The sequence below is a fragment of the Dipteris shenzhenensis genome, chromosome 1 (assembly GCF_047967505.1).
Source record: "Dipteris shenzhenensis isolate YYH24624 ecotype China chromosome 1, Dip_SZ_1.0, whole genome shotgun sequence".
NCBI lineage: Eukaryota > Viridiplantae > Streptophyta > Polypodiopsida > Gleicheniales > Dipteridaceae > Dipteris > Dipteris shenzhenensis.
This window is the reverse complement of record NC_141596.1, coordinates 15295545-15421695: the sequence shown is the minus strand read 5'-3', so window position 1 is coordinate 15421695 and position 126151 is coordinate 15295545. Positions and strand designations below refer to the sequence as shown.

At 43.6% G+C, this 126151-nt stretch overlaps 1 protein-coding gene across 3 annotated transcripts; it reads left to right on the top strand.

The window, feature by feature from the left end:
* Window positions 1-8181: 8181 nt before the first annotated feature.
* Window positions 8182-66222, top strand: LOC147905441 (ABC transporter C family member 5-like). Of its 3 annotated transcripts, none has more exons than XR_015540774.1 (12): window positions 8182-9808; window positions 10270-10590; window positions 10839-10925; window positions 46459-47160; window positions 47267-47431; window positions 62353-62647; window positions 63212-63426; window positions 64272-64577; window positions 64711-64774; window positions 64895-65134; window positions 65283-65525; window positions 65904-66222. XR_015540774.1 is itself a non-coding variant. In XM_087372625.1 (11 exons), exons 1-11 carry the CDS (start codon window positions 8393-8395, stop codon window positions 65405-65407), a joined length of 3936 nt encoding a protein of 1311 aa, XP_087228751.1. In that variant the 5' UTR covers window positions 8182-8392; the 3' UTR covers window positions 65408-65894. The 3 variants fall into 3 exon arrangements, 1 of the variants encoding a protein (XP_087228751.1); XR_015540775.1 differs by having other exon boundaries at window positions 65283-65549; XM_087372625.1 differs by lacking the exon at window positions 65904-66222 and having other exon boundaries at window positions 65283-65894.
* Window positions 66223-126151: the final 59929 nt, after the last annotated feature.

Below are 126151 nucleotides of genomic sequence, written 5' to 3'. Positions count from 1 at the left end.
TAACTATGAATCATGATCATGCCAAAAGCGGAGAGTTGATCATCAAGAACGTAGGATCTTCTCAATCCCACACTATTTCAATCCTTTAGCAAAAAGAAAGTTCTCCTTTGATGTTTCAAGAAGTCTGCGATCAAGGGTGGATTAGTTGTTGCACCAAAGTGACTACAAACTATTCCATTGGCCAAAAGGATAGCTTCAACTTCTATTCTAGATACACATCACTTTAATGATTTTAAATTTCATTTGGATCAAGAAAACTCATAGAATCTTGTATGGTTACAAAAGCTTGGGCTGGATGGGTGGAATTCACTGTATTGGTGGCCATGGATTGCATATGTGTAAGCGGATGAGAAGTTTTTATTTTTGCAAAATTTGAAAGATCTTTATAAACATTTATATAACGAAGGAATTAGTTGCTTTTTTCGCTTACTATTAATTCCTGGTGCACCAATTAAAGCCACAATTAAGTGCAATACTAAAATGATGATTAGAGAGTTTGGTAAAGCCATGACTGCTAGAAGCTATTATTTGGTTGAGAATTGCAAACATGTGATTAGAAATTGTTTGGTTTCTAGGGCGAGTTTTGTTTTTAACCTAGTATGATTACATATCTATAGAGAATTACTCATTGCTGTACATAGCTGAGAAGAGCCAAAGATCAAAATTGTACATACCCGGATTATATGAAAAAGGTATGGGTAAGATAAAAGCCATAGACTGCATCATTCTAAACATGGGTCTATTTTTGTTAGCCTGGTTCAAGTATGTACATTTTGTGGTACAACAAGAAAAGACCCTTATGGTTATCTACTAAAAGTTCTGGCGCAAAATATGCACTTGATGCAGAACATCAAGAAAATTTGTTGAAGGCATAGTATATAGAATCCAAGATTGAATTCTAGTAAATAGAGGGAGTTATTCCTCTAGTTCCAAAATTTAAGCTTCCCCAAAGTCAAATTGTATGAGAGAAAGATATCAGATTGAGAATGAAGTAGACTCATAATGCCAAGTAGTAGGGTGACTCCAATGTACATATAGACGTGAATGTGCATCTTAAATTAGAAGTCCCTCTGGGATAAGGAGATACAGATAAAGAGTTAGGCGGCCCACACATTGTTAAACCCGTGGTTTTGGTTTTTGTAAAACCCATACCTTTTATTATAGTTGTTGTTGAACTTTCATATGCTGAACAAATAGGGATTTCAAACTTTGCAAGGGCACATGAAGATTCTCTTATAGAGGTCACTAATGCTTTGACACTGTTGATGAGGTTTAATAGCCAACAAAGTGAAAAGACTAAGTCTTTGGGAGAAACCTTGACAGTCTATAGAGAACTACTCATTGTTGTACATAGCTGAGTAGGGCTATGGGCCAGAATTGTACATACCCAGATTATCAAAAAAGGTTTGGGTAAAGATAAAATATACCCGTTTCCATCTTTCATCCATCACTCTTTCTCCTATCTTTCTCATCACTCTCCTCTTTTTCCCTATCTTGTTCTTTCAGAGCCCCTCCTTTCTTTCTCCCCTCCTTTCATCTTTTGAGGTCTTTTCTATTTGAAAACACATTCACAAAATTTGGGTTTCTTTTCAAGGTTTTTTGGAAATACATTTCACAAATTTGGGTTTCTTTTCAAGGTTTTTTTTTTGGAAGCACATTTCATAAATCCTTCCTTACACACGTAGTGTATCTGAATCGATGGAGCATCCTCACCCTTGCACGAGCTCTTGGAGTTCAATCTGTGTTGCCATTATAGCATCAAGAATAGAATTTTAAAATTTCTTTGACATGTTCAAGAGAAACTCAAGCACAATAAAGTCTAGTTGAGTAAAATGTGGCAGAATAGTCTTGGCCTATTGAGAAGGTGTTCTTTGAGATTACGTACTTTGAAAAGGCAAGAAATAAGTTCAAACAATTAAAGAAGCTATGGAGAAATCGAGATCGTTGAGATATGCCAAAGGTGATATACATAGATTTTATCATGCATTGTGTTTATTTCTTCATAGGTTGAGAGTACATTTGTAGAACATCATGATATTCTCAAGGAAGAAGTCAATGATGTTGTTGACAATGGCCCTCCAAGTGATAGGGAAGTAGTCAATAGAAACCTTTGTAAGCATGTACATATGTATATTTTGGTTTTTTGAGGGGGATATTAGGTGTTTTGCTGGAATAGCATTCATTTTTACCTTGCATAATGTGGTTATGCAATGTATTTATATATTAATATTTTTCTGAATACCATTACATAGTTTTTTTAATACCTTACATAATTTCACATAGTGTGGCATAGTTTTTACACACTTTTATGTAATTTTTTGAGGTTGCACACAAATTTTTGACGTTTTACACAATTTTGGTGTAAATTATTCATGCCTTTCACAAGGTCCTCACACATGGCACCTAGTGAGAGTGATCTCCGTGGCAAGCGAGTTGTGTAAGGGACTAGTGGTCCATCAAATAAGAAATTTTCACATTTTGATAGAATGAGAAACTTTCTTTGCAAGATCAATCCCTACGAGCAAGAGCATCTCATGTGGGAGATGGAGCAAGAGAATAAGAGCTCTGAAAGCATGCAGGCTCAGTGCCACAACAGAGGCATCGCAAGCATTACACACTAGGAGCCATCACTCCCATTGTACTAGCACCTCTCACATGGCTCAGGTGCTAGCTAGCCCTAACATGATGATGATGTCCCCATATGCAAATGGGAATGCCATACTTTCATGAATGTGGCAATTATGCTACATTGAATTCAAAGAAGTCATGATGAACTTCAGGTCACAATCACAAGAAAATAATAATAATATCCTTGAATGCAGTGCATGAGGAGTTTTTAATGCTTGAGCATCTCACTTTTGACGTTGGGTGGATGCTAAACAAAATGTGGATTCCTTGAAATATTGGAAGGTATTGTGATAAGAATGGATGGAAGGAGGCCAAGGATGACATAAAATGTGCTAGGACAATTTTATGTCATGTTAACTTAGCCACTTTCTAGAAATATCCTATGCACTAATAAGGTATTTTTGGGTTTTGATTATTGCTGAAAAACACTTGATGTTATTATGGATTGGAACTCACACCTATGACTTCGAGCTTAAGCTAAGGTTCAACATTTCAAGCTGTTTTCTCAACTTTTATATAAATTGATGACGGAAATGAGAGAGAGAGAGAGAGAGGAGTGCACACGATATAGCTACCTGTACACTAAGTGTATTGACAATGAACATGAAGATATACATGTGAACCCCTTAGGGTTAGGGTTAGGGTTTGCCCCTATGCCCTATGTGGATAGTGCAATTTACACTATCTTTAACACCCCCTCTTAAATTGCACTGGGTAAGTAGAGGGTGCATGTACAAGACCTTTTTGTGAATTTTGTTTGGTGCGTATGCTAGCATCCAAAACTGAAAAGAAAACTGAAAAGAAATCAGAGTAGTATGTGCGTATGTGAGCACAGTGACTATGAAGCGGAAGCATGTACAATGAGTACAACTTACGATCCTGTACATATCGTGGATTTCCCCCTCTTAAGTTGTGGGTCATCCTTCGCCTTTGGGAATAAAACCCAGAAGATAGGCCGAAAGGAAGAGGAAGGAAATATGGAGAAAGTCAAGTCCACTTGGATCAAAGACTGGTCGATCAAAAGATGACTGCGTGAATGTCTGCATGTATGGCTGCGTACTGAACATGTCAAAGCTGAACATGTCAAAGCTCTGATACCATGATGACGGAAATGAGAGAGAGAGAGAGAGAGGAGTGCACACGATATAGCTACCTGTACACTAAGTGTATTGACAATGAACATGAAGATATACATGTGAACCGTTTAGGGTTAGGGTTAGGGTTTGCCCCTATGCCCTATGTGGATAGTGCAATTTACACTATCTTTAACATAAATATGTCTTGATTAGAACGAGTTTTTAAGTCCCATAGTCTAATAATAACTATAGCACGTATGTTTGGATTGCTTTTGGACTTGGATACTATGACTGATGGACTCAATGTAAAATTTTGTGGATGCTGATAGTTAGGAAAAAATTGATCTTTTGCACATTATTGGACATGTCTAACAAATTCTTGTACATGTCCTCAATATGATATTATGGAGTAGCATGAGCTTTTAGGGGGGCTAATATCATGTAAAACATCAAATTCAAACCTTATTTTAATTGTTAGCTATGTCGTATGTCATGCTAATTTCACAATACAAGGATTAAGCAATATCATGCAATACCATACAAGGATGTGAAACATCAAATTAAAACCTTATTTTGATTGTTGGCTACGCTATATTTTATGCTAATTTCAAGATATAGGGATTAAGCAATATCATAAAAATATTCAAAGGTCTAAATTATACTTATAGGGTGGCTCTAATCATGAATGAGTGATACCAATACAAAATATTCATAGGAAGAACACTTATGCATACTTCAAAACTATGAAAGTGAGATTTGTTGGGCAACCTATTTTGAATCCGATCCAAGTGAAAACTATATTACTATAAATTTGTGGGCACTTTGTAGTCACGTGCACGATGCTTTTTTAATGTTCCTTATATCTTTAAAAATTTGTGTTATGCATCTACCTTTAAATTTTAAAAAAAGCTCAAGAGAAGGAATCCTCAAAATATATATCTAGATTAAGGTGTGAATTTTTTGCAAAACATCAAAAGGACATATTTAGGCTACCAAACTAGTGTTAGATTATGCAAACATGCACATTATCAAGAAAGCTTCTAAATATGTAGCTTTTTTTTCTTCGATTTGTAGACTCTTGAGGCTCACCTTCACATTTGTCATCACTCATGAATAATGGTTGGCAGAGACCAAAAGAAGTGGTGCAAGGGGTGATGGTGACAATGAGGATAATATGCCGAAGGAGGACTCAAACTCCAAGCATCCTGAATTAGACGAATGTCCCAAATGACTCTAGCAAGGACTTAGAGGAATTGGGAGACAAATCCAACGAGGACTTGGAGAGGTGATGGCAGCTCTAACAGTGAGTAGCAAGGATGTCATGCTCCTCAGTGGAGCCTTTTTTAGGTTGGGTAGTGTGTAGCTACTATGGTAGGTGAGGCTGGCTTGTCCTCAAAAGTATAAATCAAATGAACGTTCAAGAATGTGCCTTTAAGATGTTTTACAGAGAGTGTTTTTCCCCATACCGACCTTTAAAGAGAGTTTTTCCCAATGAGGAAAAAAAAAACTTTTCATACATGTTTGATCCTTTGAAAGAATAAAAGTAGAAGAGCATGTACATCAAGTTTGAAGCTCATATATTCATGTCCAAGTTTGAGATGAAAAAAATCTTGTCCTAGCCACAATGTGCCCTAGCTTTTTTTTGCGAATTGTGGTGTCCATATAACGATTAAAATGTTTTGAGTTTACTAGTAATGGCATCGATATACCCTTCAATATAAGCACCAATATATCAAGAGTTATGCTATTGGTTATTTCGCGGCTTCCTTATCGATGCTTATGTCCACATTAATTTTGACACTTTTTGTCTTTTACAAAAGAGTCTATTTTGTTTTTGTTAAAACAACCATTGCTAATGATGAAAATGGTTGTTGTGTGTGCCCCAAATACTAGAGAAGGTAGGGTTCTCTACCATTTATGTTTCCAAAAAGTAATAATCACAACCATCCATCTAGGGTTCATTCAAATAAGCTCACAAATACAACATTATCACAAAAGGAGGCATACCTCTAACTTATAGTATATTTGAGTTCTTACAAAGATTGTCCCAAAGAGGATGCTTTTGTTTCAAAAGAAGCTAATGGCATTTCTTTAAAGACATGAATAAAAAGAGGTATCCAATTTCTTCTTTTTCAAAGTACATCAAGAATTTTTGCTAATACAACATTTTCAACACCATGTGCTATCAAACAGTACATCTTTTAGAATTGAAAACTTTATGGCATAATATGCTTTTGAATAAGAAACATACACGACAATACAATTCAAGTTTAAGGAGTGCAAACCTATTAGACAATAACAGTTCAAACCAATGTAGGAAGAGAAGTCATAGCTTCTTGTTTCTTGCATGGGCAACTATGACTATATGCAATCAACTATGACAATATGTAAGCAATTTTCAAACACAAACAAGAACTAACGAATGTAGAAGATATTGTGCTTGATGGTGACTTAAGTCCTATTGAAAAAAATTGCATCCCAACACAATGACTTGCATAATAGTCTAAACCATTTAGAATTCACTTAGTAGAAACCACAACATCAACCCCAAGTAAGTCACAGATGGGTAGAGTGAGAGTCGAGACAAAAATATTGACATTGATATATGGGCACAAATATAATTAAAGTAAAAAAGAATGATGTTCGATTAAAAAAGCATAGATTATGAACAGGATTCTATAAACTATAATGAGACCAAGAGCAAACAAAGACAGTGCGTGCAACTTCCAAGTTTAATGGTAGCTACAATATAACACATAAGTTGACAATCCAACGCAGGCCTTGCAATTTTCTAATGAAATGTTAATGTAATGTCAAGTCTTATCAACTATAGATGACATAAGTTAGAAAGAACAATTTAGGCATATGGATGATGTAGAACATTGTAAGGAGATGCTCAAGTTGGTTGATTCTGAAAGAATTGTGTAGGAATCTCATAAAAGTTTGGGCCCACGTACTTCATCTTCCATTTTCCAATTAAATTACAAGAAAATCCATTTCATTAAAAAGACTTACTGATTAATATGGTACAAAAACCTATACATTTGAGGCCTTTATAGTTGTTCTTTATCTTACAAAAGTTGTGGAGGCATATGTCAGCAATGCCTAATCACATGGCATCTCTTTTTTGGACCCTTGTGCATCAAAAGGGTCCCCTAGATTTAGGCTAGTTTCACAAATAGCTACCCATAAGTCCTTGGACGAATGCTCAGCCAATGAAAAAACGTAAAAGGACGTAAAAGGGGGATGCCCATTTCACAAACGGGAGGACAAGTTGTATGAAAATAGTGACATGGTGCCTTCTTGGGCTGCATCAAGAGCTTGCCCAAGAGGTTAGGTGGATAGGGGGAGCCACGCTTATGGGCTAAAATGGTGACAAAGGGTCTACCAGTAAGCCACTATACCATTGGTGCAATTATGAGATGCATATATTTGTCCGTCCTTTGTGAATTGAAGGTGAACATCCTTGGCTTTGCTATTCGATGTCTGTGCCCGTGTTTCCCGTGGGCGCCAGATGTTTGTGAATCCAACCTAAGTATACCTTTCAGATAATTAAATTTATGGATTATTTTTTTTGCATGGCAAAGTAATTGAATTAAAGGCAAAAAAAGAGAAGACAATTAAAGAGATGCACGAAGCACTTGAAATGCTATAAACTCTGCAGGCCACCTAGCACTGTAAATATCCAATGCCTCCAAAACCTCAAACATGAGGTTAGCAATCATATGATCCTGAAGGGCACTCCTTTGAAAATCAATGCATTGCGGAATTTCCATACAAACTGAAGAGTCACTGTGCGTACAATATCTCATACGCGAGTCAAACTTGAATTGAGATTGCTATGATCCCCCAGCAAAACCATCTTCCATCGAAGGCAAATAAATAATTGTGCTCGATGAAGCCACCTTTGAATCGCCCACGAGAGTCTCCTCACCATCACACAATACCAAAAGAGGTGATAGTGAGATTCCACTGCTATCTTGCACAGAGAAGGAAAGATATGTCGCCACCTGTTAAGCCAGTCCCTAGTGGAGAACATATAAGTCACCAACCTCCATAAGAAGAAATATGTGCCTTTCACCCATACAAAAACACTATCCATGGGTGGCCAACAAAATCCTGAGCGTGTAAGTAATGATGTATGGAATCTTCTCTATGTTGTGTTGTGGAAACATTTGTTGTGGGATGATTGGGGGAAAGAGGGTGCATGAGAACTATCAAAGATGCAAGAGGATGGGACCCGCAAGAGACGATATCCAAGAAGATACAAAGGGGGGGGAGGATATAGGGAGGAGACCCATGGAAGAGGGGTATGGGGAGGATATTGACGTGGAAGGGGGGAGGGGGAAGAGAGAGGAGAGAGGAGAAAAGGACACGTGCTTATTTCTTTCTCGACGTAGTGAAGAGAGGAGCCAAACTAAGCTTTGGAGCTCCAAAGCGTCAAAGTTGTTATTGTTGTTGTTGTTGTTGTTGTTGTTTGTTCTTCAACAACAATCGCCATAGCCAAAGCTTCGCCACAGCTCCATAGCTCTCTTCAAAATCAGTAGCCACAAAACTCAGCTTTGAAGCTCCACAGCTTCAACGTTCACCTCCTCCTCCTCCTTCAACAATTACATTCGCCATAGCCAACCTGCTGCATCTCCATCTCCATCGCCAGCCACAGCTCCATAGCTCCATCGCTCTCCCCCATGGCTCACCTCTCCCAACCCCTCCTCCCCCCCGACAAGCCCCCCCCCCCCTCCCCTTTCCCTCCCTCCAACCTCTTCAGCCTCGCCACCCTCTCCTGGCTTGACCCCCTCCTCTCCCTCGGCTCCCGTAAACCCCTCGAACTCTCCGACATCCCCTTCCTCCCCCCCCTCCATCGCTCTGAATCTTCCTACCTCTGCTTGAAATCCAGCTTGCGGAAATTCGACCTTCCTCAGCCACCTCGCCGCCCCTCTCCCCCCCTCACCCGCGCCATTGCCGCCGCTTTCTGGAGAGAGGCGGCCTGCAGCGCCGTGTTCGCGGCGGTGAACACCTGCGCCACGTACGTAGGTCCGTTTCTGATCACCGACTTTGTGGAGTACCTGAGCGGCAAAAGGCGGTTCAGGCATGAAGGTTACGTGCTGGCTTTTGCCTTTCTTGGCTCCAAATTGGCGGAGAATTTGGCGCAGCGGCATTGGTACATGGGAATCAACGTATTGGGTATGCATGTTCGTGCTGCATTGACAGCATTCGTGTATCGTAAAGGGCTACGTCTTTCTAGTCAATCGCGGCAAAGCCACAGCGCTGGGGAGATTATCAATTACATGTCCGTCGATGTGCAGAGGGTTGGGGACTTCTCCTGGTATTTGCATGACATCTGGGTTCTACCGCTGCAAATTATTTTGGCTCTGGCGATCTTGTACAGAAGTGTCGGGATGGCCTTCATTGCAACGTTGGCAGCAACAATTGTCTGTATAATCAGTAATACGCCTCTTGCTAGACTGCAAGAGAAATACCAGGATGAATTGATGACAGCCAAAGATGAGCGAATGAAGGCTACGTCTGAGTGTCTGCGTGGTATGAGAATATTGAAGCTGCAAGCATGGGAAGACAGATACCGGGTGAAGCTGGAAGATTTGAGGAAAGTAGAATACAGGTGGCTGCGCAAAGCTCTCTTGGCGCAGGCAGCGATCACGTTTGTTTTCTGGGGAGCACCGATTTTTGTATCCGTGATTACCTTCGGCACCTGTTTGATGCTTGAAATCCCACTGGCTGCAGGAAGAGTTCTTTCAGCGTTAGCTACATTTCGCGTTCTTCAAGAACCGTTGCGAAATTTTCCGGACCTCCTCGCAATGATTGCTCAAACGAAAGTTTCCTTAGAGCGTCTTTCCAGTTTCCTTTCAGAGGAGGAGCTGCAGAAAGGTGCCGTCATGAGACTCGACAAGGATTCGTCGAGCGTGGCGATTGAAGTAAAAGGGGGTATATTCAGCTGGGACCCTTCTTCTGAAAATCCCACGCTTTCAAAAATCAATCTAAGAGTAACCAAGGGGATGCGAGTTGCAGTCTGCGGAAAGGTTGGGTCTGGGAAGACAAGCCTCCTTGCATGCATTCTTGGTGAAATTCCAAAGCTTTCTGGCACAGTAAGATACTGAAACCTTTGGCAGTGGCTTGAACTGGATCTATCTTGCTTTACCAGCATTGGGTGGGCGAACGGAGTTAGACCATCACAAATGCTGCTTCGAGAAAGGTTCTTTTTTGAAGAGATGTCCCGTTGAGAGGAACCAATTTATACCCCGTGCATTTATTGCTCCTTCCTTTTGTCACTAAAGGAAATGTACACCGCAATTTCTTGTCTTCTACACCCTCCGCTCCCCTCGCTCCCTCAACCCTCTTCTCCCTCTTTTTCTGTTTATATTCCCGTTCTCGCTCCTTCTCCTCTGTCCTCTAGTTTTACGTGCTGCGTTATTGCGTTTTATCGGAAGCGGAAATGCTTACCTCCTTTTCTGTAGTAAAGTGGAAATGGTCCACCACAATTTTTTCACTTCTAAGTGTTCCTACTATTTTGAGCTTGTAGGCTGATCTTAGCAAATCAACTGTCCAGGTGAAACTTTGCGGGCAAACAGCATACGTCTCACAGTCAGCATGGATTAAGACTGGCAATATAGAAGATAATATCCTTTTTGGAAGTCACATGGATAAGTATAAGTATAAGAATGCCCTTCAGGTTTGTGCTTTAAAAAAGGATTTGAGCCTTTTCTCCCATGGAGACCAGACAATTATTGGAGAGAGGGGAATCAACTTAAGTGGTGGACAAAAACAGAGAGTTCAAGTTGCCCGGGCTTTATACAAAGATGCAGATATTTATCTTCTTGATGACCCATTCAGTGCACTTGATGCTCACACTGGAAGTGAATTGTTTAAGGTGAGAAGTAGTTTGTGGAAGTTTTTGTCTATGACCTGCACTCGCTCACCCTAATGGTTGGCTTTGAAGAAGACCGCCTGCTTGGAAATGACTTGCATTTATGTAGCTTGATAACCAATGATCTGTATATTTGAAAGCATAGTGTTACTTACGCGTGAGAGCAGCTAGTAAAGTAAGTGTTGAGCAGTACATGTGCAATATTATTTGGGAATAATATGGCTATGCAAATCTGGTCTATCTGTATCCAGGAATGCATATTGGGAGCACTAGCACAGAAGACGGTTATCTTTGTGACCCACCAAGTAGAGTTCTTGCCAGCAGCAGACCTTATTCTGGTAATGCATCGAACGTTTTCTGGCTTTTAATTTCTGTGCGAGCAATCCTGTTTTCACCTTAATTATTTAAAAAAAAACACTCGTACATTCAACCATGTGCCTGCTTATGCCAAGAACTAAGAAAAACAGAAGAACACAGTAAAAAACATACTAAACATGGAATATACTAAATGAAGAATCCCATAAAAAGAAGCCTTGCTTTAGTACTGAATTCTTAAAATGTTCTGAGCAGAGTAGCTAAGAAGTTGCAGTCAAAATGTCAATGGGTCCTGGAACTCTGGTGTTATGTAGTCTTAGATGTGCATCTTTTTAATAATGTCTCTTGCCTCTGATATAACTGGGGCAAGGGATGGGGTTATTAAAGATGGGGCTAGAGCTTCCAAATAGCGTGACTGTTGAGAGCTAGTTGTGGATCCTATTTGTGGTATTATGTCACAGGCATCTATAGGGCTGTGAACATAGGCAGACACAAGGGCCACCACCAACAGCAGCAGTCACAGATCTGCCACGGGGGCAGATGGCAGCAGCAGCGCAGCCCATGTGGGACTGGCACACAGGCAGTCACATGGACAGGAGCAAGTGACTGGATCCAGCCTCTAGTAGCCTCTGCAGAAGCCCTGGATTCGGGCTTCAACCCATCCCATTGCCGCCTTCAGCCTCTTCATTGAGGATCAGCCCCAGCCCCTGTTGTTGGATGAAATGAAAATGATATAGTATTGTTGTACTCAATTAGCTCCTGTCAATCAGGAAACACAGCTTTTCCGGACAGTCTTGGTTGGCTCAGAATGGATGCTATGAGCAGTAGTTTGTTAGACAGACTTGTGAGAGAAGATCGTAGGCTACATCTCTACTACATTGGTATTGGAGCTTAGAAGTTTTTCTTCCTTGAGATTGTGAGGAGCTACAATGTGGCCTTGGAGTGGATGTAAGAACCTGGAGTGTCCTCTAACAAGGGTTGCCTCTTTTCTGCTTCTCTTGCTCCTTCAGCCTCAGTGGAAGATTCAGCAGGTCCAGTGGCCACGTTAAAATGTGCATACAGTTAAATTTTTTCAAAATAAATGAATCTTTAAAGCAGGTAACTTGAAATGTCCTCAATTAATAGCTCTGTCTCTCTCTCTCTCACACACACACTTTTTTTTAGTAAAATCCAGTGTATTTATATTCTCATAAATTTACAAGATGGGAAGTCTCCAAAATGGATAGTATCCGAAAGATCAGAAACATAAAAAGAAAAGCTCTATGCAAGAAGCATGGATATCACCTTCATGGCAGGCATCATATAAGGATTGCCGCAATGAGGCTCGGAAAGATTCATATGACTTGTGAATCTGGTGACCCAAGTATGCCAAATTATGCTCATTCCAGATTGTCCAAAGAGCCCAAAATCTGACCCATGAGAGAAATAGTGAATAGTGAGACCAAGACCTCATAAATCTTCCAAATAACCAAAAATGTTTCCCAAATCTGTGGCTCGGGAAACGGAGCCGAAGATGATCTGAAATTCTTCCAAGGAGTTCCTAGAACACGGGCAGTGCCAAAGCAAATGAGGGACAGTCTCTGAAGGAGCTCGACATTGTAAACATGTGGATGGTGCAATGTGACGTTTGGCAAGTGTGATTCCCACTGACAAAGTGCCGGTCATGCATCTCCAAAGAAAAAGTCTTTGTTTCAAAGGCATTTTACACTTCCATAATATCTAGAGATTCTTCCGCCACCATGAAAGGGGCTTCCTGATATGCCACAGAGTATTAGCATATTGCTGAATCCATGGAGCAGGCTAAAGAAGCCTGTAGGCTTTGATGGAGGTCAAGACAGGCAGAGGAACAGGATGAGAGCATGTAGCAGAGGGTTGCAATTGCCAATCCATAAGCCTGTCTGTGCCAGCCACAGGAGAAACAGGGAGAAGAGGATGTAACAAATCAGCAATTTTCTTCCATATCGACCTATGATGCATTCCCAATGCATAGGAAGCAGTGGCCTGAGGAAAAGATAAGACATAGCCCTGATCATCTACCACATCATTTATGTATCTAATTCCCAATTTCATGAGATTATATGCCCGAACAGGTTCCTGTAAAGCAAGTGGAATGTCAAAGATGGCACTCCAATGAATACTTTCTTTCCTCATCGAGTTTGTCCCCGAGCAGTTATTGGGAGCCCATTTGACCTTAGAAAGTACTTGTTTCCAGTCAAGTATCAGAGCAGTAGAGAAAGGACAGCCAGGTATCTTCCCTACAAATCTCCCAATGACAACCTCCCAATGATCAGTAGTCCAATGGCCATATGCCGATGTCCTCATGTTGACACACATGGATGCTATCATACAAGTCCATGGCTGTTGTTGACGGGAAAAAGTATGGAGCATAGTCGCCTTCCTTGCAAGTACATGATATCTTATATTGAGAACATTAAGTCCACCATGCATCCTAGGAGAGCACACCATTTCCATCTTCATCAGTCTCAATGCTTTCACAGCAGTTTTTGTCCTCCATAACAGCTCCATAGCTTGAGACATAAAGGCTGAAATATCTCTGGGGGACCAATGTAACAAAGGCAAAAAGAATTGAACATAGGACATTACAATGGACTGTACCATTCTGAGCCTGACATGAAGTGGCCAAGTAGAAATTTTCCAATATTCCAGTTTATGTTGAAGTCTTTGGAAGATCCATTTTAACTGCTGCTTCCTGGTAATATGCCATCCTATAGGATATCCCAAATGCCTGACTACATCTTTGGAATGCACCACCTGACCTAGCTAGAGAATAGAATGCCAGTCACATTGTTTCAAGGGAAGCAATTTAGATTTGTCAAAATTGACATGCAATCCCGCTGCTAATCCATACAATGATAGGGTGGTCATAAGCATGTGAACTTCCCGGGGAGAATTTTGTGGCATAAAGAAGGAATCATCAGCATATGCTTGTGCCAAAAAAGATGCAGCCCCAAGGATTTTAAGACCAGTCATCTCTCTCACACACACACACACACACTTTTTTTTTTTTGAGGGGTGAAACCACTAAATTTATAATAAGAAAAACTTTTTACAACAAGAATAGCCTAGAAAACAGACTATTTTGAAAAATCAAAAGCAGTGGGAAAATACCTCTAAAGTAGATACATCAAGTCATTCTCATGACAAGCATCATACAGAGATTGCCGTAATGATGCTCTAAAAAACTCATACGGTTGAAGCAATGGATTGCCTTAGAAGACCTGATTCCTCGGCTTCCAAATAGCCCAAAACGCCCAAAATCTGACCCAATGAAAAAAGAGAGAAATCCCACATTTGCCCAAAGTGACTCCCACTGAAAAAACACCCACCAAACATCTCCAAAGAAACAATCTTTGCTTTAAAGGTAGCTTACTTCTCCATACTACTTTGAGATTTGACTTCCACCATTAAAGAGATTTGTGTAGATGCCAGAGGGTATTCCCATGCTACACAATCCATGGAGGAGGCAAAATCAATCTATAAGTTTTTATAGAAGAAATGGCTTGCAAAGAAATGGGGCGTAATCCATGATTACAGGGCATGAGCTGCCAATTCTGAAGTCGGAGGGAGCCATCATAAGGTGGAATTGGGAGTAGGTGTTGCAACAAGATGCTTATTTTCCTTCATATTGGTCTATGATGCATACCAAGGGGAAATTGACGGCAAGCACCTGGAAATGATAAAATATTCCCTTGAGCATCCACCACATCATCAATGTAATGAATCCCAAGTTTCATGAGATTGTATGCCTTAACCGGTTCCTGTAAGGCAAGAGGAAGATGAAAAACTGAGCTCCAGTGTATACTTTCATGGCGAAGAGAATTGGCCTGAGCTGACTTGACAGGAGACCATTTAACTTTTGGAAGCACTCGCTTCCAATCGTGTAATAGAGAAGAGGAGTAAGGACAGCCAGGGATAATGCCATGAAATTTGCCAATGACCACTTCCCAATGATCAGTAATCCAATCCCCATATGCCTTTGTCCTCATGTTCATACAATGGCTGCCAACATGATAGCCCATGGCTGATTTTGCTGGGAAAAAGTAGGAAGCATGGTAATCTTTCTCGCTTATATATGATACCCGATGTCGAGAATGTTAAGACCCCCATGCATCTTTGGAGAACATATAAAGTGCATTTTTAACAGCCTCAAACCTTTCCTGCGAGTTTTTGTCTTCCAAAACAGCTGCATTGCATGATACATAAAAGTATTGAGATGTTTAGTAGTCTAGTGTAAAAGGGGCAAATAAAACTGAACATGAGCCATAATCATGGATTGAACAATTCTGAGGCGAACATGTAGTGGCCATGTGGATAATTTCCAATAATCCAACTTCTGATAAAGCTTCTCAGACACCCATGCCATTTGCTGTTTGATGGTAATATTCCGGCCCACAGGATACCCTAGATGTCTGACAATCCGATCAGGAGGAAAAATTTGACCAGGCCAAATAAGCGAGTGCCAATCACAAGCTTTCAATGGCAAAAGCTTAGATTTATTAAAATTGATATTCAGACCAGCTGCCAATCCAAAGTCAAAAAGAGTGCTCATGAGAAGCCTGATTTCAGCAGGACTATTTTGAGGCATGAAAAAAGAATTATCAGCATACGTCTGTGCAAAAAAAGATTGTGCTCCAGGTAACTGAAGACCATGCAACTGTCCCAAGTTAGTCAAATAATCCATATATAACAGCAGCGGATGGGTAGCAATTTCATACAACAGAGCATTACCTTTAGCCAACTTTGCCATAGCATCATCAAGTTCAGTGTCTGAGAAATGCTTTTCAAGATCTACAGCAACCTTTGAATCAATAATTGGGCTGAAACGATCCAAAAATCTGCGCTGAGCTTGGAACTGATAAGAGGAAGGCAAAGGCTGCGAGAAAATGTTTTTGAAATGCTGTACACATTCAGCCTCCAGTTGGGATTGAGTTTGTGTCCAGCAACCATCCTGTTTTTTAATCCTTTGAATTGATTGTCTTTGTCTTCCTGCATGCAAACTCTTAAAAAAGGATTTTGAAGAACAGTCTTTGTCCAACAAGGGCTTAATCCGGGCTCTAACTTGCCATTTACGAAGCTTTCTTTGATCATTTTGAGTCCCACCTGCCATAATCCTTAATGATCATTTGAATGCGGCATACGAAACTCTCCCAAGCAAAATCCAAATCCTCTTAAGCATGCAACGGAAGAGGCCGGATGGCAAGTAAGATGGCTTCCTGAAATTGCTTGTGTGAAAGGTAGGCATTATTCACATGAAGCATTGTAGCACTTGAAGGCTGTAAATAATTTATTGTTTGAGCAAAACATAAGTCCAACCACAAGGGCGCATGATTCCACAGTTAAAGAGAGTAGTCAACCCACAAATTACATGTGAAAGCATCAAACTGCTGCGCATTCAATAGGTACCATCTGTCCAATCTCGCCCAGTAATGGGAAAGTGCATTATGATGATATGTGAATCCCAGTGTTTGAGGCTGATAGATTTTCCACAAATTTTCTGCATTAAGAGTACTTTGCATCTCCTCCCATTTCTGAAATTCAGAAGGTATCATATGAGACTTGTGAGTAGTATTATCCTGTGGATGAGGGGAGTTATTGAAATCTCCACATACGAAGGCATTAGACTTCCAAGGATAATGATTGATGGCATCCCACATCTATCCACACAAAGCAAAAGTTTGAGAGGCATACACAAAAGCAATCTCATAGATATCCTCTTCAACCATGCATTGTAACACCATCCATCTACCATGCTGATCATTAAAAGCCAGCAAAGGATGCAAGTCATGCTTGACTAAGATGCATACTCCTGAAAAACTCAAATTGCTTGCATAAAAAATGTAATATCCTGCAAAGTGTCCTTGTTGTCCAGCCATATCATGCTGATTATGTTCTTGCAAACAAACCACATCTGGATCATAGTATGTACATAATGCCAAAGTAGCCTCCATTTATTTACATTGCAGAGGCCTTGAACATTGTAAGAAAGACATTCCAAAGCTGTATACAAGAAATGTGAGAAAGCATCAAGTCATTGCCATGTCCTCTGCCTCTTGTTGAGACTCATGCTCATAAGGAGGAGCAGCATCAGCTAGATCAAGATTGGAATACCTTTTTTGAGGACATCTGTCCATAATCTAGTGGCATGGGAGACTTGAGAACTGGAAGCCTTGACCAGGAGTGGGAGAAGAGGCATCCCAGTGTCTGGATTGCAAGGGTCTCTACCTTAAAGAAATAACCTTTTTAAGTTGCTGCCAGCCTTCATTCTCTGAATTATCATAATCCTTTAGATTCTCTTTACCTTTGTCCTTTGCCTTTGTAGGAGTGTTTACCTTTATCAAATGCTCATTTGCTGCTTTAGATGCCTTATCCAGAGTAGTATTGGTTGAAATGTTGGGAAGCTGCCCTCCATTGCAAGGCAAAGGCTGAGCATTATTTTGAGGCATAGCTGTTGGAGGAGGTCTATGAAGAACAGTAGGACACTCTGATGCCAAGTGACCAAACTTGTGACATGCAAAGCAAGCTCCGCCCGCTCGCTCTATTGACTACCTCTAGTCTATGAAGTTTGTCAATTATAATGGCGAGTATGGTCACATAAAAAGACAGTTTGATGGCACCTTTGGTTCAGAGAATCTCTACAAGTCTTCGAAAGACCCCCCACTTTAACTCAAAATATTTCTCTCTCTCCCATACGAACCTCCTCCACCTCAACTGCAATGGAAGGAGGTGTAGGCTTGTCAGTGTTCCATAAAATGCAAAGTCTATTGCGATTACCAGTGGGTCTACGAGGACATATCACTTGCCCCAAAGATGCAGCGAGTCCAGGTAACTCCTCACGCATATAGTTTGGAAAATCAACCAATTCCACCCATATTGGGCAATCGTCTGCCATAAAACAAAGGGGAGAATTCCAATAACTTCTACTTGTAAGTGACATCAGCAAGATGTACTTCATAAAAGCCCCTTGAGGCAAACTATACTCCCTCAACAAAACATCCACCCAACAAGGCCTTTATCCACTACGCTACATCATTAGCAGCAGGGATTCTTCCTGGAAAAAACAAAATTACAGCAGTCTGTGATATCTTTTTCAGAGGATTTACCAAAGAGGGAAGCTTCAATTTGTACTTGACTTCCGGAACGCTCCATGTGTGTCTACTTTGAAAAAATTCCTCATGAAGCATATCAAAGACATAGCGTGCATCCAGATTATCCTTTGCAGGAGCTTCTGTAAGTCTTCATTTGGGATCAAGAGAGCGATCCCTGTGCAAATAATGCTTGAGTTGAGGGTCAGAATCCATCAGAGAAGAGGTGAAGGAGGAGAACTAAAGCATAGAAGAGGATATGGACAGCGTAAGGGATATCCACACGCCCACGTAAACCAGTACCAAAAAAACACAGCAAAAGTCTGAGTATTAAGAAGGAAGAGATTCAATGCAACTAGGTTATGAAAGGAGAAGAGGGTTAAACAAAGACAAAGCTAAGGAAATGTTGGAGGCGATGCAACGATATGAACAACAAAAGACGAGCAGGAAACGACGAGAAGGCGAGAAGAGCAGGGTGGCGGGCTAATTTCAATTTTCGAGATCTGCGTCAGGGTTCAGGGCTGTAGGGACGGACGAAAACTGTCCGTACAGTTTGTACGGATAGTACGGATTATGTAAGAGGGCTGAAGATGCTGAAGAAGATCAGCTGGGCTCAAAGCAAGCAATAGCAGGGCTCCCTAGATCGAGGTTGACATGGGAGCTCTCTCTCTCTCTCTCTCTCTCTCTCTCTCTCACACACACACACACACACACACACACACACATAGAGCTTTCAATAAATGTTATGCACTTGATTATGGTTATGCATATGGTATTCAAACCTTTGTCATGGGAGGAAGGAAGGAAGAGAGAGAGAGAGAGAGAGAGAGCTTTCAATAAATGTTATGCACTTGATTATGGCTATGCATATGGTATTCAAAGTTTTGTCATGGAAGGAAGGAAGGAAGAGAGAGAGAGAGAGAGAGGTAAGAATGGCCAATTGCATGATGTTTGTACAGAGGTTGTATCTAGGTATCCTATTGTTGCATCCTTATCTAAGTCAAGTGTGTTGCGTTCGCAATTTATGGAGAAGAACAACTTTCTAGTATTGAAGCTGAGAAGTAGAGTATTGTTGCCGGTCAGCTATCAAATTGCTTCAAGATAGAAACCTGGCAAGAAGAGCCAAAGGATATTTATCTTTGCCTACTTGAACAGTCGTGCTGAAGCCAAAAGGAAATTCTTCACTATTGAAGCATATGGTTGAAACACTCTTCATCAGGAGGAAAGGCAATTGGATGTATCACAAGTTCATGACATGGCCCAAATAGAGCCACGTTTATATGTTGAGTAAAAGGCGTTTTAATAAAATTGTATGACTCTATAATGATGTGCTAGGTTTTGTGAGTTTGCTTGTACACTACATCTGTCAAGATAATTGAGGCTAGCTTGCTAGAGCCTAACTGTAACAACCGTTGCCGGTTTTGGTCAACCCTAGACCCTGGTGAGGTATCCTACACCGCCCTCTAAACCAAATCTCACAATACACACCATGGGACGTACCCGCAACCAACCCATAAGGGTTGAAGCTAGCAACTCACCTCGCAACTGTAGGCTCATCCGAGCCACCCCTGGGCTAGAGGTCTAAACCATCTGGATACGAGAACCAGCTAGCCTTAGACTCAGACTTGCGTCGCATACCACAAGCCCTTCACCCTAGTTGCTGCCCTCTAGGCAGCAAGTCTTGGTCACGGAGGAACGCATCCTCAAGACCACATCAACTGAGCCCCTACCCTAGGCTTTAGCCATCTATAGCCAGCAAGTCCTACTTTAGGGCTACCTAGGCTATATTTGTCTCTGACCTAGTTGGGGAAACACTCCACCCAAGTTTAGCCATACTTGAGGCTAGGCCAGCTCTTGTAGACCTCTTCTGCTAGTTAGGTCCCTTAGGTTAGTCCTAACCCTTAGCTAGATCAAGACCATGTCAGTCACACCTTAGGGTTTGCGAACCCATAGCTGGTTACATCCTAGTGGGGATGTAACGTCCTCCTTCCCTTAAAATAAGACTTATACTAATATATGTCAGGATAGGAAAACGAACTTAAGCCGTAACCAATTTACAGCCCACAACCTTCCATCCGAAAGTCCACAGTGACCGACTCGCTCGTCAGCAAGTCTAGGGTCATCCATTACCCAGTTTCCTTAGGGTAACCCATTGGGTAGGTTTGGCGACACCCACTCACCAATGGCAGAATGCTTGATAGACCATGGTATCTGGCAACTAGGAGTTACAATCCTGAACTCCTCAGGTGATCCTTATCACCAAAGAATGAACCGTCATCTACCAACCGACGGCCCAATGGTAGAGGTTTTGAATTCCCTGTCACTAAGGAATTCTGATGCACCCACAATAGCATCTGTAGCATCCCATACTACTGCAGACCACCCATCCGGATGTTAGTATTTGGGTCATCTATGATGGCAAGATCCAAGTTTCAAGTTAAGGTCTATTGAGATCCAATTTAAGATCTCAAGAAAATCATGTTCCAAATTTTCTCTTCTCTCCCTCTCACTTGTAAAGGGTTCCCAGACGTGTCTTTCATAGCCTTGGCCTTGAGGGAGAGGTGCGGGTGGAAACTTAGCCAAGTGTCCACTAGGTAGATTGATGTCATCCGACATCCCAAAACCCTGTCCACAAGGATACCAGAGTTTACCCAAAAGCTACCAGAAGGATTACTTCTGATGTTGCTTTTCTGATAATCATGAATTCTCTCTTTGAGAACCCAAAATTTCTCTATGTTCACATGAACATAAAGTTTAAAAGTTGTCTTGTGTTCCCATCTCGTGCTCAATCCAAGCACAAGATGGACTTACTGAGTTCCTTTACTAGCTTGCCACTACCCAAGTGAAGCCTCACTTTAGAATATCAAGCATCCATGTTAGCGCTTAGTCCTGGTATTAGCCTTGTAGGTCAAGTCAACTCTATGAGTTGACTTCTCTGGTCAACCATAGGGCTGACTTGGGGGCCATATAGGCCATCCTTTGTATTTTCCTCTTATCCATTTGAGTAGTACTACGTTTTGCTTCAGCTTGTTGTTTGCTTCCTACACTCCACTCCCGTTCCATTGCTTCCTGCACCCAACAGTGGTATCATAGTAGGTTCTCTTGCTCCTACCTGCCTTCCCTCGTGCTCTCTCATTGCTCCTACCTGCCATTTTGCTTCAGCTCAGTCCGGTGCCTCATTTCATCGCCTAAAACTTGTTTTTTGAGTAGAAAAACAGTCCAGTGACTGTTTTTTATTTTTTGAGGTCCAATTTCAATGTTTTTTGAAATTTTTGAGCTGCCCGCAAACAAATGACCCTGTCCCACACCATTTCGGTCGAAAAAAATTCATCCGTACGCCCGTACGTATAGGTGCGCAATGCTGCTAGGAATCCGTACGACTTGTCAGAAGTTGATTTCGAGCATTTTTGAATAGTTTTTAGAGGTTTTTTGCTCAGTTTTGGACTGTTTTGAGTCATTCGGGCCTTCCTCTAGGTGCTCCAATCTTCTCTAGCACCATTTGGCTGGGATTCTCTCCCTCGTGACTCTGATCTGCCTGGTATAGTTGGATTTGAAGCTTTTCACCGTCTTTTATGTCACGTTTGCACACATTACAGTGACATTGAGGTGATTTTTCTCTAGAGATTGGGACTTTTGTGTCACATTTGCAGATTTTACAGTGACATTTGCTCCTTTTGGTCACATTTTGGGGCTTTTCTAGTATTTGCCCTATTTTGACTTCCTTTCCACTCCGACGCTGGGGATTTCGGATCTATTGCTGACAGATTGTGGGATATTTTTAGATTTGCAGGTTATTTTGTCACATTTGCCTTATTTCAGCAAAATTTGGGGCTTTTGGTCATTTGCCCCAAATTTGACAGCTTTGCCCTTCCAGAAATTGGGGGTTTTGTCAATTTTGTTGAAATTTGCAGTGACATTGGCTTGGTACAACCAATTTTGGGCATTTGGTAGACATTGACAAGTAGGAACATTGACATTATCTTGGAATTGCAGCACATTGAATCACATTTGCAACTTGTAGCACAATTTGGGCCTTTTTCCAATTTGCCCTCTTTTTGGAATATTTGACCTCTTAGATTTTGGGGCTTTTGCCAAATTTGCTGTCCATTGCAGTGGCATTTGCTTTATTCACCTCAATTTGGGTATATTATGCATTTGCCCCTTGATTTGGGCTTGTTGTCTTGTCAGATTTGAGGCACGCAGCCTCCATCTGGGACATTTACAGCTCAATTGATCATTGGATACATTTGCAGACATTTGCCCCTTGTTTTGGGCTGATATTTTTGCAAGACAGCTATCTTTGGCAGAAGGGTCCTTTGACTGGACAAATATTGTTTTGCACGACATATTTTTGGGGACAGCACGTGCATTTAGCTCATTGTTTGAGCAGTCAATTTTTGGTTTGTCACTGCTTGACATTTGCTGTCATTTTTGGACAGCCAGCTCATTTTGCAATGAAAGCCTTGAGGCTATTCTTGAGCGCATGTTTTTCCTTTAGGGATTTATTTTTGCCATGGGAAGCAACGATTGGATGAGCATGTTCTCAGCTGAGGACAAGCTCGATGGACCCAATTATCCCATGTGGTCATACATGGTGAAACATTTGCTAGTTGGGTATTGTCTCAGGATCGGATCTTCGACCTTCCTCTGTGGCATCCACTTCTGCTACTGCTACAGCCACTTCTGGATCTACTGCCACCGCTCTGGTGCAGTTGTTACAGCCACCTCTGGATCTACTACTACTCCAGCCACACCTCCTACACCAAAACAGGCCAAATGTGATGGTAGAGATGCCCAAGCACATTTTATCATTGCTTTTTCAGTCAAGAGACATATCATTCCTCACATTCAGTCTTGCAAATTATCAAAGGCTGCGTCGGACATCTTGGCTCACCTTTACCAGGTTCGCAATGAGGCATGTGTTGCTTTCTTACGCAGGCAATTGGAGAATGTGAAAATGGAAGAGGGGGACAGCATGGATGCATACATCACAAAAATCAAGGATTTCAAGAGCAGCTCATTAACGTGGATGAAATTATTTCAGATGCTCAGGTAGTGTCCACGACACTCAATGGACTTCCTGAGTCCTACCAAGGGTTTGCTACTACATTGAGGTTGGTTGCCATGGGCAATCTCAACACTCATACTTTCGACCAAGTTGTTTCCTTTCTCCTGCAGGAAGAGCAGAGTCGCACAAATCGTGCTACTTCTCAAATTGCAAATCAGGATTTTGTTGCTAATCACAAAAATAAGGGAAAGAACGGGCAAAATTACAGCAAACCCAAGCCTTCTGGAGGCTCATCTACTGCTGGACACTCATCTAATTCTGCCCCGTCTGATGCAAAGAAGAAAAACATCAAATGTCGTAATTACTGCCGGAAGCTAGGACATGACATTTTTGAATGTCACAAGTGCATCGCTCCTAAAAAGAAAAAGCAGCAAAAGGGACTTGCTGTCACTGCTATTGTTGCTGCCCCAGATCATGGTCATGAGGCAGCAAACATTGCTCACCATGAGTGGGCTTTCACGGTGACATGCTAGTACCATCCAGAGAAGCATGCTACAGCCTTGTCTGTCTTAGATTTTAAGTCAGATTGGTGCTTCGATAGTGGTGCTTCGACAGCACATCACTTCTTGTAGATCACTCTTTCAGACATTGGGGGCTGCTCCACATGGTGGCATAGTGACATGTGCCAACAATGCATCATATCCTGTGAAAGGGATTGGCCACGTCAAGGTCACTTCAGTTTCAGGTGATACGATCATGCTTATGGATGTTTTGTTTGTCCCAGGTATAAAAAGAACCTCATCTCCATTGCAGCCATATCCTTGAATGGCTTTCGGGTTCTCTTTGATGGTTATCGATGTGCCGTGTATGACAACCGGTATGATGACATCATAGTACTTACTGGGTCACTTTCTTCTAGGCTATATCATCTTGATGTTTATGACAAACAGCCTGCTATAGAGGCAAATTTGGTGGCTGAATCTGTAATTTCAGATTCCCACTTATGGCATGCGAGGTTGGGTCACCTCAATTACAGAAGCTTGGTTAAAATGCATTCACAAAACATGGTGGTTGCTACCCATGCATGCACCAAACATGTTTGTGAGGGATGCTTGTTGGGCAAAATTCATCGTTTCTCATTTCCAAAGGATGGGATGGTTGTTGCATCCAGGAAGCTTCACCTTGTGCATAGTGATGTGTGCTGGCCAATGCAAACAACATCCTTGGGGGCTACCTTTACTTTTCTACCTTTGTGGATGACTGTACTAGATTTGCTTGGATATATTGCATGAAGGCCAAATCTGATGTGGCTTGCCATGGCTGAAAATGAATCAGGGAACAAGCTCCTTACTCTACGCACTGACAGGGGGGGAGAGCACATGTCCCGTGAATTCTCTGATTTTTTGGCAGCTCGGGGTATTATCATCAATGTACAGTGCCTTGTACTCCGTAGAAGAACAGGCTGGCAGAGAGGAAAAATCGGTCAGAGATGGAAATGGGCAGGTGCATGCTCAAAGGAAAGTCTTTGCCAAATAAATTTTGGTTGGATGCTGTCACTGTTGAAAATGGGGAGAGGGTGAGAGACACTCATCACATGATTGAAGACAAGGACTGAGGCATAAACTGATGTTGATTGTTTTATCACAGCAAGTACATAGCCTCTTTTATAGGCTGGGCAAGCCTTACAGACACCTCATAGATGAGGTCACACACAAGAGAATCTAGATCCTATAATCTAGGTGAGGAATCACATGAGGTGGCACAAGTGGCCTCAAGACTCTTCACACTCACACAACTGTAGGAGATTCCTAAGACTCTAGGACCACACACACTAGGACTACACACACTAGGACCACACACACTAGGACTCCGATTCCAACAAACCCCCCCTCGGAGCTAGGGTGAGAGACGATGACATCATCCAGACTGTGCATCCCAGGCAATCTCAGAGGCTAACAGCTGAGCATAATTCAGAGGTTGAACCAAGCACTCTCATGGCTTAGGTGTCAACATGATCAGAGACTGAAATCTGAGCATGGATGCATGACCAACTTATAGGTCGAGGGAGTACACCAACATCCTGGAACTCGGCCAGGCCTGATAAAGGAAAGACATAACAACCCCCCCCTGTCTCCTAACTGGGTACATGGAAGTAAGTGGAGCCTTTTATAGGACAAGGCACACAAAATGACAAATTATTACAACATTTTAGGGAGACTACCCAAGGCAGAGTACCTAACACACATGACTCTAGAAAGCCCACTCTTCATCTATCACCTCATGGAGGGATAGACCAGAAATAGCAGCAGTGCAGGCTTGTTCCTCAGGTCCAGAAGGTGTAGTTTCATCGTCTTCGTCCTCGCTCTGCTCCGCAACCAGATTGGCATGTTCTTTGGCTTGTACCTTTGCCATTTTCTTGAAGCAACGATCCTCTGGATGGCCAAGTTTCTGACAGTAATTACATTTAAGAGGTTTTCCGTTCTTCTTGGGCTTTTTCTTGAGAAAGAATGCTTTGCCAGATTCGAAGGGAGATTCTGCTTTCTCTGTAAGCCTACGGTCCTCATCAATGAGATGAGCTACCATATCCTTAAAGCTCATATTGCGGCTGACTCTTAGGACAGCAAGGATCTCATTGTACTTGGAAATGTCTTCAATACTGGAGAGAAGTACAGCAACTTGATCATCATCTTCAACAATGGCTCGGATGGCAGATAATTGTTGGAGAATTGACCCAAGATTGCTCAAGTGTTCATTGAGGGTTTCAATTTCCTTCATCTTGAGCTTGAAGAGTTTTTGTTTGAGAAATACTTTGGAATTATTGATCTTATTTCCAAACAAATTCTCTAACTTTTCCCAAACGTCGTTTGCTGTCTTATCAAAATCCACATGGTGGATAAGGTTGTCAGCTAAAGCTAGGCCAATGATAGCCATTGCTTTATCATTTTGGTTTTGCCACCAACTGATTCTAGCATCATCACTTTGGGGTTTTGGCTCCTTGCCATTGGTGATATTCCATATCCCTTCTCGCATAAGAAGAAGCCGGAGTTTTGTCTGCCAAGTTGGGAAATTGTTCCCTGAGAATTTCTCGATGAGCAAGGAGTTTTTTATGCTATCCATTGGTGGGAAGGTCTTAGCTGTTATTACAGCTAGTGTCTAAATCCCTTACAATGTTTACTCAGATTTCAAAAAGGGCCCAAATTTTACATGGTAGAAGCTTCAATTATGCCAAAGGAAGACATAGAACAGAAAAGCCCTAAATTTTAGGATTAGGGTTACTGCAAAAATTAGGGTTTGCAGAAAATTGGGGCTTTTCAAAATTTCCTAGAGCATAGTGTTCTAGCAACACTAGGGGAGCTTCAGACCATAAAAGCCCCAACAAATTCACCCAAAAATGAGACAAAAATCTTAAAATATCTCAGACGGACTGTCTGCTGGTCGATGGAGCTCATGTGGAGAGGGGAGAGGCGAACGAAGAAGATCAACAGTGTAGAGCAATAACTCAGATCAGTTGTGTGAGTTGATGGCCACAGCCCTCAGATCGTCAGTCGTCAAGTTAGCCCTCAGATCGTCAGTCGTCAAGTCAGCTCCATGGCTGGCGCCGTCGCAGGTCGAGTTGCGTGGGAGCAGCAGGTTCGGGCAGAAGACGGAGCAGCAGGTGTTCACGTCGGGTTTACCACGCTTCAGCAGCAGCAGAGACTATATGGTGCGCAGGAGCAACAGCGTGGGTAGAGAGGTGCAGCAGATGACTAGCAGAGATTTGCAGGATGGCGTAGCGTAGAGATCAAGTTGTACGGCGCCACAGCAGCAGTATCAGCGTGGACAACGTGGATTGCAGGCGGCGGGTAGGCTGTATGGGCTGTTGTACGACAGGTACGGGCTGATGTACGACAGGTACGGGCTGTTGTATGACAGGTACGGGCTGATGTACGGCAGGTACGGGCTGATGTACAGCAGGTACGGGCTGTTGTACGGCAGGTACGGGCTTAGCAGAAGAAGAGTGGCGCAGCAGAAAGAGCAGAAGCGGGAGCAGCAGAAGAGTGGCGATGAAGGATGGGCAAGGCGCTTCATTGCGAGGGAGGCTGACTCAGATCTCGTGATGAAATCTAGAAACCCTCCATGAGGAGTAGATGACAGGCTGAATGAACCAGCTCTGATACCATTTGTTGAAAATGGGGAGAGGGTGAGAGACACTCATCACATGATTGAAGACAAGGACTGAGGCATAAACTGATGTTGATTGTTTTATCACAGCAAGTACATAGCCTCTTTTATAGGCTGGGCAAGCCTTACAGGCACCTCATAGATGAGGTCACACACAAGAGAATCTAGATCCTATAATCTAGGTGAGGAATCACATGAGGTGGCGCAAGTGGCCTCAAGACTCTTCACACTCACACAACTGTAGGACATTCCTAAGACTCTAGGACCACACTAGGACTACACACACTAGGACCACACACACTAGGACTCCGATTCCAACAGTCACGTGCTCCAACTATGTGCTCAATCGGGCACCCACAAAGGCATTGAAGACTATCACACCTTACAAGGCATGGCACAGTCGCAAACCTGAAATTTTTGAGATGCGGGTTTTCGGGTCATTGGCTTATGCTCATGTGCCATCTCAGCTGAGGCACAAGCTTGAAGACAAAGCTGTAAAATGCATATCCATTGGTTATAGCGTAGAGAGCAAGGGATACAGGTTGTATCAGCCCAGCACGGGCAAGGTCATTGTCAGTAGGGATGCTGTATTCGCTGAAAACGTGCCTTTACCTTGGCTGGAATGCAAAAAACAGCCTACTGTTGATTCCTCATATGTCTGACACATTGTTGCCTCTCTTTCAGTCACCTACAGATCCGGAGCAGCCAGTGCATAGTGTTGTGCCATACACTTCTACCTGTGCACACCCTCCTCCAATAGCTCTTGCTCAGCTTGATATGCCCTTAGTTGATGATCATGCTATTGAGCAGGCAGTTGCACAGGAGAGTGCTGTCATTAAACAGCAAAAATCAGTCCCGAGATGGCTTTTGGACACACTTAGGGACGACAAACAAGCTGAGCCTTTGCCAGCCCACACTAGAGGCGCGCATAAACAGATGCATGGTATTTGGCTGTAGCTTTGGTTGCTACTGCTTGCAATGAGGAACCTTTATGTCACAAGGATGCCTTTGACAGCAAGGAATGGATGGATGCCATGAAGGCTGAGCTTGAATCCATTCATGCAAACAACACTTGGGAGTTGTGTGACTTGCCAGTAGGCAAGCATGCCATTGGCACAAAGTGGGTCTACAAGGTGAAAAGGAAAGCTGATGGCAGTGTTAACTGCCTCAAAGCCCGCTTGGTTGCAAAGGGATATGCACAGCAGCACGGCATTGACTTTGAGGAGACCTTTGCTCCCACCTCACTCATTACTACTATCAGGTGTGTTATTGCTATGGCATCTCATCGGCATTGGGAGGCTCATCAACTGGACATCAAGATTGCCTTCCTTCATGGTGATCTTCAGGAAGAGGTCTATGTCACTCAGCCACCTGGTTTTGAACAATTAGGTTCTGAAAATATGGTTTGCCGGCTTAGAAAATCCCTCTATGGCTTGAAGCAGGCACCCCGGGCATGGTATATGAAGATACACATGCATTTTTGACAGCCCGTGGCTTTCAGAATAGCCCAACCGAGGCCGCTCTTTATGTCTGAAAGAGTGCATCAGAATTTTTAATTCTGATTTTATATGTTGATGACATGCTCATCACTTGGTCAGATATGGAACAAATTGCAGATTTCAATGCTGATTTACAGCAGTCTTTTGCCATGACAGATATGGGCCAGTTGCACTATTATTTGGGCATACAGTTTGCATATGTTGAGGGGGGTATAATGACGAGTCAGTCCAAGTATATTGGACAGCTCCTTGATCGCTTCTAGTTCGAGGATTGCAAGCTAGTTTCTACTCCATTGGAGCCCGGCTTTCGTTTCGCCTCCGAGAATGGAAGTCCACCATTTGATGCATCCCTTTATCCGCAGGCTGTTGGTTGCCTCATATGCCTTTTTCATACCCGGCCTGATCTTCAGTGTGCCATTTCCCAGCTCAGCAGGGTACATGCACAAGCCTAGTACGCAGCATTGGCAAGCAGTGAGGCCAGTCTTTCGATACTTGAAGGCCACGCAGCATTTGGGTTTACTCTATGGTTCAAAGGCCCCACTTGTTTTGCATGCATTCACAGACAGCGACTGGGCAGGATGTTACAACACTAGGGTGTCACACAATGGCAACTGTTTTATGCTTGGAGCTTCATGCATCTCTTGGTTTAGCAAGAAGTAGCCTACAGTTGCCACATCCAGTTGTGAGGCTGAGTGCAGAGCAGCTTTCATAGCTACAATAGAGTGCGTTTGTCTTTGCAAATTACTTGCAGATCTTGATATCATTCAGCCCAACTCTACTACGATCTACACCGACAGCCAAGGTGCTTTGGCGTTTGCTAGAAACCCAGTGTTTCATGCGCGCACAAAGCATATTGAAGTCCACTATGACTAGTTCGAGAGCAACTGTCTGGTGGAGACATCCAGTTGTCCTATGTTCCCACCGAGGACAACTTGGTAGATCTTTTCACAAAAGCTTACCGTGGCCCAAGTTTCAGGAATTTCAACATGCTTTACACTTGGCTCCTTTTGTTACGTGAGGGATCACTCTATACATATCATAGGTTGCTATATCCCTTTGGGACGAATAACCATGATATAGTTTCTAGGTATTCCAGAGATATTTCCAGGATACTTCAGCCATACCATGGAGGGGGGTTTGTTAGCACTTAGCCCTGGTATGAGCCTTGTAGGTCAGGTCAACTCTATGAGTTGACTTCTTTGGTCAACCATATGGTTGACTTGAGGGCCATATAGGCCACCCTTTGTATTTTCCTCTTATCCATTTCAATAGTACTAGGTTTTGCTCTAGCGCTTTGTATTTTCCTCTTGTCCATTTGAGCAGTACTACGTTTTGCTCCAGCTTGTTTGCTTCCCGCACTCCACTCCCGTTCCATTGCTTCCTGCACCCAACAATCCACTATATAGTATCCCTTCAGAATAGCAGGTTATCCAACCTATTACTATACAAGACATCTTTGCCCAAATCCATGGCTAAACAAATCAATCTTTGTCTCCTTGTTTGTACCTATTGACCTTAGTCAATCCCAAGTATGACTGTGCATCCCGTACTATGCAGCCCCAACCAATCCAGTTGTCGTTAGAGAGAGACTTTGGATGGGTCCAAGGACCAAAGAAAGATTATGGCTGGGATAGCAGTCTATAAGATGAGAATATTAACTTGGAACACCATAATATTCAAAAGCAATGGGAATAGCATAAAAGTTCCCATTCAAAAGAGATGCACTTAAGAAACTAGTTCTCTGCAAGTAGCACCAGACATGGACCACAAAAGTAATCGTCATGCCTTGGGCTGAAGTAACATGTCCCAAATATTCGAGTTGGGTTTTGAAGAACTCACTCTTCTCAACGTTGATGTAGAGAGAATTTGTGCGGAGAACTTCAAAAACTTGGTGAAGATGTTTGTGCTCATTTAAGGATCTGCTGAAAACGAGGATGTCATCGAGGTAAACAATGACGAACTTATCGAGAAAAGGCCTGAAGGTATCGTTCATTAGTGTCATGAATGTGGCCGGGGCATTGTTTAACCCAAAAGGCATGACCAAACATTCATAGTGTCCATACTTTGTTCGAAAAGTTGTCTTGTACTCATCACCTTCTCATATGCGGATTTGATGATAATCTAAACGAAGATCAATCTTTGAAAATTGTGTTGCGTGCAGAACTTGATCGAAAAGGTCATCAATGCGAGGCAATGGATGCAAGCCGGTCTGCGCCAAAGAGAAGAGCGATACGCTGTTGAAAGAAGATCTTGCGGCTCAACATGACATAAACTGTATATATCAAGGAGCTTGAAGGGGCTGATTGGGTCGGATGGGTAGGTTCTGAGGAAACATTGCACCTCCTTCATAGATATCTTTACACTTAGCTCAAAACACTCTGCAAACTATCATTAGACACAAAGGCCTATAAATTTCGGTAGAGACATGATACCAAAGATTCAAACACATATAGAGATGCGCCTTGAGATGGGATTCGCGCTGATATACATTTCGTAAGAAACAAAGAAGCAGCCTGAAAGTTATGGGCGGTATACTAGACGGGGGTAAAAACTGTCATGAAAACAGACTGTTAAACACAGAGACTCATAACTTTTTGCTGTAGTATCTGATTCAAGGTCTGATAACACTAAGACATGCGCCTTGAAAAGACATGCGCCTTGAAGAGAGCTTCGCGCTGATATAAGTTTCATCAAAATCGGACTAACGACGAGCGGAAAGTTATGAGAAAAACACTAACAGGGGGTCAAACTGTCATAAAAACATACTGTCAAACACAGAGACTCATAACTTTTTGCTGTAGTATCTGATTCAAGGTCTGATAACACAGAGACATGCGTCTTGAAGAGAGCTTCGCGCTGATATAAGTTTCATCAAAATCGGACTAACGTGCAGAAAGTTATGAGCAAAACACTAACAGGGAGTCAAACTGTCTTGAAAACTGCCCTCCACCCATGCTCATTTCGCCTGAGCAGGATGCTCCCTCAAGACTCCACCTTTATCAATGATCCACCACTCATAGATTTCGCCTAGAATAGGGTAAGTAACTCCCCTGGTGGCTCGGGAAATGGATGGACCATGTGTGTGCAATGAGCAGCCGAATAGAAAGAACTTTTAAGGCTTTGAAAGAAAGAAAAGGGAAGAGAGACTCAAGAGAGGGAATACGAAGTAATCTTCATTGTCAATAGAGTGAGACTCCACTCCAATGCAACTCAAAATACTACAAAGACAAGGGAGAAGAAGAGGTTTCATACGTACAAGAGGGAGCGGAAGCTCCAAGACTACTTATAGAGAGAGAATGAACTAGAGAGAGATGGACTCAAGAGTCTACATAAGAGAATATCTATAAGAGGGAGAGAAGGCTCATGGAAGAGGCTTGAAGAGACTAGAGCTACAGCAACATGAGGCCTAATGGTGAAAGAGATGATGAACAATGGAGAGGAGGGCTTCTTTTATAGAGATTTTGTCACCCTCCTTCACCCATTTATAATTGCTGCATGTAGATTCATTTTCCCATCAATCACATAAGCCCGTATGTCACCATCCATGTTCTTTTTGGCTACTCTTGCCATGTGTCCCATCAAAAGATGCTCAAGACTTTTAAAATATTAAGAAAGTCAAGAGCCTCCCCACATGGAGCCCATAGGGACCCTCTCTTTTCCATATGTCCACATTCTTCTTATTCCACATGGGAATTCTAGAAGGATTCCTCTTGACTCCACACTCCTCCATGTGCCTTCCACACGCTTGGCATGTGGCCTCTCTTATATTATTGGAACACATGGACATGAGCCCACCTCTTTATATGACTCACTCTTCCTATTTTCTAAAAACCCCATAATATCCCATACACAAATCAATGTATTTATAATTCATACCTGTGGTATTTACAATGATCCATTCCACTCATCCTCTCAATCCCATACGATATCTTAGAAAATAGAAATAAGTGAGAGCCGCTAGGCTATCACTTGATAGTCAAACTCTTATCAAACATAGAAGAAAACAATACCAATGCCAAATAAAAAATATCAACTTTTGGCGTCACAGTGTCTCCTAAACTGCCCAACAGAAGTGCAGTCTTTACTTGACGTTTACGAACCCACTTCTTTACTTGTAAATAAGTGAGAGCCGCTAGGCTATCACTTGATACTCAAACTCTTATCAAACATAGAAGAAAACAATACCAATGCCAAATAAAAAATATCAAATTTTGGCGTCACAGTGTCTCCTCAACTGCCCAAGAGAAGTGCAGTCTTTACTTGACGTTTACGAATCCACTTCTTTACTTGTAAGACGGAGGCAGCTGGAGTTGAAGGAGAGTCCCTAGAACTAGTTAGCTCGATAAGTTTTCCCTGGTGGACAAACTGGATAGTATGGTTGCGAAAACTGATTGATGGGTCATAGTCGTAGAGTCACTGTTGTCCAAGGATGACATCATATTAGGAAAGAGGCATGATGTCAAAATTCAACTTGTTCGTATAATGTTGGATGCGAAAGGACAGGTTTTTGACATTGGTGTTGCAGAAGAAGGTAGTTCCATTAGCGAGTTCGAGCTGATAGTCCATGGAGCTAGGACTGGTGGTCAACCGAAGTCTTTCAACCATAGAACTAGCTAGGAAATTATGAGAGCAGCCATTGTCTATGAGGATAGTGATCGGTGTCCTTGGATGCAAAGTACTTGAGTGACCAAGGAAGGTTCAAGGTTGCTGGCAAGGCTCATGTGGATGGTATTTGCCATTTGAACAGCTTTACCTTTCTTGTCTTGTGCAGGAGCAGCATCTTCTGTCTGGGAAGTGCTAGGTTCCATATTTGAATTTTGCTTGGGTCGCTTTGGACAATCAAACCATCTGTGGTCACCAGTGCAGATGGTACAAAGTCCTTTTGTGCTAGAGCTGTTCTTCTTGTCAGAGGCGGCACCTTTGTGTTGATGATGACAATCATTGCTTTGTGAAGAGGAAGAGGCACGATCCTTAGAGGAGTGCTTCTGTTGGGATCCAGCTTACGATTTCTGAGACTTGTTGGGATCTTGAGACTGTCGAGGACCTTGATCATCTGAATTTTTTCTGAACTTTGAGTTATCCTGAGGGCGAGCACCCTTGGCTGATGTAGAGTTCTGCGATTTGTTAGAACCCTGCTTTCGTGTGTTTTGGAAATCTGTAATGCGCTCTGCGTAAGCAATAGCGTCAGTTGTGGTGGTGATGTTTGCTTTGAGGACATCAATGCGTAACAAGGGATTTAGGCCTGAGATAAAACCATGGAGGCAATCATCATCAGTCAAACCATCGATCTCCAACACCAATGTGGTGAACTGGGAGATGTAGGAAGATAGGGAGCCCGTTTGCTCCAACTGTCAAAGTCTTGAACGTGCTTGGAAGTCCACATTGGCAGGTATGAACTGCTTACAGAGCACATGTTCAAAACGTTCCCAGGTTAACACACTTTTGCCGTCCTTTAAGTGTCGTTGCCACCAAAGAAAAGCTGTATCCTTGAGGAGGGAGGATGCCAAGGCAATCTTCTTGCCTTTAGTGAGTTTGATAGTTTCAAAGTACATGCACATTTTGGCGAGCCACTGGTCAACTGTTTGGCGATTCCATTGACCAGTGTAGGCTTCCGGTAGTTTTATGTCAAGTCTTTTAGTTTTGGAAGCTTAAAGTAAGTAGCAGAGGGCACAAAGTTCAATGTTTTATACCTCTGGTGGAATCGGGTCCACATAGTCGTTAGGTGGCATCACGTCATCCTCTGTATGTGTGGTACTACGAGAATCTTGGAGTTGTTGAACTTTCTGGACCAAATCAGAAATACTGTCTTGAAGTTGAGAAATCTGAAGTTGAAGTAATGCTTCACCATGTATATTCACTTCAGGGATCTTTTTTGAACTAGAGTCGCTTATCTCCGGGGAGGTTGGACACGAGTGGTTCGACATGTCTGAGGTCCTTGTGAGAAGAGCACGAGATTGCGCTCTAGTTTGTACCATTCGTGGAGGAAGATTTGGGCTGCTCCCTGAGATTGCTCATGTTGGATGTGGTAGGCGAGGTAGGATGGAACCACCCGTGGAAATCTGGCAAAGGAGGTCTTGAAGGAGGTAACACTGGTGATGCCGAAATGGGTGTTACTACTTGTGAGAGCATAGGAGTTGGTTGCAGAGTCCACGGATTTGAGAAAGGGCAAGGAGTTGCTGTCGGAAGAGGAGGATATTGAGGAGAAGGAGTGCCTTCAGAGTGTAAATACTGTCTTGGAGAAGGTGAAACCTGTTCAGGAGGATATCTGGGAGCTGAAGGAGGTGGAGAGTACCTTGGAGATGCTGAAGCTAAGGGGTAAAAGTCTCTCCAAAGATGGACAGCGAACTTGTGTGGAATATCGGGTTCTGGGTATCTTCGTGTCTCGTGAAACACAACTTGGACTGCGCTAAGGAAGTAGTGTAGTTGAGGTGCCTCGCGCAGAAGATATAGGATGTGGTCTAAATCACTGGAAGGGCACGTGACACAAGAGACCCATGATGTAAAGGCTCCAAAGTGGACTGGTTGTGCAATCTGAACACAATATTGAGTGATAGGTGATGCCTGTGGTGACCTTGAAGGTACTGGGGCATTACCAGGGGTTTCCATGTTTTAAAGGAAGGGCTTTCATTGGCTGTAATTTGATAATGAGCAGCAAATATCAATATGAAAGAAAAAGAGAATGGAAAGAATCCACCTGGCATAGATCAGTTTTGCCAATTAGTTGCATAGCAAGGCCTGAAAATCTCTTGTCCGGAAGTCCATCGATTGTCTGTGCAAGTCCACGTTGAATGGTGAACCAAAAAGAGGCTCATGGCGAGACTTTCAAGGCTGATTGAGGCATGGCAGAGGCGATTTGCAGAAGAGGGCAGATTGCGTGGAACCTGGCCCTATCTCCTGCATTGAAATTGCATTATGTGCTGCGTACAATCTGAGGGCAGGGCTTGGCCTGTCTGAGCGTGATTGGAAAGGCAGCAAAAAGGCCGCTGTTCATAGGCAAAAGTGGCGAGATGGCAGGCTGGTCTGAATCGTGATAGACGGGCAGCATGGAGTGTTTGCCATTGACTATCTTTGACACACCACACTTATATAGCTAGATATCGATGCCATCAGCTGAAAGATGAAATCCACATGCCGCCCATTATCACAATCATTGCCAGAAGATTGCTGCAGTCACAGAGGAATACATGGGCAAGTGTGAGCCCTGGGATAAAGCATGAATCCCTGACGTATCCCAAGCGTGCTGGATATGACCAATCCAAGGTGAAATATGCTGAATCCACGGTAAGCGCCTTATGCATGGCCACCCAACCAAACAAAAGCACAGCCTCCATAAGAGGTTTACAATATGCTAATAACCAACAATCCCCGTCTTGAACAGAGTAGGTAAAAAGCATAGAGAAAACATCAAGCAGATGATACGTGCCCTTAAGACCCTACTTGAGTGTTTGATGAACGAGGTGGTCACAAACCTGCAAACTCGAGTGGTGCAAACAAAAAATTTCCGCACGAGTATAGGCAGATCCACCACATAGGAGATGTCCACAGCAAACTATCATATGCTAATTATTGCTCACACAGAGCCACGTCCACAAATTACCATGAGCTACGTAAGTAGCGCAAGCCCTCAAACTCAAAATTTTATGTGGTCACCTACACAAGGCTGAGCATTTAGACCATGTAGTTTCTCCAAGCACGGAGAACAAAGCACTACCAAAGAACTATAAAATCATATCGACAAGTCAAAAATTGTGCGATGTGCTAGAGCATATGAAAATACTATTGAAGATATGTAGAAAACGTATTCGATGATCACTATGATCATCATCTGAATTAACTGTTAAAATTGTCAAATGTTTCTGCTCCATAACAATATGCACGGCATGATTCCCATAAATTTATTTTACTTGAATTCATCATCCATAATGCATGGATGAGCATACTAACACGTGTGGCTTTCAATTGTCATACACCATACTTGCCAAACAATAAAGTAAATGCAATGTGTTGAAAATTTGAGGTCAACATACAAAGAACTCAATCAAATACTCCGAAAGACAATTGACCAATTTGAGCAATACAAAGACTAACAAAAAACTAGAGACTAGTATTGTATCAAGGTCAAGTTTATGACTACGGGCCCTATTGCGTAGAAACAAAGCGACACACCAAATTCAATATATATAGCCCAAAAAAAGTAGACTAGTATTGCATCATGCCTACGTGCCCTGTTACTAAGATACAAAGGTGATATACCTAGCTCAATACATAAGCTCATAGCTTGACAATGTGACACACCAAATTCAATACACATGACCCAAAAAAAGTAGAGTAGTATTGTATTAAGATCGAGCTCATGCCTATGGACCCTATCACTAAGATACACAGTGACACACCTAGCTCAATACATAAGGTCACAGCTTGACATATCACTCTGTGCTATGACTTGACCATGTGCATCAAACTATTGCTAACACACACGTATATAACTAGATATCATTGCCGTCAGCTCAAAGTAGAAATCTACATCATGAACATTGTTGGAGAAGAGTTGCTTATAATCATGATCATTGCCAAGAGATCTTTGAAGTCATGGATAAAGAGATATGACCTAGAATAATGCTTGAATCTCCTCACGTATAAAACTTGCTACATATGACCTATTCAAGGTGAGAAATGTCCATCCGGGGTAATTATCCTATGAAAACATTGAAATTTAATCAAACAAAACTGAAATGCATTGAGTGACGATTGGCTTGAAATTATCGAGCATCTATCTGAAGACCCCCTCCCGATGACCCATTGTGGGCTTACTCTTGTAGCAAGGAAAATTGACGGCGTCCTCGAATTCAAGTCCAATCATCCACAAGTCTTGCACGTTTAGGCATGGCTTTGCATGTTTCATGATCAGCTCGAGCTAACCTAAAGACGTATCTTCAGATGCTTAGGTATCATTGTCAAGTCCATCCATAGAGTCACCATCATGTACACTTTATAGATTCTTAAGCCATCCTTGAGTTGATAGATGACTATGTATGTATGTATACATACATGTGTGTGTGTGTGTGAAAGAAGGAGTAGGTGTGTGTGTGTGGAGGGTGTGATCGACGGAGCTGTGTGGTGTGTGTGTGTGCGTCGATCACGTGTGTGTGTGGTGACAGGGTGAGCCTCGACGAGAGTTGGCTGCCGGTGTGTGACGGTGAGCGTGGTGTGAGCCTCGACGAGAGTTGGCTGCCGGTCTGTGACGGTGAGCGTCGATCGTGATTGCTGGTCAGCGTCGCCCGTCGTTGTTTGGCGCCCATCTTTTTGTCCGTACCATCGTACGGCCGTCGTACGGTTCCCGTACGGATTCTGCGTCAGATTACCGTATCATCGCCGATCCTTTCAACCCTGCACGTCAGTTCTTACCTGCAGTTTTCCTTCCTAAAGCCCATACAGTCCGTCCGTCTTTTTCCCGTTTAATCAATCCGTACAGTCGTTAACTCTTCCGTACAGACTGTCTGTTGTCCCGTACAGCCTGTCAGTGATCCCGTACAGCCTGTCGGTCCTTCTTGCAATCTCTTAATCTGTCCGTACAGTTTCTGTCAGTTTCTTTGTTGTGTCCGTACAGTGCTTCATCCCAGCATCCGTACTTCCTGCCAGCCTTTCTTTGTGCCCTGTCCGATTCTCCCTGTTTGATATCTGTTCAATCCCTTGGCCTCCATGGTAGAAGTAAACAAGTACTATGTCAAGAGAGCCCTCTCTCCTGAACCCAAAAGACAATTAAGGGAAGCCTCTTCCCCCATAGCTCCTTCTTCTGAAGATGCTTCCTATGTGTTTGATATGCTGAATGATGATTTTCAACAAAGCAGAAGGGAATGGATTCAACCTGCTCCGGAACTCACTTACAAAATGAAGCTGCCATCTCTTGTGCAACCTTTGAAGAAGCTTTCTCAAACTGCAGTTATCATCTTTTTCCCAGGCAAAATTCCCTCTGCTAATGATGTGGGACAATGGGTGAATTCTCTCCTAGGTGGATGCTTTGTAGAAGGAGTCTATTTTGCCTCCCGAGGATTTTATGAAGTTCATCTTTTGGATGCTTTGACAAAACAAAAGATGCTGGAAATGTCCCCTTTATTTTTTGGTCGCCAGATGGTGCATATCATGCCCTGGTCCCCCAATAAGGACTATCAGAACCTCATCAAGCATCATTGCCCTGTATGGGTTGAAGTGGTTGATTTTCCAGATTATATGAGAACAGAGCTTCCAGGTTTAGCTATGACATTGGGACAAGTGATCTGTCCCCCTCGTCCAACAGGTAATAAAAATCGTTTTTGCATATTATGGGATACTGATAGACCGACCCCTTCTTCTATTGCAGTTGAGATTGAGGGTGTTAATTTGGGCAAGAAATATTTCACCTTAAAATGGGGCATTTTTGCTGGAGCTTGTTTTTCTTGTCACAAATTTGGGCATCTTGCTTCGGAGTGTCCTTCTATCCTTCATCCACCTCCTCCAGCTGCTATTCCTCTGCCATCTAATAAAGGAGGTCAGAAGACATATGTGGAAAAGATTGAAGCTAAAGGAGCAAAGCCTTTAGTTCATACAGGGAGCCAGGCCAATTCAGCTCAAAATAAGGATAAAGGCAAAAGCAAGTTAGGAGAAAACATTCCATCTTCTCATGAGGGATGGCAGACTGCAAAGAAGATGGTCCCTCTCAAACAAAGACCTCTCCAATCTCGTAATTGGGATGCCTCTGTTCCTTCTCCAGGACAATCTTCTACCTCTTCAAGCAGCCCCATCTCAAAGGCTTGGTCAATGCAGTCAAGAAGGGTCTTCCCCTTTGTGAAGAAGATGATATTATCAGGGAATTGGAAGCTGAGGGTCAGCAAGACCCTGTGGCAATGGCAAAGGCTTGAGGCCTCCCGCTCTTTTGGAGGACCGATCATTCTCTTGTATATATTTTCATGCGTGCTTCTCTTAAATATTTTTCCTATAATATACAGGGCCTCTGCAACCAGAATAAATGGAGGCTTCTCTGGCATTATATAAATACAACTCATCCGGATGTTGTATGTCTCCAAGAGCATAATCAGCATTTTTTTGCTGGACAGCATGGGTTTTTTTCAGGATATGATATATTCTATTCAGGATTGGAACAATTCTCTAGGCTGTGCATTTTAGCCAGACATGATCTACAACCCTTGATAGCATATAATGATCTAGGTGGACGATGGATGATTATCCAATGCATGATCAATGGAGAGATTTTTGAAATAGGATCTTTGTATGCCTCTCAAAATTCAGCTTCCAGAGCTCAAATGTGGAACTCCATAAAGCAATATCCCTGGTCCTCTAATGCTCTACTTTGTGGCGATTTTAACAATTCTCCTCACTGGAAGGACAATACCACGCATAAATCACATATGCTGCCCTCTGAAATCCAGCAATGGGAACACATGACTTCATCACTTCGATTTGCAGATTTATGGACAGCAACTCATCCTTCAGTGATGGGATTTACATATCACCATAATGCTCTCACAGATTATTGGGCCAGGCTTGATAGATTTTATCTCATTCATGCTCAGCAATATGATGAATATACATGTCAGATGTGGACTGATTATTCACAACAATTATCTGATCACACTCCACTTTAGCTCACCCTTTCTTTTGGTATGCCTCTGGATGACTTGCAGCTCTCTTCAGTCAGAAATTTACAGGTTAATCAATTCTATCTTTCTCATGAAAAATTTCAGCATATGATCAGACTGGCTTGCAGGCCATTGCTATCCCATGCCCAGGAGGATCTGGAATTTGCTTGGATCTCTTTCATACATCGTATTCAAAATGTCATCAAGGAATATGGAAGATGGTACTTGGCAGAAACCAGACAGCATATCCAGTGGGCAAAATCATACAAGCAGTATCTTGTACAGATTAGTCATCAAAGATCTCTATCTGATTCTGAGCAGCATTTATTGTCTTGTGCTTCCTCTATAATTGATGCCAATGACAAACGCAAGCTGTCTAAATGGCAGATTAGGGCCAGAGTTAAACCTATGCTAGATAAGGGCTGTTCCCCTAAATCTTTTTTCCGGAACTTACATGCACACAGACAAAGCCAATCTATCATGAGGGTAAGGAAATCAGATGGTCTCTGGACCCAGTCTCTCTCTCAGCTTGAAAAACAATGTCTGGATCATTTTCAGTTTCTTTATTCTCAGCCATCCTCTTCTGCACCTCAGGTCGCATTGGCTCGTAACAGATTTACTGAGCTTGTTTCTCCCATTGTCTCCCCGCAAAAAGCCTCAATGCTGGAAATGTCTTTTTCAGATGATGAATTGGATGAAGCCCTTAAGCATTTGGGTAAACATAAATCCCCTGGCTGGGATGGTCTGACGGTTGAATTTTTCGAAGCCTTTTGGCCAGAAATAAAGGGTCCAATTCTGCAGTTTATTAATGCAGCATGGCAGCACCAACATCTTCCCTCAGCTTGGAAGCATGGTTTGGTTAGGCTTGTGCCCAAAAAGATTCTTTGTGAGACTATGGATGACTGGAGACCAATTACTTTGATGCCGGTGATATACAAACTGATTGCCAAAATGTTGGTACATCGGATAAAGGATATCCTTCATGATGGACTTCATCCCAGGCAATATGGTTTTGTTCCAAGACGGCACATACATGACAATATCACTAACACTCTTATCGCAATGGAATATGCTAAATATTCAAATCAAGATGTGTTGGTCATGCAGGTGGATGTGGCGAAGGCGTTTGATACAGTACAGTGGGATTATGTCTCTCAAATCATGCAAAAACTTGGTTTTGGGCCAAAGCTATCTAATGTCATATATTGGCTTTATTCAAATTCTACTGCACAATGCTTTATAGGGAAACATTTGTCTGAGTCTTGGACTCTCGAACGTTCGGTTCGACAAGGATGTCCTCTCAGTGCCTTGCTTTATGCCATCGCTTCACATCCTTTGCTTCTTTATATGGATCACATGGTTGATACTGGACAGCTAGAGGGGCTTCAGATTTCTGGTTCACGACCCTTCATAGCGCAGGCCTATGCAGATGATTCATTCTTCATGCTAAAGAACAGTCCATTGGAGATTCGCCTCTTGATGGATACCCTTTCAGATTTTGGGTTGGCAGCTGGTCTTAAAATTAATTTTCAGAAATCAAAACTCTTGCCTCTCAAGCTTTGTGATTGGCATGCTATTCTGTGGCCAGGCGAGATTATTCAACCGGAAAATATAGTAAGACATTTGGGTTATCCTATTGGCTGGAAAATCAGTAATAAGCAACAAATGTTGTGGGTGTTCAACAAATTCAGGACAAATTACAATATTGGAAGATTTCCACATGGCCTCTGCATGTACGGCTTCGAATTGTCCAGTCTATTGTTCTAGCTTATGTCCAGTTCTACCTTCCTCTATTACATTGGTCATCTCGAGATCTCTCATCTTTTATGTCTCAAGCCATGGAGATTTTTTGGAAAACCAAGCTTCATAAAAAAGCTTTACGGTTGCTCAAAATGGACTTGCTTTGCTCACCCAGAATGCATGGTGGTTTGAATATAATAAACATCAAATATCATGTGTTGGCAAGAAAGATTACTATGCTCAAAACATTCTTTCAACAAGAGCAGCCTTGGTCTATTATGCTAGCAATTTTGTGTGGTCAGATGCGCACACATGCTTATGGACATTGGATAGTAGATCCATCGGAAGTAGTACTTGGAAAATTTCAAGGTAAAATCCCTGGTTGTCCATTTTCTAATTCCTTGATTCAGGATTGGAAGCAAGTACTCTCTCACATCAAATGGTCTCCTCATCCTGCTTCTCTAGCATCATCACTCAGATTGGAGAGTATTCATTGGAGTGCTGTGTTTTCCTCTCCCCTTGCTGTTCAACAACCCATCAGAGCTTACAATCTTATGAAAATGGGTATCCGGTTCATTGATGACGTTGTAGATATGCAAGGAAATATTCTCCTTTTTCCAGCAGCATGTAGACAATACAACCTGGCTATGCATCATAGACCTATTTGGAAAGCTATTGCTGATCTCCTACTTCCTCTGGTTCCGATTCCGACATTGAATGGCAGTGACAGGCTTCAAGATTGGCACCTTCAGTCTTCGAGTTCAAGCATTTCTTCTAAGCCTTTGCAGTCATTGACATCTATACAGGCTTATAGATTAATATTACCTCCTCCTTGGATTGCCCATCATGCTAATTCTTTATGGCATCTGAACAAATCATTAGCCTGGTGGAAAGGAAGATTGCAAATGATATGGAAGTTGAAAATGCCATTGAAGCAAAGACTATTCCTATGGAGATGTATTGTTGGTATTCTCCCAGTGGGAGTGAAATTGGCTAAACGACGAATAGCTTCACCTCTCTGTCCAAGATGTCACCTTGCATCGGAGAGTATTCCGCATTTATTGTGGTTTTGTTCATATTCCAGAGACCTTCTAGATAGAATCTCCTATTTTTTATCTCTCAGATTTCCAGCACACAGGTTCTACAGGTTTTTCTGGATGTATGGCACACTATCAGCTTCTTTGTCACAGTATTCTCTCTTCTTCCACTGGATCAGATACTGGGCCTTATGGACCCTCTGGCTGCAGCGCATCCAAGCATATGAATTCTCCTCTTCAGCATCCTTATGAGTTTTTCAGAGCCTCATTAAGGCAGTCTTTATATGATGCCTTACATGAGGAAGATTTGGATGTTTCTTGTATTCAACTTTTCTTTTACTGTTTCTGATGGATAGGGCTGTAGCTCTCTTTTGAGCACGGCCTGGATGTAAATGAATGTTTTATAATATAAGTATCTTGGTTTTACAAAAAAAAAATGTGTGTGAAAGAAGGAACACACACACACACATGTATGTATACATTGATCTCATGCATACATGTGTGTGTGTGTGTTTTCTGACTGTTTTTGAGTTCTTCCATTAGGCTCTCTTTTGGAGTCTAATGTCATGTACATTGATCTCATGTTAATAATATAGTTACTGGTTTCACCAAAAAAAAAAGTGTGTGTGTGTGTGTACATATATACATACAACTATCTATATACACACACGCACGCATGCGCATGAGACCATTGGAAGCACAACCTTGGTACCCCCCCCCCCCCCCCCCCACACACACACACACACCGAAACTAGGAACAACATTGAGCATCCAATATGTATTTCATCCCATCCTGTATTCGTCAGAATTTCCAACCTCAAATCGTTTAACATGTACAATGAGATCCTTGTAGCTGCTTCACATAGATTTCCACCACTACAAATCCTTCCAAGAACTTTGAATTTGCATCTGCGATGTGAAAGTGAACATCACTAAGATGTGAATCTTAAGTCTATCAAAGTACTCTGTAGACTCTAGATGGCTCCCAATCTTTGACATATTGTTTCCAATTGGGTCCATCAATACCTTCAACCTTATGTGTGTGTGTTTTTATTTCTTGGTGTTTGTGCGTGTATACACGCACTTCTTAAACAATTCATCATGTAAGAATGTCAGCAGCTTTCTCAGCTCCCCTTACATTGATCTTATGAGTTTGTGATGCTTCAGTTAATATGAAAACTTTTCTTCAATTTGTATGATTAGTGATTTTAATTATTTTCCATTGAGTCTGTTCCTTCATCGTCCTTAACAAATCCCCACGTTTTGTGAGTGAATTGGGGTGATCATTCATCAAATGGTGGGCTTGATGATTGGTTCTTATTCTTGCCAGACACTTTTTAATAGGATTATCGATTCACAAAGCTATCTTAGCTCATACTTACTCAATACTTTTTCAAAATCCAACAACTAGATCACAAAAAATAAGTTATAAGTACAAGGCTGTGTAGAGCTCATCCCCATGCTTGGGAGTGAGTGTGGCAACAGGGTTAATTCCTAGTCAATCCCATAGTGTTCCAAAGCATCACAAGCTATCTAGAGGGCTGGATGCCGTTAGGCCTGTACACAGCTCTACTCTATATCATCCTCTCTATTGCCCATTGACATGGAGTTATAGCCTAGAACTCTTGGCAATAGTGGAAAATACACCTGCCAACTAGCATGTATCACGGGACTTAGGATGCCTTGTCCAATCACTAAGTTAGATGGCTTAGCTCATCTTGTTGTCTTACAACTATATCTGGGGTCCAAATGCTAGCTATGGACTGCCACCTCTAGTTATTGTAACCTATGCTAGCTCTTGCCAGTGTAGCTTGCCAAGAAGGGAATTCTGGGAGTTGTCTTTGGGTTAGCAGCTGCACCTTATGAGGATGTAAGTTCTATTTTCATGAATACCATGGGTTTTCGTAGAACTGTTGTCTACACATACTATTGGGCACTGATGACATTGGTGGGGATGTCATAGTAGCTAGTTCCTGCTATGCATGATGGAGCTTACGGTTTTCAACCTTGTGCATGATTGTCATGCAAAGTCATATCGTAAAATGTTTCCAAACATTGAAGCGTCAAACATTTCAAAACCTTTTTTAAAAACAGCGGGAGTTTAAAATTTCGACTCTGTGTTTTTGGGTCCAAAAAGTGTAAAAAATATATATATGGTATGTTGAAACAATGCAAAATAAGCTTAAAATCCATTAAATGGCTTTCGATAATGCCTAAAATGACCAAGTATGTACTCTAAGTCATTAGCCCTGCCTTCTGCCTCATACATAGTCCACAATGCTTTTAAATCTCACAATTTAGATTCTAGAATTAGTATGTGACTTACAAAAGAGTGCAAAAAAGAGGTCTTGCCAATCTAGTTATCCACATGGTAGTAAAGTACATCATGTTTCATTGACCATGAAACGTTTCAAAATGTGCAACAACTTTCTATGTTTTTCAATGAAACGTGTTTCATTGTGACTGTGCTGCCATGTTATTGGACTACACTATGTGTTGTGTTATAAACATGGTAGTAAAGTACGTCATGTTTCATTGACCTTGAAATGCTTCAAAATGTGGAACATCTTTCTATGGTTTCAATGAAACGTGTCATATATTGAACTCCACTATTTTTTGTGTTTTCAGAGATGAGTGGGCATGTTTCTGGATTCATCTACATATATAAATCCTTGTAATCAGAGAGCGAAATACGCAAGATTGTTTATGTGCTTTTGAGAACACATATATAATTCTTGACATGTTTTAGCATGGAAGCCTCTTCCTGCATAATTTGTAGCAACACAGTATGCTTGGTGCCTTGTGTCAGAGGTATAAGCTTGGTGCTAATGGTATGCAATTCTTCAATGCCTTCTAAGCCTCTTGCATTTGTCACTTTGTGCTTAGGACATAATGCTTTCCAAGGATGCCAAAGCTCCCTTTTTATTCTCAAATCCAGCATAGACCGTGATTCTTATGCACAGGAGGTTGTGCATAAGAATATATATACCTTGAGATTTAGAAGTCCAGTTCAAACTTCTTTAAATTTACATCTTTGCTCTAGGAGCCTCTTGGCTAAAATCGAGAATTTTCTTGTGATTAAGCTTGGACTGTCCAGCATTCTTGATGCAGCTGGTTGATGTTTGGTCTTTGATTTGCTTTCGGTTACAATGTTTTAAATGGGCAAAGATGCCCTCGCATCTTCCAACTGTCAGCATTGGTTGTGTAGCCACCAAACCATTGAAAAGTTTTTGTCAGTTAATACTATTCATGTGCGTGATAGCTTTTCTTGTGCTTCCTTTCAGTTGCAGGCTCCTTTTTTCTTAGTATGAGTGGGGCTTCTTTAGCTTCTTTAAGTCTTTTAATGTATGCCACATTTTATATGGGTTTATGAAGGTTCTACGGGATGGTGAGATTATTCAGTCTGGAAAGTATGAGGAATTATTGCAAGCAGGAACGGACTTCAATACCCTTGTTTCTGCACATAATGAGGCTATTGAAGCAATGGATGTGGGTGACTATATATTTGATGAACCTGATGAAGCAGATAAGACTATTTGTGCTGATAATGCTGAGGAGGACTCTCTTAAACTCAGTGAGATCGAAAAGCTACCCATACTGAAGGGAGATAAACAGTCCACTGAAAATCAGCTCACTCTCGAACCAAAGAAGAAAAAGGGCATGACAAAACGTATGCGAAGGAAACAACTTGTACAGGAGGAAGAGAGAGAGAGAGGAAGTGTTAGTTGGCGAGTATACTGGTCTTATATGACAGCAGCTTATAAGGGCGGGTTAATTCCCGTTATTCTCCTGGCACAAACAGCTTTTCAGCTTTTACAAATAAGTAGTAATTGGTGGATGGCCTGGGCAAGCCCTCCGGCAGAAGGACAAAAATCAAGGAGTGGTGGTACAGAAATGATTCTAGTGTACATGGCTCTGGCATTTGGTAGCTCGTTTTGTGTATTTGTGCGTGCCATATTGGTTTCTATGTTGGGACTCAAAGCAGCCCAAAAGCTGTTTTTAAGCATGTTAACCTGTGTCTTCCGTGCTCCCATGGCTTTTTTTGATTTCACACCGACTGGACGGATATTAAATCGTGTAAGTGATATGGGAGTCAGTCTTAATTTTTTAATTGTTGAAAAGAGGTTATTCCTCTATGGAAGATGGATGGATAGCGTTTAAAAATTCAATGTACTTTTGACAGGTTTCATCAGATCAGAGTGTTGTTGACTTAGACATTCCATTTAGGCTAGCAAGATTTGCTTCCACAACAATACAATTACTGGGCATTATTGGAGTCATGTCTCAAATAGCTTGGCAGGTTTTGTTGCTATTCTTACCAGTTGCAGCAGTATGTTTATGGATGCAGGTATTTTCCCTTCTCATTATATGAAGATATAATTAGGTCAATACAATGGATAGAAACAGTTGTTTGTTGTATATACTCCCCCCCCCGCCCCCCCCCCCCTCCCCCCGTTCCTGCCCAAAAAGAAAAAAGGGAAAAATAGGAAAAGGAAAAGAACCATATATTAGAACATTGAATAGACAATATAAAGATCAGGTCCTCTCCGTGAGGTGCTGACCCAAAGAAATTACTAGCTGTTTGTGTAGCCTGCCTCTAAGGATCCATCTGAGTGTCTAGGGTATCCCATAAGTAGGCACGAACAAACAGGATGGAGGGATATACAACCAGCATATACCTCTATTTATGAGAATATAAAAGGTATCTGCAGGCCATGCCTTGTAGAAACGCTCCAGCCTTGCAGTGGTCTTCCGATAACCCTCCGCACCATGTTACCAGTCTAGCTCGTTGTTATAACGTTTAGTTGTTGACTTATGTGTGTGCGAGGTCCCTACTGACAAGTCCTCTCTCTCCTCATTTGCACCAACCATGGGCCAATAGGTGGGCCTCCGTGGGCTGCAAGCCATTAAATCTTCCTTGGGCAGAGGCTAGTCCATAGATGCTATAGTAAAGAGAGAGGACATATTGGGGTAGAATTAGTAGAAAGCAAAGAACGAAAGAAAGAAAGAAAGGTTATTATAGGGTACGGAAGACCGATAGGTCTATGAGACTGATAGAAAACCTGATACAACAAGCAGAAAGGGTGGGGCTACTAAATGAGCACCATCACCCATGCTGAATGCTAAGTCCTAAGTAGTACATAGTAATATCATCAGTATTGACATCATCATCATAATCACAGTCCTCATCAACATGTCGATCAATCCACTTCACTAGGCCATGTCGGCTCTGGCCAATACAATGAGGCCTTGCAGGGTGTAAATGTCAAGGGGGGCGGGGGCTTGGGGGGGGGGGGGGGGGAGGTCATGCTGATGCATAGCCAGTGATGGAGCGCTGGTGACTGTCTATGGGTGCTGTCCGTCTCGATGTCTCATCAGTGGCTCTTCGCCTAACCAAGGCTAGTGTAACACCAGTGGGTCGTGTCCTAGGTCTAAACAAGGATGGGAGGCCACCCAATGTGATCTGTGTGCCTGTCCATTGTGGAGTATGGCATGCCTCGGACTTTGGATCCCTACCATGATTGCCATCGGTGATTGTGTGGACCGTACGATCTAAATGGAAGAACTCCTTAATCTTGCTCTGAGAAGAGTCGGGCGGTGTATTTGAGGCCTGCCTCTGTATCTTGAGTAAGTGCTCTCTATGTCAAACCGCCTCATAAATGAAAGCAGCGACGCATCCCTGGTCTAGATACGAAAGGAGTCTGGGGAGGGACCCAAAGCTGTCTCTAAAGAGACAATGATAGCGACCACAGATCTGGTGGTACATGGGGCATCTGAGTGCAAAGTGCTCCTTTGACTGAACCTCCTATCGATGGCATCACGTACATAGGCGATGCTTCTTGGGTATCCCCTCAGCTTGTCCTCTCTCGATACAAAGTTGTTGTGATGATACTCGAAACTGTGCGATGGAGATCCTCAATGAGTGTGGTAAGTGAATTCGAGTATACTCTGGCGGGACAATGAAGCCCTCCTTAGAATGCGAAGGCAATGATCTCTTCACTGGAAGCTCTCTTGGCTCCAACCAGGTCCTGAGTGTGTGTAGCTGTAAGAGATCCTCTCGAATGACCTGGTTCTCGTGGTACCCAAGTGGGATAGATGAAGGGTGCAAGTTGTACTGGAAGGGGGGTAATCTGTCCATGTGGAGCCCCAATCTCTCGAACCACCTACGTTTCTGTGCATACCAACCTCTCCCATCCCCTCCCTCTACAAGACTCATGGACGACGAAGCCAGCGCCAACCATGGCAGCCTACGTCTCCCTGATGTGCAGTCTCCATACTATCTGACACGATGTAGATAAGTAATGGCCTGGAATGCCGCATCTAGCTGTAGTAGAGAAGCACCAAACTCGGCCTGAATGATATGGTGTGGCACTGATGGTTTCCCCCAGATCATCCTTGAGGGTAGGAGAATCTATTGTTGCTCCCCTCATTTTCACTTTGTGTCTGAGGGGTCGGGTCCCAACAAGGGCTACTATACATGCCGACCGGTCGAACCAAGGAATCAAAGAGAAGAGCCTTGGTACGAGGATCCTGAAAGTGTGAGTGGAAGCATTGTCTCTCCAATTGGGCAAGCGAGGCATATCCCTTGCTCAGCTGGGCCTGCATCGCCGGTCTTATTGTGAAAATTGAGCCGGAGAAGACAACACCCAACTATATGAGGAATTGCCTAGGTTGACCATGTGACTCACAAAAGGCCTGCAGTGCATCCAATATCTCTGGAGGCCCTCGTGAGAGGAGGACATTAGTACCACATTATCTGCGTATAAGAGGATCTGAATCAAGGTACTGGCAAGGAACACCCAGCCCCCCCTAGTGCTCCCATGGAGGTCTCGAGCTCATCGATGTAGAGGCCAAACAAGGTTGGTGATAACACAACCTTGTTTGACCCCGATGGTACTCATGATCTTCTCAGTCCACTCGGCACCTATCTGAACTGGCCTGAGACTCTCTTATGAAGTGCCATAACAGCCTAGATGATCTCCTGGTCATACCCTAGCTCCTACAAGCGCCTAATGAGGCAGGCTCATGGGACCATGTCAAAAGCTTTGCAAAAATCCACAAAGCAACAATACACCCTCTGCTTCCGTGATCTAGCCTCCTCTATGACACTCCTGAGTGTATGTGATCCATGGTCCCATGGTCCTGTCGGAATCCTGCCTGCCCCTCTGCCCTGAGTCCCTGCATCTTTGCAAACCGGCCGGCCTTTGTGTCAAGTACTGGTGCGTAGATCTCGGACATGACATGCACCATCATAATGGTCTTGTAGTTTGTCGAGCTCATGGAATACCCTGCCTTGTGAATAGGAGTGATAGTGTTAAGGTCGATGCGTGTGGGAAGCCAAGGCATAGTGTGTCATTGAATAGATTTGCTAAGATCGGGGCTAGGATGTCAATCCATATGCAATGAACTCAGTACAGAGTCCCTCGTGATCTTTCGCTTGGCCATTGTGGAGTTTCATTGTGCATCCTTGACCCCACCTCTGGTGAATAGAGTGTGAGTGATGGGGTGGGGTGAGTGCGAGAGGTCAGGGGCGGGTTGGTGAGGGTGATTTCCGCTCAAAGAACTTGGGCCAAGACTCCTTCGTTGTTGCTATAAAAAATGTTCCGTAACTCCTCATTCTGGCGGACAAATGCCTGCTTCTTCAGGCGTATTAGATGACGGTACTTGCGTATCGTGTCCGGTTCACTCGGAAGGTTATTTTTGGCCTCGAGTCGGAGCTGTCAGTAAAGAGCCTGACACTCTTCACCGTATGAACTATCGCAAGAAGAATTTTGCCCTCAAAATTACATGATGTGGCTGTCATATAGGGGTTCTCGGAGTTAGCCTTTTGTAGCTCCTGCGAGCACTCCCTCCCTCCCTCGCCATAGCCTACCTCCCTACCCCCCTCGGCCGCCTCGCCCGCGAGCTCGCCCCACCCTCTCTCGCTGTGCCTTCGCCCTCCCCTCGCCTCGCCTTGCGCTTCCCCCACCTCGCCTTCGCCCTCCTCTTGGCCGCCTCACCTGCCTAGCCCGCCCTCACCTCGCCCGCCCTCGCCACCTAGCCCGCCCTCGCCTAGCCACCCTCGCCCCGCCCTCCTTCGCCTTGCCCGCCCCCCGCCTCACCCGCCCTTGCCTAACCCGCCCTCGCCTCACCCGCCCAGCCCGCCTCACCCCGTCCGCCCCTCCGCCCCACCTTGCCGCCTCACTGTGCCCGCCCCGCCGCCCAGCTCTCCCGCCCCGCCTCGACACCTCACCGTGCCCGCCTCACCCGCCTCGCCCCGCCCCGCCCTCACCTCGTCCACCCCACCGTGCCCGCCTCACCCTTCCAATCTCGCCGCCGCCCTTCCTTCACCCCGCTACACCCCCACTCTCGCCTCGACCCTCCGCCCCCGCCCCCGCCTCCGCCCTCCGCCCCCCCGCCCGCCCTCGCTCTCACCTCGCTCTCGCCTCGCTTGCCGACTCCTCATCCAAACCTAGGCTCCACCCTCGTCTATCCCCTCCCCTTTTTGGTGGCAGCCTCTTCCTCATCGGAATTCTCGCAGTTTGTCTTGGCGGTATGGCGGCTCCCTGCCCAGAACCGGAGGCCCAGCCGGACCCCCCCTCTCCAGAAGCCTACCGCGTAATTTTGACAGAGCAACAATCTTCCCGGGTACAACAGGTTGCCAATGACTTTCTACCGGGAGCAGCGCCTCAGAGACCTGAGAGACAGCCGCCCCAGGGTCCTGGGAGAGCTTCTGCTTCGTCTGTAGCCCGCCCTCCGCAGCCTCAGGTCCCCCCCTTTTCCGATCCCCAGCTCCCTTCCACTCTGCCCCAGCCCCTACCCCAGCCGTAGCCTTCTATTTCCGACCCGCAGCATCAGCCCCTGCCTCTTCCGCTTCAGCCCCCTTCTCTTCCTCTTCAGCCCCAATCCCAGCTCCAGCCCCATCCCCCCTCCCCCGCCCCTCTCAGTTCTCCTGCTTTGTCAGCTGCACCGATGGTTCCTCAACCGCGGGCAGCCCCCACTCCCCCTCCTCCGCCCCCCCCGCTAGCCGCTTCCGTGGAGTCTGAGTTGCCTACCCCTCAGCCTGCTTCCCCTTCCCCACCCCAGGCAGGCCATCCCGAGTCTGCACCACCCTTGGAGCAGTCTTCCCTGTCTGCTAGCCCGACCCCCTCAGTTGCAGACTCTGGCGGGCCTCAGCTCCAGGAGAGAGAGCTTCCTCGCGACTTCTACAGATCTGGTCCCTGGGATTACTTGGATGTGGCCGACCTCGGGACCTTCCCTGCTTACCTCGACATCAGTATCTTCCTGCTCCGTAAAGGGGCGGATGGGAAGATCACAGCCTTGGCCCCGAGGGATGGCCCCAGCTTTGCTTTCACCTTTCTCAGCGACAGCACCAAGACCTGGACAGACGACTCGGTTTGGGAGGCTCTCAGAGAGCAGACGCACGCTCAGATTTGCTCTTGGATAGGCCCGTCGGGTGGACAGCTTCTCGAGACTCAGTGGTCCGAGGGTGACGTGCGCCTGCGGTGGCGATGCGCCGCCAAGCGTTTCAAATTGATTGTGATCCTCAGACCCCCTCTGTCGTGGCCCCTACCCTAGGATGTCAGAGCCTGGACTCCCCAGAAACTTCGCGCCTTCTATGGGATGACCACTTCAGAGATCTCGAGTTGGCTCGAGAAAGCGTTTGTCCATGGCACCAAAGGCCTCACGCCTTTGCTAAAAGTTCTGAAGAATGGGCAGGATGACCCCGCCTCCCCTTCCAAACCCTCACAAAAGCGTCAGCGCCTTCACTCCAAAACTTCAGCCTCTTCATCGACCTCAGCCGCGAGTAGACAGTTGTTCGCAGCCTACCAGTCTTCATCATGAGCTTACACCTTGTCTCCTGGAACGTGAACGGGTTTCATTCTTCTGGTACCCGTGGTCCTAGGAAGCTCATCTTGAGACAGGAACTTCAGCCAGCAGTGATTGGTCGCTTGGATATACTCTTGCTCCAGGAGCATAAGCTTTCAGTGGCTCACTCCCGTAGTTGCGGGAAGATCCTCCCTGGACGCCCTCACACTTACTGGGAGCCTTCGATCGGAGCACAGGGGAGGAGTGGCGGTGTTTGTACTTCCGTGTGCGAGCCGTTTGCCCAGGGAGTTTTTGGTCATGGTACGTTGATCCCTGGCCGAGCACTTTGGGTTGGCCTAGAGTTGGAGGGCTCCAAAATAGGAGTCCTCAACATCTATGCACCCACAGACCTCCGATGCAGAGCCACTTTCTGGAGGACACTCACAGAGATTCTCCCGGATATGGATTCCTGGATTGTTGGAGGTGACTTCAACAATCTGGAAGCTTTGGAGGACCAGCAGGGCCGAGGACCAGAGTTTACAGGTATAGCTCAGGCAGAGCAGTCCGCTTGGGACTCCTTTATCTTCGCGACAGGTGGTAGGGACAGCTGGAGAGACCCGTCCTTCCGACGATGGCATGGGAGCTTGGACTTTTCGTGGGGCTTCCGCAGGGAAGGAGGCAGAATCCTGGAGAGACTGGACAGATTTTATGTCAGTGATTGGGCCATCAGCAGAGGTGGTCAGGTGGGTATAGTGCCAGGGACGACACTCTCCGACCACGCGCCAATGCTCCTATCACTAGACTCGGCAGCTCGGTTCCTTCCTCCCCGTTCGTGCAGGATTCCTGATTCCATCTTCTCTAGGGAGGAGGTGCGCAGCAGTATCGGTAGCCTTTGGGACAGAGATTGGGGCGAGTGCGTGGATCTGGTAGAGTCGGTGGCACAGGCTTTGCAGGAGTCCAGCCAGATTTGCCAGCTCGCAGCCCTTCAGGTTCGCCAGGAGTGGTGGGGCAAAGAGAGAGCTCTTTGTAGGGACCTCGCCTCCATTCAGCGTCTCCAGCAGGCAGCTCCGGGTTCGGAGGAGCTTCGGATCCAGGCCCTTCGAGCTAGAGCCCTTCTTGAGGAGACTCTCCAGCGTCGCTCAGAGTTTTCTTATCACGCCTCCCTCTCCTACTGGGCTCGGAAGAGCGATCGGATGAGCAAGGACTTCTTCAGGACGCATGGCCAGAGGGCAGCATGTGATCAGCTCTGGAGTCTCAGGACAGTGGAGGGGCACATCGTTTCTGACCCGGAAGAGGTCTTGGGGTTGGCTACCGACTTTTACAGGACTCTTTTCCAGCAGGAGCAGCTTTCCCCCCACTCTAGCCGCTCCCGCGAGGAAGTGTGGAGGCACATTCCAGCCCTTGTTCAGCCCAGCATGCAGACGACGCTGATGGCCCCGTTCACCACTGTCGAGATGCAGGAGGCCTTGTCGGCCATCGATGGGCAAAAATGCCCTGGCGAGGATGGGCTCTCTCGCGCTTTCTTCACCTCTTTCTGGGATCAGATCCATCAGCCCCTCCTAGCAGCCTTCCAGAGGATTTTCAGCAGCGGACATATGCCCGAGAGCCTCTCTTCTGGATTGATTTGCCTCATCCCGAAGGGAGGAGACCGACAGGAGATCCGTCAGTGGCGCCCGATCACTCTCCTCACCACTGCCTACAAAATCCTTGCCAAGATGATCAGTGCCAGAGTTCGGCCACTACTTCCTGACCTTATTCATGACACTCAGACAGGCTTTGTCCAGGATCGTAGTATCCTGGATAATGTCTTTACCTTCTCAGAGGCGACGGAGTGGGCTCAGCACAGCGGGTCACACTTAGCCATTTTACTTCTCGACTTTGAGAAGGCCTACGATCGAGTGGACTGGTCCTTCCTGGAGGGTACTTTGGAGAGACTGGGATTCCCAGTAGGTTGGATTCAGGGTATCTCAGCGCTATACAGGACAGCCACGAGCAGGGTCATCATCGGTGGCAAGATGGGAGAGCGTTTTTGATTGGAGAGATCAGTGCGTCAGGGTTGCCCCCTCGCTCCCTACCTGTTTCTATTCTTCGCCGAGGCGATGACATACTACCTTCGGGCGAGGTTGACCGAGATCCGAGGTGTTCGCCTTCCCATCAGGGAGGACACGGAGCTCCTGGACTCGGAGTATGCAGATGACACAGCGCTGTACGTTCCGGATGATGAGATGACGCTGGAGAGGGTGAGGCTGGCCTTAGAGGTCTTCTGCTCGGCAGCCGGTGCGAAAGTCAACTGGAACAAATCAGTTGGTTTTCTCACAAACCCTGAGGCAGGCTCACAGTGGGGGAGGTTCTTGGGTTTCAGATGGATCCCGCGGGGGCAGACAGCTAGATATCTCGGCTTTCAGGTCGGCCTGGACATCACGCCAGCTCAGCAGTTTCTCTCGGTGCTAGACTCCATTCGACGGAAGCTGGCTTTCTGGAGCACTGCTAAGCTCTCTCTTGCAGGTCGTGCTCTTGTAGTCAACCAGGTTCTCCTGGCCACGGCCTGGTATGTGGCTTCCTGTTGGTGCTTCTTGAGATCCAGTGTGGCACAGCTCAGGAGGATGGTCCGGAATTTCCTCTGGTCTGGGGGGATGGTCTCAGAGATACCAGAGCCAGGGTAGCCTGGCAGACAGTCATTCTTCCGCAGGTTGAGGGTGGCTTGGGGATCATTGATCCTGAGCTTCAGAGTCAAGCCCTGCTGGGCAAGCTAGCTATCCGCGGTTTGACCCCGGGGGGGCAAACGTGGAAGATGTTACTTCAGCAGGGGATCAGTTCTTGCGTCCCGCGCCGAGGTGGAGAGTGGCTACCGTCCCTCCGGTGGATCTTCACCTCTGCACCACTTACTCACCCCCGCTCCCCACTCATTCGCAGCCTTCTCATGGTTTGGAGGCGACTTCGTCTCAGCCTCCTTCCGCCAGCCACTCATCTGGAACGCTCAGGTCAGAGATACCAAGGGCCTTCAGCTGGGGGAGAGGTCACATATCCTGTGGGACGGTTGGATGCGGGGGCCAGCCCGGTCCCTTCGCGTTTGGGGGGACACTTACAAACACTTGGAGACCGTTGCTCTAGCAGCCGCAGCTGGAGGTGCCCGTGGAGCTCAGGCAAGACGCACAGAGATAGACGGAGCGATTCCTGCCGGTTGGTTGGCTCCACCTGAGTTTCAGATCCTCATGCCTGGTGATGACCGTTGGCTTGGACAGTTCACCCCCCGTGGCATCCCACTGGTGGTTGCAGGCCGGATGGATGACACCTCTGTTTCCTTCTTCGCGGTTTCGGGGGACGGCCGACTCAGGAGAGAGGGTGTGCTCATCGACCCCCTTCTCTCGTGGCAGAGGGTTCGGGTCGTAGGCCTCGTGGGGAAGGTTTGGCGGATCGACCCTAGTATAGAGCAGGATCAGCTGCAGTTATGGCGACTCTGGCTTTGGGAGGGGCGGGCCTTGTCAGAGCTTGATTGGGACCCAGGTGAGTGGAGATGGCGAGAGGTTGTGGCAGGCCAGGGGCCGATCCCTTTCTTCGCTTACAGTACGACATTGGGCAGGAGAGTTCTTAGGAGGATGCAGAGCCGCCCGCCCACTCAGCGGCCCAGTTGGTATGCTCAGGGTATCTCCAGGCTATTTTTGCAGGCCTTCTGGAAGGCCCTGTGGGAGAGCTGGCGGCCACGGAAGATTTCCTACTTCCTTTGGCTACTCACCCACAAGGGTCTTCCAGTGGGGAGCTGGTTGCGGCAGATTGGTCAGGATGGACTTTGTCAGATCTGTCATGAGGACGAGGAGTCACCAAAACAGTGTTTGTGGAGCTGTACTCGCGCCCAGGAAGTGTGGAGGTGGACCTTCGGGATCATTACACGTGCAGCACCGGAGCTAGGTTTGATCACCTGGGGCGCGTTCTGCTAGTGCAGCACCACACCTGGCTTTCATCAGTTGTTCGAGACAGACCCGCAGGACCCCATATTCCTTATCTCACAGGGGACTTGGGGGCCGCTGGAGGGCATCCCGCCGCACCTGGCAGAGGCGGACACAGGTTCTCAGGAGAGGCAGCCAGTCTGGGAGATTAGTAGCAGCATCGCTGGCTGGCACATTTGGACCTCGCGCTGCGCGCAGATCCTTGGTGGTACCCCTCTTTCGACTGCCGAGATCATGGCCGACATCTGGAGTGAGATCATCCACACACTCAGAGGCCAGTGGGACCAGATTCAGGGAGACTCCCGGGCTGGCCTGGAGAAGCGGAGACGTTTCCTCTGAGATTGGGATACGCGGGGCCTCTTCTTCGAGCATACTTCTCAGGGCCTTTAGTGGCGTTATTCACCACCTCTTTGGCTGTTTACTCACACCCGCCTAATCCCTCCGCGAGAGAGAGCTTTTTGATTCCTTGTAGGGTTGCGTCCGATTTGTGAACGCGGCCGTCAGTTGCAAAACTGACCTCTTGTATCTTGTTTTTCGAAGTAATATAATCAGCACTGTTTTTTCGGGAAAAATATAGGGGTTCTCGAACAACAAAGTGTTGCTGATCAGCTTGGCAAAAGATTGGGATGCTCCTGCACAATGCTACTCATGGGTAGGTCTATATATATGAGCAGAGGACTTGTTTATGGGGACCCCATGGGCTAGATTCCCTGGGATACTGGGACCTAGAGCATGCCTATGCCTAGTCTAGCCAAGGTGGACTCTTGTGGCATGGGACACAAAGGTTGTGCCTATGGACATGGTTGGGTGTTTGGCTAACCTTAGCCTTGGAGGGTGATCCTTTACACCAGATCTGCGGTTGGGTGGTGAGCTCACTGTCTCCCCCAAATTGGTCCTTAATACTGCTTGGTGGTTTTGTAGGTCATAGCTATAGAGTTGGAAGGATTGGGGCTTAGCTACCCCATGCCTTGGAGCATGTTTCAGCATAACATTTTGAAGCATCTTCCCGCTGTCCATGATGACCTAGAATAGTTTTTAAGGTGAAAATTTCTGGTATAACATCAGGCTTTGTTCCAAATTTTGCAGTTAACATGTACAGCTTGGCATAAGGCATTTTACTGCCATGACTGGAGGATACTTGCCTTTTTCTTATTGCACTTGAGCCTATTATCAACATTATAGTCATGCTTCTCTGTGCTGCCTGTACATCTCTTTCATTTTCCATGATGGCCTATAATTCTTTTTGAGGTGAAGATATTCCGGTATAACACTTGGATTTGCTCCAAATTTTCCAGCTGACCTGTATGGCTTGGCATAGGCATTTTGCTGATGTGACTGCAGGATACTTGGGAAATGGGCCTGTTGCCTTTTTTTCATTTCACTCAAATAACGTTGGCACATCATAATTATCTTTCTTTGAACTGCTTGTGCATGTTGGCATTCTTGGGCTTATATAGCTTGCTCAACAGTTTGAGAGTCATGAGCTTCCACGTCTGCAGCCAAAAACATAAAAAGATTAAGGGCAAATGAAGTGAGCTTGCAGCGTGTGCAATCAATGGTGGCAGACACATGTCTGCAAAATAGAACATGTTAGCAAAAATCAAGCAACCAAATTGTATACAAGGCAGTTAAAGGTATATTTGTTGGCTATAGTGAAGATCATAAGGCCTACAGGATCTGGAATCCTAATGCGTGCACTATCATTACCAAAGATGTAATCTTTGATGAAGGAGAAATTAGCCATATTTGCAACAAGATATATAATTTAATCCTATCACCGAGAAATTGTAGGAAGAAAGAAAGAAAATCTATTATAGTCTGTAGGAGACCGAAAGGTCTGAGATTGGGAAAAACCTGGATACAGTAGAGAAAAGTAAAGAATGGAGCGACTAAAGTGGACATCCACTCCCAAACATACTTACTCATATCAATTACAGACCGAGAGTTTTTTTCGATTTCAACTTTGTGATGAGAGCCTTGCCTTCATGATAAACGGCCCACTTATCCTCTTTTCCATCTATCTTCACCTTCGCTAACTCAATGGCATTTTTCTTAAGTTGGATTTAAAGTGAGTTCTTCTACTATCCATACTTTTGGACCTTTCACTTTGTTGGATTGTCTGAGAATATGAACTCTGGTAGGTCTTGTTGTTGCAAGGGTGAATAGTGCATGAGTACCATCTGAATGGGTTTTAATCAAGTCGTCCTTTAAAGATTCAATGCTTGGTGTTGATGTCTTTATCTCTTCATATCATTCATTGAATGTCGCTTCCACTTGATACAAATTTTTAGGTAATCCCCCTACTGTGGTGTTCAATGCATTAGCTTCTCTCTCCTTGGCTTCTTTGATTGGTAAATCGACTTGTGTCCCTAGAGAAAGAGATTGAATCACATGTTGTTAAAGAACCTTCATCGAGTACTACCTAGATGGTATTATGAGACCATTAAGGAAGGTCAAGTAATTGATGAGCTCTCAACAAGTGAGGAGGACCCAAAGGATCTACTAGGGTCTAAAGGGCACCTAATATGCTCAATGTGAGTCATGTATTAATGACCACTATTACCGGAGTTTGAAAGATACGAGGATGCCAAGGACAATTCCAAGAGGTAGGAAGCCATGAAAGAGAAATAGGATAGTATCATACACAATAAGGCTTGGGACTTGGCAGATTTACCACTTGATAAAACTTCCATTGGCAGCAAATGGGTCTACTGAATTATGATGAAGAGTGATGGAAGTGTGGAAACGTATAAAGACAAGCTGTTGCAAAGGGTTATGCCTTGAAAGAAATGATTGACTATGATGAGACATTTGTGCCGATAGCCAAACATAATACTATCAAATTGATAGTAGCCTTTGTCACTCATTATCTACCTATTAGATGGATGTTAAAAGTGCTTTTCTAAATGGTGATCTAAAAGAGGAGGTCTATATGAACGTGGATTTGAGGTCAAGGCCAAGGAGAAAAAGGTCTGTAAATTGCTTAAAGGCTTTGTATGGTTTGAACAAGCACCTTGTGCTAGGTTTTAAAGATAAGATTACCATTTTCATGCAAAGGGATTCAATAAAAGCTTATCTGATTATAACCTATATGCAAAACATGATGAAAAAGGTAACATAGTTCTTGTTAGTCATCACTAGTACTAGCGGCGAACTAATGAAACATGCCAAAGAGGATCTGAATAAGGCATTTGACATGAAAGACCTAGACTTAATGCATTGCTGTTTGGGAATTGAGATCTAGAGAGACTAAGATAAGTTCATATCCCAAATCAAGTATGCAAACAAAATCCTCAAATAGTTCAAAATGGGGGATTGCAAGCCGATTAATACACCAATGAGTCCAAATGTTAATTTATTGAAATATCAAGATACCCTAGTCCTAGAGTAGATGGCACCTTATACAGGCAACTTGTAGGTAGCCTAATATATTATAAGACCACTAGATCGGTTTATCTAGTCAGTGCAGTACCCCATGTTGATCCAAAAGAAAGCCATTTTGTGGTATGCCAAGAGAACCCTGACTCATCGGATTGAAAAGAAAAGAAGCAATGATCTAAAACTACGAAGGTAGTGATTGGGCAAGGTGCAAGGTGTTCAGATGGCAGAAGGTCTACTTGTGGATATTGCCTCAACATTGGATCTAGCCTGATATCGTGGAGTACGTAAGAAGTAAAGTTCTATTACTTTATTCTCCACGGAAGCAGAATATAGAGCATCCACTAACCAAGCCTGTGGAGGCTATTCAGTTGAGGAGGATACTGGACTTATTCAAAAAGATCTAACTTCGTTATCGAACGGTAATCAAAGCTCTATTGAATGGTCAAAGAATCATGTATTTCATGCTTAGACAAAGCACACTAAGGTGCAATAGAAGATCAAGTGGTTGATATCCTAACCAAACCTCTTACTAGGATAAAACGACGGAAGTTTTCCAACCTGGTGGCCATGAAACATAATCCATTATTCATCAAGGGGGGGTGTTGGAAAAAATGGTGAGTTGTGGAGTTAGATCAAAGGCAAAAAATGTTAGAAATAGGCCTTGGTATGTGGTCCTAACCCCTCTCATGGTGGCACCTTGGTAAAGAATGTAAATATTAGAGGGGCTAAGGGGCCCTTAGCACGCGCAGGTGACACGTGGAAAGTGGGGATAGAAATCCCATATATAATGGTGACTCTTGCTTGTCCTTGGATATAAAGAAGACTTGAGACCCTCCCTACTATCCCAGCCGGCTCTTTTTGGAAAGTGGGGAGATATGCATGGCTAGGAGGCTGGGAGTGGGACCCCTCGTACTTGGCGCTTCCCTTGGACACGTGGCAGCATGCAGGCTGCCTACAATATATTCGAAAAAGAGCAGCACGGTTGAGAGTTGGAGAATTCTATAATTCGTGAGAAGTCTTATGCAGCTAAAGCGTGGAAAAAGATAATCAAAGCTCTATTAAATGGTCAAAGAATCTTGTATTTCATGCTTAGACAAAGCACACTAAGGTGCAACAATTACTATATACATTAAAAGGTATTGAGCAATGAAATTGAGTTCAGCTATTGTCAGATAGAACATCAAGTGGTTGATATCCTAACCAAGGACAGAAGTTTTCCAACATGATGGCCATGAAATGTAATCCATTATTCATCAAGGGGGAATGTTGGAAAAAGTGATATACTATGGAGTTAGATCAAAGGTAAAAAAGAGTGGTAGGTAGATCTTATGTCCTAGGTTAGGACATCCACAATGTTATGTTATGGACAAGGGTTATAGATTTTTAAGGGGCCACATAATGTGGCAAGACCCCACATACATCCATCATGGATGAAGGAGATAGGTGCCACATGGCTCCAATCAATTGATCTATCTCATGTGGCCTTGCCACGTGTCACAAAGGTATGCACTCCATAATACTATTTTTCCCTGCTCCAAAAATGACATGCCATAGCTAATTGGTGCTGAGCCATTGTCCATTGATTGATGCTCCAAAGTCCATACCAGTGTCCTTTGTTTGTATGTTGAATAGTATGAAACAATCATCAATAACGTCCACCATCTAGGCTCGCTTTTCTCTATTTGCTACTCTAGCACTGAAGTCTCCTAACAAGAGGTACTCAACCTTGTCGTGAGATCTATATATTTTCATGGAATAGAACAAGGAGAGAGAGAGAGAGAGAGACAGAGAGCGCTTGGTTTTTGTTCCCCATGAAGATCATAGCTGTTATTGTGAGATTAATCATGCAATGTGTTGTGCACATTTGTTGCTCACTCCACATCCAGTCACAGTTCTTGGATTCTTCCAGTGCCTTGTGAATGCTCTCAAAGATGCCACAAATCTTCCATATCTTTTCTAATTGAATATGCTCATTCAAGAAATAAAGCACTGCATTTCGTCTAATGGTATAACACATGACATCAATCATCCATCAACAAATGGATTTGGGTTCTTCCTAGCTAGTTTGAGGGGCTTTTTAACGTTTTGTCTTGCTGTATGTTGATATGCTTTAGACTGTTTGATGAATTTAACACTTAGAGGATTTTACTTGCAGCAATATTACATGGCTTCAGCGAGGGAGCTTACCCGACTTGTGGGGATTCAGAAATCTCCAATTATTCATCATTTTGGAGAATCTATTTCTGGAGCACTTACCATCAGAGGATTTGGGCAACAAAAGAGATTCATGAGAACAAACTTCTTTTTGTTTGATAACTATGCCCGGCCCTTTTTCAACAAATTTTCAGCGATTGAATGGCTTTGCCTGCGAATGGAGCTATTGTCGACTCTTGTATTTGGTTTCTCAATGGTTTTTCTTGTTAGTTTCCCTCTTGGAAACATTGATCCAAGTAAGATGGAATCAGATCCTGAAGGATTTAATGTTTCAGAAAAGTGATAGGATCAATCTCCCCTGCTCTTTGGATCGGATAATTTTTGTTTGCTTGGATTTTGAAGCAGTGGCTCTATTATAAGCTTGCACTTTATTCAGTCTGACTTTGTGCTGATAACAGAATCACAGAAAAGATCAAACAATAGTGTACTGAAGTTTCTCATTTTTTGCAGCATGCGTCTTTGCTGGATGTGCAACTATTGCCCATGTTGACTGACTTGCCATTCTTAGTTTTAGATGTAAAGCAATGTTCTTTTCTTGTCTGCAGAAGATTTTCAGTTGGATCTTTTTTTGGTTGACTCTTAGTGTTAGAAATATGGAAAAGGAGTAGTATTATCACTTGTCTGTGATGACTAGGTACTTGAGAGATTCCTGAAGACAAAACAGTTTTTTCTTCTTTTCAACTGAAACGGAAATACTCTTCCAACTGGAGTTCTTTTTCATTGACAATTTGAATATCCTGTTTGAGGAGTTAATATTTTCTATCTGCATCTAATATCACGTATTTTCAATGTTTGTTCAGGCATGGCAGGCCTGGCAGTGACTTATGGGCTTAATCTGAATGCCAGGCAATCTCGCTGGGTATTAAGTCTTTGCAAGATGGAAAATAAAATAATTTCTGTGGAGAGAATTCAACAGTATACACGTTTACCCAGTGAGGCTGCTGCAGTAATAGAAGATTCTAGACCTCCATGTCACTGGCCTACTGATGGTACTATAGAGTTGCATGATTTGCAGGTATTTACCTTCTCATTTGTTATGTGTCCATTTTTGTGGTAAGACCTGTGTTCGAAGATCCATTAGTTATTTATTTAGACTAATGTTCCCTAAACACAATTCATGTTTGGTTTTTATGTGCATTGCTTAAAGCTTTGCACGTCTTTCCATCTAATTAAATATCTATGCTCTATGAACTCATAACGCATGATAGCTTTCATTTTCAAAACACTTTGTGTTAGATTTCACATGGTGAGAGAGGGAGAGACACAACAATCAACTGATGGAGACAGGTGAGGAAACAGTACTCATGTATTGATGTGATTACTTAGCAAAGAAAAATGGGCCTCTTCATCGGCTGAGGAAGCCTTATCTTCCACACACTACACATCACACGTGATGTCACACAATCAAATCAAATGTATTGGGAGGACATATTTCATCAAGATATTTTTTTTGCCAGTGTATATCTATACTTGTCGTAAATATATGTGTAATCTTGTGGGGTCTGTAAAACATTCCATTTGGATCACTCACTGTGTGCATTTAAAAGAGTGCCTTTCCACTATTGTAGATGCATTGAAAGGAATCTTTTGCTTGCTCTTGTTGTAGTAATGTAGCCTTGGAAGTTTCTTCAAACCCCTGGCCCCTCCCTTTTTAAATCAATGGAGGTGTCTGTCTCTACCTTGTGATGGTTTGTTCAGTAACTTTTCATTTGCTAGGTTTGTTTATAGTGTGTGCAGCTTATGCATGTTAGTAAGGGAGTTATTTGTTTTTGATTTCCACGTTTCAAATTTTAAAAACTGGTAGTACGAGCCGAATATGTGTTATTCTCATAGCTTTGATATATTCTCCCCAATCAACAGGTAAGGTATGGTGCACATTTGCCATTAGTTCTTCATGGTATCACTTGCAACATACCAGGAGGAAAGAGAGTGGGCATAGTTGGGCGTACTGGGAGTGGTAAATCGACTCTGATTCAGGCATTGTTTAGAATTGTGGAGCCTGCTGGAGGAAAAATCCTAATAGATGGCTTAGACATATCTTCTTTAGGCTTGCATGATCTGCGTTCCAGATTGAGCATCATTCCCCAAGACCCTACACTCTTTGAAGGGACCGTGCGAACAAACCTTGATCCTCTTGAAGAGCATACTGATGTGGAAATTTGGGAGGTAGCTTCTTGCTTAACCATTTTGATTTTTTATTCTCTTTGGCTCCGTCCTAAATGCTTATGGACCCTCTTTCTGTAAAGAGCATTCCAGTCATTTGTGTACACTTGTCTGTGCTTGTAATTGTCTTTTGCAGGTGCTTGACAAATGTCAGCTTGGGGATGTAGTACGTGCAAAGGAGTTAAAGATCGAAACATGTGGTTAGTGTTCTGCATTTGGAAAGAAAATTGGATTTAGAATGAAAAATCTCTTGGATCAGATAACAGAATGGTGAAGGTTTTCTTTAAGTTTGACGAACTCTTTGGCGTGTGTCATGCCAGTCTCAGAGAATGGTGAGAATTGGAGTGTTGGTCAAAGGCAGTTAGTTTGCCTTGGCAGGGCCCTTTTGAGGCGAACTCGCATCCTTATCCTTGATGAAGCCACAGCCTCTGTGGACACAACAACTGATGGCCTAATTCAACGTACCATTCGCAAAGAGTTCAATGCTTGTACTGTGATCACTGTGGCTCACCGCATCCCAACTGTGATTGATAGTGATTTTGTGTTGGTTTTAAGTGATGGTAAGTGGGTGTTATCTATTTCCTGACACATTTTTTTGTTCAACATTACTGGGTTATTCTTTGCGTGGATCTTCCAACTTCTTTTGTCTTTTCTATTTTTGAAATTTGAAGGCAGATATTATACTTGATAAACTTTTACTTCTTGCAGGAAGGGTAGCTGAGTACGATGCACCAGTTTGTTTATTGGAAGACAAGTCTTCTGTGTTCTTAAAGCTAGTGTTGGAATATGCTTTTAGGTCAAGCAGTGTCTCAGACCTAATGAATTTAGGCTAGAAAAATTCATTTCCCAAGATGGCCTGTGACATTCCCTCGGTTCTCAAGCATCAAGACCTCCCACGGCTGCCTTACAAGAAAACCAGATTTTTGCAGATATTTCAAGGTTCATTGCCACGTAAGTGCTTGATGTTGTGGACAGGTAACTTTTATCGTCATCCAATCCAATCCTTTCGGGTGCCCGAAGTCCTTGAGTTAGGTTTGTGGGTGAATTTTGATATAGTAGAATGTCAGGCCATACAATCTTTGTGTTTGGCATGACAGAAAATATTGTTGATCCTCAAGGTTTCCATCATAATCATTTCACTATAATCACAATGAGCGCATAAGTCAATTCTGCTAGGAGTGCTTCAAATTATGGTGTCATTTGGAGCATCAATCCTAGAGGTCAAACAGTCTTGACTAAAGTAGATTTTTTGCTGCTAATATGTGTGGGCAGCGGGACCATGAATAGTCTAGATTACACCTGATTTTGTGCATGTCTGGTTGGTTTCAGGGACGCACCTGAATATATGCAATGTTAGCATGCATGTGGGAAAGTATCAGATGCTTCTGACCTCAACAGAAAGAAGTCGGAATCTGTCTCACATCATTTATATATTAGATTTCTTTACAAAAGCATCTGAGACTGGACACGTTTGCAATCATGTGTCCAGACTGGTGCATGGGAAAAAATATTAGCTGCAAAGTGTTCTTAGTAATAGTCTAATGGAAATTAGCAAACCTCTTCAAGATGCAATGTCTCATCAATTTGAGACCATGTTGAAAAAGAGTGAAGAGCTTGGTGCAAGACCAAGGTTCAAACTATTCTTAGAGATGGCTATCTATCAAATCCAAAAGAAATTAAAATGCCTAGAGATATCTGATAACTACGGAAAACTTATAAACTGAGGCATAGATTGGTCTTGCTTTGAAATAAGTGATATGTGTTGAAAAACATAGTTTTAAAACATAAATTGCAAGTTGTCAAAGGCATAGGTGTCGACATAAAGTACACAACAATAAAAAAGTCAAGATAAATTGGGAACAATTATAGTTACATCAATTATCCCTGTTTTTGTTTTCCGATTGTTGTTCTGTTTTCTTGACAAACTCTTTATCCATGTGTCAGGGTTACTTGATCTTCATAATCTAATAGCTTAAAAACACCCTAATCTCCGTACACTTGAACGTTTTTTGTGGGCCTGGTTGCTTCATTCTTCTGACCGGAGACTCTATGCATCAATGTGTCTATGAAGTTTTTGGTTTCGCTGACAGATACGGATCCCTCTTTCTGGATAGTTTACAAAATTTCATGTTTTTGATTATTGACTATAGTAATACTTTTTCTACAACCCATTCTATAACTTTTGCATCTAGCACTTTATTACTTGTCCTGGGATAGAAACATGTAAATTTAGTAAAATATCGACATGTCGTAAGAGGCAGGCTTTTCTCACACATAGGATGGATGAGATTGTCAGATCTTTTCAAGGAGGAGACCCGACCACTGGATGGGGGTTTCTATCAGAGGGGAAGCCACCTATTCCCATCACTGATCCAGATGTGTGGCACACGTATGCATGTTCCCTCTATGATGTCCAAATGCAAACACCATCGGATATGTCCTCTATGGCCAGGCCATAAATCTCTCATGTATATCCATTGTCCCTTCATCCACCATGCCATAGATCCATGTTTCCACCATTAATCTACCCTACCCTAGAAAATCATATTTTTTAATTATGACTTTGGAGTTATCTCCTCCAATTGCCTATACAATCTTGTTTGCATTACATTCAACCATGTTTGAATATCTGTCATCATTGAAGTTCTCTACTCCAACTTACTCTACAAGCCTTGGACTTTATCATCAGCTTGTTTCTGCAGCTCTAGTCGTTGGAGTATCACTTGTGCTTCTTCCACTTTGGATCGGGATTCCATTTTTACTGTCCGATTCTTTGTTTACCATTGTACAACTTCTTATTAAGTTCCTTAACCTCTGCAAGTTCTGTCAAGGCTTCTCCCAAAGACTTAGTCTTTTCACTCTGTTACTGTGTCGAAGCATTAGTGACCTCTGTAAAAGAAACTTCATGTGTCTTTGAAATTTTTGAAATCCCTATCTATTCAGCATATGGTTTAAGCTGTTTCCGTAAGGAGTGAAGAAAACAACTACGGTAAAAGATATGGGTTTCACAAAAATAGGAACCACAGGGTTAACAATGTGTGAGCCGCCTAACTCTTTTTCTGTATCTCCTTGTCCCGAAGGGATTTCTGATTTAAGATGAACATTTACGTATGTATGTACACTGAAGTCACCCTACTGCTTGGCATTATGAGTCTACTTCATTCTCAGCCCGATACCTTTCTTTCGTGCAATTTGACTTTGGGGAAGGTTTTTTGGAACTAGAGGAATAGCTCCCTCTATTTACTAGAATTCAATCTCAGATTCTATATACCGTGCCTTCAACAAATTTTCTTGCTGTTCTGCATAAAGTGCAGTTTTTGAGCTAGGAGTTTCAGCAGATAACCATAAAGGTCTTTCTGGCTGCATCACAGAATGTACATACTTGAACAAAGCTGACAAAATAGACCTGAGTTTAGAATGATGCAGACTATGTCTTTTATCTTTACCCAAACCTTTCCCGATAATCTGATAATCCGGGTATGTAGAATTCTGGCCCAATTGATCTTTTGGCCCTGCTCAGCTATGTACAACAGTGAGAGTAATTCTCTATAGACATGTAATCATCCTAGGTTAACAACAAAACTCGCCCTAGAAACCAAAGAAATTTATAATCACATTTTGCAATTCTTGACCAAATAATAGCTCCTAGCAGTCATGGCTTTACCAAACTCTCTAATCATCATTTCAATGTTGCACTTAATTGTGGCTTAAATTGGTGCACCGGGAATTAATAGTAAGCGAAACATGCAACTACTTCCTTCGTTATATAAATGTTCATCAAAATCTTTCGAATTTTGCAAAAATGAAAACTGCCAATCCGCTTCCACATTTGCAATCCATGGCCACCAATACAGTGAATTATACCCATCCAGCCCAACCTTTTGTAACCAGAAGATTCTGTGAGTTTTCAAAATTTAAATTCATTAAAGTGATCCGTTTCTAGAATAAAAGTTGAAGCTATCCTTATGGCTAACGGAATAGTTAACTTCACGACCGTTTTGTAGTCACTTTGGTGCAACAGCCGAACAACCCTTGATCGCAGATTTCTTGAATACAAAAAGCCGACCTTTCTTTTTGCTAAGGGATTGACTAGTGCGGGATTGAGAAGCATCCTACATTCTTGATGATCAACTCTTTGCTTACAGTTTTATGTTAGTCGCTTGACGATGGATTGCAGAGGATAAACAACACTTCGCACAGCAAAACGTAGAAAGAGTGTAAGGAGAAATGTGAACTAACACATATTTTGAGTCTCATTCGAGACTTCCACGTGTGCCACTCGCAATCATGTGAATACGGTCATCAAGTGTAGTTTTTATCAGTTCTAATGAGCCCACTTACCTGTAGCTTTTAGATTTCTTTAAAAATTCCTACTTCTTTGTCGTTGCACTTGAGTTGTTTATCTTTTTTAAACCAATCTTGCAAGTCCAGAAACTTGAACTGGGTGAGGACATTGACCTTCGACGGATCGTCTTGCACCTCCTCGGTCTTCTTATTGGGCTTATTGCCATGAGCATCAATAAACTTTGCAATTGGATTCTTATTGCATGTACTTGGCAATTCTAAATGATTATTGTGCTTGCTTGTGGAGGTTGGTGCTCTTGATTTACCGGTCTCTGTGTTTGAGCATTGTTACCATAACAAACAATCGAAATTTTGTGCTCACCAAAGACAATTACATTTGCGGCATGCAGCCTATTTGTCATTGAGCACGTAACTACTCACTCGAAATCGAACTTAAATCCTAGCATTTTATCAAATTTTTAAAGAAAAAAACTAATGATGAGTAATAATATGGACATGAGATGCGACATAAGGTCCATTAGGATTCGATCCTCCTTGCAAATGTTAGGGAAAGTGTTTTATTAATGACTTGGTGATGTCCATATTTTGGAAGCTGAAGCTTAACAAATACATGAATAAGGTGATACAATAACTGATACTCATTGCAAACTATAACAATATTGTCACAAGGACTACAATCATATGAATAAGGGTGTCAATAATCCTTCGATGTTGCATCCATCTTGGATTTCTTTGCTCCCTCACATCGAGAACATGCATTAAAAGATAGGAAGTTTGTAAGAATTTAAATTGAAAACAAACAATTTGAACGAACAAGCAATTAAATATACTTATATGATAATACTGTAATTAAATTATTATAACCACACATACTGCGGGCAGGGAGGTGACGCATTTCCTTCCCCAAAGAGCCATAACTTGAAAAAATAGGTCCTTCCCTGGGCGTCGAGATAATGCCGAGAATATAAATGTCGAGAATATTAGTGCCGAGGATAAGTCTCGTGAATGGATAAGATGCTGGCATATTACTTGAATGTCAATAGTCATAATCGTAGTTGAATGTCGGTAAAATCACCACGAGCGACTGCTAATACTTTCTTTGCTCTAACTTTTGTTGCAAACAAGTTGGAACCATCAAGGTGAGAAAGTAGGCGGGGGCTAGCTCTCCCAACCTTCAAGACATGTACCAACCGGTCATAATGCCTGCGAACTACCAATCCGATAGTCTGATTAAACTATAGGAGGCTAATGAAAACTTGAATTAGATTAAGAAGCGAGTGGAGAAATACCGTTCAATCCCTGTTTAATGCAATTGAGAGATTACTGGCAAGGATTGCAGCATCAAAGCAGATTACGATTCAAGATGCTTAAACATAAGTAGGATTCCAGATTATCATTGAATTACTTGTAGAAGCACGTGAAAGATATCTAGCACTATTTGTGTTTGTAAATTTTTGTTCAATCAATCTCTAAATGCCTTAGTGTCATTCTAACACCTATCGTCAGCCATGACCAAGCCTTGTTATGCTTGATAGATTTTGGCCAAGCTCTTGCTCTCTACAATATACCCTCATCACCCTCATTGTATGCCGCTTCCACCTTTCACTTATGCAATCCTCAGGTCCCTCGCAATCCCACATAACATCGGTCATCAAAGACTTTATAGACCGATTCGGACTAAGTGAAATTTTTTGGGCTATGAAGCGAGATTCTCAACTTTGGCAACTCTCCTAAGTGACATGGGTTTGCCAGTCATGTTATCATAATGCTTTTCACATGGCGCCTTCACTCCCCTCTTGGTGGAGCCTTTTTCACACTTTCTCTTTAATCAAAATGCCTTCTTTTCTTAGCCCCTTGACTTGTTTTATCTACGTTCTATTTCTATTTGGTTGGCGTGTAGTTCTCTTTCTCATGCTCGCCTTGTTACTTGTGCCCAAACTTTGCTCAGTTGTGTGTAACTTGCACATGGCTCAAGCACCTGACTTTCTACATTGTCAGATAGTTTACTTACTTGTCCCATACTCAGTTGCTTCACAAATCGTCTTCATGGCCTTTAGTTTACTCTTGCTCTTGGCTCCTCCCTGCGAGCACCCTAAAAGTTATTTTCATGTCTTTGTTGCTATTGCATCGCTTGTCTACAAATATCTATCGTAGTCTGTCACAATACTAGAACTCACAAAACGGCTTCTATCACACCCCATGGTGCCAAACATAAGTTGCTCCCACTTTTCTCATCAAAATCTCACACATTTTTAAGGGAGAAATTGTGTGCTTGTGTTTCATGTTGTGATGGGGATGAGCATGAGTAGGAAGGTTGTGCCGAGCACCGCTATGTTCTGTATTCGAATTCTAATAATACTGGGAGCAACATCAGTTTTAGAGCAGGAGAACATCCAAATAAATCACATGTCCCTTCTTGCTTGAGGGAGCTTTGGAGTTCTTGCTTGAGGGAACTTGCGAGGGTGCTCTTTGGGGACGCAACCAATCTAGTCACTTTACTTCTCTACTTGGTTCATTGGTTTCTATCTCAAGATATCCCCTACCACTTTCTTGTGTGAATTGCCAATTTCGCTTTGCCCATGGCAACTTGTATCATGCAACCTAGTCGGGATTCTCTGAGATAGCATTGGTAGTTGGAGAGCTCACAAGCAGGCATCCCATAAGGCTGTGTAATCGGTATAATCTTGCGGATGCCAGTCAACCAACTGTACTATGCATTCTTGAAGGACGAATTAATGTAATGGGATCATATCTAGAGTCCTAAGGTCTAAGGTTGTGAGTCCTAATGCTCTGATACCATGACAAAACATGTGTGCCTCAAGTTTGAATGAATACTACTAACAAGTCTCTCTCTCAAGCAAGGACAAAGATCTCTCTCTCTTGGCAAATGAATGGACGGACATTCCTCTCTCAGCAAAAAACACTCAAGCTCAAAATGAACTCAACTCTCTAAATGAAGAACTCTCAAGATCTAAAACTAATCTAGGAATGGGAGCAATCCTAGTGAACTACTAATGAGCTAAACTAGGAGAGCTAAACCTATGCTCTGATACCATGACAAAACATGTGTGCCTCAATATCTATGGAGCACTCTAAGGTGGATGGAACCTATGTGAAAACATGATGAAGAGAGTGCTCATGACATGTACCTCAAGTTAACTAGGTTCCAAGATAGATTAGCTTGGACTCATAAAGAGAATCTTGAGATAGTGCAAAGTGCTTGATTGATATTACTTCAAATGAACCTCCCTTTTATAGGTGAGGGTACTTACATCCATATGCTTGCTCACATGTGGGATATCTCCTCCATGCCATGTGGCAGCTTGCCCTTTACTCATACCTTTGCTCTACATGTGCTCATGGCACCACAACTCTCAACATAACAATCATTTGAGGGGGACATCCCAAGGCAGAGAACCCTTATTGACCACACACACAAAAATATTACTAAGTTGAAGATGTGGGGAAATACCCCCCTTTGATGGCATGTCTTATCCTTTTCCTTCTTCTCTTCCAAGCTACCATAGTGTGAGGTACATTTTCATTGGAGAGGTTCTTGATGTAGCCCTTCTGATCCTTGTCTTTACTGCATCTTCAACAATCATCTTGGTCTTTAGATCTTTCCCTTGATTTGTGAGTAATGAAACCAATAATGGATTACCTCCAGCAGTCATAGGGAAGGTCTTACCTTTGTAGGCAGTGTCTACTCCCTTTACAAGTGGCACAAATGCCATGATTATGTCTTCCAAATATATGACATTCATTTCAAGCAACAATGGAAGATGATCAAAACAAACATTCATCAAAGATAGTCAAACAGTTGACCATCAGGACAAACTTGATTCTAGTTTGCCAATCTACAAGTGTCCCTCTCTCAAATTTATCAAGTTTTGAATAGAAATATCTTGAAAATAATGATGATTCTAGAGTTGTCATGCATCAATCAGTGAACAACTGCTTCAGGCAACACAAATAGTCAAACTTAGTCAAATTTGCCAAAAATGGTCAAGCTTCACACAGAGATCTTGGAGGCCAAAATTGAGGTGATAGAGAGCAGCTCTTTGAGGGCATTTGGTGTGCAATAAAATGTCTATTGATAGATAAGACCTACAACCAAGCTTGGGCAAAGAAATGCGTCAGGTCGCCATGGCCAGGAGCTTCAATCCCGACTAGTTTTTCAGTCAATACGCTTCAAATAGTGGACCATTGTCCTTCAAAATTCATTAGCAGCTTCTTGATGAGGTCGCCTAGTAGCAACTCAGACCATTTGAATGGTGGCTCTAGCAGGCTCAATTTCAAGAAATGGTACAAGATGAAGCGAGAAGCAGCATGAGCTGTAGAAGCTTTATTTCATCAATTCCTCCTAGGAGGAAGTCCGCCCTAACGAGGGGAAACTACAGCTAAAAGGGTAGGTGTAATGGTTTAGAGATGGAGGAGAACAAGCTCAAGGAAATTTCGTGGGAAGAAAGGCAAGAAGAAGACATGGCACTCAAAATCCTTCATTGTGAAGAAGATGATGACATGGCTTCAAAATCCTTCATTGTGAAGAAGATGTTGACATGGCACTCAAGGAGGTCTCAAGGAGGGTGAACTAATGCTCTGATACCACCTATTGGAGTAGCAAGAAGGATTCAGCAAGTGAAGCAAAAGAGAGTATTTATTCAAGAGAGATAGGCCCAACATATAGGCACTGGTTACATCCAGTAGTGACATCATATGTGAGCTGAGTAGAGCATCTAGATCCACAAATCTCTCAATCAGTTCCATAGATTGAATTCTATGGTATGCACATGGGCTTCAATGAATCCATGGCACAATTTGTCAACAAAATCAAAAGCATTATGACCCAACTAGAGGGCATAAATGCAAAAGTAGGAGAGAAAGATGCACTTGCAATTCTCCTTAAAAGCATGCCTGCAGAGTACAGTGCACTGACAACCACTTTGAAGAATTTTCCAGATCCAAAGTTTGAGGAATGTGTATCCTCTCTTCTTGAAAAAGAAAGAGAGTTGAAAGCATCGACATCAACATCAACATCAACACGCAACAGCTATAATGAAGAACAAGCACTATTCAGTAAAACATCAACGAAGTGCTACCATTGCGGAAGGATGGGTCACTATCAAAGTGACTGCAGATTGAAGAACAAACCAAAGTGTCACCATTGCAAGAAGCTGAAACACAAGGAAGAAGATTGCAGATTGAAGAACCAGTAGGTCAACTACGTGGAGTCGTCATCAAGCCATGAGCCAAAAGGGGACATCAATGGAATGTATTGAGAAACCAAAACCTTGCAACCTTGCCTATATTTTGTAAATCAAGCCTGACCACCTGAGAGTAGCCATGTAGGCACCCAGGGGAGGATTTGATCTTGTAACTCACATCTGACCACCTTGCAGTAGCCAAAGAATCATGGCACCAAGGGGAGGTGTTGAGAGTTGTGGTGCCATGAGCACATGTAGAGCAAAGGTATGAGTAAAGGGCAAGCTGCCACATGGCATGGCGGAGATATCCCACATGTGAGCAAGCATATGGATGTAAGTACCCTCACCTATAAAAGGGAGGTTCATTTGAAGTAATATCAATCAAGCACTTTGCACTATCTCAAGATTCTCTTTATGAGTCCAAGCTAATCTATCTTGGAACCTAATTGACTTGAGGTACATGTCATGAGCACTCTCTTCATCATGTTTTCACATAGGTTCCATCCACCTTAGAGTGCTCCATAGATCCTAAGGCACACATGTTTTGTCAAGTTAGTCTTATGTTTTACCTTGCTGGATCTAAGGGTATTCCCTTGCATAGTCATTGTCTATCTTCCAATTGTAAACCAACAGACCAAAGTCAGAGTGAGCTCATGTTGGGATGAGGATGCCCAAATGAGTCTACTCCTAATGTAGTAGGGTGAGTACCAGGTCGTGGATCATGTTTGTTGCCACTAGAGGTGGGCAAGCCATGAAGTTTCCCATGGACTGCTGCTAGGGTTGAGGTCATCAATTTGTGGGGGGAAATGAAGGACAAATTGATGTAATGGGATCATATCTAGAGTCCTAAGGTCTAATGTTGTGAGTGTGTGAACACATGGTGTGCCTGGATAGGTGTGATTGAGTGAATCTAGGTGTGTGGTGTGTGATTGAGAGAATCATGGAACTGATTGAGAGATTTGTGGATCTAGATGCTCTATTAAGCTCACATATGATGTCACTACTGGATGTAACTGGTGCTTATATATTGGGCCTATCTCTCTTGAATAAATACTCTCTTTTGCTTCACTTGCTGAATCCTTCTTGCTACTCCAACGGTTCGTGCACTAGATCTGCAATCGGTTACTCGTAGGAATTTCAGAGGCTGTAGGGTTAATCTTTCGACGATGAATTTATCTTGATACGCTCGTACTCGTCGCCAGAGAATAAATGCAAAATTATATTAACTATTAACAATTCATTCCTACATTGAAATTAGGTTCTCCAACACAAGTCTCAACATCTTCTGTAAAGATAGTGCATGAAAATCTCCTACATTGAAATTAGGTTCTCCAACACAAGCCTCTACATCTCCTGTAAAGATAGTGCATGAAAATACCTTGAAAATATGGCCAACGTTTGTGAGCCTTTCCTTTAATCAATGACTTTCTAACATAGCTAATATCAAAGGGGAGTTTGACATCCATTTACCGACTCATTTATAAGAGAGCAACAATGACGTCCTCAAAACCCCTTGTAAGACTTACCTGTTGAGTCCCCATTGTTTTATAATGGTCTTCTTAAGCAAGTTCTCGTTTGCACGATTGGATTCTTGTTTATTTAGTTATAGGAGCACATCAAACAAGTTGCATCTCCTTCTTTGATGAATGCTTGGAAGGGTGACTGATATGCTGTATCTTGTAAATCTTGTTGTGTTACAATTGCATCAAAGTGGTAGTGTGGTCGATTCTTTACCAATGGGATGGTAAGGGAAAAAGTTCTTATAATAGGATCACACTTTTAGAGACCTCTATGGATCATTGTCTTCTATATGTTGCACACCTCTTACAAAATTGATGCTTATTTTTGCTAGCTGTGAGCGGATCTTCACCTTGAGTTTCCTATCCTCTTGCCCACTTGGGATCACGGACAATAAGTGAGATTGCTTTGCCCAAGGTTGTACATGGCGTATGCTTTCAGCAGACGTATATAGAAAAAAATTGGTCTTGGACATATATCAAAAGCTTTTTATTTGAGTGTTGTAGGCCTTTAGATCAAAGACAAATCAAGGGCTTACAATTGGAACATGTGGCTCAAGGAGAGCTCAAGAAACTAGAACATCCCCCTAGGCTGCATGGCCGTAACAAGTATAATCTTTATCAACCCTAAATTTTGACCCTAGGGATCCCCAAGCAGATTCTTATTATTTCTTTGCTATTTCCATTGGTTTCTTTACTGGTTCCAATTATATCTATGCTAAATACATGCCACCTATTGTGCAACATTAGGTTCTAAAGCTACTTGGTTTGTACCAATTGTTGGTGTGCATGGAGCTTGTTGTGTCAGATTCATTTGTGCATTCAAATTATACCACTAGACGTATGTGGGGTGGTGTTTGTTATAAATCTCACATTCCAATTTTGAAATTGCTTTGTTGACCCCAAAATTCTTCATTTTTTCTTCTACTATTTTCTCCACTATTGTTGATGTGCTTTTCTTAGATTTATGCTTCCTTCTTGCATTTTTTCAAGTTCTTCTTCATTTACTTCTGCTTCTTCTTTCATTTCTTATTCTATTTCTTTTTATCGTTGTCATCCAAATTGTTATCTTTCATTCTCATAAGTTGAGTCTTCATTGGATTCAGAATTGAATTCTTCTGTATCGAAATTGGAATCATGGTCACAATCAGGCTTATCCCTTTTTTATTGTCTTTTAAATGATCCACATCTCCTTTCAGCTCGTTTTGTAGCTTCAATGAGTTCATCTGAACTAGCTATCATCTTCAATTTTCTCGCTACTCTTTAGATTTCATGCCAAAGTCCTGTACAAAAATACTTTGCTAATGTTTTAGTTACCAGTCTTTCCATCGGATCGAACCATGAATTAAGATTATGAAATTTTATAGAATAGTCTTCTACAAAAGCTTTTTTAGCTGTAATTCCCTTATCTTCTTGTGCATATCATTTGGGGTATTTTCTTTCCAAAAAATGTTACAAGGAATATGGCTTTTAGGGCATTAAAATCCATGAAATGAGTAAATCCATAAGGACTAAACCAACTCATGTCCTTGCCACTCAATGTACTTGCAAATTGTTGTATTTCTCCACATCCCCAAATGTAGTTTTGAAGCTATCCACTTGCCATTGTGTTTTGAATTGCGCTACATGGTTGTTCCGATCTTCTTTTTTCCGACCCTTGAACTCTACCAGTTTTTACACTTCAAACTTGCTACGTTGGGATTCATGTTTCTTAAAACTGAACATACTAAATGTATGGTTGGGATAGCTCTTAGTGGTCTGACAGGTGGTGCTTTAACTTCTTGAGTCCCCAGAGTCAACTGTTAGGGGTCTGGGAGGAAGGTTCACCTGTGGATTTTGTTGTTGTTGTTGATGTTGTTGTTGATGTTGTTGTTGTTGTTGTTGTTGTTTTTCTTGTCATGCCATTGTTGTTGTTGTATCACCGATGGCATTTGTAGCCTTCTTTGTTTAGGTGGGGCTTACTTGTATTGGGTTGAGATCTATGGGCTACTATATATTTCATCTTCATTGGATTTTGGTTCTAGATATTTTGGTTTAGATTCCAATGGCTCTAGTATCTGGTTTCTTGTATTTAGAGAGGGTCAAACTATAATTGAAGATTGTACCTCCATCTAACCAAAGCAATAGTTCTGACAATAGCTATAAATTTCACGTCTTCTCTCAACTAAGTCTCATAAGTCTAATTCGCTCATGGTGATTGGACCCTTCAAGAACCTGTTTGAACTATTTCCTTGACATTTTGAGGGGCTGTTTGAATTTCTTCATCCACCAATGGTGGTTCATTAGAGTAGGTTTTGACATCTATTGATTGCCTTGGGCTTTTTTCTTGCCAAATCTACTACTATTGGAGCCACACCTTGGAGTCGCATGTGATAGGATCCCTAACCTATCCATCATGTCTATTTAACATGTAAGTCTATTGCATTTCACCCTGTCAATGCTAGCTATTCTCAACATATGCTTCAAATCAGTGAGATCTTAAACATCATCTGTTTCCATGCACTCAAACCATCAAGCAACCGTTTCTTCTTGGAACTCTAGATTTAAATAATCTTTTGCTCAAAATCAAAAACTTGTTTCTGGTTTCCCAACAACATCCTTTATTTTTAGAAGCTTCTCAAAAAATGGTAATGATAAAAATGTGCATGAGAAACTAAGAGATACACTTGACAATAGTGCCTCTTTACATCTGAGACTACTAAAGGATATATCCACAAATTTCCATATGGATATTGAATGCATACTTTATTTATGCATCAAAATTGCTATCTCCACTCCCACTTTTACTCTCCCTACTTTTGACATGATATAGAGCATTTAATGGGATAAGCATCAACTTAAAGCTCATGGGATTACATAAGTCATCAAGAGAGCTATGGTTGTTGTGCATCTAGTGAGTTGAGAGCTATTTTGAAGACAATATGTTGTTTGGAGCTTCTAACAGTCCATAGTAGACATGGGAATTTTATCTTACATTTATCATTGCAAGAGTGGCATTTTGCATTGTTGAGAGAGAGCTTATTAAAGCCTAGCAAAGTATACAACAAAAGAAGATAATGATGTATAGAATTAAGAGAGACCGGCCTAGAAGAGAATAGAAAATCAAGGAAATAGTAAAAGAGTGATTGTTTTTGCATGTGTTCGAGTGTGCAAGGAATAATAATGATTAGAGTGAAAGGGAGAGATTTAAGTGCAAATTTCATGAAAAGGAAAGGGGGGTATGCTTGAACTATTAAACCAATTAATGTCCAATATGTGAAGGAATCGTACATTCATTCATGAGCTTGGAAGTGCAAAAAGTGCACCATTGCACAACTAAAGGGAGAACACATGTGTAGGTCTACAAAGGACATTTTGTTCTTTCAAGATCTTTCCATATCCTTACATGAATTATTATTATTAAATCTATATTGCACACATTCTCTCTACTTTGATTTTTGCAAGACAACCATGTATATTACGTGCATGTGTAGGCATATTATCCTTAAAGTAATATGCATGTGAGAGTGGACACAACGTTTTCACCTGGAATCTTAATGGGTCATTTTGATTTTCTTACATTGGTGGAAGAATCAAGAACTGAAGGTTATTTTTAGTTCTACTTTGACACCCTTTGTTCCCCATATGAGAAATAAACCTTGTGATAGATATGGCAACTGTCATTGGTCCTCCAACATCAAAGATTCTTTTTTTGGCTTCATCAACAACAAATCAAACTAGTGATTGACTTGTCTACCTATTTATACATTGAAATTTTTTTAAACATATGTGGGTTGATTTGACTAGCTATTTTTTTCTTGAAAATGTTGAGAATTTTGTGGCTGCTTTGGCCAATTTTATGTTTTGAGTTTTGTATCTAGTCACTTATCCAATGCTAGAGTCCAATTAAAATTTGGTTGATTTGACTCACATGTAATATTAGAAATCCTAAAAAATTTTAGCATCATCAAATCCTTTGAATACACATTAAAACTCATGGATTTAATATTTTCAAAGAGTAGACCTTGAGGTTGTTGAGAATCATGGTTGTAACACTCCCTATAGTGGTAAAGGGTGAGTTTATGCACATGGTACTCAAATAAAGAGGCACATTGGTCTCATGGAAAGTATTCCCAATATACTTGTGGTCATGGATGTAAATAAATGTGTGGATGTGTATGTAACCAAGAGGGTGGCTCATAATCCACAAGGGTGGAACTCTTGGATTCTATTTCATGAGGCTTGAGAGAGTATATTGTATGGTTTGAAATGCAAAAGTAACTAATCTTTGTATAAGCCCAAGTCTCAACTCCTTGTTAGAAGCAACGCAATAACAGAGCAACAATGCAAGATGTGGAATGCATAAAATACACAATATGAAAATCGCACAAAATGGAAGACACAAAGAGACAATGATATAAGTGGTTCACCAAGTGTAGGCTACATCCATGGAGAAATAACCAGTCTTGCATCTTTCTTATCCTGCAAGAGAGAAGATACAAGACACAAGCAATATATCCATTGCTTTCTTGCTTTGTGAGCCACACCCCTATCTTACATTTTGACCGCACAACTCATAAGCAACTCATTTACCAATTTGAAGTATTTTTGGCTTTGGGGGATCTGCCCCTGAACCCCCAAAAAGGGGGCCTAATGCATGTCGTTGGCCCACCTTAGAACTCCCCGGTGATGTCCTGGGGGGAGAGTTGCCTCCCCCTAGCCACCCTTCATGGAATGGGTATAAGCACTCCTAGGTCCTAAACATGACCAAAAAACAATCCCTGACAAAAAAGATCAAGCTCCACATACAACAATCTCCCACTAATCATAGTAACTCCACTGTTACTACACTCAGTGAAATGCTTTGGATCTAGATGTCCCTCATATTGTTTCTCACTCTTGAAGACCAATTGAAATTGAACAAGTGCAACTTCTCCCTAGTTACCACTTTAGTCAACATATCTACAAGATTCTGGCTAGTGTGTTTTCTAGCTTCAAATGACAATCCTCCAAAACAGGATGCATGAAGTGATATCTGAGCTATATATGTTTGGTTCTTGAATGGAAGACTGGATTCTTTGCTAGATGAATAGCACTCTAGCTATCACTATATGGGCGATGGTTTTCTTACTTCTTCCCAAGCTCCTTTGTGACCAAATCATCTCTTTACTAGCCTCTGTAATTGCAACATATTTTGTTGTTGTAGAAATTGCAACAACCTTTTGCAGCTTTGAAACCCAACTAAGTGCTATTCCACCTACATTGAAAACATACCCAATGGTGCTCTTCTTCCATCTTTATCACCTGCCACATTTGAATCAACATATCCTAGTAGAGAAATGTTTGAACCTTTAAAACATAATGCATGAGCAGTCGTACCTCTCAAATATCTAAGAATCCACTTTACAGCCATCCAATGTTCTTTACCTGGATTATTCATAAATCTGCTCACAACTCCCACTGCATGTGCAATATCTGGCCTTTTGCTTATCATTGGATACATCAAGTTACCAATTGTTGATGCATATGGAACCCTTAACATAAAGTCAATCTCCTCCTATGTCATGGGACACATATCCTTGCATAATCTAAAATGATTAGCCAAAGGTGTAGAAACAGGTTTGCATTTTGCATTTCAAACCTTTCCAATGCCTTTTCAATGAACTCACTCTGAGACCATGTCAACATGCAGTTTTTCCTATCTCTTATTATTCTCATGCCAAGGATTCAATTTGCATCGCCCAAATCCTTCATTGCAAAAGTATTTGCGAACTTCCTCTTGAGCACATTTATATCATGCATGTTAGAGCCTACAATAAGCATGTCATCAACATACAATAACAAGAGCACGTATCTACCATTGTGTAGTTTTTGAGAAAAAACACAGTGGTTTGAATGACATCTACTAAAGACTTGTTCTACCATAAATTGTCAAACTTCAAATACCACTGCTTTAAACCATACATACTTTTCTTTAACCTGCATACCAATTCCTCCTTTCCTTTGACCTCATATCCCTATGACTGTTGCATATAAATATCTTCCTCTAGATCCCCATGAAGAAAAGTTTTCACATCTGATAATTCAAGATGCAAGTCTTCTACAGCCACAAGAATCAAAATAGTTCCGATTGAAGTCATTTTAACAAAGGGAGAGAATATTTCATCACAGTTTTTAATTTGTGCAAATCCCTTTACAACAAGTCTTGCCTTGTACCTCCTTCTTCTTCCTTCATCCTGTAAACCCATTTATTATGCAATCCTATTTTTCCCATAGGCAAGCGAACCAAATCCCAAGTCTTCCATGTCTTTCTCCCACTCCTTTTTGGATTCTACATGCATTGCTTCTTCATATGTTTCTAGTTCACCAGAATCAGTCAACAAAACATAATTTGAAGAAGGAGAAAATAGCTTAGATGGTCTACTTACCCTAAAGGCCTTCTAACTACTCGTGGAAGAATTTGAGGTTCTTGCTGCTGCTACTGTTGCCACTCTACATTCTCATTTTCTGCAACCTTTGGAATTTCATCTTCTGTGATTTCATCAAGAGTTGTGTATTCTGTGTCTGCATTTTCTTTCTTTATTTTTTGCAAGTGATATTTATACATAACAATTTCACTGAATATAACATCTGTGCTTACGATGATTTTGTTACTTTCATAATCCCACAGACGATAACCAAATTCACTACCTCCACAATTAATAAAGATACACTTATTGGATTTTGCCTCAAGATTTATTCTCAATTCCTTACCAACATGGACAAATGCTTCACAACCAAAAACCTTCAGAAAAGAGTAAACCTTTTTAACTGTCCATGCCTCTTCTAGAATGCCACCATCTAAAGAACTTGAAACAACTATTTATCAAGTAAATGAATGTATTCACTGCTAGAAACTCACTGTGCCCACCTGTGAGCCCCTGATTTGAGGGGACAAGGGTAGTGAGAGGTAGGAGGGCTGGGAGAGAGACTTCGGCCAGAAACAGAGGGAGGATAGCATGGCAGAAGTAGTGACCAACACATGGGCTGGTCACTGTCTATAAAAGCAGGTATATAGGGGCTTTAGGCCTCACGTGGAGGCTCTTGCAGCAGTGCAGACTGGCTGCACAGGGAACCCTTATATAGGGGCCTGTGGCAGGCCAAGTCGCAGCCCAACCAGGGCCACCAAGCAGGGCCAACCCTAGGTGGTTTAATGGGGCCCATGTGGTCAGCCACCAGACAGGGTACCGAACTTGCTGGTCGATCATCTGAAGGGGCCTAGGCAATGCCTATAAAAGGCCCACTTCTCCATTCACTCTAGCATCTAGTGCAAAACTGAAAGCCCCTCTCCAAGGTTGTGTTCTGCACTCAGATCTAGAGTAGTTTTTGAGAGAGAGTTCATCATTGTTTTCCAGCACCGTGCTCAGTTTTGTATTGCTCCCTTGGAGCCATTTTTTTCCCACCATCCGATGGATGAATATACTCTTTCTCTCTCCATCTATATTTCTAAGTGTGTGTTTATTGCATCTGTGATCATCTATCTGAGTTGAGTGTGTGAGAGTTGGAGAGATCTTGGGTGGAGGATTGAATGATTCATTCCTTCCTATTTTCTAACATGGTATCAGAGCCATAGGCTCTCAACTCTTCTTCATCAAAGCACTCTCTCAAGGAAGGAGTCCCTTGGCAAAAAGGCGATTCCATTTTCAACTCAGGCGAGCACGGGAGGTCAGTACATCTTTTTTGCTTTAGTTTTTTAGTTTGCTATGCACTGAGATGGATCAGCATTCAGAAGCCTCTACACCCACTACACATCCTTCCTCCTCCTCCAGTCATCTTCCTTCTTTATTCATTCCCAATTTTGGTGAAGCTGGAAAGCTTGATGGGACAAACTATCCAATCTAGAAAGTCAAGATCTGAAGCCATCTAGTGGCACAGAAGCTATGGAAGATAGTGATTGGGACGGAGATGAAGCCGGAGGACATTGTGGACAAAAGAGGTGATGTTCTATTTGAAGAAGATGCGGATGAACTCAGTGCATGGGAGGAGAGGGATGCTCAAGCCTTAGCAATGCTAATTGGCATGACAGTAGATGCTGTGATAGAGGCATGGGCCATACTGAAGGAGCTATATGAAACCGATAATACATCCTGTATCATTACTCTTCAGCATCAACTTTATAATCTTGATATGAATGAGGGTGATAGTGTGCATGACCATCTGACAAAGGTGAAAGTCGTGTAGGACCAGCTCACAGCGGTTGGTCAGAAGGACTCGAGTCAATTGGTGTTGCTCACACTCCACAAGTTGCCATGGAGTTTCAAAAATTTTGTGACTATGGTCACTGCGGGTCAACGGACTAAGCCAATCACCTTTGAGGAGCTTGGCGCACTCCTACTTCAGGAGGAGGCTCGAGAGAAACTCTTTACGCAAACCGACAAGAAGGCATTAGTGGCCAAAGACAAGCCTAGAAAAGGCAAGTCAAAGGAGTTCAAGAAGTCAGAGGACGTTGACCAAAAGAAGAAAATGAAGTGCTTTTATTGTGAAAAGCTTGGCCACTCCATCAAAGAATGCCAAAAGAAGAAGGCGGATCAAAAGCGGAAGAGAGAAGCCAAGAACAAAGAAGAGACTAAGAATGATTCTGCCAATGTGACGACTGGACAGTTGTTTTTAATCAGTGAATGTTGTTCAGCGTATGCAGTCAGTGAAGGAAAAGAGGGTTGGTATGTTGACAGCGGTGCTTCAAAGCACATGTTTAATAGAAAGACTTGGTTCAAAACCATGGAAAGTACACACTCGGATTCCAAAGTATCTGTCGGGGATAGTCGAACATGTCCTATGAAGGGCATTGGTAGCATTCCTTTCATTACGACCGCGGGTGAGGAGAAGGATATCTCTGGAGTACTTTATGTACCCAACCTTTGCAAGAACTTACTGTCTGTAAGTCAGATGGACAAGAACAACATGTCAGTTCTCTTTGAGGATGGCAAGGTCACTGTAACATCCAAAGCAAATGGACAGATGGTGGCCCAAGGAGTTGAAAAAAACAGACTATACCGCCTCAGTGCAATGTTGGTTCATGAAGATAATGGAAAGTCCAAACTTTGGCATGAGCACTTCGGTCACATTAGCTATGGAACCTTGGCTGAAATGTCAAAGTCGAAGATGGTGGATGGACTTCCACCCATTGCAGGCAAGGATGTTGTTTGTAGGGCTTGTCTAGAAGGCAAGCAGCACAGGGACAAGCTCCCACAAGAGGCCTCATTTTGGGCCAGCAAACCACTTGAGTTGGTTCATGCCGACATTTGTGGCCCAATGTCTACAGCATCATGGGCAGGATCTAGGTACTCACTTCTCTTTGTGGATGATTTCAGTAGAATGATGTGGGTGTATTGCTTGGCTAAAAAGTCACAAGCTTTCAAGAAGTTCAAGGACAGGAAGGCCAGAGTTGAAAAGGAGATAGGGGAGAATGTCAAGATCTTTCATACAGACAAGAGAGGAAGCACAGAACCACCACAGAGACAGGGCTTGCTACTAAAGCCTATTGGAGAAGCTGTAAATACAGCAGTACACGTCCTCAATAGGACCAAGACGAAGGCCGTCAAGGAGAAGACTCCATATGAGGCATTTTATCGTAAGAAGCCCTCTATCACTCATCTTCACATTTTTGGTTCTAACGCATGGGTGCATGTGCACAAGGAAGAAAGGACCAAGCTTGATTCCCGGAGCAAAAAATATATCTTTGTTGGGTATAGTGAAAAATCCAAGGCCTATCAACTCTTCGACCCAGTAAAGAAGTAGATCCTTATTAATCGAGATGTCATCTTTGAGGAAAAGGAACCTGAGCCCCAAGAGGAGCCTCAGATTGAGGAGGAGGAGATTGTTCAACCCCCGAACCCACCCTGCCCCACACCACATCCAAGAGGTGGCAAAATCGAAAGTTAATGTTCCACAAGGTATTGAGGAAGAGCAGGATGTTCCAAAAGTAGTTTCAGTTCCTCCTCCACTGAGAAGCAGAAGAGGTCGCGCCAATGGTACATAAGAACATTGGAAGACTCTCAAGTCACCGATATACCTGAGAGTAGTAGTTCTTGATTGCGTCGGCCCCGACATCTTAGGAAGACCACAATCCATGAATTTTGCATTGGTGGCTCAGCTTGAAGAGCCAAGGACCTTCGAGGAGGCGTAGGACAATCTAGAATGGCAGATTGCCATGCAGACAGAAATGGATGCTATCCTGAAGAACAATACCTAGGACTTAGTGGCTAGGCCCCCACAATAGAAAGTCATCGGCACTAAGTGGGTATACAAACTTAAATACAAATCTGATGGCAGCTTGGATAAGTACAAATCAAGGTTATGTTGGTAAACTGAAAAGAAAGCATGGAGTGAACACAAACTCAGAAATCTTGCATTTAGAATGAAGAAGGGTGAGGTCCTTATGTAGGCACCTCTTACATGATCACTGACATCACTGATGACTTCAGAGCTCCACAATCATCTCGTCAATCTACTCCTAGATTCTCTCAATCATCCTATGTGGCTTCTATCACCACCTAACTGTGCTTATGGGCACCTAACTGTGCCTCTAGCACACACACATAGAAACCAAGGTGTGCCTGAGGCATACACCTTGAGATATCCCAACAAAACCCCCCCTTAAGGGAATGCCTTAGGCTATGTCAAGGATACATCTAGCACAAGGTGTCACATGCCATCTCATGGTGGTCATGGATCTATCAATGGCTAGGATCTCAAGCTAGCAAGGGTTCCCATGGGTGTAAGGTAAACAAAAGGGATACAAAAGATCTTCCAATGGTTATCTCCCCTGCATGTACATGCACACAATGTTTGTAGGAGTTACCATGGAGAAAAAACACACCCACGGTAGGCTCCCTCACATTCACATGGCCTACATCATATGGTGACCAGAGGTGTTTACAAAACACACAATAGTTTATTTCATTCATTTTGGAGGACTATCCAAGCTGAGTACCTTGACTCAACAAAAAGAGAGATTTGGTGCATACATGGAGATGATTCAAAAAGCATAATCTTCAAAGGATGCCTCATCTTTTGGAGGCACACCAACTGAAAGTAGATTGTCATTTTCTATCTTTGAAGTTGCTTCCTTTTTGGCAACCATTATCTTGGCAATCTTCAACAAGGAAGCCATGTTGGCATTCTCTTCCTTTGTAGCATAAAAGACATTGCTAACCCTCCTACCTCTCAGTGCCCCTTGTCCCCTCGAATCGGGGGCTCATAGGTGGGCATAGTGAGTTTCTAGAACCCCCCCTCAATGTCACAACTATGGGTCAATCCCCATACGTCTGATGAGGTGCTCCATCTATTCTCAAGGGAGTGCCTTTGTGAAGAGGTCGGCGGTCAGGCAATACATGAGCTCGATCACGTCATTGATGATGAGCTCTCAAACAAAGTGGTAATGAACTTCGATGTGCTTGGTCCACGCATGGTACACTGGATTCTTGGCAATGGCTATGCAACTCTAATTGTCGCACATCAGCACTGTTGCGTCCTCCTGACACATGTCCACATCCTCCAGAATCCACCTCAACCATAGTGTCTCACAAGCTGTTGTACATGTAGCTCTGTACTCTACCTCTGTAGATGAAAGGGCCACTGTGGGTTGCTTCTTACTCAGCCAAGAGATGGCACCAGATGCAAGTAAGAAGCAATACCCTATTGTTGATCTTCTGGTGTCAGTGTCACCCACCCAATCATTGTCACAGAACCTGCCTAGTTTGATGCCTTTGGTATAGGTGATCCCATAGGTGCAAGTACCCTTTAGATACCTTAGCACCCGAAAGCCTGCATCCTAATGACTCTTCCTAGGAGAAGCAGAGAACTAGCATAATAGCCCAACTGCATAACAAATATCAGGTCGAGTATTGGTAAGGTAAAGCAAGCTTCCTACCAATCGTCGGTACAAAAGAGTATCAACCAAAAGGAGAAAAGAGAGGAGAAAAAAGAGAGAAAAAGAGAGGAGATAAGAGAGAAAAAGAGGAGATAAGAGAAAAGAGAGGAAAATAGAGGAAAAGAGAGGAAAAAAAAGAGAGAAAAAGAGGGGAGATAAGAGAGAAAAAAAAAGATGAAAAGAGAAGGAAAGAGAGGATAAAAGAGAGAAGGAAAAAGCGAGAAAAGTGAGGATATAAAAGAGAGAAAAAGAGAGAAGGAAAGAGAGGAGTAAAGAGAGAAGGAAAGAGAGGAGTAAAGAGAGGAGGAAAAGAGAGAAAAAGAGAGAAGGAAAGAGATGAGAAAAGAGAGGAAAAGAGAGGAGAAAAAAGAAAGGAGAAAGGAGGGAAAAGAGAGGAGAAAGGAGGGAAAAGAGAGGAGAAAAAGAGAGGAGAAAAAATAGAGAAAAAGAGAGGAAAAAAGAGAGAAAAAGAGAGGAGATAAGAGAGATAAAGAGAGAAAGTGAAAAGAGAAAAAGTGGGGATAAAAGAGAGAAAAAGAGAGAAGGAAAGAGAGGAGAAAAGAGAGGAAAAGATAGGAGATAAGAGAGAAAAAGAGAGACGAAAAGAGACAAAAAGAGAGGAGAAAAGAGAGAAAGAAAAAGAGAGAAAAGGTGAGGATAAAAAAGACAGAAGGAAAGAGAGAAGAAAAGAGAGGAGAAAAAGAGAGAAGGAAAGCGATGAGAAAAGAGATGAGAAAAGAGATGAAAAGAGAGGAGGAAAAAGAAAGGAGATAAGAGAGAAAAAGAGAGGAGAAAAGAGAAGGAAAGAGAGGAGAAAGGAGAGAAAAAGAGAATTCAATCCCTTATTTCCTCACGAATGCAATCCATTTCTTCAATCATGCAATCGGTTTCCATCATTTATACAATCCCTTTCCATCATTCATGCAATCATTTTCCATCATTCATGCAATCACTTATTTCCATCATTCATGCAATCCTTTTCTTAGAAGGGGAAGGGGAAGGGAAAGGGAAAGAGAAGGAAAAGGAAGGGAAAGGGGAAAGGGAATAACACATAACAAAGACTATCGTAGTGCGTCTATAGGTGCGGCTGTCTATTTTTTCAAAAGACAGACACGCTGTTAGATGCGTCTATAGATGCATTCCAACAAATGCCTTTTTCAAAGAAACTAAAAAGGACATGCATTCGACCCCAAAAAGAACAACACCAGTACCAAAAACATTCCTTCCCGGCATACGACAAAGGACGAATCCAAAGAGAGCAACTTTTAAAGAAGATCAACTGTCAAGAGACTTACCTTGGATAAAGGTATGGAAGCTTCTTGTCCTTCTTCAAAGCTGCTTCTCTTTCTTCTCTTTCTTGTTCACCCTCTTCTCTTGTGTGCTTGGGGATGATTGTGTAAGCCTAGCGATGAGTGTGGGTGCTTGGAGATAAGTGTGGATGCCTAGAGCTATGTCTGTTAATAGGAAAGAGCCAGCGATGCTAAAAGTATGTGAAAGAAAGCTGGGATGTGTCGTGAACATAGGCCGACCTCCATGGGAGTTACTGCTGTCTTACAATCCTCCATCTGGAATCTCTTCAAAAGTTCTCTACAATATTCTCCTATGAAATGAAGATCTTGCTTTACTTCTATCCCAAGGAAGTAGTGTAATAACCCATGGTCAGTCATCTCAAACTCAGACATGAGTAGCTCCTTGACTGACAAATCTTCTTGACATGGTCACCTGTCAAGATAAGATTATCAACATAGAGGATGAGTACCAATCGCAACCCCTTCTCAATGAACAAGTATAGTTTTACCTTAGAAGGACTCTGACTTAGCCCTATCTTCTAAAAGAATACATCTATCCTTTGGTACCAAGCTCTGGGGGCCTGTTTGAGCCTGTATAATGCCTTCTTCAACCTACAGACCTTTAATGGGGACCCTAGATCTTGAAAGCCCAATGGCTGATCTACATATACCTCCTCCTTTAGGGTTCCATTAAGGAATGCAGGCTTCATGTCCATTTGAAAAATAGGCCACTGGAATTGGACAGCAAGGGCAATCACTGTCCGGATAGTAACCATGCCTTCAGTTTGAGCAAATCCTTTGATCACTAACCTGTTGGGATATCTCAAGGTGTATGCCTCAGGCACACCTTGGTTTCTATGTGTGCGTGCTAGAGGCACAGCTAGGTGCCCATAAGCACAGCTAGGTGGTGATAGAAACCACATAGGATGATTGAGAGAATCTAGGAGCAGATTGAGGAGATGATTGTGGAGCTCTGAAGTCATCAGTGATGCCAGTGATCATGTAAGAGGTGCCTACATAAGGACCTCATGCGTCTTCATTCTAAATGCAAGATTTCTGAGTTTGTGTTCACTCCGTGCTTTCTTTTCAGTTTACCAACATGGTAATAGAGCCCTTTGATCCCCCTTGAGCCCATTTCTACCACACCATCATCTTCTTCTTCTTCATCTTCACCATTTCTCCTCTTTCTTCCCAAATCTTGCTAAATCTTGTTCTCCCTCAGTTCTTCGCCTTTCTCCAAGCCCTTCCTGCTGGAGATACCTCTCAAAGGGGCGAACCTTTGGCTGCAAGGAATTGGAGCATCTTTATCTCTGCTGGTCGCCATTTCGTGCAGATTGTCAAATCTCTTTCCTGCGATTTCTCCAAGACTGCTTCATCTTTCTCTAATTCCTTTCAGGGGAAGCTTCTCCATCCTTGGGCTATCTTGTGCTGAAATCTGAGTAGCAATGGCTACATATTCAAGGAGAAAATAGAGAAAAACCAGTCGACTTTGAAGAAGCGAGCTATGGCGACATGATGTAGACTTGCACCTCTCCTACTCAGTGGATTCTCTTTGGTATATGAGCTTTCTTTTGCCTTAGAAAGCTCCTTTTTCTTTGCTTTGGAGAGTGAGATACAAGCCCTCCAAGTTCAGGCCTCTGTTTTTGACAGTTTTGACAAGGTTGTGAATGTGATGCTACATTAGATGCTACTTTAGCAATTCTGAGGTTTTTAAGTTTTGAAAAGCATCACTACAACTGTGACTACAGCTTTGCTTTGAGTTGCTACACCTGGATTTGCTTGAAAAGCTTTCATTTAGCCAACTCTGTGAAGCATATAAGTGAAAGCATCATTGATTGAAATTTGGTCACAAGACTTTGCTACATTGGAAGAGAGACTCAAGCCAAAAACAGAGGGAGGACAGCATGGCAGAAATAGGTGACTAGCACATGGGCTGGTCGCTATCTGCAACAACATGTATATAGGGGCTTTAGGCCTCACATGGAGGCTCCTATAGCAGTGCAAATTGGCTGCATAGGGCACCCTTATATAGGGGCCTATGGCAGGCCAAGTCGGCAACCCACCAACCAGGGCCACTGACCAGGGCTTTAATGGGGCACATGTGGTCAGCCACCAGACAGGGTACTGACCCTACTGGCCTAGGTAGTGCCTATAAAAGGCCCACTTCTCCATTCACTCCATCATCCAATGTGAAACTGAAAGCCCCTCTCCAAGGCTATGTTCTACACTCAGATCTGGAGCAGTTTCTAAGAGAGAGTTCATCATTGTTTTCTAGCACCCTGCTAAGTTTTGTATTGCTCCCTTGAAGCCATTTTTTGCCCACCATCTGGTAGATCATCCGGTAGATGAATATACTCTCTCTCTCTCCGTCTATATTTTTGAGTGTGTGTTTGTTGCATCTGTGATCATCTATCTGAGTTGAGTGTGTGAGAGTTGGAGAGATCTTGAGTGGAGGATTGAGTGATTCATTCCCTCCTATTTTTTAACATTCACTGCATCAGCCCAAACTTGTAAGGGCAGCCCTACATGTAGTCTCATGCTCCTTGCATGCTCCATGATTATTATGTTCATCCTCTCTACACAAGATTTTCTTATGGCATTCTTGGAGTTGTCTTTCCTCTATGAAATTCATTGTATGAATAGTAACCCATCAAACTATTTGTTGCAATATTCACCTCTATTATTAGATTTGAGAGCTTCAACTTCTTTCTTACCTTATTCTTAGCCAAAGATTTCCATTTCTAAAATTACGAGGAAATCAAGGTCACTTTCCTGCGGCAATTTCGTAAGGAGAAAACGATTCCGTAGATGCTGGAGGGGCGGAGGATCTTGAGAGAAGGTGATCAAGACATGGAGGACTATACGGCTCAGTAACAACAACTTTTGCAAAGGGTTCCAGTAATTCAACGACCGGTAGTAAACATGCTAACCGAATATTTTATCAACCACCTAGCCAAGGATGTGTGGAAAATGCCACTTTACCCTTGAACGACCTGATTAGTCAAGCAATCTAGGCAGTTGAAGTGGCAAGGGGGAATGGCCAAGAACAGATGATCTCTTCATTGTCAATAGAGTAAGGCTTCAATCCAATGCAACTCAAAATACTACAAACACAAGGGAGAAGAGGTAGTTTGATATGTACAAGAGGGAGTGAAAGCTCCAAGACTACTCATAGAGAGAGAATGAACAGAGAGAGATGGACTCAAGAGTCTACATAAGAGAATATCTACAAGAGGGAGAGAAGGCTCATGGAAGAGGCTTGAGGAGACTAGAGCTACAGCAACATGAGGCCTAATGGTGGAAGAGATGATAACAAGACAGAGGAGGGATCCTTTTATAGAGATTTTATCACCCTCCTTCACCCATTTACAATTGCTGCCTGTAGATTCTTTTCCCCATCAATCACATAAGTCTGTATGTCACCATCCATGTCCTTTTTGGCTACTCTTGCCATGTGTCCCATGAAAAGATTCTCAAGACTCTTAAAATATTGAGAAAGTTAAGAGTCTCCCTGGATGGAGCCCATAGGAACCCTCTCTTTTCCATATGTCCACATCCTCCTTATTCCACATAGGAATTCTAGAAGGATTCCTCTTGAATCCACACTCCTCCACATGCCTTCCACATGATTGGCATGTGGCCTTTCTTATATTATTGGAATACATGGGCATGAGCCCACCTCTTTATATGACTCACTCTTCCTAGTTTCTAAAAACCCCATAATATCCCATACACAAATAACTCTCACCCCATACCAAGGTATTTATAATTCATACCTATGGTATTTACAATGATCCATTCCACTCATCCTCTCAATCCCATACAATATCTTAGAAAATAGAAATAAGTGAGAGTCACTAGGCTATCACTTGATACTCAAACTCTTATCAAAAATAGAAGAAAACAATACCAATGCCAAATAAAAAATATCAATTTTTGGCATCACATCTTTCCCCCCCCAGCAGATCCTCTCTAGTAACAAAGAGGGTCTGCTGGCCCTCAAGGTAGTTGAGCATAGAAGAATTTAAGGCGATACTCATTGGTGCATCCGGGTATCACTATGCCATCAACATCCTCAAGCTGATAGGTGTTGAGATATCGAGCTCCACTCATGATATGCCAGGGTGACCGTTGTGCATTTATGTCACCGACTTGTTAGCTGCAGATGCGGTTGGTACACCGCCCATGAATAATAGCTGGATGACAGCTATCCTTATGCACTCTAGTTCGTGGCTCAGTTAGTATTCCACCTTAGTTAGCTGAGTTTGGTTTGAGACCCACATATAGGGTCCTTCTATTTCTTTGTACAAGAGTTCTTTTTGGCTTTCACAACTAAGAAGAGGAAAACTGTTTTCAGCCTCCACCTTTGTGTGTATTCCCCCATTGTGTATGTGAGAAAGCCGCAAGTGAGACTCCTTCCCTCTCTCCCACTATCTTCATATGATATCAGAGCCTGGTTCATGGTAAGGAGCTCAAGAAAGCAAACCAAGTTCACGGTGTCCTAGTAAGAGGACCAGTGTTGCTTTCCTTTTTCGAGTTTGGGAGCAAATCTCTGTAGGTAGCATAGCCGGAACGTGCAAGAGTGCATTGTCTCAGATTGAGATGCCCTTCGCGGTGTGGCGAGAGGGCAATATATACTACGAGATTGGGCGAAGCCCTTGGTGACTTTATTTTTTTGATTCGAGGCCATTTCGGGGCCCCCGTTTTTGAGGCGGAAGTTCTTCGCAAGCACTGAGAAAAAGGCCCCGTTTTTGCTGTGCGACCACTACTCTATAGGTTGGTCAAAAGCTGCTGCAGAAATTGCATTGTATGCCTGTGCGCAGAGATATTGGGAGTTACAGAATATCCTCATTGCTTGTTGATGCAAAATCATCACTAGGAAGTGACTGTGTGGTCAAATACCACTTTCGTCAGTTTTGCAGATTTGCCCGTGTGATGCAGAAGCTATGTTTTTTGTAGTGACAGAATATTTTGCAGTGTTTTGTAATGGCATGTGATTCTCTTTCACAGATTGTCACTGAAAAGCTTGACAAGAACAACTTCCAAGCATGGAAGCTTAGAATGATGAATTTCCTTATGGGAAAAGGCTATTGTGAGTTCATTAGAGGAAATGAAGAAGAACCAGTTCTTACTAATGTTCCCAATCAACAGGAAATGCAGGCATTTAAAGGATGGCATGAGAGAGCCAGAAAAGTCATGTACTAGCTATCTATCAGTATTTTAGATTCTATGATTGTGCATATTTAGGATGCAAGTATGCCAAAGGAGGCATGGGATACTTTGGCAAAAATGTACAGCACAAATACGCAAGCCAGGAAAATGCAGCTCAAGCAGGAGTTGCACAATGTGCAAAGAGAAAATATGAGCATCAATGACTACCACATGAAGGTGAAGAAAATTGCAGATGCACTTGCTTCCATTGGGTCACCAGTGGAAGATGATGATCTAGTTTCTATGACCTTGAATGGTTTAGGAAAGGATTATGCGTAGTTTCGAACATCCATTGCCATCCGTGAAAAATTTCCTGATTTTGAGGAGTTGTTTGCTCTTCTAATTTCTAAAGAGCAGAGAAATGGTGGTGCATCTTCTTCAGGAGGAACTTCAAAAGAAACTGTCTTCTACTCAAATGCTGGAAGAGGTAGAGGTAGAGGTAGAGCAGGCCAATCTAGAGGCTGTGGTAGAAATCAGAATATGCAGCAAACTCAAGAAAACCAGTCCTATGGAGGAGGACATGGTAGCTCTAGAGGAAGGGGGAGCCAAATAGGTCACGGTGGATGGCAGAGAGGCCAAAATGCAAGCAGCAATGTTGAATGCTACTACTGTGGTTAAATGGGTCATATGGCTAAAGACTGCTACAAAAAGAAGAATGACATTATGAATGGAAAATTGCAGCAAGGCAATTATGCATCTTCTAGTAGACAGGGTGATGACAGAAATGAGCATCTATTTATGGTGCAGCACATGACCAATTCTGTGACAAGTGTAGAAGAAAGAAATGATTTGTGGTATGTTAACTCAGGTTCATTAAACCACATGACAGGTCATGCAGAATGGATGCAAGATGTAGGAAAATGGATAGACCAGGATTTGTGGAGACTGGTGATGAGACTGCACATCCTATTGTGCAGATTGGTAAAATTCCTTTGTCTATGTAGGATGGGAAAAAGAAATACTTGTCTGATGCATTTCATGTCCTGAATATCACCAAGAACCTAGTTTTTGTTGGTCAAATGGTTGAGCAGAGCTTGCAGGTCAGATTTAATCATCATGGATGCTTTGTTGAGGATATAAAAAATAACGGTCGCTTGATAGCAAAAGGAAAGAAGAAGGGTAGGATGTTTACGTTAGATGCGGACATACCTGAATTGAGTGCAGCAATGTTTGCACATGGGATCGGTGTAGTTGTAGATATTGATATCTGGCATAAACGCATTGGTCATGTTAATGTACAGCGACTTAAATCAATATTGTTGCAGGATTGCCTAAATTCAAGGTTGCAAAAATGCATAAGCTATGTGAAGCCTGTCAATTTGGAAAACAGGCAAGGAAACCATTTCTTAGACATGTTCAAGAGAGTAAGAAGCCATTGGAATTAATCCACTCTGATGTGTGGACTACTAAAGCTGCATCTATTAGAGGCTGTCATTATTTTGTCACTTTTATTTATGACTACAGGAGAAAAGTTGGGGTGTACTTTGTGAAAAAGAAAAGTGAAGTGTTTGGGCATTTCAAAGCTTTTAAAGCTATGGTTGAAAAAGAAACAGGCCTGCGAATAAAATTTCTAAAGTCAGATGGAGGAGGAGAGTACCTCTCAAATGAGTTTGCAAGGTTCCTACAGGAGCATGGCATAAAGTAGCAATATTCATGTAATGAAGGCACCACAGTGATATCTTGCCAAAGAGAGTCCTAGGAGTCAGAGTTTAGGTCCATAATGGGGGAAAAACAGGCATATTGGAGAGGTATCTCGGGCCATGCTAAATGAAAAAGACCTACCAAATTATTATTGGGTTGAAGCTGTTGAGATATCAAGCTCTACCCCCGATATATCTCCTGGATGACTATCATTTATGTCACCGCCTATGTTAGTTGTACTCGTGGTGTAGTTAGACTACCACGTATGTTTTTGGTTTGGGTTCACATATGAACCACGTACTCTAGGTTTTGACATATAGGGTATTTCCCTCTTCTATTGTATTATTGTTGTTGTGTGCAAAAGTGAAGAAAGGCTTCACCCTCCAACCTTGTGTCCTCTCTCTTTTGTGTGTTGTGAAGAAAGCTGAACTTGAGTCTCCTATCTCTCTCCCTTATTCTTTACATGGTATCAGAGCCTTGTTCGTGGTAAGGAGCTCAAGAAAGCAAGCCAAGTTTGTGGTGTCCTGGTAAGAGGACCAGTGTTGCTTTCCTATTTCGAGTTTGGGAGCAAATCTCTGCAGGTAGCACAGCCAGAAGTGCAGGAGTGCACTGTTTCAGATTGAGAGGCCCTTCACGGTGTGGCGAGAGCGCAGTATATGCTGCGGGACGAGGCGAAGCCCTTGGTGACTTTATTTTTTTGATTTGAGGCCGTTTCGGGGCCCGTTTTGAAGGCGGAAGTTCTTCGCAGGCACTCAGAAAAAGGCCCTGTTTTTCGCTGTGCGACCACTGCGCGGCTAGTCGGTGGAAAGGTGCCACAGAAATTGCATCGTATGCCTGTGTGCAGAGATATTGGGAGTTGCAGATTCATGCCTATTGCCTGTTGATGCAAAATCGTCACTAGGAAGTGATTGTGTGGTGAAATACCACTTTCATCAGTGTTGCAGATCTGCCCCTGTGAGGCTTTTTGCAGAAGTTTTGCTATTTGCCCTTGTGAGGCATTTGCTGTGTTTACAGGTTGCTGTTGCAATTCGTGATTTGTAAAATGTCTGAGAATCTGTCTACCATTGTTAGTGAGAAGCTTGACAAGAACAACTTCCGAGCATGGAAGTTCAGGATGACAAACTTCCTTATGGGAAAGGGAGTTTGGGATTACATCAGTGGTGAAACTGCAGAACCAGTTTTGGGTGCTGCTCCCACTCCTGCTGAATTGAAGGCCTTTAAAGAATGGCATGAAAAAGCCAGAAAATGCTTGTATTGGCTGTCTGTTAGCATTTCAGATTCTATGATTGTGCATATACAGGATGTAGAGACGCCTAAGGAGGCATGGGATACATTGATGAAGCTGTATAGCACAAATACCAAAGCACGAAAGATGCAGCTAAAGCAGGAGTTGCACAATGTGCAAAGGAAAAATCTGAATATAAATGAGTATTCCTTGAAAGTGAAAGGCCTTGCAGATTCTCTTGCCTCCATTGGAGCACCTGTTGATGATGAGGACTTAGTGTCTGTGACCTTGAATGGTCTTGGGAAAGATTATGCACAGTTTTGGACATCCATTGGAGTCCGTGAAACATTTCCTGATTTTCAGGAACTTATTGCTCTCTTGCTGAGTGAAAGGAATGGTGGTTCAGCCACCTCAACTTCTCAAGAGACTGCTTTCTACTCGAATACAGGTAGAGGCAGGGGTAGAGGAAGAGGCCGTTTTGGTGGCCATGCAGGAAATCAGAACCAACAACAACAACAGGAAAACCAGTCCTATGGAGGAGGACGTGGTAGTTCTAGAGGCAGGGGGAGCCAAAGAGGCCGTGGTTCATGGCAAAGGAACCAGCAAGTAAATAGCAGCACAGAATGCTATTATTGTGGAAAGCCTGGACACAAGGAGAATACATGCTATAAAAAGTAGAATGACATCAAAAGTGGGAAGTTGCAGCAAAGCAACTATGCATCATCAAGTGGGCATGGTGACGACAGAAATGAGCACCTTTTTGTGATGCAGCATATGGTTAACTCCATGTCAGGAGATGCTGCAGCTTGCAATGATGTTTGGTATGTTGATTCAGGTGCCTCTAACCACATGACCAGTCATGGTGAGTGGTTTCATGATGTTAGAAATTTGGATAAGCCAGGTTATGTTGAAACAGGTGATGATACTGCGCACCCAATTACGCAGGTTGGTAAAGTGCCATTGGCTATGCAGGATGGCAAAACGAAGTACTTGGCAGATGTACTTCATGTTCCAAAAATCACTAAGAACCTAGTTTCAGTGGGCCAGATGGTTGAGCAAGGTCTGCAGGTTAGATTTAATCCTGATGGATGCTTTGTTGAGGACTTGAAAAATAAGTGCCGCTTGGTTGCGAAAGGCAACAAAAATGGCAGAATGTTCACCTTGGATGTTGATATGCCTGAGGTGAAAGCTGCTATGTTTGCACATGGGAGAGGTGTCATTGCAGATATTGAGATATGGCACAAGCGCATTGGGCATGTGAATATACAAAGGCTGAAATCTATGCAAACGAAAAACATTGTTGCAGGTTTGCCTAAATTCAGAGTTGAGGGAATGCAAAAGGTATGTGAAGCATGCCAAATGGGTAAGCAGGCCAGACATGCATTTCCCAAAAATGCTAAGGTGAGCAGAAGACCTTTGGAAGTGATCCATTCAGATGTTTGGACAACCAAAGCTGCTTCTATTGGTGGATGCCATTATTATGTGACGTTTATTGATGACTACACTAGGAAGGTGTGGATTTATTTTATGAAGCACAAAAGTGAAGTGTTCAGCCATTTCAAGGCTTTTAAGGCCATGGTTGAAAAAGAGAAAGGTGTGCATATTAAAGTGCTAAGATCTGATGGAGGGGGAGAGTACTTTTCAGAAGAATTTTGTGAATATATGAAAGAACAGGGAATTCAAAGGAAGTACTCATGCAAGTCTACCCCTCAGCAGAATGGGGTTGCAGAAAGGAAGAACAGGCATATTGCAGAAGTAGGACGGGCGATCCTAAATGAGAAAAACATGCCTGATTATTTTTGGGCTGAAGCAGTAGCAACTGCTGTTTATATTATGAACAGAACTCCCACTGCAGCTGTCCATGGCATGACGCCTGAAGAAATGTATACAGGCCAAAAACCAGATATTTCTCACTTGAAGGTATTTGGTTGCATAGCTTATGTTCATATTCCTGATGAGAAGAGAACAAAGCTGGATCCAAAGGCAAAAAAATGCATCTTTATTGGATATGCTCTGCACCAGAAAGGGTATCGCTGTTATAACCCTTCCACCCGCAAAATGCAAGTGAGCAAAGATGTTGTTTTTGATGAAATGAGCAGCTGGTATGCACCAACTGTTATGGTAGGAGATGCAGATGCAGGAAATGGGAATGCTGCAATAAATGCAGAGCAGCAATCTCAAGCCTTGAGTGGACCCAGAGAGTCCTCTACTAGTGGATCTAATGCATGGACAGGGAGATTGAGATCTAGTGAATCGTCACATGGCAGCCCTGATAGTGTTGTGCAGGTATCACATAAGGGAAAAGAAAAAGTAGACCATGCTCCAGTGTTTGATGTGTCTGCTGGTAGCTCTCATGTTGATGGAGAGTCAAGCGGCTCTGAAATGAGCCTTGATGAGGAACTTGGGATTCCTTCTGTTGTTACACCTGGTGCAAGGAAAAGCAGGCATGATTTAAAGACTCCTATAACTAATCCAGTTGTACGGAGGTCCACTCGTATTAAGTATCCAGTTGACAGGCTGAGATATGATGGGTATACAGCACATCACTATGCTTATATGGTCAAGGTTCTAGAGGAGCCAGAGCCCACATGTTTTGAGGATGCAGCAGGGCATAAAAATTGGGAAGCAGCTATGGATGAAGAGATGGCTGCCTTGGATGCAAACCACACTTGGGATTTGATGCCTTTGCCTCATGATAAGAAGGCTATTGGCTGCAAGTGGGTTTACAAAGTAAAGCACAATGCTGATGGGTCTGTTAGCAGGTACAAGGCAAGATTGGTTGCCAAAGGTTTTGCGCAGACATATGGAATTGACTATGAGGAAACTTTCAGCCCAGTTGCAAGGATGGCAACCGTGAGAGTAGTAATTGCTATGGCTGCTGCAAAGGGATGGTCTTTGCATCAGATGGATGTGAAAAATGCCTTCTTGCATGGTGATTTGTAGGAAGAGGTTTATATGATGCAGCCAGAAGGTTATGAGGATAATTCACACCCCGATTTTGTATGCAGGTTGCGCAAAGCCTTGTATGGCTTAAAACAGGCACCGAGGGCATGGTCAGACAAGATAGGGCAATATCTTGTCACTATTGGATTTCAGATTTCCAATTCAAAATTTTCACTTTATGTGAAAAGAACAAACAGAGGGATTGTGCTTATAGTCATCTATGTTGATGACTTGATTATTACAGGTGATAGTGATGCAGACATTAATGAAGTGAAGCTGCTGTTGAAGCAGAAATTTGAGATGAAGGATTTGGGAGAGCTGAAGATATTACTATGTACAGGCGCATAGTAGGCAGCTTGATTTACATGACTATAACTAGACCAGATTTGAGCTATGCTGTGGGGCTGGTGAGTCAGTTTATGCAGGCACCGAGGAAGCCACATTTGGATGCGGCTAGGCGCATACTGCGGTATGTGAAGTCCACATTGCATTATGGACTGTTTTATGAAGCTGGGTGTGCATTACAGGTACATGGATACACAGATGCTGACTGGGCTGGTAGTGTCTCAGACAGGAGATCTACTAGTGGTTTTATGTTTTCCCTTGGGAGTGGTGCCATCAGTTGGAGCAGCAAGAAGCAGCCAACAATTGCCTTGTCGAGCACAGAGGCTGAGTACAGGGGTGCAGCAATGGCTGCATGTGAGGTAGCTTGGTTACGGAAGCTACTTGCAGACATGGGACAGTCAATTCATGCAGCAGTTGTCATTCATTGTGACAACATTAGCAGCATCATGCTTGCTAATAACCCAGTTTATCATGCTAGAACGAAGCACATTGAGGTGCATTATCACTTTGTTAGAGAGAAGGTTCTAGCTGGTGAGATTGATCTTGTCTATGTCAGCACTGAGGAGCAGGTGGCTGATATTTTTACGAAGGCATTGGGTACCGAGAAGCTTCGCAGATTTAGGAGCTTGCTTGGTGTACGTGAGATGGATTTGAGCTTGAGGGGGAGTGTTGAGATATCAAGCTCCACCCCCAATATATCTCCTGGATGACTATCATTTATGTCACCGCCTATGTTAGTTGTACTCGTGGTGTAGTTAGACTACCACGTATGTTTTTGGTTTGGGTTCACATATGAACCACGTACTCTAGGTTTTGACATATAGGGTATTTCCCTCTTCTATTGTATTATTGTTGTTGTGTGCAAAAGTGAAGAAAGGCTTCACCCTCCAACCTTGTGTCCTCTCTCTTTTGTGTGTTGTGAAGAAAGCTGAACTTGAGTCTCCTATCTCTCTCCCTTATTCTTTACAGAAGCAGTTGCTACAGCAGTTTACATAATGAATAGGACTCCCACTGCAGCAATACATGGCATGACGCCAGAGGAGATGTATACTGGTAGGAAACTAGATATTTCTCATTTGAAAATTTTTGGTTGCATTGCCTATGTTCATGTGCCAGATGAGTTGAGGTCCAAGTTGGATCCAAAAGCTAAGAAGTGCACCTTTATTGGTTATTCTCTGCAACAAAAATGGTATAGATGCTATAACCCTTCTACTCGTAAGGTTACAGTGAGTAGAGATGTTGTTTTTGATGAGATGAGTAGCTGGTATAAACCAGTAAATGTGATTGATGATGTAGATGCACAAAATGGTAATGCTGCACAGAATTCACAGCAGCAATCACAAAATATTAGTGGACCTGCAGTGTCCTCTAGCAGTGGTTTACATACTTTGCCATGGACAGGCAGATTGAGATCAGGAGAATCTCTTCAAAGCAATGTAGATAGTGGTACGAAGGTATCACGAAAAGGAAAAGAGAGGTAGATTAGCCCATATTTGATGTGAATGCAGGTCACTCTTATGTGGATGGTGAATCTAGTGCTGTGAATAGAGCATTGATGATGAGTTGGGTATTCCTTCTATTGTTACACCTGGAGTAAGGAAGACCAGGGATGTTTTGAGAGCACCTAGAAGTGAGTCTATTTTGCACAGGTCTACCAGAGCTAGGTATCCTGTGGATAGGCTAAAATATGATGGATTTACAGCCATTCACTATGCCTATATGGTCAAAGTGATACAGGAACAAGAACCCACTTCTTTTGAGCAAGCCATGGGAAAGAAAAATGGGAGAAAGCCATGGGTGAAGAAATGGATGCCTTGGAAGCAAATGCTACATGGGAATTGGTGCCTTTGCCTAAAGACAAGAATGTAATTGGCTGTAAGTGGGTTTATAAGGTGAAGCGCAATGCAGATGGTTCTATGAACAGATACAAGCAAGATTAGTTGTCAAGGGGTATGCACAGACATATGGCATTGATTATGAAGAAACATTCAATCCGATTGCAAGGATGGCAACCGTAAGAGCAGTCATTGCTATGGCTGCATCAAAGGGATGGTCTTTACATCAAATGGATGTAAAGAATGCCTTCTTGCATGGTGATTTGCAAGAAGAGGTCTTTATGGAGCAGCCACCAGGTTATGTTCATGCTGTTCATCCTGAGTTTGTTTGCAGGTTGAAGAAAGCCTTGTATGGCTTGAAGAAAGCACCTAGAGCATGGTCTGACAAGATAGGACAGTATCTTGTCACTATTGGCTTTCAAATTTCCAAGGCAGATTTCTCACTTTATGTGAGAAAAATAGAGAAAGGTATTATGCTGCTTGTCATTTATGTTGATGATTTGATCATCACAAGTGATAGTGATGAAGATATCCTTCATGTGAAAATGCTATTGAAGCAGAAGTTTGAGATGAAGGATTTGGGAGAGCTGCATTATTTCTTGGGCATTGTTATTAGATCACCGTGTGGGATATAGCTCTTGCAGAGGCAGTATGGATTGGATATGCTATCCAAATATGGGATGACAGGCTGTAAGCCTATTTCAGTTCCTTTGGAGCAGAATGTGAAGCTGAGCACAGATGCAGGTGAGCTTCTGGAAGACCCTACTATCTACAGATGCATAGTAGGAAGTTTGATTTATATGACTATTACCAGGCCGAATTTGAGCTATGCTATTGGATTGGTAAGTCAGTTTATGCAGGCTCCAAGGAAATTGCTTTTGGATGCCACTAGATGCATACTCAGGTATGTGAAGTCCACATTGAAGTATACACTATTTTATGAGGCTGGGGTTCAGATACAGTTGCATGGATACACTGATGCTGATTGGGCTGGTAGTATTTCTGATAGACGATCTACTAGTGGATATGTGTTCTCTTTTGGGAGTGCTGCAGTCACTTGGAGCAGTAAGAAATAGCCTACAGTTGCCTTGTCAAGCACAAAGGCTGAGTACAAGGGTGCAGTAATGGCTGCATGTGAGGTAGCTTGGTTGCATAAGCTACTCTATGATATGCATCAGTCTACAGATGGGCCAGTTGTCATTTATTGTGACAACATGAGCAGTATACACTTGGCTAATAACCCAATCTATCATGCTATAATAAAGCACATTGAGGTACATTATCACTATGTGTGGGAGAAGGTTTTACTAGGTCTTATTGATCTAGTTTATGTCAGCACAAAGGATCAGGTAGCTGACATATTCACGAAGGCATTGGGCATAGAGAAGTTGCACAAGTTCAAAGACCTGCTTGGTGTGCAGGAATTGGGATTGAGCTCGAGGGGGAGTGTTGAGATATCGAGCTCCACTCATGATATGCCAGGGTGACTGTTGTGCATTTATGTCGCCGACTTGTTAGCTGCAGATGTGGTTGGTACACCGCCCATGAATAATAGCTGGATGATAGCTATCCTTATGTACTCTAGTTCATGGCTCAGTTAGTATGCCACCTTAGTTAGCTAAGTTTGGTTTGAGACCCACATATAGGGTTCTTCTATTTCTTTGTACAAGAGTTCTTTTTGGCTTTCACAACTAAGAAGAGGAAAACTGTTTTCAGCCTCCACCTTTGTGTGTATTCCCCCATTGTATATGTGAGAAAGCCGCAAGTGAGATTCCTTCCCTCTCTCCCACTATCTTCACAATAGGTTCCATTCATGAACTTCTTTTTGACTCGATATGGTCCCTCCCATCGGCCGATAAAGTTTTTGTCTAGCCACTTGTCCAGACAGCTATAAAATCTCATGACCAAATCTCCTTCTACAATATCTTTCTTGAATAATTTTGTGTCAAAATGGGCCTTGCGCCTTTTTTGAGAAGCTTCCAAGTTTTGTAAGGCCTGTAATCTACATTCATCCAAGGCTTCTAGGTGTACCAAGCATTGAGCATAGGCATCCTCCTATCCTTCTATTCTTGCAACAGTAGTGCGAAGACTATGTATCTTCAATTCAATGGGCAAAATGGCTTCTATTCCATACACTAGTTGGAATGGTATAAACCCAATATCTAGCTTGTATGTGGTTCTGTAAGCCCATAAAACTTCTGCCAAGTGCCTATCCCAATGCCTTTTCTTGGTGTCTACAAGCCTTGCCATTGAATTGCACAACAATCCATATATTTTATTAGCCAAGGCATTACATTGGGGATAGTTTGGCGTAGACATGCTATGATTTATCTTTAGCTTATGCACCACATCTTCAATTAGTTCATTTCTAAAAGAGGTTCCTCCATCAGTGAGAATTTCCAAAGGACAACCAAAGCGTGAACAAATTTGATCTAAGAGACATTTTGCAACTGTGCTTTCCTTACTATTGACTGTGGCCTTGGCCTCTAACCACCGAGTCACATAATCTGTGGCCACCAATAAATAATGCTTGCCCTGAGATGAGTGAGGGAGTGGTCCCACAAAGTCCAACCCTCACCTCTCAAATGGTCCATATGCTGGTTTACAGAGAATATGGCACTTTGGCAAAGGAAGCGATCAATGTTGCCGTGCATTATTTGTTCATGCTACTAAAGTGCTCGGATCATGGTGCCTTGGACATTCCATTCTACACCAGAGTAGGCTTCAATCATTGGCCAATTAATGACTCGATCTTCAGCCAAAGTGTGTATGTTGGCTTCCCATGTGTTACGCCGTGGAACTGCATAGAACTTGGGATGGGTTCTGAGACATGGAGGTGCCCATAAGTACTCCCTTAAGAAGATTACATCAAAGAGCTTGGGACGGCGTCAATCAGGTTGTGGATCCAATTTGCTAATCCAACCTTCACTTATTTGATGTTGAAAAAGGTTGGTAGGAAAGTTATCCAGGGTCCATCCACCGCGAGTTTTCATATCAGGATATTTGCTCCAAAATTCCTTGATGGGATTACTGGGAAGTGGTATCTCATCAAAATCATACCCATCATTGGAACTTGGCATGGGCGTATGAATTGGATTATCCAGATCCTGATATTCAAAATCAAATATTGCATCATTTTCTGCTGATGGAAGCACCAGAAGGTCGGAGGTGATGACGGGGCCGGGAGAGAATCAAGGGACATTGGGGAGAAATATGGCTAAGTGATAGTGGCAAAAGGGGGAGCAGAGGGGAGGGGGGGAAGAATTGGGCAAATGGCTTGAGCAGCTTGGTAATCCTCAAGGGTAGGACTAGCAAGGGAGGGGAAAAAGCTAGGTGTGAGGGGCTCGTAAGTTTGTGACTGTTGGGTAAGTTGAAAATGGTGAGAGGCATGAGCAAAGAGACGATGGAGGGAATAGATGTTAGGATGGAGCTCGAGGAAGGTTAAGAGGGTGGTAGCAGCAAGGGGAAGTGAGGTTATGATGTTGGTAGAAAGAGTGGTTAGATATGGGAAGTTGGATGTGAGATAGGCCTTGTCATCTTCCGACACTTCTTTTTGCTGGTGCGATGGGATGATCAGCTGCATGGGTTGGATGTCGGTTATGTCATGCCGTGCAAATAATAGGGATGGCCTTTGTAGCAATGGCAACAAACCTGCAATAACCCTGAGGGGAGGAAGGAGGATGTGCAACACATGAACCTTTACTTGGAAACACCTTATCAGTGGAAAAAATACCCCACAGTTCCCAACGTAAGAAGTTTCGGAAATATAAGCCACATGTGCGGATGAAGCTGATCAAGCGACTTCAGAAAAAGAAAGAAAAGAAGAACCTAACAAATTAATAAATGCAACTATGCCACCCAGTACACGACACATGTAGAGAGAGAATGTGTACAACTTTGTGTTACGACTTCTAGATACAACTTTGTGTAACAACTTCTACATGTAGAGAGAGAATGTGTTACAACTTTATGTGTTACGACTTTGTGACAACTTTGTGTTACAACTTTGTGTAACAACTTTGTGTAACAACTTTGTGTTACAACTTTGTGTTACAACTTCTACATGTAGAGAGAGAATGTGTTACAACTTTGTGTTACAACTTTGTGATACAACTTTGTGTTACAACTTTGTGATACAACTTTGTGTTACAACTTTGTGATACGACTTTGTGTTACATGTAGAGAGAGAAGCTCTCCAACTTGTATAAATACCCCATAATGGAATGAAGCCCACACTCTTTGGGGCATTGTGTTGAGTCCACTTTGGTATTCCAAGCATTTGTCTCAAGTGTCCATGCTTCCTTGCACTACACGTCCAAAAGCATGTCCTAACCTTGCAACTCCTCATCCCCTCTCCTCCAACCTTGCAACCCACCCTCTCCCTCTCCTCCTTGTAAGAAAATAGTACGCAGCGGAAGATAACAACAAAACGCAAGTACACGATGGAAAAGCTGGAGAGAATACAAAAAATTCTGATATACCAAACTGCTGATACAACTGATGGTTGGCTGTCCACCCGTGCGCTCTACAGACAGAGCTTCGATGGTGATCTAGACAGATGCTGGACGGAGGACTATGAGCGTGAAGAACTGGTGATCTGATGATAGGGGGTGGCCACTTATATAGTGTAAGTGGTTGACGGTCGGCCCTGTAATAGGCAGTCGGCCTAATAGACAGTCGGCCTGGAAGACCACCGACCCTTCAGAAAACATGCCGTCAGGCAGATGAAGGATCGCGCATAGGTCATACCGTCGGGCCTGGGGCTACCGGCAGCCCCCGGACCCTACCGCTGGGGGCTTTGCCCCCAGACCCCCACCGGGGGCCTGCGCCCCCCGGACCCCCTGCTATCGGGGGGGCTATCGCCCCCCCGAACCCCCCCTTTGTGCAGACGGGTATCTACTCTTGGCTCCTAAGCCGTCTCATAACCATCTGGTCTACTCTAAGACCCCTTCCAGTGTCTAAACTGGGGATCCCTCCCAATATCTGATACCCATCATGGCTTCTCCTCATATGGGGGCCTTACAACATTGGGTACACAGAATATTGGTGGGTTACATGAGAGGTGGACATTTGAGCTAACTCTAACACCCCCCCTCAATGTTCACCCGAAGATGAACTACGTGTTCGGACCAATGCCGAGTCGATGTAGATGCCGCAACAATAAATCACTCCCAAGAGCCTTCGTGAAGATGTCTGCGCAATTGTCCTCTGTGGGACAATACTCCAGCTCTATGACTCCATCCTCGATGAGCTCTCGTACGTAGTGATACTGGATCTCTATGTGCTTTGTACGAGCATGGAACACAGGATTCTTTGCAATGGCCATGCAACTCTGATTGTCGCATTTTAGAACCGTCGCATCTTCGATTGGAACTCCTATGTCTTGCAGGATCCTCCTTAGCCAAACTGCTTCACAAGCAGCAATGCATGCTGCCTTGTACTCAGCTTCTGTCGAAGATAGTGCCACTGTTGGTTGCTTCTTGCTAATCCAAGAGAACACTCCTGAACCAAGTGAGAAACAATATCCAGAAACTGACTTTCTAGAATCACAATCTCCCGCCCAATTGGAGTCACAGTAACCCGCCAAGGTCTTCCCTGCTCTGTAGGTAATGCCATACTCCAGTGTACCTTTCACGTACTTTAGCACACGCATCCCTGCTTTCCAATGGTTCTCTCGAGGTTGATTTGAGAACCTACTAAGTACACCAACTACAAAGCTGATATCAGGTCTAGTGTTGCACAGAAAAATGAGACTCCCCACAAGTTTCCTATACTCCTTGATGTCGACAAGTGGTGATGCATCCTCCACTGAGAGCTTACCATTCACCTCCATGGGAGAGACCACGTCCTTACACTCGGTCATACCGAATGCCTTCAAGATCTCGCGAGCATATCTTTGCTGAGAGATGAAAATCCTGCCAGGTTTTTGCCAAACCTCAATGCCGAGGCAAAAGTGCATGAGCCCCAAATCTGTCATCTCAAACTCGGAACTCAACGACTCCCTCAACTGTTGCAGCATCTTCTCATGATCTCCTGTGATGATCAAGTCATCCACGTAAAGGACTATTACCACATACTTGCCATCCTGCTTACAAACATACAGGTTAGCATCAGAAGCACTTTTTGAGAAACCAATAGATATGAGAAAGCTATCAATCCGTTGGTACCATGCCCTTGGGGCCTGTTTCAGCCCGTACAATGCCTTCTTTAGTCTGCAAACCTTGTTCTCTGAATTGGGCACCTCAAATCCTGGTGGCTGGAACACATATACCTCCTCCTTGAGATGTCCATTCAAGAACGCAGATTTCACGTCCATTTGAAACACCGGCCACTGCTTATGAGCAGCCAAGGCAAGTACCACCCGAATAGTTGTCATCCTTGCTGTAGGAGCAAAGGAATCCTCAAAATCAAAGCCTTCAACTTGAGAGTATCCTTGTGCAACAAGCCTAGCCTTGTACTTTTCCAAAGATCCATCAGATTTGTACTTGGCCTTCCATACCCATTTGGTACCAATGATCTTCCTTTTTTCTGGACGATCAACCAAGTCCCAAGTCTGATTCTTCATTATGCTGTCATACTCCTCTTGCATGGCAGCTTTCCAATTTGGATCAACCATTGCCTCATCCAAATGCGTAGGCTCTTGAACTTTCATAATCTCAGCCATCAAGGCCATATTGACTATGTGTTCAGAAGCCCTTTTCTGCTCCTCTATCCTCTTTGATCGTCGAAGTCCATCTGCAGATGACTCCGCCAAGTCTGGAACCGGATTCTTCTCATCAAAGAGCTGCCTTGCCCACTTTGGAAGTGGCTTACCTTGTGGAGCCAAGGCATGTTGTGGTGTTGGTGGAGTCTGTTCCTCGAAGTACTCCTCCTCATTCTGCAACTCTGCTTTAGATACGGGCACAAGGTGAGTTACTTTTACGGCTGATGATAAAGTGGAAGGGCATACCTCCTCCTCCACTGTATGTGGCTGTTCCCAAAACACCACATCACGACTGACCACGATCTTCTTTGCCTCTGGATCATATAGCCGGTACGCGTTTGACTCCTGGCTATAGCCCATGAAGATACACTTTCTGCTCTTTGGATCTAATTTCTTTCTGGTGCTATCTGGAACATGAACAAAACACTCACATCCAAATGTTCTGAAATGAGAAGCGGAAGGCTTTTTACCTGAATAAGCCTCCAAAGGTGTTTTGCCCGTCAAGGCCTTTGTGAAGCTTCGATTGAGGATGTAGACTGCTGTATTGACTGCCTCAGCCCAAAAAGACTTAGGCAATCCTTTACCTAGTGCCATGCATCGTGCCATCTCCATGGTAGTACGATTGCGACGCTCTACAACACCATTTTGTTGCGGAGTATGTGCAGTCGTGAGTTGGCGCTTAATGCCATTCTCGTGCAAGTATGTGTCGAACTCTTTTGACAGGAACTCTCCTCCTCGATCCGTGCGAAGCTTCTTTACCTTCAGCCCGCTTTCGTTTTCCACCATCTTTTGCCACTGTTTGAATTTTCCAAGAGCTTCAGCCTTATCTCGTAAAAAATACACCCACATGTATCTACTGTAGTCGTCGACGATAAGCATATAGTAGTTACATCCCCCCAAAGCTTGAGTCGGAGCTTTCCCACTGAGATCAGCATGAACCAATTCTAGAGGAGCCTTTGCCCGATAGCCGCTCTCATGTGGAAAAGCCTTCCTTTGTTGCTTGCCCATCATACAAGCTTCACAAGGTTCCTGCACCTTTGAGAGTGCAGGCAAGTGTGCAACCATCCCTGTTTTCTGCATTTCCAAAAGAATAGGATAACTAAGATGACCAAATCTTTCATGCCATACCTTACTGATGCCCACTCCTGAAGAGACTGTTAGTGCCGTCAGCTCGTACAGATTGTTCTTCCTTACTGCCTTGCCGACCACCTTGCCCGCTGCATTAAGGATTTCTACTCCGGTCCTCTTGAAACGCACCTCCAAGTTGCGATCAGTTATCGCAGCAACCGAAAGCAAGTTCTTCTTTAGCTGAGGAACTAGTAATACATCAGAAAGCTCTTTAGTTTCACCCTCTTGAATGGAAAGAGAGATAGTACCTGTACCTTCCACAGGGCATTTTGCATTATTACCGACCGTCACGTTCATGGGCTCTTGTAGAGGCTTGAAAGAGCTATACCAGTCCTTCTTTCTGGTCATGTGACGGGACGCTCCACTATCAAGGAGCCACGAATCATTCATTGTTGAAACTTCTGTTGAGGAGCATATTTCTTCAATTGCAACCCATAGCTCCAACTCAGTTTCAACTGTGTTGGCAGATTCCTTGCCTTTCGAAGAAGACTGTGTAGTGCCATTCTTTTCGTCCTGCTGCTTCTTTCTGCAATCCTTGATCATGTGACCGCTTTTGTTGCAGTAGTGGCACTTACCTGAAAACTTCTTCTTCTTACCATTCTTCTTCTCTCCACCCTTCCCTTTGGATGTGATTGAGAATGCTGCATCACTTCTGCCATCGCGGGTCTTCATTCGCATCTCCTCCTCTAGAAGCATCGCACTGAACTCTTCAAAAGTGAGGGGTGGATTTCTTACCTGCGTATTGAGTGTCGTGACCAACGCATCGTACTTTTGTGGAAGGATCCGAATGCACCTTCTGGCCAACTCTTCGCTGGTCTTTGTAATCCCAACCGCCGCCATCTGATCACGTAGATTCTTGATCCGTGTGATGAATGTCTCAGCTGATTCTCCATCAGAGCACCTCTCTGCAGCAAGCATATTCTCCAGATTTTGAATTCTGGTCTGATTCCGCGTTTCATACTGACCTTTCAGTATGTTCCAAGCCTCACTTGCCTTGTCTGTATGCTGAATCAGAGTCAAAACAGAATCACTTGAACTGGTAACAAGAGCGCAGAGTGCATCTGCGTTCCTTCGTTTCCATGCCCGAAGAAAGATCTGCATTCGGTGGCGTTATGACGTTGGGGTTGTTTGGATTCGGTGATCCAACCGGTTCTGGATCCAATCCCAGAACAGTATCCAGAAGCTCATATGAATCCAAGATCGCGCTGATCTTGAATTTCCACAAAGTATAATTCGTCCCATCGAGCTTGCCTTCATTGAAGGCAGGTGGACGAATTCGCAACGGGGTTGGTGCAGCCATCACTCCTAGTAGCCTTTGCTAACAAAGCTCGTTGAACTTGCAATAAAGTCGTTACTCAGATAGCCTGAGCTCTGATACCATGTAAGAAAATAGTACGCAGCGGAAGATAACAACAAAACGCAAGTACACGATGGAAAAGCTGGAGAGAATACAAAAAATTCTGATATACCAAACTGCTGATACAACTGATGGTTGGCTGTCCACCCGTGCGCTCTACAGACAGAGCTTCGATGGTGATCTAGACAGATGCTGGACGGAGGACTATGAGCGTGAAGAACTGGTGATCTGATGATAGGGGGTGGCCACTTATATAGTGTAAGTGGTTGACGGTCGGCCCTGTAATAGGCAGTCGGCCTAATAGACAGTCGGCCTGGAAGACCACCGACCCTTCAGAAAACATGCCGTCGGGCAGATGAAGGATCGCGCATAGGTCATACCGTCGGGCCTGGGGCTACCGGCAGCCCCCGGACCCTACCGCTGGGGGCTTTGCTCCCAGACCCCCACCGGGGGCCTGCGCCCCCCGGACCCCCTGCTATCGGGGGGGCTATCGCCCCCCCGAACCCCCCCTTTGTGCAGACGGGTATCTACTCTTGGCTCCTAAGCCGTCTCATAACCATCTGGTCTACTCTAAGACCCCTTCCAGTGTCTAAACTGGGGATCCCTCCCAATATCTGATACCCATCATGGCTTCTCCTCATATGGGGGCCTTACAACATTGGGTACACAGAATATTGGTGGGTTACATGAGAGGTGGACATTTGAGCTAACTCTAACACTCCTCCCTCCTCCTCCTTCCTCCTCCTCCTCCCTCCTCCTCCTCCTCCTCCTCCTTCCTCCTCCTCCTCCTCCTCCCTCCTCCTCCTCCTCCTCTCTCCTCCTCCTCCCTCCTCTCTCTTCTTTCCCCCATGCTCTTACACCTTCTTCCTCTTCCACTCCTATGCTCCCCTAAACCCTTTGTTCCTCAACCCTTAAAACTCCATGATCTATGAGGGAGACGAGTTCTCCACCATGTACTCTACCTTGAACCCTGGAACCTCCTTCTAAACCCTGGAACTCTTCCTAAACCGTGGAACCTCCTTTTGAACCCTGGTTATGCTTTGCCATAAGCACAAATCGATTTTATCTTGCAAACACCTATCATCAAGGTTTGCAATTCCAAACAAAGCTCCCTCAAACCAAACCTCCTTCTAAACCCTGGAACACTTTCTAAACTCTGAAACCTCCTTCTGAACCCTGGAACCTCCTTCTGAACCCTGGAACTCCTTCTGAACTCTGGAACCTCCTTCTGAACCCTGGAACCTCCTTCTGAACCCTTAAACTCCTCCTAAATCCTACAACCCCCAATGAAGGCGAAAGCCTTCATTACCTCAACAAAGATGATTTACGTTCCTTTTACACATGCATACACTTTGTTTGCTTACCACATTTAAGCCTACGTCTCTCATCGGAACACGACTCGAGGTCCTAAGCTACACATATACTACAACCGACAATCCCAATATATCTGTAGGTGACAAAAAGCCTTGGAACCCTGCAAACATAGAATACCCAGCTCTTCCTACGAAAGTAGTAGGAAAGAGCCAACCTTTGGCGCCGTTGCTGAGGAGACTAGCATCTCAAGTAAGAGTAAACATATGCAGCTATATGTAGAAAACACACTACTTCGAACTTTCATGAACTTAACACTCAAGGGCAAGGAGAGTAAAAAAAAATTTTCCATTTCAAACATATCAGCCCCAAGCATCAACCTTGGGTAACTACCTTAATAAATTTCCTTAATTTCTTAAATAGAAGCCATAGGATATACAATCAGGCTAGGTAGTGGACACGAATGCGTAAAGCTTGCAATTTTGCTCATTTTACCTTTTTACAAAAAAGCAAACTGGGCTCTCCATAAAGAGTTATGGCTCGGGAAGAGTTTAGGGTTAAACCCTAAACCTAAAATCACATCCTATAAAAACCCACTCCACCCCCTCATTCTTCACCTTTCACTTTTTGCCTCCATTCTCTTCTTCATTCCGAGCCCCACGCAAGACACTCCTCCCTCTCCATCGACCACCACCTTACTCCCATCCTCGCATTGTAAGTGACTTCAAGCCCTTCTCGCAGCGATAACCTAGCCTTCCACCCATTGTCCATTGTTCCACAACAATCCCGTTACATCGAGAAAGACTTGGAGAGCGTTCAGGTGACCACTTCTCCCTCCTTTTTTATTTCCGTCCGTCAAGTTTTTGTGCTCTTTTTTTTTCCCCCTCCCATCACCACCACCTCCCCCCTCCCCCCTCCATCTCCACTACCACCTCCCCCCTCCATCTCCACCACCACCTCCCCCCTCCATTTCCACCTCCCCCTCTCCCCTCCACCTCGATTTCCACCTCCCCCTCCCCCCTCCCCCTCCATCTCCACCACCACCTCCCCCTCCCCCCTTCCACCACCCCCCTCCCTCTCCCCCTCCCCCTCCCATTTCCACCACCTCCCCCTTTCACTCTCTCTCTTTCTTTCTCTCTCTATCCCTCCCCCTTTCTCTCTCTTATTCTTTCTCTCTCTCTCTTTTCTCTCTCCTCTCTCCCCCTTCCCCCCCCTCTCTCTCTTTTCTCTCTCCTCTCTTCCCCCTTCCCCCCCTCTCTCTCTCACTCTCTCCTCTCTCCCCCTCATTCTCTCCCCCACCCCCCTCTCTCTCTCCCCCTTACCCCCCTCTCTGTACACCGCCCCCTCTGTCAACCCCCCCAGCTACCCCGCGGCCGCGCTCCGCAGAGCCGCCGCGACCTACCCCCCACCCCGCTCGGGCCGGCGATGCCCGCCCCGCCAGCAGCGGAGCCGCCAGCGGCGGCGCTCGCTAGCTCCTCCCCTGCGGCCATCCCCCGGTCGCCCCCGCCGCCCTGCCCCGTGACCATCCCCTGGCGGCCCTCATCGCCCCGCCCTGCCAGCCAACCCCCGCCCCCACCACCCCCCGCCCTGCGTCCATCGCCCCCCCGCCCCCCTCGCAACTCCCCTGCCCCCCATTCACAACCCCTGCCCCGTGCCATCCCCCACCCCGCCCCGCGCCCGTGCCACTCCTCCGCCCCGCCCCCGCCCCCCACCACCCCCCGCCCTCCCCCGTCGCCCCCCGCCCCCCTCGCAACTCCCCCGCCCCCCGTTCACAGCCCCCGCCCTGTGCCATCCCCTGCCCCGCCCCCGCCCCGGCCACCCCCCGCCCTTCCCCATCGCCCCCAGCCCCCCTCGCAACTCCCTCGCCCCCCGCTCACCCCCCCGCCCCGCTCACCCCCCCCGCTCCACACCCTCGCCCGCCCCCGGCGACGCACACAGCGCCGCCCCTCTTCCAATCACCCCCCGCGCGACCCCCCCTGGGCGCCGCCGTCAGGAAGGCCCCCCCCCCACCCCAAAAAAAAAAAAAAAAACTACTCTCAGGTTAGTGACTAACTGCGGTTAGGTTAGTTGGTTAACTTAGGTTAGGTTAGGCTAGGTTAGTTGGTTAACCCTAGGCTAGTTAGTCTAACTCAGTTAGATTAGGTTAAGCTAGGTTAGTTAGCAGAAACCTAGGCTAGGTTAGTTTTGCCCTTGGTTCGATTAGTTTAACCTTACCTCAGTTAACTTAAATGTAGTTACTTACACTGACTACGTTAGTTGAACTAACTATGGTCAGTCTAACCCTCACTAGGCTAGGTTAGACTAATTGATTAGCCTCTAACTAGACAAATAGGTCAGTTAGTCTAACTAGATCAACTTGGTTTCAACCCCTCGGTTGGACTTAAAGTCCATTCACACCACCATTAGGACCCCCCAACGCAAAATTTACCCCTACTTTAACCCCTCGAAACTCATCCGTTTGGGACCCAAACTAAACCCCGTTTGAACCTAGATTTCACATACAGAAACAGCACATTACGAGGTATTTTTCCAGCCCATTGCACACCATTTCGGCATCCCTAGCACACGTTCATTTGTGCCCCCATGTGGGCCTCTTTTTGCATTAATTCACTCGTATTTTCACGCCGTGACCTCCGATTAACGATCCGTCTGCACCGGCACATTTCGCTACACACGTAGGACAATCTTAGGCACATTATCAACACGACGGTCCCTACACAAACTAACACCACTCTAACTCTCCTAACAACACCACCTCCACACCCGCACTTGGGGTAGCAACACCCTTGGCAAATCACGCACAATCTGCATGCAGTTACGTTCCGGCCAACGACTTTGACTCCAACGCTCGCCCCATCCGCATCTAACTCCACTGCAACCACCGCCCCTGCCAATCCTCTACCCCGAATCCCCCCCTGAGATTCAACAACTCCCTTTAACTCCTCCACACCCCAACATGGCTGGACGCTGTCATGACCATGATGGGGATATCGAGCTTGATGCAGAGGCTAAAAACTTCTTCAATCGATGAAATCACCATAATCAAGGCCGACGCCCCTTGGGAAAACTAGAACTTCCCAAATATAATGGTAGGGGAGACCCAGCTCGCTTCCTCCAGCATTTTGATGTCGCATGTCGAGCAGGTGGTGATCAATCCCATGAAACCAAGGTGGCTTGGTTTCCAATGGCCTTAACTGATGAGGCATCAGAATGGTACCTCAACCTTCTCATGGAAGAACGTGCCACATGGGACCTACTTCAAACCAAATTCAAACGTCGCTTTCAAACGGAGAGGCTACAAGATGATCCTGCTCTCCAACTCAGCAAGATCGAACAAGGCCGGAGAGAAGATGTACGCACATACCTGGGAAAGATGAAGAGATTGATCGCCAAATGTGACCCACACCCAAATGCAAAGTACCTCACGGCATGGTTCATAGCAGGTCTAAGAAAGAAAATCCGAAAGGATATGAAAAAGATAAGTAGCTATGAAACATTCAATGCTGCTCATGCGGCAGCCATTGACATCGAAGATGGCATGACAGACTCAGACACTAGTAGTGATGACGATAGATCAAATACACGAGATAAGCGCTCGAAAAAGGGTAAATCAAAGGACACTGTCGAAACATCCAATGAAGATCGCCTAGAGGCCATGACCTTGAAACTGAAAGAAGATATGATGCAGGCCATGGATCAAAAACTCCACTTGTCTCAGCCGCCAACTCAAACATATCCACAGCGAGAAAATGTCTGGTGCCCACACTGCTTGGCAAATCATACAGCAAATGAATGCCCAGTCCTAAGAGCAAGGATCACTACACAAGCAAATCCACTGCCATGATTGTGATGCCATATCTGTGTCGTCGGTGGCCATGATGAGAACAGTTGCATCTTCAACATGCGCAACAATCCGCCTCGACCTCCACAATACCAAGCGGCATCCATGCCAGTATACAGGCAACCGGCACTTGCACAAGCGCCCTCAGTTCCAAGGCTAAATCCTGTTCCCGTTCAGACACAATTCCCACAACTACTCAGGAATCCAAATCCATGAGTGTATCCAAGAGCACCAAATCCAGCTCCTCAGGCAGTTCCCATACATCAATTACAAGCTGAGGAAGTAGACTCGCTGTTTGAGTATGAAGCAAAGTACCCAGTGTACTATGTAGAAGGTGCAGAGGGTCTCATACCAGTTTATGCAAATCAAGTACGACCCAACACATATCGAGCACCAATCAAGTGTTACGGTTGTGGAGAAAATCATCGGATCGCAGAGTGCCCTCATCGTGGTAGCCCAGCTACTTTCCAACCACTCTGCAGAGATTGTGGCATAGGACATGCCTGTATGGATTGTCCCATAAAAAATAAGGTCCCAGAACAAACAGAGGTTAAGCTTGACATCCCCATCGACATCATTGGGGTGGACCATCAAAGTCTGGGTCTGGCAAGTGTAAGGTCACAACCTATCAATGTAATTACACGCCAACAGAAAGAGGCCACGAAGGACCCTATCATTCCAATCCAACCAAAGCGACTTCTGAAAAAGAAAGCACAAGTGCCTCCACCTCCGCTAAGCAATGAGCAGTCGAGCTCATCCACATCAACTCCCGAGCCTCAAATAAAAGAAGCTCCATACCCAAATGCAGAGGTGGAGAAGGCTCGTTTTCAGGTACTTCAGCAATGGGTCCAAAATGAACAAGCTCAATTTGAGGCTGAGAAGCAAGCTCAAGACCCAATCCATGACTTGGCCCCACAAAGTATTGATACTGTACTCGAGCCTTTGTTCCAACAACAGACTCCACAACAGAATGTACCGCCATGTCAACTTGAAGGAGCCGCACTCTCTAGCATCCTGAGTTGCCATGTCTCAATTCCCATCAAAATCCTCTTACGGAGTTGTCCCAATCTCTGGGAGAGTTTCAAAGGATGGATTGAACTCGCAAATCCCCCTCCACCTATGAACGACATTGAAGATATCCCTGTGCGGATGGGTGAGAGAGATGACATATGCAACATTATTGTGCCTTTGATCTACAAGGCATATAATGAAGTCCAAGCCATAGTGGATGGTGGATCAGGTGTCAATGTCCTATCAAAGGAGCTCTACGAAGAATGGGGTCTCCCACCAATGCAAAAGGCTAATTTCAACATACGCCTTACTGATGATTCACGGGCTAAACCCTTGGGAATAGTGAATGGTGTGTCCACAAAAATTGCAGGAGTTCGCTTTTCCCTTCAATTCACAATCTTGGATCTCCCCAAAAAATCCTATCAAATCTTACTTGGACATCCTTGGTTACGGGCAGCATCAGTCCTCCATGACTGGGGAACTAATAGATTGACAATCCAGAATCAAGACACTGCAGTCAGGGTGAATGTGGGGACAGGAGCCATTAAACCAATTGTGCCTAGAGCATTGGATGACACATCTTCCACGACAATCTCGAGCAAAATTGGCAGCCATCGACAACTGCCATTCATTAGACCCCATCTTCTCACAGATAGATGCTAATGCACTACAGGTCGATCCTCCACTGACACATGAAGAACCAATCGATCTAGAGATGCCATTCTTTATGGTTGACCTCGAATGGTATAATGAACCTGAAGAAGGTACACATACCAATGATGACTCAGATTTTCCTTGGGACCTTGAAACAGAGGCTGCGAATGCTGAAATTGAAGATCAAATCTTTGATAATGACCTAGCCATTCTGCATGCCCTAATGGCAGTCGAGCTCCCAAAAGTTGAACCTCCGCAGTTGAATAACCTTTGTGGAGTTCTTATGGACTGAAGAGTGCGACCAAGCCTTTGAGCTTTTAAAATGGTGCCTAATCACAGCACCCATCCTTATATCTCCCAATTGGGATATTGATTTTCATGTTCATACTGATGGATCCAAGTATGCAATTGGGAGTGTGCTTTGTCAACCTGGTGAACATAAGAAAGACTACCCTGTCTACTTCGCCAGTCGACAATTCAATGATGCAGAGATCAACTATACAACCACAGAAAGAGAAGCCCTAGCAATGGTGTATAGTGTAAAGAAATTTTGGCACTATCTACTCGCAAATGATTTTGTCTTCTACACCGACCATCAAGCATTGCTTTATCTTGTGAACCGTCCGTGTACCACAGGAAGAATAACCAGATGGCTCCTCTTGCTGCAAGAATTCAACTTCAAATTCGTGGTCCGCAAAGGTGCCCAACACTACATTGCCAATCACATGTCTCGAGTCAAGTCAGGAGAAGAAGCCACTGGAGTAGAAGACGACTTACCAGATGCCACACTATTTCAAATAGATGATGTTCCAGAATGGTGTGGCGATATCATTGGGTACTTGATGGCAGGAAGACCACCCCCTGACATGAAAGCAGTAGATGCCAGAAAAGTGATTCTAAAGGCTGCACCCTATCAACTCATTGCAGGACAACTGTACAAGATGGGCAAGGACCAGATATTAAGAAGATGTGTAATGCCTCATGAGATCCTGCCAATCTTGAGTGAAGTCCATGAAGGTATTGTAGGAGGACACTTCCAAGGGGAAGCCACAGCAAGAAAAGTTCTCCTCGTAGGCTACTAGTGGTGGCCAACACTATGGGCAGATGCCTATGAATATGTAAAAGGCTCTGATGTATGCCAATGGACTATTAAACCACAACACAAAGACTTCAATCCCCTAACACCAACTGTTGCACAACAACCATTTGAAAAATGGGGGATTGACTATGTGGGTCCCATAATCCAGCAGCAAAAGGAACACAGGCACGCTACATCATTGTGGCCACTGATTACTTTACAAAATGGGCTGAAGCTAAAGCAGTCAGAAAGGCAGATGCCAGAAGCACAGCAAGATTCTTATACGAAAATGTGATCACTCGATTCGAATGCCCCATTGAAATTGTATCGGATAGAGGCACACATTTTTTCAATGAGGTAATCCAAGAACTCTTGTCTGGCTTCATGGTAATTCATAGAAAAAGCACACCCTACTACCCCCAAGGGAATGGACTAGCAGAATCCACAAACAAAATCATATGCAATATCCTCACCAAGGTAGTAGAACCACAGCGTTTTGATTGGGCAGAGAAATTGAATGCAGCCTTATGGGCATACAGAACCACATTCAAGGTCAGTACAGGGAACACACCTTTTCAATTGGTGTATGGCCTTGAAGCCATGGTCCCACTCGAATTTGTAATACCAAGTCTACGCATCACAGTACAAGAACGCATGGGTGATCATGAGTCCTTGAAAGAAAGGCTCTGTCAGTTGGAAAAGCATACAAAGACAAGACTAGTCTCCTACCATGCCATGACAACAGAAAAATGCAGAAGAAAGGCATGGTTTGACAGGAATCTGAAAGCTAAAGACATCAAGGAAGGCGACTTAGTCCTGTTATACAATGCCAAAGTACACAAGGGAAAACTGAAGTATCTAGGTCAAGGACCCTACCGAGTACGAAAGATGAATCCCATCAGAGCTGTGCTACTTGAAACACTAGATGGAGTCCAATTCAACACAACAATAAATGGGAGCCGACTGAAGCGCTACTACATCAACACACAAGCCATCCTCGACAAAAATGAAGATTTGGGAAACCAAGTCTTCCTTAGTTAGGATTAGATTGTATCACGAGCACTCACTTGCATATGTATGTCTTCGCACATATAGGTAGCATCAATCGATTTTACCTAGAGCTCAGAAGTGATGAATGAGTTCTAGCTGCCCTATGAAAATCCCAGCAAAAAAAAGCATATAGTTAGTCCCTACTTAGCTACTAGGTCACGTGCACTCACACGCTTTTGCTTAGACACATAGATGATTGCATGAATAATTGTACCACACACTTTCATTCCACACTCTCAAAAGATGTATAAAAAAAGATCTCTCTCCCACACACACACACAAAAAGGTCATACCGGCATGCCAATCAGTCTAATGATCAATGGTACACTACATGTACATGGATGCAGGTTCTGAAAAGATGCCTCCACTAAAGAGGATGCGCAGAAAGAGCCCACCGCCTCAACCACGGGACCCCCTCTAGAGTTCACAGCCATCTACATCCTCTCAACCACAGAGACCACAGGCATTCGTGGTCCAAAGCAATAGCTCCAAAGAAGATTCAGTGCATGACCAAGCAGAACAAATGCCACCCCAACCGGCCTACACAACCGTTAACAAGGCCCAATCATTGGAACTTGTCTAGCCACCCACATTGACTTATGCTCTTTCCCAGGAAGCAACATCTTACTTAGAGCAACGGGGTCTAGGTAGTTTGCATGAGAGCCTCAAATCCTTGGAGGACAGTCCTATCTTGACCACCTACATCACGGACTTTCTCCACTCTTACTACTCCAGCAATGCAAAGGATGGCAAGTACGGTACAATCACTATACAGCAGAGCCCACTGAACATTATCCTCGACAGTACAGTCATTCAAAGGGCTTTCTCACTGCCAAAACAAGGTGGCAAATACCCTAAACAGTCTGTTGATGCAAAGTTTATCAAAGTTACAGTCTCTCCTCACCAAGGGTACCCTAATCCATAGAGATGGCATATTGCTTCACACAATCCTTGACCATCGCCTCAAGGAAGTAGCACAATTTCTATCCACAATCCTGGGAATAAAGTATGGCAAGGAACGCTCCCTTCCACTCCGCACATTTGTTTTGCTGAGTAGGAAGCTAAAACAAGACTGGGTCCAGCACTTCGTCATTTTCTTTACCAAAAAACTCGATGGTTCTTCAGGCCAGAAATGTAAAATTCCACACTTATTGGCTATAATCATAAAAAAAGAACTACAAGAAAGAGAAATCCAGTCACCAAAGCCAATTAAGGAGTTGGACATACCCTTCTCACCAGTATGGGAGCCATCACCAACTTCTCTAGCTATCACATTGATAAGTGCAGATGCCTTAACAGAAGTACCTATTCTAGAAAGCAGGATTGCAAAATTGCCCCAGGAAATGCTACAGCTCGGTGCACAACTGCAACCACTAAGTCTCCACCAACAGAACCAACACCCGAGCTTGAGACAAGGTCGGCACCCGAACCTAAGGAAAGATTAGCACCAGAGCTTGAGACCACATCAGCACTCGAACCGCCCATTGACGCCATGCCAGTCGATGAGCCACAAGGGGAGCTAGTGCCAGATCAGCAGTATGACTATTGTACACAAGGGACTGAGATGCCATTGGAACAACCTCCCCCAAGTACTACAGAATCATCGGGATGGCTACATGGGCACCACTTGTATTAGCAATATTGCCAGACCTCATCACCGTCTGTCATTCTCCAACATCAAGCTAGCCAAATGATCCAAATGTCAGAAGTATTCACTAGCTTGGCCAAGGAAGCATATGCAAGAGAATTGGAAAGGCAAACTGCATCAGAAATCGACGACCAATTCCAAGCAATCGCCATAGAGGTCAAGGCACTTCGGGCACAGATAGATGAGAAGGAGTAGAAGAAGTGCGCATGAACCAAGCTCTCCAAGCTCAAGAGAAGGCAGTAAGGGATGTGACCTCCAACCTCCACCAAAGTCAAACACAGCTGACTGCGGCAGTAGAAGCAATGGCAATCCTACAGACCTACTATAACTCCTTAACATCTGCACATGCGCAACAAACGGAGGTAGTGGCACAAGCTTGACTCACTCTCATTCACAAAGAAGAAGAGCTCCAGGATTGCAAAGACAAGCTTGAAGACATGAAACAATCTTTGGCACTACGTGCCTTCAGCATTGATGAGCTTACAAGGGAATGCCGACTCTTAAAAGACCAACTTGCTACTGTTCAAGAGGCCAGCACTTCACAAGCCCAAGTCTTGGACCAATGGTCCAATACCACTAAAGACATTCCTCAATAGGCAAAGGTCACCTTGCAAATGAAAAAGCTTAAGGAGGCATACACAACCATCTACCATCAGTACAAAGAAAAAATGAATGAGATGCACTCCCAAAAAATAGCCATCTCTAAGCTTGAACTCCAATTGCTAGTGCACAACAATGAGCATTGGAAGACAACACCAATGACGCCCCACTACAATGCACAACCGTGGTGTACGAAGAGCTTGTGGCTACACTACAAGTGGAAGATCACCTCAACGCACGCGTGCTTATCCAATGGAAGCAACTCCAAATCAGGATCATGTCTGCTCATCCAACAATCAACTGGGAACGATCAATCGGGACTAAAACCCTGTGCATAATTTGCCAAGACTTGTCTGAAGATGAGAAGAATATCTTCTGCCTGTCTACACATGCTAGGTTTATAACACTCAGGATGGATGCTTTCATTGCATATGTCTACCTCATGGGTAGTCCTCCCCTTAGGGTTATTGCAAGATTGTTGCCATTGCTACAAAGGCCATCCCTATTATTTGCATGGCACGACATAACCGACATCCAACCCATGCAGCTGATCATCCAATTGCATTAGCAAAGAGAAGTGTCAGAAGATGACAAGGCCTATCTCACATCCAACTTCCCATATCTAACCACTCTTTCTGCCAACATCATAACCTCACTTCCTCTTGCTGCTACCACCCTCTTAACCTTCCCCGAGCTCCATCCTAACATCTATTTCCTCCATCGTCTCTTTGCTCATGCCTCTCACCATTTTCAACTTACCCAACAGTCACAAACTTATGAGCCCCTCACACCTAGCTTTTTCCCCTCCCTTGCTAATCCTACCCTTGAGGATTACCAAGCTGCTCAAACCATTTGCCCAATTCTTCCCCCCCTTCCCTCTACTCCCCCTTCTGCCACTATCAGTTAGCCATATTTCTCCCCAATGTCCCCTGATTCTCTCCCGGCCCCGTCATCACCTCCGACACTTCTGGTGCTTCCATCAGCAAAAAATGACACAGTATTTGATTTTGAATATCAGGATCCGGATAATCCAATTCGTACGCCCATGCCAAGTTCCAATGATGGGTATGATTTTGATGAGATACCACTTCCTAGTAACCCCATCAAGGAATTTTGGAGCAAATATCCTGATATGAAAACTCGCGGTGGATGGACCCTGGATAACTTTCCTACCAACCTTCGTCAGCATCAAATAAGTGAAGGTTGGATTAGAAAATTGGATCCACAACCTGATTGGCGCCATCCCAAGCTCTTTGATGTAATCTTCTTAAAGGAGTACTTACAGGCACCTCATGTCTCAGAACCCAACTCAAGTTCTATGCAGTTCCATGGCGTAAAAAATGGGAAGCCAACATACACACTTTGGCTGAAGATCGAGTCATTAATTGGCCAATGATTGAACCCTACTTTGGTGTAGAATGGAATATCCAAGGCACCATGATCCGAGCACTTCAGCAGCATGAATAAATAATGCGCGGCAACATTGATCGCTTCCTTCGCCAAAGTGCCATATTCTGTAAAACATTAGAATTCATTCTAGAGGTCCCATGTTACCTTCATTCCCATTTGCCTCCACTCAGCTTTAATCCCAATGAAAGGATTGATGCTCAGATTACAAGCTGACTCTATCAAAGAGTGATCTTCTTGGAGGCACACCACATATCTCTGTTCGAGCAAATGGTAGATACAGGCTACCTGGAAATTGCACAAAAATTGTATGGTGCTAAGGCTCTACAGCAGGATCGACTGGCACGACATAAGTTCCACAGCCACTGGACTAAAAACATGGCAACCCAGGTACATGATCGCAATAAGCCATAACCCAAGGACGGGTAATAAAATGGATCTGGGAGTATGTTGACTCTGTGCCAACATGAACTTATGTAGAAAGGGAAGGTGATACAACTTTGTGTTACAACTTCTAGATACAACTTTGTGTTACGACTTTGTGTAACAACTTTGTGTTACAACTTCTACATGTGGAGAGAGAATGTGTTACGACTTCTACATGTAGAGAGAGAATATGTCAACTATACTCCTTGGTAGCAGTGCCAAATGTTTGCTCTTTCCTACTGCTTTCATAGGAAGAGCTGGGTATTCTATGTTTGCAGGGTTCTGAGGCTTTTTGTCACCTACAAATATATTGGGATTTTCGGTTGTAGTATATGTGTAGCTTAGGACCTCGAGTCATGTTTCGGTGAGAGACGTAGGCTTAAGTGTGGTAAGCAAACAAAGTGCATGCATGTGTAAAAGGAACGTAACTCATCTTTGTTGAGGTAATGAAGGCTTTCGCCTTCATTGGGGGTTGTAGGGTTTAGGAGGAGTTTAAGGGTTCAGAAGGAGGTTCCAGGGTTTAGAAAGAGTTCCAAGGTTTAGAAGGAGGTTCCAAGGTTCAAAAGGAGGTTCTAGGGTTCAGAAGGAGGTTCCAGAGTTTAGAAAGAGTTCCAGGGTTTAGAAGGAGGTTCCAGGGTTCAGAAGGAGGTTCTAGGGTTTAGAAAGAGTTCCAGGGTTTAGAAGGAGGTTCCAAGGTTTAGGAAGAGTTCCAGGGTTTAGAAGGAGGTTCCAGGGTTCAGGGTAGAGTACATGGTGGAGAACTCGTCTCCCTCATAGATCATGGAGTTTTAAGGGTTGAGGAACAAAGGGTTTAGGGGAGCATAGGAGTGGAAGAGGAAGAAGGTGTAAGAGCATGGGAAAAGAAGAGAGAGGAGGGAGGAGGAGGAGAGAGGAGGAGGAGGAGGAGGGAGGAGGAGGAGGAGGAGGGAGGAGGAGGAGGAAGGAGGAGGAGGGAGGAGGAGAGGGAGAGGGTGGGTTGCAAGGTTGGAGGAGAGGGGAGGAGGAGTTGCAAGGTTAGGACATGGACGTGCAGTGCAAGGAAGCATGGACACTTGAGACAAATGCTTGGAATACCAAAGTAGACTCAACACAATGCCCCAAAGAGTGTGGGCTTCATTCCATTATGGGGTATTTATACAAGTTGGAGAGCTTCTCTCTCTGCATGTAACACAAAGTCGTATCACAAAGTTGCAACACAAAGTTGTATCACAAAGTTGTAACACAAAGTTGTAACACATTCTCTCTCTACATGTAGAAGTTGTAACACAAAGTTGTAACACAAAGTTGTTACACAAAGTTGTAACACAAAGTTGTGTCACAAAGTCGTAACACATTCTCTCTACATGTAGAAGTTGTAACACAAAGTTGTAACACAAAGTTGTTACACAAAGTTGTAACACAAAGTTGTATCTAGAAGTTGTAACACAAAGTTGGAGGTGGAAAAGGAGGTGGAGGGGAGAGGGGGAGGTGGAAATGGAGGGGGGAGGTGGTGGTGGAGATGGAGGGGGGAGGTGGTGGTGGAGATGGAGGGGGGAGGGGGGAGGGGGGAGGGGGTGGTGATGGGAGGGGGAAAAAAAAAGAGCACAAAAACTTGATGGATGGAAATTGAAAAGGAGGGAGAAGTGGTCACCTGAATGCTCTCCAAGACTTTCTTGATGTAACGAGATTGTTGTGGAACAATGGACGATGGGTGGAAGGCTAGGTTATCGCTATGAGAAGGGCTCAAAGTCACTTACAATGCGAGGATGGGAGTAAGGTGGTGGTCGATGGAGAGGGAGGAGTGTCTTGCATGGGGCTCGGAATGAAGAAGAGAATGGAGGCAAAAAGTGTAAGATGAAGAATGAGGGGGTGGAGTGGGTTTTTATAGGATGTGATTTTAGGTTTAGGGTTTAACCCTAAACTCTTCCTGAGCCATAACTCTTTATGGAGAGCTTGGTTTGCTTTTCTGTAAAAAGGTA

Bases quoted from the DNA above. Each gene is read 5' to 3' on its own strand.
- LOC147905441 (XM_087372625.1), top strand. From the start codon at position 8,393: ATGGCTCACCTCTCCCAACCCCTCCTCCCCCCCGACAAGCCCCCCCCC. The intron at 9,809-10,269 runs GTAAGATACTGA...TCAACTGTCCAG, and splicing joins TTCCAAAGCTTTCTGGCACA to GTGAAACTTTGCGGGCAAAC. The intron at 64,578-64,710 runs GTAGCTTCTTGC...TGTCTTTTGCAG, and splicing joins CTGATGTGGAAATTTGGGAG to GTGCTTGACAAATGTCAGCT.